The sequence below is a fragment of the Bactrocera tryoni genome, unplaced genomic scaffold (assembly GCF_016617805.1).
Source record: "Bactrocera tryoni isolate S06 unplaced genomic scaffold, CSIRO_BtryS06_freeze2 scaffold_7, whole genome shotgun sequence".
Classification (NCBI taxonomy): domain Eukaryota; kingdom Metazoa; phylum Arthropoda; class Insecta; order Diptera; family Tephritidae; genus Bactrocera; species Bactrocera tryoni.
Genome location: NW_024396366.1, coordinates 5,685,372 through 5,818,376, shown reverse-complemented (window position 1 = coordinate 5,818,376; position 133,005 = coordinate 5,685,372). Strand labels below are relative to the sequence as shown.

Genomic DNA, 133,005 nt, shown 5'->3' with positions numbered 1-133,005 from the left:
AGCATTTTTCCCATTGCTTTTTATTTACTTCACAGCTTTTCATAATATTTTTTTTCATTGAGTTATAAAATTCATAAGAAATAAAAAATGTTCCCAAAAATAATCAAACTTTAACTGTGAATATCTTTTAAAAGGTTGGGTTTACGAAAAAATCATAAGAGACCATATTTTAGAGCATTCAATTTCCTACAAAACCTAATTAACAAGATATTTTTTCAAGTAGTTGGAAGCGAGATATAAATTTTTCTATCTGATAATAAGAAAAAATAGAAAACCGTTAGGCGGAGAACCTTCCCGTTACAATTAAAAACTCATATTTGGAGAGGCTTTCTTAGAGGTGTCTAGGAACCTATTTTTGCGAGTACCAATTGAATTTTTTGAAATCACCCTAATGTATATACTTGTATATATAAATCGTATGCTAATTTAATTAATATTAATTTAATGTATATTAATTTTAATTTTCTTATGTTTGGATATGGATATCGTTCATTTACATATACAGGTTGAATTATTTTTTGTTCCGTTTTGACGCCTTTTTTTAAAGTTCGCTGACCGTGGTAATAAATATATTTTTTATATTATTACTTGTATAAAGGTATGTATGTATTTGTAACTTTTTATTGGTACGTTGGTATATATTTGGAGAGAGAGAATACGTAAGAGAGCTAAAGGATCAAAATGGTTGGATCGCGATATACATACATATATACTCTATGCTATGTACATACATAAATATCCACAGTTATATTGTTTTGTTTTTTCTTTCTGCCTTTGCTTATATGTTAAAGCGATCCTGCTTGTTGCTTTGTTAGCCCAAGGGGTATCGCTGAAACTTGCAAGTAAGAATACTTGACTTTGAAAATTTGGTTTGGCTTTTTTTTTTGTAGTGCGTTTGGAGACACGAAGTAAGCTTGAAGGCAGGTAGTTTAACAACAGCATTTTTTTTTTCAAAATTTTTTGATACAGTTGACTTATGTATGTACCATATGTATATATGTTTGTTAAGTACAGAATGTAATATTTTTTCGCACAAAGTTTGATGGGCCATGAATTGTTTGTATGTATGTGGGGTAACTTTATTTGAATTAAACGCCTTAGTTTTGTTTTAGTATATAAAATGATTTATTTAATAACACCGGCTGAACAATGTAAGGTTAAACACTCAGTTATATAAAATTAGTTTAACGACCAATTGGTTTAATATTCTTTAGAGCGCACGTCCGTATGGTATGAAGTTTCAAAATCGTGTGTCTGTCTTTTAACCGTCGCTGTCGGCGTTCATTGCTTTCGTTGAGTCAGTTCATTCAGGGTGTATGTTTAGAGTTGCATGCATGCGCAGGTCAGGTCAGGTCAGGGTTGCTATCCCACATATATATATTTTTTTTTTTTTGTTTTGTTATCGGAGGGGGAATCTTCGAATGATACCGTCCTGTTTCAGACGGCATGCACGATTCATCCTACACGCGCATGTGCTGCCATTGTTACCAAGTGCAGAACCTGCTGGGTAGGATGCCTACGTACTAAACCCTAACTCCGTCTCCTCTAGCTATTTATTTTTCCTTGCGCAGCCGCCGCTAGGCATTTCTTCACAAGGATAAGCTTTAGCCGGTTGGTTCTCGGTCTATAAATTTACCAACTCCATGTGAATCACCTGTCTATCGCTCTTTCTTTGCCATTCATTCCGTCTAAGTTCTATTAGGGCTGCCGCGCTCCATTCTCTAACAAAGTTCCACAACTGCCGGGAACGTAGCATGTGTGGTACAATGTTCTCAGGGGTTAGCTTCTCTGACAGTAGTTTCTCTAGTTCCTCTCTTTCATCTTTATAACGGGGGCACAGAAAGAAAATGTGCCACGAGTTCTCATTTCCGTTTCCACAAAAAGAGCACTCAAACCCATCATCTAGTCCATATTTGTGTAAATACTCTCTGAAGCAACCGTGCCCAGTCAGGAACTCCGTCAAATAATAGTCCGTTTCTCCGTGTTGTCTCTCTACCCACATTTGCACGTTTATGATCAGCGTGTGTGTCCATCTACCTTTTGTTGTTTCGTCCCATCGTTTTTGCCACTCATTAAGGCTGGTTTGTCTTTCTTGCTGTTTTTCTTGATTATTTAGTCGTCTGCCCGCGTTTTCCGCTCTGTCATACATTCTTTTTAGCTCCATTGCCATAATATCTGGACCTGAAATAATTCCAACCGCTTCGTGTGACACAGTCCGGGAAGCGCACGCTACCCTGATTGCACTTCACCGAACTACTGCTTTTGCCGCATTCGCGTACGTTTTGTGCAACAATGCTGGTCCCCATATGGGTGCGGCGTACATTAGAACTGATTGGCTAACTTTTGGCAGAAGAGCACGCCTATTCTGACTAGGTCCACCTATGTTGGCCATGATTCTACTCAATGCAGCCGTCACCTTTGCTGCTTTCTCACAGGCTTTCGTGATGTGGGCCCGATAATTTAGCCTCGCGTCAATAATTACACCTAGGTATTTCAGGGACTGTTGCGTAGTCGTCTCTAGTTTTTTCCAATTCGTTATCAGCACCGTTTCGGTTTTTTGGCTTGCTAACTGGAGCTTTGCTTTCGTGAGCCATTCTTTTATTTTAATCGCCGCGTGGTTGCACAGGTACTCTATCTGGCTTATTTCTTTTGCCACTACCGTTACTGCTATATCATCAGCGTACCCGATTATTTGTATTTCTTTGGGCAATGGGAGTCGTAGCACACCGTCATACAAAACATTCCACAGTAGCGGCCCTAGTACAGATCCTTGGGGTACACCGCCTGTTACAACGTAGTTTTCAGGACCTTCTTCTGAGTCATATAGCAGTAATCTATCGGAGAGGTAGCTGGATATGATCCTCAGCAGGTAGAGTGGTGTCTTCTTTTGTTTGAGAGCTTCTAAAATGTGCGGCCAGTAGGTCGAGTTGAAGGCATTTTTTACATCGAACGTCACTACCGCGCAGTATTCTTTGGAGCCATATAACCACCTGGTTCCTTCAATAGCCTTGTTTGCGACCTTCGTTACCTTTTTTATGGCGTCGCTTGTTGACCTGTGTCTTCGAAAACCATATTGGTTTTCGGCTAAGCCCGGCGGCTCTCTTTCTAGATGTTGCTCTAGCCGCACACAGATTATACGCTCCCCTGCTGGTTTATTTGGCTTTTGTATAAGCACTAGCCGCTGTTTTTTCCAGATTTTAGGGAATTCTCCCTCTCGTAAACATCGCGTATAAACTCTCGTGAACGGAGTGGGTTTATATTTAATAGCCAGTTTTAGGGCCTTATTCGGAATGCCATCTAGGCCTGATGCTTTACTAATCCCTCTCGTAAACATCGCGTATAAACTCTCGTGAACGGAGTGGGTTTATATTTAATAGCCAGTTTTAGGGCCTTATTCGGAATGCCATCTAGGCCTGATGCTTTACTAATTGCGAATCTCTCTGCTGCTATTTCCTGGTCAGTGACTAGCGGTGCGTTTTGTAGCTTCAGATTCTTTTATTTGCTGCCTTTGTAGCAATTGCGCCGTAAAAAGAGTTTGGACAACCTCTTCTTCTTCTTCTTAATTGGCGTAGACACCGCTTAAGCGATTATAGCCGAGTTAACAACAGCGCGGCAGTCGTTTCTTCTTTTCGCTACGTGGCGCCAATTGGATATTCCAAGCGTAGCCAGGTCCTCCACTCCGTTGGAAGGACCAAGTGGAGGTCTTCCTCTTCCTCTACTTCCCCCGGCGGGTACTGCGTCGAATACTTTCAGAGCTGGAGTGTTTTCGTCCATCCGGACAACAGGACCTAGCCAGCGTATCCGCTGTCTTTTAATTCGCTGAACTATGTCAATGTCGTCGTATATCTCGTACAGCTCATCGTTCCATCGAATGCGATATTCGCCGTGGCTAACGCGCAAAGGACCATAAATCTTTCGCAGAACTTTTCTCTCGAAAACTCGCAACGTCGACTCATCCGTTGTTGACATCGTAAGACTCTGCACCATACATCAGGACGGGAATTAAGAGTGACTTATAGAGTTTGGTTTTTGTTTGTCGAGAGAGGACTTTGCTTCTCAATTGCCTACTCAGTCCGAAGTAGCACCTGTTGGCAAGAGTTATCCTGCGTTGGGTTTCTAGGCTGACATTGTTGGTGGTGTTTACGCTGGTTCCAAGATAGACGAAATTATCTACGACTTCAAAGTTATGACTGTCAACAGTGACGTGAGTGCCAAGTCGCGAGTGCGACGACTGTTTGTTTGATGACAGAAGATATTTCGTCTTGCCCTCGTTCACTGCCAGACCCATTTTCTGTGCTTTCTTGTCCAGCCTGGAGAAAGCAGAACTAACGGCGCGGGTGTTGAGGTCGATGATATCAATATCATCGGCATACGCCAGCAGCTGTACACTCTTATAGAAGATGGTACCTTCTCTATTTAGTTCTGCAGCTCGAACTATTTTCTCCAGAAGCAGGTTGAAAAAGTCGCACGATAGGGAGGTGCCTTGTCTGAAACCTCGTTTGGTATCGAACGGTCCGGAGAGGTCCTTCCCGATCCTAACGGAGCTTTTGGTGTTACTCAACGTCAGTTTACACAGCCGTATTAGTTTTGCGGGGATACCAAATTCAGACATCGCGGCATAAAGGCAGCTCCTTTTCGTGCTGTCGAAAGCAGCTTTGAAATCGACGAAGAGGTGGTGTGTGTCGATTCTTCTTTCACGGGTCTTTTCCAAGATTTGGCGCATGGTGAATATCTGGTCGGTTGTTGATTTTCCAGGTCTGAAGCCGCACTGATAAGGTCCAATCAGTTTGTTGACGGTGGGCTTTAATCTTTCACACAATACCCTCGATAAAACCTTATATGCAATGTTGAGGAGGCTAATCCCACGGTAGTTGGCGCAGATTGTGGGGTCTCCTTTTTTATGAATTGGGCATGCTTTCGTCCGACCATATGTATTTTACAAAGAAGCTGATGCATGCTCCCTATTAGTTCTTCGCCGCCGTGTTTGAATAGCTCGGCCGGTAGTCCGTCGGCCCCTGCCGCTTTGTTGTTCTTGAGGCGGGCAATTGCTATTCGAACTTCTTCATGGTCGGGCAATGGAACGTCTGCTCCATCGTCATCGATTGGGGAATCGGGTTCGCCTTCTCCTGGCGTTGTGCGTTCACTGCCATTCAGCAGTTATTATCCGAAAATACATCCAGATGATTACGGAGATAGCCTTACTCAATATTGAAATTTGTTCATTGAGTTTGACTGTTTCTTCTTCTTCTTAATTGGCGTAGACACCGCTTACGCGATTATAGCCGAGTTAACAACAGCGCGCCAGTCGTTTCTTCTTTTCGCTGCGTGGCGCCAGTTGGATATTCCAAGCGAAGCCAGGTCCTTCTCCACTTGGTCCTTCCAACGGAGTGGAGGTCTTCCTCTTCCTCTGCTTCCCCCGGCGGGTACTGCGTCGAATACTTTCAGAGCTGGAGTGTTTTTGTCCATCCGGACAACATGACCTAGCCAGCGTAGCCGCTGTCTTTTAATTCGCTGAACCATGTCGATGTCGTCGTATATCTCGTACAGCTCATCGTTCCATCGAATGCGATATTCGCCGTGGCCAATGCGCAAAGGACCATAAATCTTTCGCAGAACTTTTCTCTCGAAAACTCGCAACGTCGACTCATCCGTTGTTGACATCGTCCAAGTTTCTGCACCATACAGCAGGACGGGAATTATGAGTGACTTATAGAGTTTGGTTTTTGTTTGTCGAGAGAGGACTTTGCTTCTCAATTGCCTACTCAGTCCGAAGTAGTACCTGTTGGTAAGAGTTATCCTGCGTTGGATTTCTAGGCTGACATTGTTGGTGGTGTTTACGCTGGTTCCAAGATAGACGAAATTATTTGAAAAGGACTCACTTTTTTCTCCGCCAAGGGTTAATGGGCATTACTTATATGTATGTATGTCTTCGTTATTACTCTGGTTCATTCTTGATTTCTCTTTCTGGTATTTTTCTTATCGATGTTCTCCGTGCTGAGTTATTATCCTCTTCCCACGTTGCTTGCAATACTTGTCTGCTGCTATGTAATCCTACGTAAGTTTTGGGTTTTTATTTTTGTTTTTGTTGTTGTTTGCTTATTTGCTGATTGGACTTTTAACGCGCCCGTATTTGATTTTTAGTTCAAATTCAATTAAAAGCGGATCAACCCTTGATAAGCTGGCGAGACGTCTCATATACGGGCGTAAGAATCGAAAAAAGGGGGACCACCTCGATCTAACCAATCCTTTTTGATCGGTTGGCTGGTAAAAACGATTATGGTGTGTAATGTGGTTGGTTAGAAGTATGTATGAAGTGGTATGGTTGTGTTTGTTGCGTGGGGTTGCGTGGTGTGATGCTGTAAGTTGTTTGATCAATGTTGTGTTGTGTGATGAAGGTTGTGTTTTGTGATGAATGTTGTGTGGTGTGATAAATGTTGTGTTAAGAGGCGAGATGCCATGAAGTCGCATTAACGTAATGTCTAGAATGTATATTTAAATATAGTGAAATATGTGAAAAAGCTTAGTGAAATTGAATTGAATTGAAATATTGAAACAAAATTCTGAATTTTTAATCGGGAATATTTTAAAAAATATAAGTGTAAACAACATTATGTTTGCATATTCCTAATCTGAGGAAGCCCCCCTATCAGCACATACCCCATTTATACCGATATTCGTGTTCTTTACCCGACTGCCAAAGTAATCGGAATCGTGCCTAAAAACCAATAAAATATATTACGATTATGCACGATATACACGCTATACATAGCACCACTTCTTGAAATTCAGTTGGGCACTATTGATGCAAGGAGTGATGGATTTCGAAATATCGATACTTTCAATATTCGAGACAGAACGAGAATTGATAAAATTGAGAAAGACGTTACAGAATTTCATTCGTTACTTGATACTCTCGATTTTCGTACTTAGTCAGAATGTCGAAAAAATAACCCAGGTCGATCTGACACCTTGGTGTTCATGATTCTTTGGTGTCGAACTTTTTTCTTCACTGGCGGATTTCGGCCGCGCTGCAAAGAAATAACCGTGATTGGTCCAACACCGGAATCTAGTCGGTTTTTTGTCGTATAGAACTCCTTTCTGCGTTGGTATTTCAGGCGTGATTCAAAAAAATAATCTTGGTGGTAATAAATGTCATTGGGTTTTTCTGCTATTTTCCCAATGTAAAAAAACACCTATCTTGCTCGTTTTTAATTAGGTCTTGATGTAAAGTCTTGGTTGGTTCATCTTGAATGGAACATTTGGTCCATGTTGTGCCTGATTCGTGATTGGCCTCGTTTGATGGGCGGAGGATTGAGGTGAGAATTGATTGAATAGAATGTGATAATTGCATATGTGTGTGGTGTTGTGGCATGCGCAAGCTCGCCGTGATGACGCTTAGGCTATGGAATGTATTAGCCATTATGGAATTCATAGGTCCCACAGTACACCTGTTTTCCTAAGAGTGAAAGACTTGCTGTACTTTTGAATTTCTATGCAGCTAGCATTTACGAGATATATACAAAAAAACGCGAAATTCTTGGAAAAATCAGGTTTAGAGCCCCGTAACACCTCGCTGGTGTGAGTTACGACTTTGTTGCACTGGGCACTTTTGTAGAGTGAACAATTCTGAGAAATATGCGTCTAAAGTCAAAGCGATGTCATAAAATACCTTTGATCTGTAGGAATTTAAAAATAAAAACTCAAGATTGTAGTGTATTTTCAATGGAAAATTTTTACAGGCCTTGGTCCAGTTCTTAATGTCAATGTTAAGGGCTAAAATTTTTAGGGAATTTTTTTTTAGGGTATTTCCAAGGAAATTTCGTGACGGGACTAAAAAAAATTAATAGTTAAAAACAAAAAACACCCTAATATACATACATATTTACAAATGAACACGAATATTGACGTCCGCTTTGAATATTTGGTGAGGAAATATTTTATTTAATCGTGAAAGCGGACAGTTTGTGACAAGACGTTCCTATTTCGTGTAAGATTTCATCTTCAATATATATTTGATTGAAGTTATTGATACAGAATTAAATTTGGCTTTTTTTATGAGCGATTGGTGAGAGGTAACAAGAGAATGGGAAGACAAGATCTTTTGGACTGCTTATTAAAATCCATTTCAAGAATTTTGGTGTACTGCCAACATGCTTATTTTGAAAAGGCTAAGCAGGAGGAAGTGAAAGTTCGTGCTGAAAAGTTGGACGTTTACTACGCACGATTTGTAGATGCACATGAGGAGCAGTTGGATCAGGACACTATACAAGCCGGTGCATATGACGACATTGCAGCTTTAGTGGAGCTGCGCTATTTTACAGCACAAGCCATGTTGTTTACAAAGATCAAGGAACTAGCACCAGCACCGACTGTACTTGATAAGCAACCCATGTCGGTACAAGTAAATATGCCTGATCAACAACATGATTTAAAAAATACGTGGGGTAACTTTGATGGCATATTAACGATGCGGCCTGGGTTTCGTGATCGGTTTTCTGCTGCTATACATGAAAATAATAATGTTTCACCAGCTTTTAAATTCTCTTACTTACAAAAGTCGCTGGTTGGTAGAGCTGCACAAACTCAAGGTGAATGACAGCTTACCGATGATAATTATATAGAGGCTTGGGATCGACTCAATCAGTTATATGACCGCAAGTATCATTTACGACAGTTTATTCGTTTGCCAATTATAGGAGGGGTACCGCGAGCTCATGAGCTTCAGCGTATGTCCATTTAACATATGAGTGTTGCGACAACTACGAGCACAGGAAATCCCGGTCGATGCTTGCGATATGATTATTGTTCATATGTTGCATGAAAGGCTAGATCCAGATACGAGTAGGCAGTGGGAATTACAACGAGACACAGAGACTCCCACAGCCAAGCAAATGTTAGAATTCTTGGATCTCCAAGCTGCAGCTTGTCCAGGGCAGGCAAAACATAATAGCTTGCTTTTTTCAAAGAGAGAGATTGCAAAACAAGCCCCAACTCTTAAGATTGAAGAACCTCATCGCAGGCGAAAATTAAAGGGAAAATGTGAAGCAACAAGCGCCAAGCGGCATCGTAATTTAGGAGTTGGATATGCCCATCCTGTGCAATCAAAAATTTGCAGAGGACCTGGTTACCACCAATAAAGAAATTAAGAAAGACGACATGCAGATGAGCATGTTAGACAAGCAAGAACAATTATTAAAAAAACGTAAATCACTAAGTGGTATAAAAAAGGATCACAAGGCAACTGAGAATGAAAAAAATTCCAATGTAGACTATTCTAAGACTTTTATTTTCAATTTAGATTCGAAGCCTGCTCTGTTGCTAACTATATCTGTAAGACTGGAAGCAAATGATCAGATTTTCGGACCAGTACGAGCACTACTAGACTGTGGAGCACAACCAAACTTTATAGCCGCTAGTCTCGTTGAAAAGTATCAGTTGCCGTTTTTAATACGCTTCTATTAGCTTCACTTGTATGTATGCATATATGTATGTTTGTTTGTAACTTTTTTCAGTGGTACTGAAACCCAGAATATTTGAGCGACACTGTAGGAAGGCGATGGTTGATTGATTAATATGAGGAATGCACCGCGACCTTTGGTCTATTGTGCCCTCTCCTAACTTACATAGACTCACCTAGCCCCAGCGCATCGATGAAGTTCAATAGACTTCTGGGCGCTAGTGAGGCTATGCGATCCCTATCCGGAAGCATTGATCCGAGGGCCTTAGTCCTGCGTCTACAGACAGCTGTGCAGTCAATCAGCAGGTGCTCCGGGGTTTCAGGCTCCAAGTCGCAGAACCGGCAGTTAATGCAAGAGGATAGGCCCATGTTGTACAGGTGCCTATTCAACTTGCAGTGGCCGGTGTACCATGCGACCAGTAGCCTGAGCTTGTTCCTGGGGAGGTTTATTAAAACCTTGAACCTGCTTAGATTGTATCCTCCCATTAGCACCTTGGCATGTCTCATACCACGCGTTTGCCGCCAATGCTCCTCTCTGCCCACTCCTTCTTCCCTGCGAAGTAGCTCCTTTATGGTATGTGGACCTACCCCAATAAAGGGTTCTGGTCCCACCATCTTGGTGGAGGCTGCGGAGCGGGCTAGCTCATCCGCCAGCTCATTACCGGCAATACCTCTGTGACCAGGAACCCAGATTAGGTGTACCTGGTTACGTTCTGCAAGGCTGTTCAGCCTCTCCCTACACTCCTGCACTAATAGCGATTTGATTTCGTAAGAAGAGATCGCTTTTAGCGCCGCTTGGCTATCGCTGAGAATGGCTATTCTCTCATTGCGATAGTTGCGATGGAGGTTTATTTCTATACACCGACTTATGGCAAAAACTTCTGCCTGGAAAATGCTTGGGAACTCTCCGATGGGTATGGAGAGCTTAGTGTGTGGGCCCGCGATCCCCGCACCGATTCCCTCCGACATTTTCGATCCGTCGGTGTACCACCTTAGCGTACTATTCCTCTGCATCAGTTCGAGGTTGGAATCATTCCACTCGTCTTTGCTGCCGAGGGTGACCTTAAACTTCTTCTTGAAGTTAACTGTTTGGTAGTGCTGTCCCTCGGGAGGAGGGCTGATGGTACATCGCCACTTATCTTTTCCATCCTCTGGGACGAGATTACCCTAAATTTACCCCCCCCCTCTGCCGTTATTTGCAGAATTGTGTGCTTGGCTACCTGACCGATAACCAAATCAAGCGGAGTAAGCTCCGTCAGAACCTCCAGTGCTGCCGTTGGACAGGTGCGCATTGCGCCCGTCATGCAGACACAGGCTAGCCGCTGCAGCATCGATAGCTTGGTCTTAACCGAAGTCTGCGACGCTATTGAGGCCCAGGCCACCGCCCCGTATGTGATTATTGGTCGCACTATCATGGTGTACAACCATCTGAGGATCCTTGGCTTACAGCCTCAGGACTTGCCCGCCAGCAGGTTGCACACCATTAAAGCTTTTGTTGCCTTGACCAGGGTCAGGTTTACATGCTGATTCCACCGCAATGTAGAGTCTAGCATTAACCCTAGGTATTTGACACTTCCGGTCATTCCTATCTCTCTGCCCCCAAGTGTAAGATTCCTGAGACCGGGTAAGGACCTGCGTCTCGTAAACGGGACTACGGTCGTCTTGGAGGGATTTAATGTGGGGGAGGGGGGAGGGGGGAATGTGCTGCCACATTCCTTTTCTCCAGTGCCTTGGCTACACTTTTATGAGACTTGTTGTCAAAGGCACCTTCGATGTCCAAGAACGCGCAACGCATCACCTCTCCATGCTCCAGTGAACTCTCTATTTCAGAGGTTATCTGGTACAGAGCAGTGTTAGTGGATCTACCCGCTCTGTAGGCGTGCTGAGCCGCATGCAGGGGTGCTCTCTTCAGCACTGTCGACCTTATTTCATGGTCCACGATCTTCTCCATGGTTTTTAGTAGGAAAGACGTTAGACTGATTGGCCTGAAGGATTTCGCCAATGAGTAGTCTTTCCTACCCACCTTGGGTATGAAGATTACCTTCGATGTCCTCCATACTTCAGGGATGTACGCCAATGCGAGGCTTTCCCTCAGCAGCCGAATCAGGTGAGGCAGTAAATGCTGCTCCCCCTGTTGTAACAGCGCTGGAAAAATACCATCCACTCCCGGAGACTTGAATCTCTCAAACGAGGCCATTGCCCACCGGATCGAGCCCGCCGTAAAAAGCCGTTTGTGTCTGCGTACTTTTTTCCGGAGGTCTGATAGTTTCCTGTACCACCAGGGACTGTTTCGCCTGTCTGTGGTCACTTGTAGGGGGCAGCTGCCATGATAAGCGTTAATGACAGACTCGTTTAGCTTAGATAGGCTAATCTCCAAGCCTGGGCCTGACACGCTGCTATCGGTCTGCTCCCCCCTGCCCAATTCCTCACCTAGTATAACCCTGAAGGCATCCCAGTTCGCCTTCCGAGGGTTGCGTCTGGGGGAGTTTCCTGACCTCTGCCTTTAGCGTGAACCTTAAAATCCTGTGGTCTGATATGGAGGGCTCCGTAGAGACTCTCCATTGCGAGACCAATCCATTTGCAGGCTCATTGCTCAAGGTGAGGTCCAGTACCTCCCTCCTGTTAATAGTTACGAAAGTGGGTTCACACCCAACGTTTTCAATCGCCAAATTACTGCCTACAACATATTCTAATAGGGACTCACCTCTCGCGTTGCAGTCGGTGCTGCATTCTGTGTGGTGAGCGTTCGCATCGCAGCCGATGATGAGGGGGAGCTTGTGCCGTTTGCAGTGCTTTACCAGCCTTTTCACCGCCTCCGGGGGTGCCGTTGCTGTCTCTCCCGGAAAGTATGCTGAGGCCAGTACGAAGTCTTTGCCCTCATTATCCCTGGCCTGTACCGCCACCAAGTCCTGTGTCAGAAACTCTGAAATGCAAAAGAAATCAATATTGCTTCTGACAACTATACACGTCCTAGGCCTCTTGCTAGAGAGGTCCCAGATTACCTTATTTGCCAGTTTCTCCGCAGTGAACCTGCTTGTAATGACAGCTGAGGCTGCCGCCGCATGATGCAGGTTCACTTGGGCAATTTCCATGACGTCGGCCATCATAGAATGGGCTCGAGGAGAGAGAGGTCCTCTACCCCGCCGACAACCGCACTGCTGTCCATTGGGCCTCCTAGTCCGTCTAGGAGCTCCTGCGTTGAGGGTAGCTCCGTGTTCCGGCCATCTGCAGGGACGTCAGTGGTCGTTGCTGGCCCTACCTGTCCGGACTTGCTCCCGCAGGTCTGCTCCGACAACTCGTCCACCTCCATTTTTGTTTCCTCCGGGGTGGACTCCGGCACTGCCTGGTTGTCGACGCCCTTGTCCTGTAGAGTTTTAGCTTCCTTGCTCGCAGTGTCAGCAGACTTGTAGGGCCGCATGACGACCGTGCTATATCTGTAGAACAGGCGGAAGCTCGCGGCCCGGACATACTTATATGACTCATCGTTGATGTAAAGGTGTAACCTCCATCCCTCAATGTCACCTAGCTTCTCCTTTTTGCTGCCTGCAACACACCAGGACGAGATACTGAGTCCCCGGTTCTGGTTCCTCACCAGGTTCAGGGCGTGCTCGTATGTCCTGTCCCCGCTTTGAGGGAGGAACATCGTCATGCTGTGCATGATTGGCACATCTTCCACCCTCTTCACGCAGAGGACAGGGCCCGTCCAGCCTCCCAGCTTTGGAGCGTGTTCCCTCAGCCAGTCGGCGGACGACTCGTCCAGGCAGTCTACCTGCATCATACCTCCCCTGAAGTCGATGCCCAGGAAGGACGCCGTGTAGTCCTCTCATTCGGACGCCTCGTCTATCAGGATGTCCTGGAGCACGGTGAGCTCATCCGGTTTCAGCGACTCCGCCGGGTATTTGACAGGCAGGACAGCCATGCGGACGTTTCTGACAGCATACGCATATCCGCGCCGCCCTTCCTCCACCCGGTGAGGAGCCGGTCTATATGGTTGGCCCCGGCTGCCTTTGTATCCGTGCCTCGCACCCTTTTGGATAGGGGGCTCCTGCGACGTGATTTGGCCGCTCTTCCTTTTTCCGGCTTGGGCGTACGTGCCCGCGGGCAGTACCCTGCTGTCGCCCCGCCTTACGTTCCGAGCTGGGCTGACCTGGCCACGGTTGCTGATACCGCTGCCTTGCGCGCTAACTGGCACGTTGCTGTTGTTACCCATTGCCGGAGACGCGTCCTTAGTTTCTGCTGCAGCGGCACCAGGCGTTGCCGCCAGGTGCGCTCCGCTGCAAGAGGGCACGTCGTCATCATCCTTCCTGGCGTGCTCCTCAAACAGCGAACGCTCCTCTGGCGTAAGAGCGTCGAGGAAGCTAAACTTTCGCCTAGCCCCTCGACCCCCCTTACCTTCCACTGCCTCGATCTCCTTCTTATTTTCCGCTATCGTTGTCCTATGTCGTTGCCCTTGTCCGTCATCAAGTCCTTTGTTTATGTTTGTTTTGTTGTTGTTGCTATTCATCCTGTTCTTTCGACCCTTGGCTCAAACAGGGTGAGCTATCGGGTCTATGTTCTTTATGGGGAACTGGAAGGTCCGCCACGCCAGAGCCCCTTGACGCGGTAAGGCCACCGTTACTTCCCAATTCGTCCCGGTGTTGGGAAGGCTCCGTTAGAATACAGCCACATTAACCTCCTGGCTGCAAAGTTCCAATGGGCACGGGAGTCGCATAACACCCTGGATTAGGAGATGGTAGCTCTTGGTTAGCGCACGCATGCGGCATCCGACATCCCGCGTGGTCCGTGCTTAACAGCACCAACCGCACAGGATTGGAGGCGCCGGTTATGCCTTGCGCCTAAGCCCCTGCACCGCGACAAGGTGCCTACCATTCGCAGAAGAAGGCGAGAGTAAGTTTAAGCAGCTCACCAAAGAGATGGGCTTAAAAGTATGCAACATCTATATAAAACTAGTTTTGGTGACATTTGAATAGCATATGTATATACTGATATATATGTATGTCCTTAAAGAAAGTATATTTTGTATAGGTATATGTATATATAACCGCGCAACAGAAGAAATAATATCAAATAATGCAAAACATGTGACTTTTAGGTAATAAAAAATTAGTATTTATAATAGAATTTTTGTAGTAAAAAAATTCAGATACTAGTTTTCAAAACGCCTCCGAAAAGCAACTGCAATGGAAAACTCCTTATTTTTAAACTTTGGCTGTCACGTCGATATGAGCTTTTCAAAAATTGTTACCGAATCTAATGGCGGAGAATACGATTTAAGTTATATGCGTTTATATTTCATAATATTGGTAAATCTCATAAAAGAAAATAAGAATTCGTAAAAATTTAAAATGCACAAAGAAATATTCTACCTACCTAATATTTGAACCCCTCTACTTGAAAAAATGGAAAATGAGACAATCCACCTATCTAATTTACCTATTTTCCGGGTCGACCACTTGAATTATAAGTGTTAGTCAAGAACAATAGAAATGGATTAAGCAAAGTTTGTACCGTTACTTTTTTGGTTCCCGCGGAAAATAAGAATTCGTAAAAATTTAAAATACAGAGAGAAATATTCTACCTAACTAATATCTGAACTGATTTTAACAAATTTGGGTTCACTGCCCGCTTTACTTACCGCTTTATGTGCGCTTTATGTGTTCGAAATAAAAAAAAACCTTTCGTTGTGCGCCACTTGCTGGTATATTTAATTTCACAATAAGAGTAAACCACTCGATTAGGGGGGGTTTCCTTTTTTTGTTTACAATATAACTTCAACTTTTTATAATGTTACATGAAATGTACTTAGTATGTGAATACGCTTATATAATGTTGAATTAAATTCACTTAGGATGCGAATACTAAATTGTTGCGTAGCGGTGGCGGACAAGCGACGTAGAGACCAAGACGATCGAATCGAAACTGATTTGTGTGAAAGCGGACCCTTTTTCCATGGAGTGATGTGGTGTGTGTTTTAGTGTGTGGATCCTGCGCTCGCGCGTGTGGGTGGTGTTGATGTGAAGTGTGGTGATGTCGAGGTGAGTGTGAGTGTTAATGATGGGTGCAGGTGTGGTGTGGGGCAGGCGACTAAGGCTCATTTAGCCAAAACTAAAAAATTAAAAACAAATATAGGTAAGAAAACTAAATCACACGCTTTTAAAGCATATCAAACTAAAAAGTGAAAAATAATTCCTTGTATAAACTAACAATAATAATGAAGGAAAATTTCCTGCATTATTGTGAGTGATAATTCGGGTGGTGGAGCACGGTGCTCGCTCGTTCCGTAGATGTGGTTGGCCATGGGGAAACGATCGGCGCAAATGATTCCACAAAATTTTAAATAAAAAACTGCCAGTCTTAGGTTGCGGAATTGTTGAAATAAATGGTCTTCCAAAGACCTTACTGGCGTCGGTGGTAACGGACGAAGTTGTATTTGGGCACTCACGGAGATTTCTGTTTCTCCACCCTGGTTGTCCCGAAACATTAGTTCGCACACTCGGCTGTCTCCACGTGCTTGCGTACGCAGTCGCAATCGTGCAATCGTGGAGGCGAGGATAACAGTGGGTGGACTGACTGGATGATCATGGCCCGCACTGTTATGAACCTCGTTGCGGTTCGAACGCTTATTAACGCGGTTGGTGATAGCGCAAGTCTTTGTTGCAAAGGTAGAGTTGTGTGCCTGTCCTTAATGATACGGCGTGCATCGGCTTGACGATGAGCGCCTCGTCCACGCCTTCACTTCGGATGGGGTGGCCGGCGGAGCGAATGGCGTTCCGCTCGGTCCGGACAATGTCGCTGAGACGAATCGAGTCTCAGTCGATCGTTGCCATGTCACCAATCCGAAAGGAAGTTACCAGCACGCCGAAGTCGGCTCGATCTTGGGCGTGTGGTATGCGGGAGAGGCATCGTTGGTCAGAGCTTTGCGAATGCTGGGCTGTTGACGTCGGTTGACATGGTTGATAGGGCTCCGAATCCGTCGTGCCAATTGTCAATGAATTTTCCTCCATTTCCTCCATCGTCGTCTTGTTCTTCGGCATCTGAACTGATGCCATGAAGCATCGTGTGGTGTGGGTTGCCACAACGTTTTCAGCGTATTACGCTGTGGCATTCATTCTTTGAATGGCTCGACGCGAGGCAGTTGCTGCAATAGCGGTGGATCAATGTGGTCCTCAGCCTTACTTCTGGGGACATCTGCCGGAACTTTGGATACCAGCGAAGTAGATGGCTGTCTACGCATAAGGGGCAGTTGATTGTCGTCATTTTCAATAATTTCCTAAACGAAAAGGAAGATTATTAACGTGTGAATTTATAATATGAAATTAACATTGATTGGGTACAATGACAATCTTTCTGATAGGCCGACAAATTAAGCCACGTTGAGTTTGGATGTCCACCACCCGAACTCGTTGATCCAACCCTGGATATACTTTGTTGATGCTGCCTACTCTCCATTCATTTGGAGGTAGATTTTCATCACGAACTACCACCAGGTCGTCGACTTGGACGTTCTGTTGGGAATGTTTCCATTTCTTTCGTTTCTGCAGTTCCTTTAAGTATTTGGTCTTCCATCTCTGACAAAGGTGCTGACTTAAAGACTTTAATTTTTTCCATTGGTTTACTAATGATAACGGTCTGTCGGTTATTTCTGGTTCTGCCAATGCATTTCTATTCCGCTGATTGCTATTGTGTTGTTGCTGATGATGATGTTTTCGTTGTTGTTGTTGTTTAGGTATAAAATTAGTAATTTTTACACTACAAAAATGATTTTGTGTTCGTTGTTGAGTTATTGTTGAATTTATTTTTGTTTCTTCGGAGGGAACGGAACCTGTTAAAACCCAACCGAACACAATACGTTGTGCTACGAGGGATCCGAACATTTTCGATTTTACCCCATTTACAATGATTTTCGGGTAAAGATCCGCTCCAATCAACAAGTCAACCTTTTGACTCGTATAGAAATTATTATCCGCTAAGGGGATATTGGATAATCCTTTTATAATTGAAGAGTTAATTGATCTGGATAGAAGCAGTCCAGTCAATTTTGGTGGTACGAACTCTTCCGCTTCTACTCTTAAACTTTTGTTACGGGGCGAGCCAATTGTAATCGAGCATACCAATTGAACTCGTCCTGATATGGTATTATTCAGTCCTGAAACTCGCGCGCTGACCTTTTTGCTTGCCAGATGTAAGCGTTTTTGCAGACTATTGCTTATGAAGGTGGCTTCAGATCCCGAATCAATCAGGGCTCTGACAGTAAAGGTGCTCTCGTTGTGACATATTGTCACCATGGCTGTACCTAAGAGCATACTTCGACTGGTAGGCATTTTTAATAGAGGCCACATGAGATTTAGTAGAAATCTCAGTAGTGTTTGTGCTGTCAGATATCTGAGCTATATCCTCACTCTGATCCCGGTGAATCATAGGGTGATGTCTCTGTTTACATTTATTACAATTAAACATACTTCTGCAATTTTTGACTTCATGTGAGTCCGATAAACAATTTAAGCAGACGTGGAGTTTTCTGACAGCATTCAATCGTGCATTAGGCTGCATCTCAATGAATCTTTGACAAGTTTTCAAAATGTGCGATTGAGATGAGCACAGTTTACATTTAATATTGTTTGTTTTGGCGTGAAGGGAATTGATGGGTTTGGATCCAATCCTTGACTGCAAGTTTGGAATCCGATCTTCACCATCAGCCGACTTAATCTTGGGTTGAGTACCCAAATCGACTTTGAGGTTTGATACTCTCTCAAGCGTTTTAACCCGTTTGGTTAAAAACTTGTCTAACTCAACCCATTTTGGGATCTCTGAATCCGAATCCAGAGATTGTTCCCAAAGCGACAGTGTATAGTCCGGTAGTCGGATAGGACACAAATATGTAAATATGGCATCCCAGCTATCTATATTGATCCCATGTATTTGTAAAGCTGAAATGCAGCTATTAATCTCCCGCTGTAAATTTCTGAGTTCGGTCTCAGATTCTGTTGAAATGTGCGGGAGCTTGAATAATAAATTTAATTGTGTGTTGACAAGCACTCGCTTGTTTTCATACCTACACAACAAATTATTCCAAGCCAATGCGAATCCGTCATGCGTCAGTGGCGCTTTCGAAACAATAGCTTTTGCTTCACCTCGCGTTTTCTGATTCAGATGGAATAACTTTTCGACTGGAGATAGCCTTGGGTTATTCCCATAAATGGCGGCAAATAAATCCCTAAATGAGGGCCATTGTAAAACATCGCCATGAAATATTTCTGTATCACATGGCGGTAAACTGATGGATTACCTCACGGGTTCTACCGTTTGTTGTAACCGTTCAGGTTGAATTACTGTAGAATTCGAAGTAGGGTTTTGGTTGAAAGCCGTGAGGTTGTGCATGTGTTCGCCCATCAAGGCCGCGCAACATACATTAGCGTGGTAACAGCTTGGATATTTAAGCTTAATGTCGTCAATTGAGCTTGTGTCGGAAGGATCCACTTTTGGCAAACACAACTTGTATTCTGACTTTACCTCTGCCCACAGAGATTTCAGTTCAGCTTGCTGAACTTCAAGAGAGTAGGCACTTTGGTTATTTGCTGTTGGAGTAAAAGACTTCTCAAACTCCAGTAGAGCGTCTGCAGCTGTGATAAATGTCTGATGGCTTCCATTGCGTTCGAAAATTGAAACGGAACTGCAAAAATGTTGCACAAAATCGGATCTAAAACTTGAAATTAAAATTTAAAAAATATTTGCAAATATGTTGCGAAAGTTCAAAAGTTATAGAACCAATCACGGACAAACTAGAAATTAGTAGTGCGTTGTTTCTTAATGAAGCGTGAATTTTCGAAGGCACAAAAAAAATTAAGAAATTTAGTAAACTATTTTCGCAAAGTATTTTTTCGAATTTAATTAGAATGTGCTTGCTGGGTAATCGGCCCAATGCACTTGTACTTGCACTTGTAAATTTAGTGAAGTATTTCCTCAAAGTATTTTTCCAAAATTTAATTTGAATGTGCTTGCTGGGTAATCGGCCCAATGCACTTGCACGCCTAGTCTTCGAATATGTACACAAACAAAATTGCTTTGTGCTTAATTACTTTATTTAAATGCAAATACAAATACAAATAAAATTCACAAGCACTTATTTGATTTATATCCACTAATCACTTTCACTTTGTTCACGGGGTTATTTTAATACTACACTATTTGTTTGTTGCTGTCCTTCTGGGATGGCTGCTGCGCTGCTTTGTCTTTGCTGCTCTGCCTTTGCAGTTTGCCTGTGCTGCTTTGCCGGTGCTGCTCTCCCTTTGTTGCTTAGCCTTAGCTGCTCTGCCTTTGCAGTTTTGCCTGTGCTGCTTTGCCTTTGCTGCTCTCCCTTTGTTGCTTTGCCTGTGCGTCTTTGCCTTTGCTGCTTGGCTTTCTTGCCGTCGCTCACTTCACTTGCTCCAATTTTTGATGTCGCTCACTTCACTTGTTTTAATTTTTGTATTTTGTTTTTTTTTTTTTGCACTGGCGAAACTGCAGCTGCGTTATTGCTGCTTGCCTTTATTGCTATTCGAACAATATTTGGAAAGGCAGAGTTGAGCGACTAGACTCAAATTAACCACAAGAAAACACAGAAAAAACCGAGAGAGATTGTTGACGCTCCAGACGAGGTTTGTGCGTCCAAGAAATTTATAATTTTTTTCGAATAACAGTGTGTGTGGTTTTTGTTTTTTTTTTCAAAGTGAAATATTCAGTGCATTTACCAGGTGTATTTATTGTTGTACTTAAAAGAAGTACAATACTACCTGCAGTCTTGTGCGTTGATTTTGTGGGTAGAGTGCAAAAAATAAGTTTTGGTCTCCACTTCACACAGCACAATGGGTTTTGTACATAAATGATGCACAAATTAACCAATCTATTACCTCATAGCTTGCAGAGCACAAATCCAAAATATGTTTGGCTGTAACTTGGGTGTTGCTAAATTGGAGGGTCGCAAAAGGAGAGAGCGCGCGCAACTTTTTTAGTTAGTGTTTAGTTGCGCGCTAATTAAAACTTCGAAAAGGAAGAAACGAAAAGATTATTCTGCCGATACAGACGTGGCAAAAGATATTGGGCGGGGCGGCGTTAACAGTGAGAAAAGCGTGGGGTGCTTTGAGACATATTTTTCATATATCGAGCATTCCACGCTATTTTCACAGTTATGCAGGCATTTTTTCTTCATTATTATTGTTAGTTTATACAAAGAATTATGTTTCACTTTTTAGTTTGATTTGCTTTAAAAGCGTGTGTTTTAGTTTTTTTAAACTATATTTATTACAACATAATGCAAGATGGTAGATATAGAAGGGAAATATTTTGGAGTGAGTCGACGTACAGTACTGAAGATAAGACGGCGGTTTCAATCAAATGGGTACATTGAGGAAGAATTTTGGGTTCTACCAAAAGAAAACAATTGGCAACCAATGCTACCTGAATGAACGTTGAAACCAACATCAGTAAAATCAACCATACCACTTGCTGATCTACAATGTTGGGAGCCAGGTATTGTTCAGGGGGTACTCAATGTAAAAATTTTTGCAAAGATTTTGATAACGGCGCATTCACATGATTGTGAAGTAGCTGTTTATCTTGAGACTCATTTAGGTATGGTAGTTTGTGGAGCCCGTGAGATACAAGGCAGTATCGAAACAGGGAATTCGATGTCTTACTTTTATTGCACAAACGTTGAAGAATTGGGTGAGTTAGTCAGGCGATTCTGGCAACTTGATACAGTCGTTTCGTGTTTTTAAAAGAATGAAGATGAAGAAAAAGTGAAAAGATATTTGTCGATACATATTCAAGAGATGCGAACGGTAGATTTGTTGTTTCAATTCCATTAAGGGAAAATATTGGTGATATTGGAACTTCAAGAGAAATAGCATTGCGGCGATTTATGTTGTTGGAGAAAAAATTAAGTAGAGATCCCAAACTAAAGAAACAATGTACAGACTTTATGAGGGAATATGAGACGTCAGGACATATGGAAACGGTATCGAGGGCTGCAAAAGCTGGAGAACTGGTGTATCACATACCACCACATCGTTATGTCACAAAGAAATAGGCCCCCTTATAGGGGGGTGTACTTAATTGAGTACAGCGGCGTATTACAGCTGAAAATTTTCAAAACATTGTTTTTCGACACATAATGTTTTTAGACATTTTTTGCATTGCCACCGAACTCTAGCGTGACACATAACACACCGTAATGGTTTTTCAATTTTTGTGGGTAGTGTCCTTTACTATCTTGGGGCAAACCTGGGACCAATGAAGCGGAAGGCCGAGTCTTATGTTGTGTTTTTTGGCGTAAGTAGTACCTCGCAATAGAACGTCGAAACAGGAGCTGATCCATGCTATCACTGTGACTCATTACATGCAAACGCCAATCATTTGCAATTGTCATATCTAGCATACATATGTACTTATATGTGAATAAAACCCACCACCACTTTTTCCCATGAATTGCAATCCTATAAAGAGAAATTGATTGATCCAATTCATCCATCCCACCCATGTGCTTGTTATAAGTTTGCAATGCCTTTGGTATGTTTACATCTGTTTTATCACGTTGCAGAGACGACCATCGCTTGACAACTCCCAAAGGTTCAATAGGGTCATAATTTGTCACCTTAGTGCAAACACTATTATCCTTCCATCTCACTAATAGAATTTCGTTTTGCTTATCAAACCTGAAATCATACGAGGCACGGTCTTCTTTCTTCATCTCTTTAGTACTTCTCATGGGACATTTCTTTGTTCTATTTTCTCTTATCGTTCCAGTTGCACGATATCCTTCTTTTTTTAGGTCTACCAAGAGATTATAATTAGTAAAAAACTTATAAAAAAAAAAAACCTGGTGCCTTGGTGGATCAGTCTGCAACCTTTGAAGTAACGTTTTATCAACTCTTGATCCTAAGGGTTCAGTAGAAGCTTCAACGACTTTTCCATAATAAAATTCAAAAACATAGCAGTATCCTGTGGAACTTGCAGCTACCCAATTTTTATAACCAAAACGCACTGTTTTTCCACGGATAAACTGTTTAGCAGAATGATGACCAAAATACTTCACCATGGGCTCATCTATTGAAATATGGTCGTACACTACACCTCACTGTAGAAATTTGCTCATAAGAATATTAGCTAATGGACGAACTTTAAACATTTTATCCCTCAATGATCTAGCTTCGTTGTTATTCACAAAATGAATGCTTCTTCTTTTAATGTCTCGAAATCTTTGCCTTAGCACACACTTCGATATTTTTTCAAGACCTACGTCCTCATCATAAGACCAATACAAATCTTCTCTTGGTAGTTTATGATATCCTGATAGTATCAATATGCCCATAAACTTTTTCAAAAAGACAGAATCTAATTGAAATGTGTCTGTTATTTTGATTAGCGTATAATATTGTACGTATTATTTACGATCAAGTTTATGACGTCTTCATCAAATATTTTCTCAAATATTACAACTGGTGTGAGATTTTCAAACACCTTTTTTACCTCTTCTTGTCTTTCGGTGACATAACTAGAAGAATATATTTGTGAACACTGACGCCATATTGGTTGATCTGGCAGCTGACGACGACTTCTCCTTGCCTTTTCGGTTAACGGCTCATCATTGCTGCTGTCATTGTCACTGCTATCCCTAGGAATGTCTTGTGGTAAAGAGGCTGTGACCATATTCTCATCGACACCTTCTTCTTCATCCCTCACCACGCTAGGTTCTGGTGGTATGATCGCGAAGTCGAAATCACCATCATTGTCCCTGTCTTCTAAAACGGCGTTAACGGCTTCTGCTAAGCCGTTATAGTAGTTAGAAAAGTTAAAACGTTTTGAATTCATTGTCACGAAACCCTAAAAAAAAGTGAAAATCTTATATGGATTCTGCCGCTGTACCTAACCAGGTACAATAAAGTTTAAACTACGATTATTTGTAATTATGAGCTGTAATATTTTTATTCATTATTTATATTACAAGTATAGGTACAAACAACAAAATAACATAAATAAATTAACAATTATACATGTAGATCAACAAAAAAATAATTAAATTGTTTTCTTACCTTTATAAGCGTTCAGACTGATAAAATATAACCCACTTTGTGACAGATATTGTGGATATTCTCACCTAAATTCCTAATGTTTTAGCGCACCATGTATGTCGTATTAAAATAAATGGAAGCAAACAACAATAGTTTTAAAAGTTTTGCTGTACCTGATTAGGTACAGAGGCGCCAAATGGGTTAAAAAACTGTTCCGGCAAGTACGAGTAGTCCAAAGTCAATGGGATCTTATTTTTTGGAGAAAGAATACTGATGAACCGATAAGAGAATATTGGTTAAAGGTCGTAACATATGGTATGACATCATCTGCATTTAATGCTGTTTGAGGAGTGATGCAGTATGCAAGGGATGCAGAAAAAGAATTCACAGATGAGTCTAAAGTAATTGAAAATTATTTATATATGGATGATTGTGTCACTGGAACTAGGAATGAAAGTGACGCGATGCAATTGACAAAAGAAATTGATCATATTCTAAAAGGTGGCGGTTTCGAAATGAAAACGTAGAAGACGAACTCGAAAAAACTTATAGAGGAAATAAACTTAGAAGAAGAAGAAGGATCATTCATGTTTTGCATCAGTGTTGGGGTTAAAATGGAAGCTCAAACAAGATCAATTAACCTTCGCAGACTCTTGAGATAGAAACTGTCATCGCTAAAAGAAATATATTAGCTTGTGTTGCTCAACTGTATGATCAAATGTTTTCATTTATCCAGTAACTATCTTAGGCAAAATTATTATACAAGACTTATGGCACATCGGATCGGATTGGGACGAACCTGTACCTGAAGAGATAGCGATAAGGTCTAAAAACTATTGGTAAGACGTTGTTATTCTTGAAAATTTTGTTCTTGACAGATCCATCTGTCATACAAATATAGATGGAAGGATTGAAATACACGGGTTTTCTGATGCATCAACGACGGCTTATGGTGCTGTGATCTATATTCGAAAAGTACTAGAAGATGGACAGGTAAAAGTTACATTACTTTAATCAAAAACACGTGTTGCACCAATGAAGATAATTACGGTGCCCCGTCTTGAATTAGCTGCGGCAGAGTTATTATCTCGTTTACCTTTTTATGGAATAAGAGTAATGGAATATACAGAAGTTGACTACACATTGTGGACAGATTCACAAGTGGTATTTTATTGGATAAAAAAGATACCACGCAACCTCAAGACGTTTATGGCAAATCGCGTATCATCAATACAGACGAATACCGATGTGAAGAAATGGCGATAGATATTGTGGTTAAATTCATTTCGAATGTTAAAGTCCGTTTAGCACTTAGACAATCTAAGAGAAAATAAATGTTACAGTTAGTACCCGATAACAAACACAAGTCACAAGAGATGAAATTTCTCTTGAAACAAGAACAAGAAAAATATTACAACAAAGAGATAACGAATTTGAAAGCGGGTATAAGGATTCCAGAAAAAAGTAAGATTGAATTGTTGAAACCTGTGGTGATGGACATACTCCTCAGAGTGCATGGCCGATTGAAAATTTTAAATTTAGATGAAAACATGCGACACCCAGTGATAGTTCCAGATGGACCCAGATTATCGTGGTTAATAATGGATCATGCGCATAACGGAACGAAACACGGTGGCATTCTAATCATGATGCAATTTATTCGTCAGTTTTACTGGATTTCGCGCCTTCGTAGTTCACTAAGGAAATAACTGCACAGATGTGTTATTTTTGTGCGACACAATCACCACACAAAGGTCCAAATGATGGCAGATCTACCCCCCCATCGATTCAGAGCAGGTAAGCATTTTCTACACACAAGAGTAGATTATGCTGGACCGATAAAGATCAAAATGATTGACAGGGATAGGAATTCATCTAAACGTGGTAACATACTTAACAACAATAGCTGTCATTGCTTGTTATGACCGTTTTATAGCTCGTCGTGGTTGCTGTGAAAGAATATACAGTAATAATGCTACAGCGTTTGAGCAGTATGGTACAAAAAGGGGGTATTTCAGCATTTAAGTGGGAAAGATACAGAATGGCTGTTCATGACTCCTGCAGCTCCCCACCAGGGAAGAATTTACGAGGCAGCAATAAAGTCGATAAAATTTCATCTAGTTCGTGCCATTGGTCTGCGAGTACTATTCTTGAACAACTATCAACCTTACTTACCCAAATCGTTCTTAACATCCGCTGAATGACGATCCATCTGACTTTGAAGTTTTTCTAGTTCTTCCATTTCTGTTCGTAATTCAAGAGAATTCATCAGCTAAAGGCATTAAACAGTGGAAAGAGCGATAGACTATTATCAAGGCGTTTTGGGTCAGACGGCAAAGTGAGTATTTGGCAACACTGCAGGAACGCAAGAAGTGCTAAGAGAATCAGAGCGAGTGCCATTGGGCCAATTAGTACTGATTTAATGTGAGAATTTGCCACCAGCTTAATGAGCAATAAGCCGTATAATAGAACTTCGTCCCAGCAGTAATAATTTGGTGCGTTCCGTGACAATTCGAACGTCAACGAATATTTTACACAGGCCAGTACAAAAGATATGTACTCTACCTTTAGACATAGAAGATAAATAAAGATAGTTATAATTTTTGAAAAACTTAAGGTTTTTCGGTGGGACTGTTACGAATTTGCTGAATTGATGTAATATGCCATTATCGTAATGACAATGTCCGACGTATGGGCATTAATAATGTATAACATAAATTTTAGTATTCATCTGAGATTGAACGAATAATAGTCGTTGGGTTGTTCTCCTATTTTCCTAACGTATAAAAACACCTATCTTGTTCTTCTTTAATTGGGTTTCGATGTACAGTCTTGATTGGTTCATCTTGGAAGGAACAATAATAGCGAGAATCTGCACTACGATACAGTCTCAAGTCTCTAAATTTGAAATTTTATGTTAGAGACAATTTTTAGACTTGAATGAAAATAAATATGTCGATAACAAATATTAAATTTTCTATAACATAGTCAAAAAACAAAATTATCAATAAAAATAAAAATATGTGTCGACTTTGTTTCATAATATTTACGAAATTTATGTAAAATTAATTTATTTTTAACCTTTTCGTGTTTGAGTTGCTTACAAAATATAAAAAAACGACAATCGATTAATATCTATGTATTCAAAATGGCAGACAAGTTTGATTTTGTGACCTGCTAACTACCAGGTCTCGAATTTGAGGTAATATTTTGAGACTAATGCTAGAGACTCTTTAGTGAATAGTAACTAATCACAAATAGACACTATAGACAGTTACAGAATTCCGCTATAAGTATGCTTCTTATCGAGATATTCTAATTTAAAATCGAAACTTTCAAATGTTACGGGCAAATAAATGTAATCCAAAGTTTTAAGGGAAAGTAATAAGATGGAGAATGGAGTCATGTGTAGAAGTTCACGCAAGTGAGGAAAGTTCTCTGATCGCCATTCACTTGGGAATGGCCAGAAACGATTCTTTTACACATGGCTCAAGCAGCTCACTACTTCCGGTCTTTGACCAAGTATCCTCTGGGTAGCCTAAGAACATCCGTTCGAAGGCGAGCTAAAGTGAGAAGGCGAAACATTCCCTACAAGGGTTGTGCGCTGGGCTTGGGACCCGCCACGTAAAAAACAATACCAATGAAAAAGTCTAAACAGCCTCGGATGAGAGACCCCCCTTTTGATGACGACCATGGCAAACGAAATAAGGGCTACGATATCAGGGCATGCACCTGGAATGTCCGGACCCTTAATTGGGAAGGTGCCGCTGCCAGCTGGTTGATGTCCTCACGAACATAAAGGCTGACATCACCGGCGTCCTAGAAATGCGATGGACAGGACAAGGACAGAGACGAGTAGGTCCTTGTGACATTTACTACAGTGGCCATATAAAGGAGCGCAAGTTTGGTGTTGGATTCGTGGTGGGAGAGAGACTCCGTCGCCGAGTACTATCATTCACTCCGGTGAATGAACGTCTAGCCACAATCCGCATCAAAGCGAGGTTCTTCAACATATCGCTGATTTGCGCCTACGCCCCGACGGAAGAGAAGGACGATGTGACCAAAGATGCCTTCTATGAGCGCTTGGAGCGCGCTTATGAGAGCTGCCCCCGCCACGATGTCAAAATCGTGCTTGGCGACTTTAACGCCAGGGTGGGCAAAGAAGGTATATTTGGCACTACGGTCGGTAAATTCAGCCTACACGACGAAACATCCCCAAATGGGTTGAGGCTGATTGACTTCGCCGGGGCCCGAAATATGGTTATCTGTAGTACTAGATTCCAGCATAAGAAGATTCATCAAGCTACCTGGCTGTCTCCGGATCGAAAAACTACCAACCAGATCGATCATGTTGTGATAGATGGAAGACACGTCTCCAGTGTTTTAGATGTGCGTGCGCTCCGAGGTCCTAACATCGACTCTTGTTGCAGCTAAGATTCGCACTCGCCTCTGTGCAGCAAACAACGCACGCCAACAAACACAAGGAAGGTTCGACGTCGAAAAGCTGAAATCACAACAGACAGCCGAACGATTTTCTACTCGGCTTGCACTCCTGCTCTCTGAGAGCACTAGTCAACAACTCGGTATAAGGGAGCTGTGGGACGGCATTTCAAATTCCTTACGTACAGCTGCAACCGAAACCATTGGTTTTCGGAAAGAGCAAAAGAACAGCTGGTACGACGAAGAGTGCCGTGTCGCAGCGGAGAGAAAACAGGCTGCCTACCTCGCCACGTTACGATCGACCACTACACGTGCGGGATGGGATAGATACCGAGAGTTGAAGAGGGAAGCGAGACGCATTTGCAGACAGAAGAAGAAAGAGGCCGAAATGCGTGAGTACGAAGAGCTTGATAAGCTGGCCGACAGGGGTAATGCTCGAAAATTCTACGAAAAAATGCGGCGGCTTACAGAAGGTTTCAAGACCGGAGCATACTCTTGTAGAACCCCCAAAAGTGATCTAGTCACTGATGCCCAGAGCATAGTTAAATTATTGAGGGAACACTTCTCCAGCCTGCTGAATGGCAGTGAACGCACAACACCAGGAGAAGGAGAACCCGATTTCATAATCGATGACGATGGAGCAGACGTTCCATTACCCGACCATGAAGAAGTTCGAATAGCAATTGCCCGCCTCAAGAACAACAAAGCGGCAGGGGCCGACGGACTACCGGCCGAGCTATTCAAACACGGCGGCGAAGAACTAATAGGGAGCATGCATCAGCTTCTTTGTAAAATATGGTCGGACGAGAGCATGCCCAACGATTGGAATTTAAGTGTGCTATGCCCAATCCATAAAAAAGGAGACCCCACAATCTGCGCCAACTACCGTGGGATTAGTCTCCTCAACATCGCATATAAGGTTCTATCGAGCGTATTGTGTGAAAGATTAAAGCCCACCGTCAACAAACTGATTGGACCTTATCAGTGCGGCTTCAGACCTGGAAAATCAACAACCGACCAGATATTCACCATGCGCCAAATCTTGGAAAAGACCCGTGAAAGGAGAATCGACACACACCACCTCTTCGTCGATTTCAAAGCTGCTTTCGACAAGCACGAAAAGGAGCTGCCTTTATGCCGCGATGTCTGAATTTGGTATCCCCGCAAAACTAATACGGCTGTGTAAACTGACGTTGAACAACACCAAAAGCTCCGTCAGGATCGGGAAGGACCTCTCCGAGCCGTTCGATACCAAACGAGGTTTCAGACAAGGCGACTCCTATCGTGTGACTTCTTCAACCTGCTCCTGGAGAAAATAGTTCGAGCTGCAGAACTTAGTAGAGAAGGTACCATCTTCTATAAGAGTGTACAGCTGTTGGCGTATGACGACGATATTGATATCATCGGCCTCAACCCCCGCGCCGTTAGTTCTGCTTTCTCTAGGCTGGACAGGGAAGCACAGAAAATGGGTCTGGTAGTGAACGAGGGCAAAACGAAATATCTCCTGTCATCAAACAAACAGTCGTCGCACTCGCGACTTGGCTCTCACGTCACTGTTGACAGTCATAACTTTGAAGTTGTAGATAATTTCGTCTATTTAGGAACCAGCATTAACACCACTAATAATGTCAGCCTGGAAATCCAACGCAGGATTGCTCTTACCAACAGGTGCTACTTCGGACTGAGTAGGCAATTGAAAAGTAAAGTCCTCTCTCGACGCACAAAAGCTAAACTCTATAAGTCGCTCATAATTCCCGTCCTGCTATATGGTGCAGAGGCTTGGGCGATGACAGCAACCGATGAGTCGACGTTACGAGTTTTCGAGAGAAAAATTCTGCGAAAGATTTATGGTCCTTTGCGCATTGGCCACGGCGAATATCGCATCCGATGGAACGATGAGCTGTACGAGATATATGACGACATTGACATAGTTCAGCGAATTAAAAGACAGCGGCTACGCTGGCTAGGTCATGTTGTCCGGATGGATGAAAACACTCCAGCTCTGAAAGTATTCGACGCAGTACGCGCCGGGGGAAGCAGAGGAAGAGGAAGACCTCCACTCCGTTGGAAGGACCAAGTGGAGAAGGACCTGGCTTCGCTTGGAATATCCAATTGGCGCCACGCAGCGAAAAGAAGAAACGACTGGCGCGCTGTTGTTAACTCGGCTATAATCGCGTAAGCGGTGTCTACGCCAATTAAGAAGAAGAAGAATAATAAATGATTAATTTTTCTTTTAAGTGTTTCTGATTTTTGTCATTTATCGTTCAGACTCGAATATCGAGAGCATCGATAATTCGAAAACGATCAGTACATGAATCAATAAAATGCAAGACGGAGGTAACGAATTGCACAAAAACATAAAAACATTTCCTGCTGTTCACCAAAGAAATGAAAGAGAAAAACTATCGTATTTTTGGCTTATCGAAATATTAATTTGTTAAAAGAGAAATGGCGATACACAATTTTTCAAGAAGCAGTATTAATAACGAAGCAGGGAAATACGCAAAAGTTTGGTTAACTATTTCTTATTTGATAAATATTGCAAATATGAATAATTCTTTTAAATATAGCTCTATATTGAAATCAAGGCAAATTGTTTTTAACTAAAACTTCTTTTTTGCAGATTAACAAGCCGAGAAAGAATGATTGAAGTAAGTTTACAAAAACGACTGGACATTAACATGATATCTGTTTAAGGTTATTTTTTGTTTACAACAGTTACCCGATGGTTGTGTGATAAAGGTTTTGAGGAGCTAATCCAATCGCATTTAATTAACTTTGAAGAATAAGACACCGCTGGGTCAGTGTTTAACACCATACAAACGGGCGATATCGATATATGACCGGAATTGTACAAGCATGTCGTACGCGTGAGGATGAATTTGAGGTAAGGTATTGAAAATGAAAAAATATTGCAGAGAAAAAAATAAAAAATATTCTAATTTGCAGAAAATTAAAATTCATCTTGAAGATGCGCTACAAATAAAAGATGTTTTCTTTTTAACGGCGGCTTTATTTTGGCTGAGATGGCAAAGGATCGCGATGGTTTTTAGATGTGTGTAGGAAACACGAAAATTAAAAAAAGTATAACCGAAACCTTCTAGGAGCTCACAACTTCTCTATCGGTACACAACCATTTTAACATTGAATTCTAAAATTAACCCACTTTTTATGTTTTGACAAGCAAAGGTTGTCATCATTAGTTAAATATCTGAAATATTTGATATTTGCTGTTGCTCTCAGTAGATTTAGATGCTAACGATACTAATCATGCACACTGGCGTTTTCTTTAGATATTTATTTAGCAAATAAATAATATTGCAATGCCTTTCTCGATAAATCGTTTACCTTGAAACTCTCTCTAGAGCACGATCACTGGATTGATAAATAAAATACCCAAGTTAATGGCTATATCCTTATCTTTATTTCGTAATGGAACAACTTCAAGCGTATTACTTGTTATTCGAGTTTACGACTTCTTGATTCCTTTTTGTTCAAGTATTCGTGTTCACCACAGTATTTTGCTTTCCTCCATAATTTGTTGTTTCGATTTGTCTCGTTTACTACCAATCCCATATAATGCTCAAAATCTATGAGTTAAAGCCTTATGCAGGATGCTAGCCAAATGGTAAAACATTTTCGTGTGTTGAAAAAATGTCATTGGTGTAAACAAATTTTACATTTTGCTGAGCTAAATGCAAAATAATATTGTAACAGTTAAAGCTCAAAACATACGTGATTACGTCCTTTGAATGTTTGCCTTGTTGTTTAAGTTATTAAATACATTCGTAAAATAATTGATATGGGAAGCAAGTAATTTGCATGCTAATAACAATACTAATGAAACTGATAAACAGCATTAATTTGAAGACAATTAATTGACAATTTTAAACAACGAGCCTAAAGTAGTAGCCTAGCTACTACGACACTATTGCGTTCGGTATACATTTTTACATATATAATTACCCTGCCAGCCAAACGTGGTGAAAAAACTAGTGAATCACTAGCTTTTCACACCTTTACAACTGGTGAACACGCAAAAGGTGCTGTTTAGATTCTAACCACTTTTGTCCTTACACGTACGTATACGTGGGATCATACATCTCTGTTGCGCTCATTCAGTAGTGCAATAAAAATAATTATAGCTGCGCTGATTTAATAACCCTAATCGACAGCTGATTCACGGGTGTATTTTCTGATTCGTGATTTAAAATATTTTTACCATTTTAAGCAAACGTTTTTAATTAACATCCTTTTATTTCCTCTTGATTAATATACAATTTCTAATGAATTAATACTAATTATAATAGTAACAATAATTATTATTAATAAATCTATAGTTTTACCTGTATATTTAATATAAAATATTATTAATATCTGAAAATCAAGATTAATTAAATAAAGCTGATAATAATATCTAAAAGAAAGAATTAATATTATCGGAAAGAGAGATTCACTTCGTAAAAATAATAATATTTTCTGAAAGAGAAGATTAATTACTGTATCAAAATATGTCATCCTAGTCCTTTAACGATTATTATCTAAAAAACAAGGAGAGATCAATATAAATTCATTAACGTATAACAAGTAGGTTAATAGATATACACAGATTTTGGTTGGTTGTATTTAATATGAAAATAAAACAAACATTTGTTTTCATATAATATATTTCACTGCACAGGCAGACTAAAAACATGAAGCAAACACTTATTGTCTAATAATATCATATCGGGTGATTTTTTAAGAGCTTGATAACTTTTTTTAAAAAAAAAACGCATAAAATTTGCAAAATCTCATCGGTTCTTTATTTGAAACGTTAGATTGGTTCATGACATTTACTTTTTGAAGATAATTTCATTTAAATGTTGACCGCGGCTGCGTCTTCAGGTGGTCCATTCGGAAAGTCAATTTTGGGCAACTTTTTCGAGCATTTCGGCCGGAATAGCCCGAATTTCTTCGGAAATGTTGTCTTCCAAAGCTGGAATAGTTGCTGGCTTATTTCTGTAGACTTTAGACTTGACGTAGCCCCACAAAAAATAGTCTAAAGGCGTTAAATCGCATGATCTTGGTGGCCAACTTACGGGTCCATTTCTTGAGATGAATTGTTCTCCGAAGTTTTCCCTCAAAATGGCCATAGAATCGCGAGCTGTGTGGCATGTAGCGCCATCTTGTTGAAACCACATGTCAACCAAGTTCAGTTCTTCCATTTTTGGCAACAAAAAGTTTGTTAGCATCGAACGATAGCGATCGCCATTCACCGTAACGTTGCGTCCAACAACATCTTTGAAAAAATACGGTCCAATGATTCCACCAGCGTACAAACCACACCAAACAGTGCATTTTTCGGGATGCATGGGCAGTTCTTGAACGGCTTCTGGTTGCTCTTCACCCCAAATGCGGCAATTTTGCTTATTTACGTAGCCATTCAACCAGAAATGAGCCTCATCGCTGAACAAAATTTGTCGATAAAAAAGCGGATTTTCTGCCAACTTTTCTAGGGCCCATTCACTGAAAATTCGACGTTGTGGCAGATCGTTCGGCTTCAGTTCTTGCACGAGCTGTATTTTATACGGTTTTACACCAAGATCTTTGCGTAAAATCTTCCATGTGGTCGAATAACACAAACCCAATTGCTGCGAACGGCGACGAATCGACATTTCACGGTCTTCAGCCACACTCTCAGAAACAGACGCAATATTCTCTTCTGTACGCACTGTACGCATTCGTGTGGTTGGTTTAATGTCCAATAAAGTAAACTGAGTGCGAAACTTGGTCACAATCGCATTAATTGTTTGCTCACTTGGTCGATTATGTAGACCATAAATCGGACGTAAAGCGCGAAACACATTTCGAACCGAACACTGATTTTGGTAATAAAATTCAATGATTTGCAAGCGTTGCTCGTTAGTAAGTCTATTCATGATGAAATGTCAAAGCATACTGAGCATCTTTCTCTTTGACACCATGTCTGAAATCCCACGTGATCTGTCAAATACTAATGCATGAAAATCCTAACCTCAAAAAAATCACCCGATACAAGAGTATGCTCCGGTCTTGAAACTTTCTGTAAGCCGCCGCATTTTTTCGTCGAATTTTCGAGCATTACCCCTGTCGGCCAGCTTATCATACTCTTCATACTCACGCATTTCGGCCTCTTTCTTTTTCTGTCTGCAGATGCGTCTCGCTTCCCTCTTCAATTCTCGGTACCTATCCCATCCCGCACGTATTGTGGTCGATCGTAACGTTGCGAGGTAGGCAGCCTGTTTTCTCTCCGCTGCGGTGCGGCACTCCTCGTCGTACCAGTTGTTCTTTTGCACTTTCCGAAAACCAAGGGTTTCGGATGCAGCTGTACGTAAGGAGTTTGAAATGCCGTCCCACAGTTCCCTTATACCGAGTTGTTGATGAGTGCTCTCAGAGAGCAGGAGTGCAAGCCGAGTAAAAAATCGTTCGGCAGTCTGTTGTGATTGCAGCTTTTCGACGTCGAACCTTCCTTGTGTTTGTTGGCGTGCGTTTTTTGCTGCACAGAGGCGGGTGCGAATCTTGGCTGCAACAAGATAGTGGTCCGAGTCGATGTTAGGGCCTCGGAGCGTACGCACGTCTAGAACACTGGAGACGTGTCTTCCGTCTATCACAACATGATCGATCTGGTTGGTGGCTTTTCGATCCGGAGACAGCCATGTAGCTTGATGTATCTTCTTGTGCTGGAATCTAGTACTACAGATAACCATATTTCGGGCCACGGCGAAGTCAATCAGTCTCAACCCATTTGGGGATGTTTCATCGTGGAGGCTGAATTTACCGACCGTAGTGCCAAAGATACCTTCTTTGCCCACCCTGGCGTTAAAGTCGCCAAGCACGATTTTGACGTCTTGGCAGGGGCAGCCCTCATAAGCGCGCTCCAAGCGCTCATAGAAGGCATCTTTGGTCATATCGTCCTTCTCTTCCGTCGGAGCGTAGGCGCAAATCAGCGATATGTTGAAGAACCTCGCTTTGATGCGGATTGTGGCTAGACGTTCATTCACCGGAGTGAATGACAGTCTTCGGCGACGGAGACTCTATCCCACCACGAATCCAACACCAAACTTGCGCTCCTTTATATGGCCACTGTAGTAAATGCCACAAGGACCTACTAGTTTCAGTCCTTGTCCCGTCCATCGCATTTCTTGGACGGCGGTGATATCAGGCTTTATTTTCACGAGAACATCAACCAGCTGGGCAGCGGCACCTTCCCAATTTAGGGACCGGACGTTCCAGGTGCATGCTTTAATTGCTTTCAATATATGACATACTAATTTGTATTCCATATATTGTATAACATAAGCCAGGGATGGGCACATTTTTAGGCCGCGAAGTTAACAAAGTGCTAACGAGGGCTAGATGATGTCAGTTTCAGGGAAGGGCATAAAAAGTTGCGAAAAGCTCGCAGAATGGTTGCGGCAATACTGACATTGTACACAAATTAAAGAGCGTAAGTTTACTTCATATCGGAATTGTACAGTTGTGTGAACAAAAAGAGATAAACATAATTTGCAGGTTTTAGAGTTTCGCATTAATATTTGTTTTTATTTACCTTTGCATGGTGGGAAATACTTATCACTGGTACGAAAAAATTATATGAGTTATACTTTTATCTAAAAACAAATTTATTTAATAAGAAAACAGCACATTTTAAAACTTCATAACACCTTATGGCTGTTCTTATTTTGTTCACACCACTGTACATGTGATAGAACAGTTAATGGTGGTGATGCCAGTTGTAAAAATTCATTTTAGCTACAATTGGGATAACTTTTCTCAAGTTGTGGGCTTTTATACGTACATATGGTAGGCAGTTTTATATATGCGCATACATAAAAAAGAAAAGATACTTGTGACCATAATATACACATAATATACATATATTATGTTTAAACATATTGCAGTTCCATTCAATGAAAATGCTCATATAAATATACATATTATTTGTAATATTTTCAGTTTGGTTGTTTTACCAAAATATTCAAAAAATGTAGGTTTTTTTCTATAATAGTTTTGTTAAATTTTAAAGATCTAAGTTGCGTCTGGAAATGTATTAAAATAATAATACGCTCTATAGAAAGGGAACATATATTTTCAAAATAAATAAGAAATCATTAAGTAAAAATATATTTGCGCGGTTTGGCATTATTAATTGAGAGTGACACAAACAGAATACAAACGGTAATGGCAAAAACAGCGAATTCCGCTTCTCCCTTCGCTAGGAGCGGCAAGCGTTTTTTTCTCGTTTTCATTCGATAAATGTTGCCATTACTCAATACGCATATGTAGTTTTGTATACATCTAACTTTTCAATTATAATTTTTCAAAATATAAAATATCAAAACTGAAATCAAACTATTAAAAATAGTTAATATATTTATAAATAATAGCATTCGACTCTGATTTTGGGTTAGTTTAAGAAAATTTCGAACATATTGAAGATATTTTTTATAATTACTACAGTATATCGAGATTGACAACCCTGCGTTGTGAGAGAGCAATCTGCTGACTAGTTTCTATGGTAAGCGGGCGGTATTGTTGGTTGTTGGTTAATCATTTGCATTGCGCTCTCATAAGATTCATTTGGGCACACATATGTGTTTGAAGAAATAGTGGTTCATAAACTGAAGTTATTATTGAAATTACTTTTTATAAGGAAGTTTTACAATAATGCGCGTAGCTACAGCAAATGAGATTAAACCAAACATAGAACTTATTATTTCAAATAAACTAAATTAAATGCTGTTATAAATACGTATTAAAAAAATGATTACTAAAATAAAATATTTATTATACTTTTTGTTATTTGTCTTACATTTTATAAATTTATATTAGTTACAAAGAAACTTAAAATTGTTAGGCAATTTTACAGTTATCCACAGTGTTACCCTCAGTGCAACTTCCCATATATGCGCGCGCTCTCATTTGTTAAGATGGTGTGGTAAAATACGTTGCTCTCATTCGTAAATATAAAGTGGTAGATACCTTGCTCTCACTTCCCTCTTCATGTTGGCCCGCGATGATCTCCTCATCTAGCCCTCAAAATTTGCATTTTTGTCCGAACAGGCAAGATGCCATTGAGGGCTAATATGCCCACCCCTGCCATAAACAATATGCAGTCTCCACAGGCAATATGTACAGCAATACAGTTAGTACACAATACATTTTCACCCGTCGAGATGCCCCGCAAGTGTACAAATATATGTTTTTGTGTATACTATTAGAATTGTTATAGATAGAATTACATACCTAGATAAAGGGATCCCCAACTCTCCTGTCACTGGAAATGTGAGAACCGCTCAACTACCAAACTTTGGCAGTTGACTGGATTGGGTAGGATTTGACGCTTTGCAATTGGAATGACTGGAATATTATATAATATATCAAAAATATAGGTAAACGGAGGAATTTGTTGCCGCCGTTCAAGAATCGCTAATAATTTAAAACAATGAAAATCAAAGAAAATGCGAAATTTAGATATATTTCATGATACGTTTTGCATAGTAGAATTATATTTCAATTACAAATGATTAAAAACATTTATTAATTGAGAACGAACTGGCTTAATTAACCTTATTAAGTATTGAAAGATCAAAAGTTAGTTGTTTTAATATACCATAAAATCATAAAAAAGAATTTAAGTAGTTTCGCCATATATTAGAAGTCCAATATATAATAATTTGCAATAGCAATAAATGTTGGGTGTTTTAATTTAAATGCCCTAAAATTCTTATTTTGTTCGATCTGGCCATAATGGAAAATGTTATAAAAAACGCTTATTTTGAGGCGCTCTCACACTGGAATAAGTTGGGCATCCCATTATCCCGATTACATATTTTTACCAATACTTAAACTAATAGATATTACTTATGGGGCGATGCACTGACCAGAGATGACCATCTCCTCCCTCATTGGAAGTAAGAATGAAATATCATCTTAGTATTATTTTCATGGGAAAATTATTAAAAACATGTATTGATTAAGATCTAAAAAGCTTAAAACCTTTTATTGGGTATTGAAAGGTCAAACGTCAGTTGTTTTAACATACTATAAAAAGATTTAAATAGTTTCTCTATGTATGTATATAATAGATAACCTCTACGTAGTAATTTTTATTTGTACTAAATTGGGTGTTTTAATTTAAATGCCTAAAAGTTTTTATTTCCAATCTGGCCTTAATGGAAAAAGTTATAAAAAACGCTAATTTTGAAGCGCTCTCACATTGGAATAAGTTGGACATGCCTTTATTCTTGGCACTGACCAAATGTCGCTCCTTGACACCAACACACATGTTTATTCTTGAACAACCGCCTTAAAGACGTTGTGTTCTCAATCAAACACCCCAACCATATTTACATATGTACATACATAGTATATTCAACTGAAGACTGATGACCTACCAATTACACCGAAAATCAAAACAAATAAATTTTAAACAAGGCTATTTTTTATTTATTATACTTTTGATATACATACATATGTATGTCTGTATGATATGACTATGGGCAAAGTAATAATGAAATTAAAAAATTTTACTATTAATACTAAGAATGAAACTCCGCGGAGTTCTATAGAACACGGCCATGTCACAATATTAGTTTACCTAAGATGGGGTGTTTTTCATTCAATTTCTTGGCACGTGTCTTTGCCATATGAGACATAACTAAGTAAGTTCCTGGCAGAATCAAGAACAGCAAATATATCTTCATAAATGCAGGCATATCAAAATAGATATTCAATTTATTAGGCAATTCCAGGGACAACTTTTTTGTTTCTTCAAAATAGGGTAGATTACGGAGAATTATTATACCTTCGCATAATATTCCCATAGGGTACAGTGGTATCCATACAGTATATCGCAGCCATGTAAGAAGAAAAATTTCGCATTTAAAAATTTGTGTTAAGTAGTACGGATATCTGAAAAACAGAATAAATTAAAATTAGCACTTTCATCTAAATATCGGGTGATTTTTTAAGAGCTTGATAACTTTTTTTAAAAAAAAAATGCATAAAATTTGCAAAATCTCATCGGTTCTTTATTTGAAACGTTAGATTGGTTCATGACATTTACTTTTTGAAGATAATTTCATTTAAATGTTGACCGCGGCTGCGTCTTAGGTGGTCCATTCGAAAGTCAATTTTTGGGCAACTTTTTCGAGCATTTCGGCCGGAATAGCCCGAATTTCTTCGGAAATGTTGTCTTCCAAAGCTGGAATAGTTGCTGGCTTATTTCTGTAGACTTTAGACTTGACGTAGCCCCACAAAAAATAGTCTAAAGGCGTTAAATCGCATGATCTTGGTGGCCAACTTACGGGTCTATTTCTTGAGATGAATTGTTCTCCGAAGTTTTCCCTCAAAATGGCCATAGAATCGCGAGCTGTGTGGCATGTAGCGCCATCTTGTTGAAACCACATGTCAACCAAGTTCAGTTCTTCCATTTTTGGCAACAAAAAGTTTGTTAGCATCGAACGATAGCGATCGCCATTCACCGTAACGTTGCGTCCAACAGCATCTTTGAAAAATACGGTCCAATGATTCCACCAGCGTACAAACCACACCAAACAGTGCATTTTTCGGGATGCATGGGCAGTTGGCCACCAAGATCATGCGATTTAACGCCTTTAGACTATTTTTGTGGGGCTACGTCAAGTCTAAAGTCTACAGAAATAAGCCAGCAACTATTCCAGCTTTGGAAGACAACATTTCCGAAGAAATTCGGGCTATTCCGGCCGAAATGCTCGAAAAAGTTGCCCAAAATTGGACTTTCCGAATGGACCACCAAGACGCAGCCGCGGTCAACATTTAAATGAAATTATCTTCAAAAAGTAAATGTCATGAACCAATCTAACGTTTCAAATAAAGAACCGATGAGATTTTGCAACTTTTATGCGTTTTTTTTTAAAAAAAAGTTATCAAGCTCTTAAAAAATCACCCGATACAACTTATAGTATAACGTGATGAACACATAGAGTGCGACACGACATGACTGCACGACAGTGAATTGCAAATGGTGTCGTGAAGCCTGCTACATGAACATTTGTAAGACGGCAGCGACATATCAAACACAAAACAACACAACTGTCCATTTTGTACATATATAATTTCGTTGTAATACCTTTCACTTCAATAAAATTTTAATATTTTGTTCAAAGTGAAATTTTTATGCAAAAAATAAGTAAATGGGTACATTTATTTGTTTTAAATTATCAACTATTATTACAAATGTAGTCGATTCCTATAACACGATTAGTTCGTACCAAAGAAAGCAACTCTGAATAAGTTATCCTTTCTGTACATTGACAGCACGACAGTGAACTGTAAACGGCGTTGTCAATCCTGCTACATGAACATTTGTACGAAGGCAGCGACATAACAAGTGCCGGCATATACACAAAATAACTAGCTGTCTGTTTTGTATGTACACAATTTCGATGTTGCCGTACTAATACCATTCTTCTTCTTAATTGGATACCATTCACTTCAATGAAATTTTAATATTTTGTTCAAAGTGTAATTTTTATGCAAAAAATAAGTAAATAGGAAAATTTATTTGTTTTAAATTATCAATTGTTATTACAAATGATATAACAGAGCTATTTTATGCTTCTCTTTGTAAAATAGCGTCAGGTTTTTTAGAGCCCTAAATAATTTTACGTTTTACATATTAGTGTCATCACTACTCCTCTCTACTGCCGTCAGCGAAATCAGAAATATTTTTAATTTAGCGAGAGCGACAACATAGAGGCTGCTATTGTGTAGTCGTACAGCTGTCTAATAGTGCCCATACACGAGCACACAAGTGCGTTCGATCGGTATGAATTCGTTTGCCCATACACGACACACAAATCCATTTTGCGTTCGTTCTTCACAGAGTTAACATATGCGACAGGCAAGCGGGACATTTCTTGGAATTTATTTCTAATGTAGCATTTTTATCTATTTCATTGTATTTCGTTAATAAGTTATTCCAACTTTTATTTTTCTTACACTAAATATGTATATGTATGAGCTTTTAGGCAAAAAGCGAAAACTTAGAAGCGTGATTTCTCGGTTTTTAATTTTTACGATTATTCTTAATTGACGGGCAGGATAGGAAAAAAACTAAAAGTCGTATGGAATTAGGGCAGAGTTTATTATCATTGACATAAAATTTTCTTATATTTAAACTAAAAAAAATATTAAGAAAAGTCAAGTTTTAACATATTTTTAAACAGCATAAAGTAAAATTCTTTTGATCAGAAGCCACTATTTATTCAATTTTTAATAAAATTTTAAATTTTACACATTTTTTTTTTTCGTATCCAAAAAATTTGTGAAAGATGTTCAAATATATAACTATAAAGCCTAGAAATTTCGCTTTAATCAATTATTTCTTTCCCTCCCAAAAAAAATCCTCAAAAAAATCGATTTTTTGAAGCCTCGAAAGCAGGCTCTCCCCTTAACACTTGCCATTGTCCGCGATCTTCACTGTTCGGCGACACGAGAGAAATGAGATTTTGTGCGCCGACAACGCCATACACGATAAACATGTTCGCGCACCGATCGTAAAAAATCAAACATTTTCGCGAACATGGATCGGTACGCGAACAAGCCCATACACGATAAACCGCAAGCGCACACATACCGATCGAACGCACTTGTGTGCTCGTGTATGGGCGCTTTAAACAACTGAGTCCACGAGATCGTATGTATTTTAATATTTGACAGATGCGATGACTAATGTTGTTGCAGTGGCAGAATTCTGACTAATTAACACTCCTTTGCGGGATAAAAATCCGGGTCCGTTCCGTTTACCTAGACCCGACTGTCGTGGGAACGGTGCGATAACCAATACATCTATTGTATATATTCGATTTTTCATAAAGATTTTCGTTCTTTCGTTTATATCGTCCTTCTTTAAAGGGCAATTAAATCTTAAAATTTTATAGCGTTGCAGAGTGGAGGTGGAGAAAACTGTCTCAAACCTCAAAACAGACGGGCAAGTATTTGAAACATCGCTTAAAATTCAGGGTATTCATTGTATTTCGTGAAGAATGCCCTAGAAAATAAAAATAATGTCCAAGCTCGCGGTCGACTAAAAAAAGACATCAATAACAGCAGACGACTGTATCGTCGTTTCGTTCAAACGACAGTCCTGTCTAAGTAAGCGGAACGAACCCAGTTTTGTTCCGACGGGTAAGTTGCATTCGCGATATACGCAAAAAACCGTTAAACACGTTGGCGGCAACATAATGGTCTGGTGCTGCTTTTCATGGTATGGTGTAAACATGAATAAATTCCATTCCAATACGGAAAATTCACCAGTACCAATATGAGTTCTCTTAAGTGACCAAGTCAGACTTGAATCCAATTGAAAACCTCCGGTCTGGATTGGGAAGCAATCATTTAAAAATAAAGTACAGTTATATAATTCATTTGGTCTGAGGCTTCAATCTTCACGTGCCGCAAACATGTCTCAAGCGTGCAAAAACGAATATCGAAAGTAATGGAAAATAATGGCGAATATATTATATGAAAGTACATATGTATATGAAAGAAGTAAGCTAAAATCAAAAAGGGCACAGAAAGTTGAAACTAATACATAGATACCTGATGTACTATTACCTCCTAGAACTTCAAGCTCCTATTTCAATTTATATCATCATGGTTATTTCTTTTATTTAAATGATAAAGGAAATGATATGTAACATTTATTCCCTCTAAATATAATTAAAAGTGAATTTTGTAGTCATTTAAAACCATACTGGTTTATGCAGTTATCATTTTCACCATGTGTGTATGTGTTCTACAACGTAATTCATACTTACCGAATTATTTCGATACAGGACCATATCGTAAATAGATAAAAAATTACTGGCTTCGTTTGCATACGCTCCTCTAGTTCTATCATCGCAAAGAGTATAAAATTTCGTCCCATAACTTGAAAAAATGGCATCAAAACACCACCTTTTGTGTATCCAAAAATGGGATGAAGCACCTCAAGATATTGCAACAGTTGACAAAATTTCATTGCATTTCCTACAGACTCATATATTTTAGGCATCGGCATTATACCATCACGGTAATATAAAACGCCCATCACGATTAAAATGTAAAGATATCCGATAAATTGCGACAAATTATAAAATATCAAATACACTTTTTTGGCGCTTTCTGAAATTGAATAAAAATTTTAAACGTAGACTTCTATCGTAAATAAATAAAAGCAAAAATATAATTTTTAAACACGAAGACAAAAAATTTGTGCGTGCCTTAATGGAGGACATTTCTCAAAGCGGTACTTATCTATACTTAGCAAAAATGTAATGGTTATCGGCAGCTCGCAGTTTTTGGCATTTTACTCAGCCGTCGGGTAACACATCGCTTGGGATTCTCTACCGAAGGGTGCAGTGTAAATTGGCAGCTACATTTGCTAGCGCACTTCTTCGGGTTCGAAGAGGCAAGACCATTGAATTGAACTTCAACTCGATCATCATGTCTCTTTGGGTTAGACAAAGCGTTGAAGGTGTTCGCTGTAAATTCTATGAATCAGACCCATTGAGGTTTGTTAAAGTTGACGAAGGTACGGTTGTCCACAGAAACAAAATCGGGAGGTTTCTGCATCGAGGTAATTATTGGCAGATGGTCTGATGCGAGAGTTAGTATAGGTCGCCAGATTATGCTATTTATTAGACCATCACTAGCAATAGTAATATTCAATTCCGGTGCGTAGAAGCGGTTGTTGTGGAAATTTTGTCTATCATCTCTATTGCTTATTTATTTTGACTTATTTGCTATTACGCATCACCTTATAAGGGAAACTTTAGTATACCATCCCACGATTTCAGGGTTGAAAGTGGTATGGTTGGATAGAGAGAATGGTCCAGATTAAGAATATACTTACACTTATAGTTTTCGAGATATTTGCATTAGCAGTTGAATATTAATACTATTTGAAGTACCTATTTTTGCAAATTAAATTTTACTTTACTCTTATATTTGCACTTTTATACCCACTAACACTTCACTAATTCGTTTGTACACATTTATTTTATTGTACATATATAGTGCAAGAATAATTTTAATTCAAGAATTAACTTATTGTTCAATTCTATTTATTTAGAAACAACTAGAGGGTTGCAGTCTGTCAAATAATCAGTGTTACTATTGTCAACATATTATGTAAGTGAACTAAAAGAAATAAAGAAAATGAATTATACCAAAAAAAAGGATTTTTGCAGTTGTCTATCTTAAAAAATTTCTTTATTACCCGCCATTGGGCTGTGTCAAGTTTAAAGTGTAAAACTCTTTTTTGCATTGGGGGCCTGATAGTGTGATCAGCGGAAAACGCTACTCCCTTCCTCAGTTGCCTTCCTTAGGTTCGCGATTACATGAGGCAACTTTAGTTGCTAATTCTCGGGCGATTCTCTTTTGCTGTCGCCCATTACCTTCACACGAGCAACTTGTGTTGCGCAACTCTGCTCGAGTTTTTTTCTCATTTTCTTTCACTTTACTTTAACCCATTGTCGCTTCTTTTTCCTTATAGGTATTTGGGCCATTCTATCAGCTCTGTCAATTAAGAAATACATTTTATTTATTAAAACAAAGATATATCACCCTTTTTACTATCGTCTAAATCAATTTGTATGGCTTCCTCCATACATTTCACAATATCTTTAATTAATTCGATTTTTTCGTCATACTCCATTTTCTAAAATATTTATATTATATTATGTATATTTGTATACATATTTGCAAATTACTTACCAAAAGATGAAATTAAATTTTTAAATATATTCAAAATATTAATTTCAAAAAAATATACGCAAATGCAACTATGTACTACGATAGAAAGAACACGAATGCCGAAAAACGTCGCAGCGAACTGTTACGAATAAGAACACAAAGCGAGTTGCTGAACACTGGAAACTCGGCGCGATTCTCCTCTCCTCGTCGCCCCCTCGCCTATAAACTAAGAGTTGCCGCAACAAAAGTTGCCGTGTGTAATAAGGCTCTAGCGAGCAAACTGTGTCAAAAGTTGAGCCCGTGGTAAAAACGCAGAAATCCGTCATCTTTTTTGTTTTCATTTGAACAATGTTGCCATTGCTCAATACGCATATATAGTTTTGTGCACATCTAAGTTTTCAATTACAATTTTTCATAACATAAAATATCAAAATTGAAAACAACTATTAAAAATTGTTTATATATTTATAAATAATAGCATTCGACTTTAATTTTGAGTTAGTATAAAAAAATTTCAAACACATTAAAAACAACTTTTATAATTACTGCAGTATATCGAGACTGGCAACCATGCGTTGTGAGAGAGCAATCAGCTGACACGTTTCTACGGCAAAAATTCAAATGCCGTGGAAATCTACGGCATCCTACGGCAAAGCGGAAGGGAGTAGCATTTTTCGTTGATCACTTACATTGCGCTCCCATAAGAGAGGTCGTATCAGCTGACACGGGCCACGGGTTTACGTTTTTCGCTGTTCCTGCTATGAGCGTTCAAAAATCATGATTTGTCAAGAAAAGGGAAATGGTTTATGCATTTGGGGTGGCTAAATGAGCCTCTGACCTCCCTCACATTATAACACTGCCACATTAAACACAACATAAACCACATCTACATACACACCACTTCTTACCTTCCACATCACGCGCACACCAATACTAAAACAACACACCTCAAGCCACCATACCAAATTAACTTGGTTTTTGGTGACAAAAAATTTGGCAAACAGAAAAAAAATATAATAATAATGGTGGTGACAAAATTTGAGAAAAAAAAAAATAAAAATAAAATTGCATGTAAAATTGCAAACAGAAAAAAAAAAGAATAATAATAATAACAGTGGTGATAAAATTAAAAAAAATAAATAAAAAAATTGCATGTATGTACATATGTATGTATATACATCATATGAAAAAGTGGACAAAAGTGCAGTTACAAAACAGGAAAAAGTGTGGTGACAGAAAGTGCAGTGCGAAAAGTAATATACACATACAATATACATACATATGTGTATTTAATAGTGATAGTGGAGTGACCGAAACCAAAACAAAAAAAAGGTTTTATACTTGTAAAAGTGAGGTGACAAAATCGTGGTACGCAAATTGAAGCACATAACATACATATGCGATATAGGCATAGTCAGTGAAGTGCTGTGACAAACAACCCAAAAACAAAAAAACAAAATTCATACCAAAAACAACCAGAAAATAACAACAACAGCAAAGGGCTGGAGAAAGAAGCAGAAGCACAGGCACACACAGATTCAGATACGTACACACCACATACAAAGTGAGTTGTATCGTTTCCTTTCAATATTTATATATTATATACATATATACATATATGGTTTAAAATAAAAAAAATTAAATTTGCGGTTCTGACCAAAATTCCGGTAGAAAAAAAGTGAAAACCGTTAACAAACTGTTTCGGTATTCGGTTTAATAACTTCACTTCAAATCGATGAAATGTCATGAAATTCTCACTGGACAATCGATGAAGATAGCAGATTCTAACGCACCAGTTGACATATATGTAGATTCGCTAGATGCAAAAAGTCCTGTTTATTTTGGAACGCACCTTGTATACATACACATACATACTTATATCTACAAATAAAAGATCTGCCAATTTTCTTTTCTCGGTTTCTTCGCACTGCGAACATACGTATATACACATGAATATGTGGGCGCATTTATACAAATTATATATGAATAATGTATATTAGAGTGATTCAAAAAAAAAAATTTTTTTTTTCGTTTCGTACGCAGAAAAATAGGTTCCTAGACACCTCTGAGAAAGCCTCTCAAAACATGAGTTTTTAATTGTAACGGGAAGGTCCTACATACAGTTTTCTATTTTTTCTTATTATCAGATAGAAAAATTTATATCTCGCTTCCAACTACTTGAAAAAATATCTTGTTACACATACATATGTATATACAACATCTGCTGAAAAATATACCCCATCGACATCGGGTACAAATTAAATAAAAAATAAATATAACATAAAAAGTTTCATTAAAATATGATTAAATATTTGCACACGAGTGTATTGTCTCATACTTGTATGTAGTTACGCACATTACTTCAAAGTCCACATTGGCATATATCCCGCAATATCCCTTGGGTTTTGGCAAACAAAAACAAACAGGATTGCGTATAAAATATATTCGGTGATTTCTAAAACGAACTCTCATTAGCACATAATAAACAAAAGATCCACTTATAGGTATACTCTATAGGACATAAAAATTCGTTCAAAACACTTATTTACATAAAAGAGTTCTCGTCTAAACACATATGTACATATGTATGTATATATACTAAAATATTTTTGAAACTAGCTTTTTATCCGCGTCTTCGCCCGCAGTGAAGCCATTAAATAAGTATGAGAGATAAAGGGTAAGGGTATAATAATAGAAATGAGTCAATATGATAACTAAATTTTATTGGTTGGCTGAGATCAACAATTTTTAAAAATTACTACAGACAATGAATTTTCAACACCTTAAAATATGCGTATTGAAATGCAACAAATGTTAAAATATATTTCACCGTAAAATAAATTATTCTGAATTCTAACAATTTAAAAAATAAAATACAAAGTATTAATCTAGGATATTTTTGTAGACAATGTTATAAGTTTTCCCGCCGGGTGCAACTATGTGTAAATTTCGGGCATGATACACGTGAACAGGCTACATAAGGTTGACAATGAGAGAAGCATGGGTTTTCTAAATGCAATCCTGCTACCTGTAATGTTTGTCCTTGTTCCTTGTTTATAGTAACAGCAAAGCTAAGCTTGGCGGGAAACTGAACCCTTTTAAATTGGAATGGAAGGTCAATGCAAATAATTGGTATCCTATGTATTATAACACTATTTCCCTTACCGACACCTGTTAAAATAGTAGCACCAAGTATGTTCTGTCCCAATTTTGTTATCCGAAGCTTTGTTCCATTACATAGCCGAGGAGCATCTATATTTCGCATAAGCATTACTGGTACATTTAGTTTCAATTGAAGTTTATGTGACGGTACACCCGATAGTTCAAGTGAATTTAAAAACTCCAAAGGATATGAAGTACTTAGTTCCATATCTATAATTGTATCCATTGACAAATATTCCTTCATTTCTCCTTGAACCTCGTTTAAAATGTCAGTGTTGATCCTATTAACAATTTCATTTCTTGGTGCTAATATTGCTCTTGCACACAACCACTGATCACACACCACAAATTTTGTGGCAATTCCGGAAAAACATTAGCAATGAGATCCACATCACTTTCTAGTAAATTACAAAATTCTCTTGACAGTAATATGTAGCCTTCAGCGTCAACATCTAAACAACCATCACCAATTTTCAACAACATTTCTGCGTAAAGTCCTGAATCCACGTCATTATGAAGATGTACTCTCATACTCGTTTTCAGGCGTAGTTTTTCAACTGTCGACCATAAGTTTGATGATTTAATGCAGGCTTGAATTTCATCTGCTGGTGTCCCCCTCTGAATCACTGAGAGGGTTTGACGGAAATCACCAGACAATAAAAATACCATGCCTCCCATTATCTCGCAAGTCCTGGAGCGTCCGGTTTAAAGCTTCTATAACCTTCTTGTGAGACATTGTACTTTCATCCCACACTAAAAGCTTGCATTCTCGCAGCATCCTACCTCGTGAACTATTTTTACTAAAATTGCAGATGGGCAAATCTTCCTGTGCCAAATTCAATGGTAATTTTAAAACGGAATGTGCCATACGACCGTCGTTTAATAGCGTCGCGGCAATACCTGACGAAGCTACAGCAACTGCTATTTTTTGGTCTTTTCTGACGGACATTAATAATAAGTTAAGCAAAAACGTTTTTCCAGTTCCTCCTGGTGCGTCGAGAAAGAAGAGTCCACCACTGCCGGAGTCCATTTTACGTAAAACTTGATGGAAAACATGATTTTTCTCTGGAAGTAATTGAGGGACTAATTCTGTCACTTGATGTTGCAGTGCTATGAAATCATAATCTAGCTCTCGTGCAATTTCATTATCAAAATCATCCATATTGTCTCGTCGAGGGCTCGACATTCCAAAATCTTCTAATTTTTTTCCAACCATCGTAAAAACCTTGTTTTCGATTATAATTAGCGTTTTATTGTAGACATTTTCATTGAAAGTAATATCTGTGTGTACTTGCTGCAGTTGATGTAAAATATCTTCAGCCATGTATTCAAAATTCGTAACATGTACGGTATAGACACGACCAAGAGCATACGATGCTTTAACCCCAGATTGGTTTTGAACAGGTGTACCATGAATACGACGACGCAATTCTTTTTTTGAACTGTTCCATGTATGATAACGGGGAACTTCAGAGTACAATAATGTCTTTGCAAAAGTGAACTGTGAACTGTTTCTTTAATCATTTCTCGAGGATACTTTTTTGTACACTTGCCATTTTGCATGCAAGGTGATGCTGGATTGCGAGCTCCACAGGGACCGTGTATCATATTTTTAATAACTGTGTTATCTTCTTTTTGAAGATTGTCTGCGGTAATCGCATAGGCGTAGACACCGCTTACGCGATTTTAGCCGAGTTAACAACAGCGCGCCAATCGTTTCTTCTTTTCGCTACGTGGCGCCAATTGGATATTCCAAGCGAGGCCAGGTCCTTCTCCACTTGGTCCTTCCAACGGAGTGGAGGTCTTCCTCTTCCTCTGCTTCCCCCACCGGGTACGGCGTCGAATACTTTCAGAACTGGAGTGTTTTCATCCATCCGGACAACATGACCTAGCCAGCGTAGCCGCTGTCTTTTAATTCGCTGAACTATGTCAATGTCGTCGTGTATCTCGTACAGCTTATCGTTCCATCGAATGCGATATTCGCCGTGGCCAATGCGCAAAGGACCGTAAATCTCTCGCAGAATTTTTCTCTCGAAAACTCGAAACGTCGACTCATCGGTTGTTGTCATCGCCCAAGCCTCTGCAACATATAGCAGGACGGGAATTATGAGCGACTTATAGTTTGGCTTTTGTTCGTCGAGAGAGGACTTTACTACTCAGTCCGAAGTAGCACCTGTTGCCAAGAGCAATCCTGCGTTGGATTTCCAAGCTGACAGTGTTGGTGGTGTTAATGCTGGTTCTTAAATAGACGAAATTATCTACAACTTCAAAGTTATGACTGTCAAAAGTGACGTGAGAGCCAAGTCGCGAGTGCGACGACTGTTTGTTTGATGACAGGAGATATTTCGTTTTGCCCTCGTTCACTGCCAGACGCATTTGGAGAAAAGCAGAACTAACGGCGCGGGTGTTGAGTCCGATGATATCAATATCATCGGCATACGCCAGCAGCTGTACACTCTTATAGAAGATGGTGCCTTCTCTATTTAGTTCTGCAGGTCGAACTATTTTCTCCAGAAGCAGGTTGAAGAAGTCGCACGATAGGGAGTCGCCTTGTCTGAAACCTCGTTTGGTATCGAACGGCTCGGAGAGGTCCTTCCCGATCCTGACGGAGCTTTTGGTGTTACTCAACGTCAGTTTACACAGCCGTATTAGTTTTGCTGGGATACCAAATTCAGACATCGCGGCATAAAGGCAGCTCCTTTTCGTACTGTCGAAAGCAGCTTTGAAATCGACGAAGAGGTGGTGTGTGTCGATTCTCCTTTCACGGGTCTTTTCCAAGATTTGGCGCATGGTGAATATTTGATACACACTGATAAGGTCCAATCAGTTTTTTGACGGTGGGCTTTAATCTTTCACACAATACGCTCGATAGAACCTTATATGCGATGCTGAGGAAGCTAATCCCACGGTAGTTGGCGCAGATTGTGGGGTCTCCTTTTTTATGGATTGGGCATAGCACACTTAAATTCCAATCGTTGGGCATGCTTTCGTCCGACCATATTTTTCAAAAAAGCTGATGCATGCTCCTTATCAGTTTTTCGCCGCCGTGTTTGAATAGCTCGGCCGGCAATCCATCGGCCCCCGCCGCTTTGTTGTTCTTGAGGCGGGTAAGTGCTATTCGAACTTCTTCATGGTCGGGCAATGGGACGTCTTCTCCATCGTCATCGATTGGGGAATCGGGTTCGCCTTCTCCTGGCGTTGTGCGTTCACTGCCATTCAGCAGGCTGGAGAAGTGTTCCCTCCATAATTTAAGTATGCTCTGGGCATCGGTGACTAGATCACCTTTGGGGGTTCTACAAGAGTATGCTCCGGTCATGAAACCTTCTGTAAGCCGCCACATTTTTTCGTAGAATTTTCGAGCATTACCCCTGTCGGCCAGCTTATCAAGCTCTTCATACTCACGCATTTCGGCCTCTTTCTTTTTCTGTCTGCAGATGCGTCTCGCTTCCCTCTTCAATTCTCGGTACCTATCCCATCCCGCACGTGTTGTGGTCGATCGTAACGTTGCGAGGTAGGCAGCCTGTTTTCTCTCCGCTGCGACACGGCACTCTTCGTCGTACCAGCTGTTCTTTTGCTCTTTCCGAAAACCAATGGTTTCGGTTGCAGCTGTACGTAAGGAATTTGAAATGCCGTCCCACAGTTCCCTTATACCGAGTTGTTGACTAGTGCTCTCAGAGAGCAGGAGTGCAAGCCGAGTAGAAAATCGTTCGGCTGTCTGTTGTGATTGCAGCTTCTCGACGTCGAACCTTCCTTGTGTTTGTTGGCGTGCGTTTTTTGCTGCACAGAGGCGGGTGCGAATCTTGGCTGCAACAAGATAGTGGTCCGAGTCGATGTTAGGACCTCGGAGCGTACGAACGTCTAAAACACTGGAGACGTGTCTTCCGTCTATCACAACATGATCGATCTGGTTGGTGGCTTTTCGATCCGGAGACAGCCATGTAGCTTGATGTATCTTCTTGTGCTGGAATCTAGTACTACAGATAACCATATTTCGGGCCACGGCGAAGTCAATCAGTCTCAACCCATTTGGGGATGTTTCGTCGTGGAGGCTGAATTTACCGACCGTAGTGCCAAAGATACCTTCTTTGCCCACCCTGACGTTAAAGTCGCCAAGCACGATTTTGACATCGTGGCGGGGGCAGCTCTCATAAGCGCGTTCCAAGCGCTCATAGAAGGCATCTTTGGTCACATCGTCCTTCTCTTCCGTCGAGGCGTGGGCGCAAATCAGCGATATGTTGAAGAACCTCGCTTTGATGCGGATTGTGGCTAGACGTTCATTCACCGGAGTGAATGATAGTACTCGGCGACGGAGTCTCTCTCCCACCACGAATCCAACACCAAACTTGCGCTCCTTTATATGGCCACTGTAGTAAATGTCAGAAGGACCTATTCGTCTCTGTCCTTGTCCCGTCCATCGCATTTTTTGGACGGCGGTGATGTCAGCCTTTATTTTCGCGAGGACATCAACCAGCTGGGCAGCGGCACCTTCCCAATTAAGGGTCCGGACATTTCAGGTGCATGCCCTCAAATCGTAGTCCTTATTTCGTTTCCCATGGTCGTCATCAAAAGGGGGGTGTCTCATCCGAGGCTGTCGTTTAGATTTCATTGGTGGGCTTTTTACGTGGCGGGTCCCAAACCCAGCGCACAACCCTATGTAGGGGATGTTTCGCCTTCTCACATTAGCTCGCCTTCAAACGGATGTTCTTGGGCTACCCAGAGGATTGGCCAAAGACCGGAAGTAGTGAGCAGCTTGAGCCATGTGTAAAAGAATCGTTTCTGGCCACTCCCAAGTGAACTTTTCTCACTTGCGTGAACTTCTACACATAACTCCATCCTATGTAATTTCAGCTAGTAATTTTTTCTGGTTTAGAGAAATGTAACGAAGACGTTCGCTCTCTACTTTAATATACATATCTACCAAGAATTGATGAAAAAGTTGACTTGTACGCAGAAGGTTGAAGCATCATGTAATACACATAAAAGTCCATGCAGGAAACTATTTCATTTGGAATTTGTTGTCCGGTTGTTGGATTAATGACTGAAATATTAAAATGATATCCAAAATCTCCTTTACTGAAAATTAATGGGTACTGCAAAGCATCATAGAATCTATGAGTATCGGCTACACGCTTTAGCGTAATGTCATGTGCCCGTAGTACTATGTCTCGTGGAGAGCTCGGGTCACCAGTAACCAAAACAGCAACTTCATTGACCATCTTCGCTTATAACGCCTTTCATGTTCGCCACGTGGAGTGCGATCAGCATGAATGATAACTTTGTAGTTGTCTGAAGGTCAGTTGTCTGTTGTAATGTTCGTTGAATTTTCAATACCGTTTCTCTTTCTACTCCTTCAATATATTGGCAACGACGATTTACTTCCTTTTGTTCATCACCTATAAAGTATATCTGCAGAAATTTATGTTGATCATCATCTTCTGGAAATAGTGATTCAAATTGATGATATATCTGTCCTTTTTCAGTAAAAGTTGGTGAAAACCCGGGCATTCTTATCACTTTATCAACTCCAAAGTATGTCATTTGAAAGCAAGAGTTATACCTTCTTATTTTGCTTAGAAATTGCTTTGACTCATCTGTAACATTTAATAATAAAGTTTTCAAAGGCTCTTTTGGTTCACCAAGTAATGGAAGTGAAACTTTACCACCGGAACAGCACATTCTAGCAGTTTCATCTTTCCATTTAAAAGCATCGCAGTACTGACATTTTTGATTCATTGAGCCAATAACAATCAATGGATGATTATGATATTCAATTGAAGGATCATATTGAAACACAGTACCATTAAATACAGCTCAATCATTACGCATGAAATTTCGGCGGCGCGTGGTCTGCATGTCTGCATTATGAATTCTTCTCGCCTGCGATTGTTCTGTTGTTTCTATCGCTCTTCTAGTTGTCTGCAGTGCAGCTTGTCTTTCTAAACGAACTCGTGCCTGAAGAGGCTGCTCTCAAAACTCTTTGTCGCTCAGCTTTTGTTCAGCTGTTGTCTTCTCAGCTCTGCATGAGCCGAAGTTTCTTGATTTCATGGAACTTTTGCGGCACGGGCCCGCGATGAATTTTTGGATAGACAAGATTTCCGCTTCCGAGGCATTTTCAAAGAAAAGCAGAGTAAAAATTAACATCAGCGAGTAAGATCTAAAATAATAAAGTGACAGCTAACCACAAAAATTACGGATTACCTAAAAAAGTTGAATAGTTTTACACTGCATGTAACGACAGAAGAAAATAACAATAAATATAGAAAAATTAGAAACAGTTGAAACTACATTCAATTGAATTAGATATTGTCGTCAGCGCCAAAAATACAGTGGGACGGTATTACAGTATTCAGGGTTGAAACTTCATTACCGTAATGCTAAATAGATATCGTTGAAGCAGCTAAATTTGACGATTCTTTGACAAACAATTTTTTTATCTTTAGTAAAAAAATTTTTTAGTATAAAGTACCCTATGTTACTTCTAATACCTTCAAGAGTATATGTACAAAGCTTCATGATGATCGGTTAGGTAGTTTTTGTGTGAAAGCGTAACAAACAAACTTACATTCGCATTTATAATATTAGTAGGTATAGGGATAGGGATTTCGGTTTATCAAAAAGCCATTGGTTTTATTGATTTTTTTTTTTAATTTCTTACATATAAAAGAGTCTTCTATTCAACATATTTATATACGAAACTTTTTCTGAACATCTACCAGTCTAGTTTTCACTGAGACATTTTTGATTTATTCCATACATCTTTTCAATCAGCTCAGACTCAAAGGAATTTAAAACAACTCATTTGCTAAAAGTTCCAAAGATGATTTCTGACGAAAAACGTCCATGTACACAAGCAGAAGCTACACGCTCAAAACAAGATGCTACAAAACAAAACAGGGTGAAAGATATTTCATACACCAAATTTATTTTTGAGAGTGACAGTCTGATGCGTTAATGCACTCGATTTTCATCGTCAGCGATTCAGGAATCTTGACAATTTCTGGACGTCTCCAATGACGCAATCGTAGAATCTGACGACACAGATCTACCAGAAAATTTTAAATATTCGGCTTTCGCAATTTGCTTAGACCAATATGAAGAGACAAAAGCCATGACCTCTGATCAATTAAAACTAATAAAATCAATTTCACCTACTCCGCAAACGAGAATACAGCTGGCACAAAAACAAGCCCAAGAGGCAAGTTCAGGCATTCACCTTAAAGTGCCAGCATGCGACACAGATATATTTCATGGGGGATAGGAACAGTGGCCATCTTTCCGGGACATATTTACAGCCGTGTACATAAACCATCCTAAATTATAGAAGATACAAAACAAAAGGTCAAGCAGGCGTAATAGTCAAACAGTTCGCTCTTAATGACGAGACCCCAAACTAGTAGCAACAATAATTTAAATAGAAGCTTGTTTAAAAATCAATCGTTCGTTTCCGAAGAATATAAAGAAACGTCATGCGAACAGTGTAGAGGGCACAAGCTCAAATTTTGCAAGAAATTCAAAATGAATATCAGCGATCGAAAAAATTTCGTAAGAACGGAAAGACTTTGTACCAACTGTTTGTCACATGCGCATACGCTTCCAGATTGCGAAAACAAATTTAATTGCGTATACTGTCATAAAAGACATCATTCAATGTTACACATAACAAATGATATCTGCTTACCCCCAAACAGCGCAAATATCAAAAGAGCCTAAACCCGTGGCAAGAACGAATCTCGAAGTGCCAAATCAACAAAATTGCCAAGAAGCACCAAGCTGCTCAAAGGCATTAAAAACTCAAACTCTACGCGAGAATCAAAAGTAGGGTACTACTACCCACAGCAGACGTCTCCATCGAACATCGAGGAGAACTGTTTAAACTCAGATCCTTAATAGACCAAGGATTTATAGAGCCTAGGGAACAAAACGGACTACAGTTGCCAACAAAACTAGCAAATTTTGAAATCACGGGAATGGGCGGAAGAGTAGTTCAACACTCAAATAAAATATGTCGCATTACCCTTATTTCCCTCAAAAGCGTTGGCAAAAGCGCAGATCTATTTGCAGCTTGGGTCTGTTGGCCTAAAGCTAGTAGACCCAAACTGCAACACCCCCGCTAAAATAGATCTTCTATTAGACAGCGATCTCATACCAGGGATAATACTCGAAGTTTTTGAGAAAATATCAAACACACTTCTGGCACAAAAGACTATTTTCGGTTGGATCTTAAGTAGACTAGTTACGGAATTTGTCGCAACAATGAGAACTCAAGTTGAAGAAATCTCAAACGAGTACATAAATACACAATTAAAAAAATTTTGGGAATTAGAAGAACTACCCTCCATATCAGTCACAACCACTGAAGATCAGTATTGTGAGGACTTTTACAAATCCACTCTCGCACCTTTGCAATACAGCAGTTTCTATGTATGGAAAGAAACTTACTTAAAAAAGGTGAACTCAAATCAGAATATGATGATGTGTTAGAAAAATACCTCCATTTAGATCATATTGAGGAAGTAAACCCAGGGGAAAAAATCGCCAACGGCAAATACTACTCCTTTTACCTGCCACATCATGCAGTAGTAAATCCAAGCAAAAAAAAAAAACAATAAAAGAGTTGTTTTCAATGCCTCAAAAACCACTAGCTCGGGGGGTTCCCTAAATGATATCCTATTTATGGGACCCACACTCCAACCAGATTTAATGCTCCTGATATTAAAAATAGGCGTATATTTAAATACGTATTCATTGGGGACGTTGAAAAAATGTACTGGCAAATAGTCGTTCATAAAGACGACCAATATTTTCAACGTATTATGTTCCGAAGATCCCCCAACATCATCATGCATCATATCTACCCATTCGAAATTTCTACGAATTGTCAGAAAACACAAGGTCAGAATTTCCTCTGGCAACGGAAGTGTTAAAAAAGCGTCCGCATTAACCGCCACAACAAAAAGACAAATTTTATCCTCGGTGGCAAAACTTTTCGACCCCGCAGGAAGCGAATATCTTAAAACACGAATTATGGCTAGATGGAACCGACTGGGAAGAACAAGTGAAACCTCTTCGCTTAGAAAAATGGTCCCAGTTCGTTAACGATCTGAATGCCATTTGTCAGATACAAGTTCCACGATGGGTAAATTATTCCCCTGAACACAAAGTCGAATTACATGGCTTCTGTGACGCCTCTGAGAAGGCATACTGCGCTACTATCTATGTGCGCACGCAAAGTGACACCACGACCACAAGCCACTTATTAGCACACAAAAGTGGCTCCTTTAAAAACGCAAATGCATTTAAACATGACAAAATGCAAACTATGTATGTGGTCCGATTCCGAAAGTGTACTAGCATGGTTAGAAAAACCACCACATGCATGGAAGACGTACATTTCTAATCGAACTTTTCAACTACTTGACGTAGTGGGATCAGCCCCTTTGGCGACACGTAGCCAGTGCTGTTAATCCTGCCGATCTAGGTACAAGAGGGTGCAAGCCACTGCACCTTGCCACCACCACTCACTGGTGGAATGGCCCCCGATGGGTAATAGAATCTCTCGATTCGTGGCCACAATCACCCATGCGCAACATAATCGCTCCAGAAGATCGTAAATGATACTGGATAATGCCTACATCCTTGAACGATTTTCATCGTTTACCCGAGCTCTCAAAGTAATTGCTTACATGTTCAAATTTATAGAGCAACTCAAAACAAAGTCAAGGGATCATCTAATTTCCCATGCAATACAGTGACGCACCTAGAGTTACAAAAGGCAAAGGTCGCACTAATCGCATATACTCAAGCGCGCTACTTCAGCCACGATATACCACTACTAAGAGAATCGAAGCCGATTGATAAAAAGAGCTCACTCATAGTTCTAAACCCATTTCTAGACACGAAAGGTCTGCTTCGTGCCAATGGTCGGCTTGCTACTTCAAGCCTAACATAATATGAACGCCTCCCCATAATAATTCCAGAGGTCTCCATTTGCCACATTATTCCTCAATTACATCCACATCTTAATGCTACACGCCGAACATCGCCTCATGCAACATATGGTGAGCCAAGAGTATTATATTCCCCGCCTTAAGTCCCAAATCATGAAGTACATCTTTAAGCGCAAGATGCACCTGAACGCAACAATTTTGCTCTCCCTTTCACCACAACAGGTGTCTATTTTGCTGGGTCATTTCAGGTAAAGGCGTCCATGTTAAAGTATGTATGTATTGTATGTTTCACGACAAAGGCAGTACACCTCGAGCTATGTAGTAATCTGATGACGGAAGCTTTTTTCGCGGCATTCGCTCTCTTCGTCCCTCGATGTGGCTTCCCATCAAAGTTCACGACGTTATTAAATCGAATTGAAGCCGTTCTCAATTTGCGGCCACTCACAGTACTCTCGCAAGACCCCTCAGATCTCACCGCCTTAACTCCAATGCACCCATTCTGGCCATTCCTGAGCCAGGCGTGGAGTCGCTATCCCTATTAAATCGATGGGAAATAATTAAAATTCTTCATCATAATTTCAGCCGTCGATGAAAAGAATACATCAAGAATCTCCATGTCGAATTATCTGACAGAAATCTATAATCAACAATCTTCTCTATAGCAGCAACGACAACCGCGCGAGTGGCTACCAATGTGCCACGCACCGGGCCTACACCAACGCTCCGAACTACAGTTGCAACAGCACCGGCAACAACGCCGACAACTGTACATGCACCCGCTCCTCGTGGTGGCACCCAACCACCACCGACGCTATCATCAGGGTTTTCAGAGACCCATCGCATAAGATAACTCATCTGTCGACACCCACATCGTTTACACCATTGTGGCATATTTAGGAGTATGCGACCCTTGGAACGGCAGCAAGTTGCCGAGGTACACGGGAAAAACTGCCTTTCGCACACTCATACGACTCCAGATGAGCAGCTGCAGGGAATCCTAGACAAAACATTCGCCTAGTGTGGCCGGGATGGCTAAATGAGCCTCCGACCACCCTCACGGTTTAACACTGCCACACCACCTCTTGGCACGATTCCGATTTCTTTGGCGGTCGGGTAAAACACAGGAATTTCGGTATAAATGGGGTATGAACGGTATTCTCCAGAGGAGGAATGTGGTAATATTGCTAACACTTATATTTTTAAAATATTCCCGATTAAAAATTCAAAAATTTATATTAATAAATTATTTATATTTAGTATACACAAATAAGTGTATGATAACATTATCAGGGTGACTGAAGTACTTTTGCGTAGTACTCCTTTCTGTGTTGGCGGACTTCGGCTTTACAAAAATAACCCTGGTCGAGCTAATATTCAGTAAGTATTTTATTACGTAATATTATTATTTAATATAACCTAGTTGTTTATTAAATTTTAATAAGAAAATATCCATACGCATGGAAATATTGCTTATACTAATTTTAATATGAAATATAATTTACAGAAGCTTGTGTCTATTAGAACTAAGATTGCTTTATAAAGAAAGAGGAATTATAGCGAAAAAGAGAAAATTCAGCGAATTGCTCATATTTACTTATCATATGGCAGCGCTCCATTTCCTCATAATGGTAAGCACATAAACGATGATGTAAAAAGTAATTTTTAAAATATAAAATTCTTACTTATAAAACCTGCAAAAAGTGTAATTTGTGAATTTATCTAAATGTTTACAGTTAAATTAAATGACTTCGAAGAGAAAAATGTGCATAAAGTGTGTTTAATGTAGTGAAACGGCTTCCTAAAATCGGCACGATTCCGATTACTTTGGCGGAGGGGGAGCTTCTCCAGAGAAAAAAGATCCAAAAATAATATAAAAATAACTTTTATTTTTTAAAATATTCATTATTAAAAGTTCAAAAATTTGCACTAATAACACATGGTATTTCTCTATGTTTCACTAAATGGGTTCACGTTTTTCACTCTGTATATTTAAATATACACTCTAAACATTAAAATAAGTTCACATTTCACTTTTATTTTGCTATATTTTACCTATATTTATAAATTTAAAAATCACTTAGCACACTCATCGTTGAAAAGGTTAGATTGTTTACAATTATGAGCCTGGTCACATATTAAACAGCAAATATGTAGGATTTTTAATGATTTTTTTTTCTTTGTTTGTTTTTTCGCGTGATTCTTTTTTCTATATTAACTATAAAAAAAAATACTTTCTACATATGTACATATATGTGTAATATGTGATTTATGTGACTGAAGTACTTTCGCGTAGTACTCCTTTCTGCGTTGGTTTTATTTAAAAAATAATCGCTTTAAAAAAATAACCCTGTTCGAGCGAATACCCGGGGTGACTGAAGTACTTTCGCATAGTACTCCTTTCTGCGTTAAAATAAAAAAAATATCTTGTGTTTCGTTATAAAGTGGTTATCCTGCACTGATATTGAAACAAAATTGTAGTTTTCGTTATAAAATGGTTAAATTTTGGTTATTATAAACACAATATAAATAATATTATAATATAATATGGCACAATTCCGATTTCTTTGGCGCCGCGATTTGAATGTACCGTTGGAAAGAGGAAGTCCTCCTGATTAAAAAATAGGTACCGCAAACGCTTAGTTTACGAGATATTCGACCTTAAAGTTCAAAAATTCCCAAAATTCGAACATTTCAACAAGCTATTTTACCACATTAAACACACTTTACTCACTTTTTTCACTTCAAATTAATTAAGTTAAACCATAAACTTTTAAATAAATTCACATTTTACACTCGTAGTGAACATCATGAGTGTGCTAAAAATGACGACGAAATGATAATGTGATAATAAGGAAATTCGCTGAAATTCCTTTTTTCCCAAAAATTCCTCTATCCATTCATATGGATATGTTCTTTAATTAATTTAATAAATAAGTAAATAATATTATAATGTATAATATTATATATATTGTCACCTAATATACAAAACAAAGTATTATCAAAAATAAATGGAAAGCGCTGACAAATGTAATAACCAAAATTTAACCATTTTATAACGGAAACTCAAATTTTGATTCAATATCAGTGCAAGATAACCAAAAAATATAATCACTTTATTACGAAACTCAATATATATTTTTTTATTTTAACGCAGAAAGGAGTACGACGCGAAAGTACTTCAGTCACCCCGGGTATTCGCTCGACCAGGGTTATTTTTTTAAAGCGCGGCCGAAGGCCGCCAATGCTGAAAGGAGTACTACGCGAAAGTACTTCAGTCACATAAATCTCATATTACACATATACGAGGGCTGTCTGATAAATAACCGACCTAACCATGATGCACGCGACTTTTTCAAATTTTTTTTTTTTTTTTTTCCACATAGTCTTCTTGTAACTCCACACACTTCTCCCAGCGATGCTCCCATCTCTGCAACCCTTCCAAACATAGCGCTGGAAATGTTCATGCGCACGTTTGTGGTCTAGCGTAAGCAAACGCGGCACCCAACGCGCGGACAGCTTTCTCATGCCCAAATCTTGGTTTAATATGCGACAAACACGTTCTTTTGACATCTTCATTATCTCAGCTATTTCCCTAACTTTAATCCGGCGGTCGTCTAGTATCAATTGATGAACTTTAGCGATGTTATCGTTGGTGGTTACAGTTTTTGGACGCCCAGGACGTTCATCATCTTCCAAGCTCCTGCGACCACGTTTAAATTCAGCTGCCCATAATTTTACGGTGGTAAACGATGGTGCAGAGTCACCATACACAGAGTCCAACTCATCTTTGATTTGTGAAGGCGTATTGCCTTTCAAAAATAAAAATTTAATTACAGCTCGGTATTCAATTTTTTCCATTTTGCGGAAATCATCGAAATAGACTCACAAAAACGACTGTCAACAGATAATTACGCAAGATAAATTTCTGAAATTTTGGCGAGTAGCTATTATAATATGCACAATTTGAAGCAGAAACTTTTTTTTCAGATGTGCCGCTAGCTTCACGTTGAGGTCGGTTATTTATCAGACAGCCCTCGTGCATATGTAGAAAGTATTTTTTTATAGTTAATATAGAAAAAAGAATCACGCGAAAAAACAAACAAAGAAAAATTGTTAAAAATCCTACATATTTGCTGTTTAAGATGTGGCAAGGCTCGTTTTCCTCATAATTGTAAACAATCTAACCTTTTCAACGATGAGTGTGCTAAGTGATTTTTAAATTAATAAATTTAGGTAAAATATACCAAAATAAAAGTGAAATGTGAACTTATTTCAATGTTTAGAGTGTATATTTAAATATACAAAGTGAAAAACGTGAAAAAATTTAGTGAAACATAGAGAAATACCATGTGTTTTTAGAGCAAATTTTTGAACTTTTAATCGTGAATATTTAAAAAAATAAAAGTTATTTTTATATTATTCGGTTTTTTTTAACCCCGCCGCCAAAGTAATCGGAATCGTGCCTATAATATTACAATATAATATTACTTATTTGTTTATTAAAATAAATAAAGAACATATCCATATGAATGAATAGAGGAATTTTTGGGAAAAAAGGAATTTCAGCGAATTTCCTTATTCATCACATGGCAGCGCTCCATTTCGTCGTAATTTTTAGCACAGACATGATGTTCACTACGAGTGTCAAATGTAATTTTTAAAATAAAGATTTCTTCGGTAAAAAAACTTTTAAAAATATAAAATGTGGATTTATTTAAAAGTTTATGGTTTAATTTAATTAATTTGAAGTGAAAAATGTGAGTAAAGTGTGTTTAATGTGGTAAAATAGCTTGTTGAAATGTTCGAATTTTGGGAATTTTTGAACTTTAAGGTCGAATCTCTCGTAAACTAAGCGTTTGCGGTACCTATAACCATAAATATTTTTTAATCAGAAGGACTTCCTCTTTCCAATGGCACTTTCAAATCGCGGCGCCAAAGAAATTGGCACCTTCCACACCACACCTTCATACACAGCACTTCTAACCTTCCACATCACGCGCACATCAATACTAATACAACACACATGAGGGCACCATACAAAATTAACAAAAGGGACCGACGGACGGAGCACAGTCCTCTTTTATTCTAGATACGTGCGAATACATTTGGAGCATCTGCTCTATCCAACCATGGTATACAAAAGCCGGCAACGGCGTTTGTTTTGGGGAAACTTTAGTATACCATTCCACGATTTCAGGGTTAAAGGTGGTATGGTTGGATAGGGCTGATGCTCCAGATTAAGAAATATATAATAGCCGCCGCAAACTTATAGTTTTCGAGATATTTGCATTTAAAGTTGAAAATTTCGCTAATTTAATTTTGCAATTTCTCGAATTATGGTTAGTTAGTATGGCTATAATTTCATATTTTCTTAATCTGGAGCATCAGCCCTATCCAACCATACCACTTTTAACCCTGAAATCGTGGGATGGTATACTAAAGCCGACCCTTTGTTTTTCCCGCTTTTTCAAAACAATAATAAAGGAAAATATAACAACCTTTTAAGTACCCTAATTCTTCTTTTTGTACTTTGCCAAGCTCTTTAGAATAGTCCTCCATAATATTGCGGGGCTTTTCATCCTCAATCATTTCGTCTTCTGTTCGCCAACGATCAAAATCAATTCTCAACCAATGGGGTTTTTGAGGAGCAGGAACTAATCGAGGCCACCATTTATAATAATTTTTTTTAATGACGAATTCCACTTTGGTGTCTGTAATACGATAGCTATATTGCTATATAAAAAAAAATAATGAATGCACGATTGTGTTACCACATATTTAACATACCTCTTTATAAATTGAATCGTAAAAATGTAATTCGAATTTGTACTCATTGAATCCGCATGCTCCATATCCTTTAGAAGAAAATTCGAAACACTTTTCCGTGGCGTTTACCAATGGTGTCTGAAGTATATAATATTGATTTTTTGATTTTTCCCGCAATATTACGATTCCTTTTGATTCACGATTTGATGGTACGGTTGGATAGAGGAACAACTCACGATTAAAAAAAATATACCCATCTTAGACTTATAGTTTTCGAGATATTTGTATTTAAAGTTCAAAATTTTCTGAATGTACTACACTCTTTTTCAGTATTTTTCAAAAACTAGAAGTTTGAGGTATATGTGTAAAAATTTTTTTATCCTGAGGACCTCGTCTATCCGCTCATAACTTCAGATCGCGGCGCCTAGAGAATGGTAATCGTGCCCTTTTTCATATACATAATTTTTAACTTACTTTTGAATCTTTTAAATCTATTCTTAATGTAATATGTTCGGGGAATGTTTAGTTTAGTATCTCATTTTGAAGAGGTTTTGCGCAAAGGGGGAGGGGGCTGGGGACTTGCTACCCCCCTCATTTGAAAGGTAATGAATGGAGCTTTTGAATAATAGCACCCTTCCCCCCCTAGGACCACGGGGGGCTCTAGGGCAGCCTCCTGAAAATGGTGTAAAATCGCAGTTTTTCCATACAATTTTCACTAATTATTATAAAATGTATGTATTTTTACGCATAGAGTGACTCTATTTTTATTATTTTTATTATTTCAATGAATTAAAGTGGAAATCCACTTTATTTAAATAATAAAAACACTGAAAATTAAAAATTGTATATGTATCGGTAATACCAAGATAACCCAACCAACCATTTATACAAGACCCTGAAAAGTGGGCAATATATTTCGTCCATATAACGAAAATTTTGAATAAAAAATCGCGCGATTTTCAATATAATATATTACATTGAAACAAGCGCCGCAGGCGAAAATTTGGAATAAAAATCGCGCGATTTTTTATTCCAAATTTTCGTTATATGGACGTATTTTGTTGATACTTTCAACCCTCGATCCGAAACGAGTCCTATTTAAAGTAACCCAAATGTATATAAGACCTACCATTTTGATTCGTTGGGTTATTACTGTCTTCATTTTGTGCTTATTTTCCTCGTCGTTTGACAGTTCAAATTCAGTAATTTTGCTTACATTTAAAGGAACAGTATAACACGTAATTTAAAGCTGTTTTATTTATTAAATTGTACATAAAATTGCAACTTAAAATTCATAATTTATCTTTAATTCAATTAAATATATTTCAAAGAATGTATGTGTGTTAAATTGGTTAAATTTTTTGCAAGCAGTGCAACAAAAACTTCAAAAGAAGAGAGCCATTGTTTGAGCAAATGTGAAAATGTGCGTTTTTTGCTTACTTATATCTAAAAAACCAATTAACATTTAACAATAAATTTACATTTAAACCAAAGTTTAATTCATTGGCTATCCGTGCTATATAAATTTAAAAAAATCCGTGCACGCATTTAAGAGGAATAAGCAATGAAAATGAGATACTAAAGTAAACCCAACCCATATGTTCTCTTGTCTGTGCCCAAAACACTAATGGCTGGAGAGTATTTGTACTAAAATTGTGTTTTATATTTTTACAATATTACAACTATATTACACAAAGTAGCAATCCTTACTTCTTAATCATTGTTAACAATTCAGTGGTTTCCGTTATGTATTTACCGGCAACGTTGAAATAATCACATCCATGTACGTAGGAATATATATGTATGTAGAGATAGACGAATGATAAAACCACTTAATAATTAATAGTCGTGATTTTTCGACACTTCAGGAAGGAATCAATGAATCGATGTTGAATCTACATTGTAGATTTAACGGGGTATCTCGACAGGCAAAAATTTATTGTATACTAACTGTATTGCTGTACGTATCATAGATAAATTGATCACAATCTCTTTTCTTGCTCTCTCGCTTGTCAGCTAGCAGCGAACCCTGATCTGTTTTCAGAACTGGTAACAAAAGACAATCAGGGTCCCGTCACCCAGCAGTTAGTGAAAAAGGCGGGATGCCAGAAGAGCAGCGCTAAAACGAACTGCTAAAATTAGTGCGTTGTTAAAATTTTGTAAAATTAGATGTCAGTGGTGTGTAAAATTACTTATATATATGAGTGATATAGGCCTCCTGGGGAACCGAGCACCCAAAAAAATATCGGTATTGTGCTATTTGCATACCTGAGTGGTAATGTGGAAACTGCAAAATGCCTAAAAGTTGTTTATAAAATGCCCAATCTAATATTTTTCAGCAGTTGCATCATTGTCAAATGTTATAAAAAATGCGAGTTTTGACAGCTCTCTCTAGAACCAAAGAGTCTCGTATCAAGTTATCTACGGTACGTATTGCTTGCGGAGGCACCATATTGCTTTAGGAATACAATAATTATCCCTACAAGACGTAGGTAACAGATTGCGCAAGCACATTGAAACATTTTCAGCTGTTCACTAAAAGTGCCCATACACGAGCACACAAGTGCGTTCGATCGGTATGAATTCGTTTGCCCATACACGACACACAATTCCATTTTGCGTTCGTTCTTTACAGAGTTAACATGTGCGACAGGGAAGCGGAACATTTCTTCGAATTTATTTCTAATGTAGTACTTTTATCTATTTCTTTGCATTTCGTTAATAAGTTATTCCAACTTTCATTTTTCTCAATTTTATTTTTATATTTGTCACTTTTCATTTGCCAAATTGCCAACTCATTTTTTATAAGATCAATATATTCTGATACGAAATCTTTATTAAGGGGGAGCCTGCTTTAGAAGCTTCAAACAATCCATTTTTTTTATACTCTCGCAACAAAGTTGCTAAGGAGAGTATTATAGTTTTGTTCACATAACGGTTGTTTGTAAGTCCTAAAACTAAAAGAGTCAGATATAGGGTTATATATACCAAAGTGATCAGGGTGACGAGTAGAGTTGAAATCCGGATGTCTATCCGTCCGTCCGTCCGTCTGTCCGTTCGTCCGTGCAAGCTGTAACTTGAGTAAAAATTGAGATATCATGATGAAACTTGGCACACGTATTTCTTGGCTCCATAAGAAGGTTAAGTTCGACGATGGGCAAAATCGGCCCACTGCGACGCCCACCAAATGGCGAAAACCGAAAACCTATAAAGTGTCATAACTAAGCCATAAATAAAGATATTAAAGTGAAATTTGACACAAAGGATCGCATTAGGGAGAGGCATATTTGGACGTAATTGGAAAAGTGGGCGTGGCCCCGCCCCCTACTAAGTTTTTTGTACATATCTCGGAAACTACTATAGCTATGTCAACCAAACTCTATAGAGTCGCATTTACATATACAGTTCAAAAATGGAAGAAGTCGCATAATAACCACGCCCACCTCCCATACAAAGGTTAGGTTGAAAATCACTAAAAGTGCGTTAACCGACTAACAAAAAACGCCAGAAAAACTAAATTTCACGAAAGAAATGGCACAAGGAAGCTGCACCCAGGCTCTTTTTAAAAATTGAAAATGGGAGTGGCGTCGCTCACTTATGGACTAAAAACCATATCTCAGGAACTACTAGACCGATTTCAATGAAATTCAGTACATAATATTTTCTTAACACCCTGATGACATGTACGAAATATGGGTGAAATCGGTTCACAACCACGCCTTCTTCCAATATAACGCTATTTTGAATTCCATCTGATGCCTTCTCTGTATAATACGAGTATATACATTAGGGACCAATGATGATAGCGGAATAAAACTTTACACAAATACGGTATTTGAAAAATATGTCAATGACGGATAAGGAAATCTCGATTATCACTTTATCATGCGAGAGTATAAAATGTTCGGTGACACCCGAACTTAGCCCTTCCTCACTTGTTTTTGCTTAAATTTCCTTAAAAATTATTTAAGAATACGTCCCAAAGTTATAGATGGGAATTCGAAATATTATCGAAGCTAGAAGGGAAGTGACCGAGCGTCTGGCAGATATATGTATGAGCGCTTGGCAAAAAGCGAAAACTTTGAAGCGTGATTTCTCGGTTTCTCATTTTTACGATTATTCTTAATTGGCGGGAAGGAATCGTATGGAATTAGGGCAAAGTTTATTATCATTGGCATAAAATTAACTTCTTTTTAAACTAAAAAAACTTTTAAGAAAAGTCTAGTTTTAACATAATTTTAAACAGCGTAAAGTAAAAATTTTTGGTCAAAAGACACTATTTATTCAATTTTTAACAAAAATTTAAAATTTTACACTTTTTTTGGAATTTTCTTAGTTTAACTAGAAGATAAATTCATAAAAAATATGCATCTCTTTGAATTTTTTGTTTCCAATAGAAATTGCGACCTGCATCCTGCCAGCCGTCCGAAAAATGCACATGCGAGATGCATCGGGCAATTGCTACACAAAGGCAGAATATCAAAGATTTCGTATCCAAAAAATTTGTGAAAGATGTTCAAATATATGACTATAAAACCTAGAAATTTGGCTTGAATAAATTATTTCTTTCCCTCCCAAAAAAATCCTCAAAAAAATAGATTTTTTGAAGCCTCGAAAGCAGGCTCTCCCCTTAACACTTGCCATTGTCCGCGATCTTCACTGTTCGGCGACACGAGAGAAATGACATTTTGTGCGCAGAGAACGCCATACACGATACACATGTTCGCGCACCGATCGTAAAAAATCAAACATTTTCGCGAACATGGATCGGTACGCGAACAAGCCCATACACGATAAACCGTAAGCGCACACATACCGATCGAACGCACTTGTGTGCTCGTGTATGGGCACCTTAACACTGTTACATTTTCTGGAAATTTCAATTGAATGGTAGAATACGTAAGTAAGATAGAGAAAAACTATCGACATTCTAAGCATATTGTAATATTAACTTGCTAGAATAGGAGAAACATATGCCCAATTTTTCAAGAAGAAGAAACCGAAAAGCGCAGTTTATTTTGGATTTTAAAAAGGTAAATTCGTTTTTTTCATAATTTAATATTTTATAATTAATTTCATATATATGTATATATATATATATGTTACTAAGTTCTTTTATATACAGAAAACGAAAAAGCTTAACAAGGAGAAAAAGGTAAGCACTGTGAATTGAATGTCGTGTGTGTAATTAAAATTTTTAATATTACAGAAATCATTTGGAGCATTTGGATGCGTATAACAAACAAATAAGAGAGTAAGTTTTAAATTATTAAAGTTAAATAGTGCATATTTAATTCAAATAGATGTTATAATTTGTGCATTTTTGTAAAATATGTAATTTGTGCGTTATATCTACATAAGTATATATATACATACATACATGTGTAAATGTTAAAAATTTAAAATCTAAATTTAAACGAATTGTGCGGCTACAATTATAATTATGTCGACTTTAGAATACCGTCCCAGGATTTCGGAATAAAATGGGTATGGTCGGAGAGAGGAGGTTCTTCAGGTCAATATTGCAATCCTTTAGTTGATGTTGAATCTTCCCTGCAAGTCGGGTAGCTGTTAGCAAACGTGTAAGCGACTTGTTATTGTTCACTTTTGCATTCGTTAAAATATTTGTTACTTTTGTTCAGAGAGTGGGAAAAAAGTAACACATAGCTATTTAATGTTCAATGGTTATCTCGCTCTGAACAATGGCAAATATCGCATGCTGCCTTGTTCTAACAGAATACGTACATATGTTAGCAAATCTCTTCACAGTATGTTACGGGTAACAAAATCTTTTGTTAGCGCATAGCTTACCTATGTGTTATGGATAACAAAAAGTATTTGTTACCCGAATATCTGTTAGTGTTATTATTTTCGTTATCAGTTTGTTACCTATAACATATATGCATGTAAGCAAGAACAAGCAGTAACAAGATTATCTGTTACCCATTTGTTACTTCTAGCAAATTCAATCTTTTAAATAAAATTCAGTTTTTTATTATTATTTCGCTTTATTTAATAATAAAATCAAAATAATCAAATACTTACTTAAACTAATAATTTGCCTATTATTATTACATTCGGCAGAAAGATATTTATTTCAGTATAAAAATTATAATTCTAAAAATGCATATTTGTAACAGTAAAATTAGAAACTTCAACTTACAAATTAGAACTAATATGAGCAACTTGAAACTAATATTTACAACTTAAAACTAATATATGTAAGTAATAATAAGAAAACTTATATTAATTTTGCCTTAAGCTTATGCTTTTTTTGCTTAAAACGATTGTGGCTTAAGGCCACAGATTTCCGGTGATCCCCACAGATAGTGCTTTTATCCTTGTCAGGAAATATATCTAAAATGAAACGTTAAAAGTTAAGGCATTCAAATATATATCAGTAAAAAAAACCTACCAAAAACTAACCCTACGCACTTTAGCTTTAGTAGGGATTCCTTCTCCTTGCGCCCCTCTAAATTGTAGTCGTACATTACATCGTCAGAAAACATACCACGCAGTACGTCGTCCACACTGCCTTTTGCGCCCTTTGACTTCAATATTAGCCGCATCTGTAAAAAAAAAAAATACAGTAAATTATATTACAATCGCATAACATTTAAAAACGAAGTATTTACCATAGCATCCTCGCTTTCCTTTTGTGAAAGTTTGTCTTCCACGAAGCTCATGTGCTCTTTCGATGACATGCGCAGTTTCGAAGCGAGCTCCACGTAATGCTCGTCCTCCAAGTCACCGGCGATGCGGCTAATTGAATGGTGCGCCTTTGCCGCTATGACGCGGCATTCGCGCAATATTTTACTTTGTGCCTGCACCTCGGCCTTTTCTGGCATCTAGAAAATTAAAATATAAAAACCAGCTTCTGTTTTAATTTGGTAATGAAATACTGCGTTACTTACTTTGTCTGTTAGGGACTTTTCAATGGCAGTGAGACGGGTCTCAATGGCATCCAGCTTCTGGATTATATCTGAAAAACATAAATGTATTTTTATTAAGCAAATACTTACTAGGGAGGATTTAGTCATGTGTGGAAGTTCACGCAAGTGAGGAAAGCTCTCTGATCGCCATTCACTTGGGAGTGGCCAGAAACGATTCTTTTACACATGGCTCAAGCAGCTCACTACTCCCGGTCCTTGACCAAGTATCCTCTGAGTAGCCTAAGAACATCCGTTTGAAGGTGAGCTTAAGTGAGAAGGCGAAACATCCCCTGCATAGGGTTGTGCGCTGGGTTTGGGACCCGCCACGTAAAAAAAACACCCCCAGTGAATAGGTATAACCAGCCTCGGATGAGAGTAACTCTTGCCAATAGGTGTTACTTCGGACTGAGTAGGCAATTGAGAAGCAAAGTCCTCTCTCGACAAACAAAAACCAAACTCTATAAGTCACTCATAATTCCCGTCCTGCTATATGGTGCAGAGTCTTGGACGATGTCAACAACGGATGAGTCGACCTTGCGAGTTTTCGAGAGAAAAGTTCTGCGAAAGATTTATGGTCCTTTGCGCGTCAGCCATGGCGAATACCGCATTCGATGGAACGATGAGCTGTACGAGATATACGACGACATCGACATAGTTCAGCGAATTAAAAGACAGCGGCTACGCTGGCTAGGTCATGTTGTCCGGATGGGCGAAAACACTCCAGCTCTGAAAGTATTCGACGCAGTACCCGCCCGGGGAAGCAGAGGAAGAGGAAGACCTCCACTCCGTTGTAAGGACCAAGTGCAGAAGGACCTAGCTTCGCTTGGAATATCTAATTGGCGCCACGTAGCGAAAAGAAGAAACGACTGGCGCGCTGTTGTTAACTCGGCTATAATCGCGTAAACGCGTTAATACATTTTACCTGCATGGCCGCCAGACGATGGTGACGGTACTACAATTTGTGACGGTTCTGCTGGAGGAGCGCAAACGAGATTTGAGATATTTTTTTGAACACTTTATCTGTAAAAAAATATTATTAAAAAACGAAAAATATTTATGTTCAATACCATTTCTATGGGGCTCAACGTTTGTTAGCATTCCACTTCGGAATCCATTTCTTCCACGAGGTCATCGAAATTCATTCTATGAAAAATCATAAAAAAGGTGATGGAACTAAAAGAATTTTATCATCTATAGGTATGGCAAAATACTTATATTTAATATCTAGCCTACTAAAAACTACCTCATTTTCTGAAACTTTACCTACAAGTATGCCTCAATCTGCAGAAGCAACTGGCTTTTGTAAATAATCGTAAGTCTCAGAAAAAAGAAGGCCTATAAAAACATTGCCCTCTACTTTATTTTAATTTTAATTTAATTTTTAAAATCATGATTCGGAGCAGAAGTGCGTATATGTATATTCGAACTATGTTCACTTTTATTCATTATGAAACACTAAGGTTGTTTTTATTTCAAACAATTTTAGATATTCTGCGTACGAACAGATATCTTGGACAAACAAGTGAACATTTTTAGTTATAGAGGAGGTTCTCCATTTCAATAATATATATAGTTATACTCGCGGGAATATTCGAGATGTTTGCGTTTAAAGCTTAAATTACCACTATTTGAAGAACGTATTTTTTCGATTTAAAATTAATTTTAGACTTATATTTCGCATTTTTATGTCCGCTAGCACTTCACTAATTTGTGTGACTTCTTTTTAATATTAAACTTATTGTTCAATTATATTTACTTAACATAAACTAAAGGATTGCAATATTGATCTGAAGAACCTCCTCTATCCGACCATATCCATTTTATTCCCGAAATCTTGGGACGGTATTTTAAAGTCGATATTAAATCTTTTACATTTACACATGGATGTATGTATATATATATGTGGGCACACTAACAAGATGCATCACATCTGACAGCACTGTTTGTCAGTTATTCTATTATTTTTCTATTACTTCATTCTCTTTATATTCTTGGAAATTTACAGTTTCCAACTAAATTCCTATTCTTAGCTTACAGTTTTAAGAAGCGTAAAATGGTTGGCATTGTTACCACCATCAACTAGCCGGTGTCTCAAACTACTCAGAGATGCCCCTCCAGATGAGCTTGCTGAAGTTGCAGACGAGCTAATGGAAAACCAGGCTGGCCATTCCTTTATGGCTACACATCACCAGCCTGCCCAGGCAGCACACAGGGGCGACAAATTCGAAAATACTCTGCTCACCAGCATGGCAAAGGACTTGTCAGGCCTTAAACTTGCCATAGCCGACCTGGTGACCTCTATCAAGGACCAGGGAATTACTCCAGACCGACCCAAACCTGCATCTGGCCGTTTCCAGCAGTCATCATCGAAGGAAGAGCCAGCCTCAGACAAGAAGAAGTTCTGCTACTATCACCGTCTCTATGGGTCCAGAGCCAAAATGTGCGAGCATCCTTGCACCTTCGACTCATCGGCGGAAACTAACTTCGCTGTCGACCATTCAGGCAGCCGGCGACAGCATAGAGGCTAACACACCACCAACCAGAGAGCATCGCCTTCACATTCATGATCGCACAACAAACATGAGATTTCTTGTCGATTCTGGATCAGTGATCTCTCTCATGCCCAAGTCCGCCATCAATCACACGCTCACAGAAGATGATCTGACTCTCGTCGCAGCCAACGGGACCGTTATCCGAACCTACGGTCGAAAAGTCATCACCCTTGATTTCAGTTTTCGCCGTACATTTAATTGGTCTTTTATAATCGCAGATGTCAAGTCAGCCATTCTCGGTGCAGACTTCCTGGTCCACTTTGCATTGCTTCTAGATCTCAAAGGACGATGTCTCATCGATACAACCTCGTCATGCACAACTCAGGGCACACTATCTCAGGCCACGGTACACAGCATTTCAACAATCGATCGCTCAATCTGTCCTGGTGCGCATGACGCCAAATACCTGCAATTACTCAACCAATTCATCGACATAACTCATCCCAGCACCAATCCTGTCACAGCCACTGACAATCAAGTCGCTCATCACATTGAGACAACTGGGCCACCAGTATTTGAGAGCCCGGCGAGAAACTACAAATAGCTAAAGATGACTTTGACCTCCTGCTACATCATGGCGTGATCCGTCCATCGAGCAGCTCATGGGCAAGCCTTATCCATATGGTGCCAAAGAAAAGAGGTGGATGGCGCACCACAGGTGACTATCGTAAACTCAACGCAAATACAGTTCCAGATCGATATCCAGTCCCTCATGGGGATGACATTCTCTAGCGTCTCCACGGATCCACCGTTTTCTCCACCATCGACTTAGTCAGGGCTTACCATCAGATACCCATGGCCAAGTCAGACATTGCCAAAACAGCTGTAACCACCCCTTTTGGACTTTTCGAATTTCTGGGTATGCAATGCCACGCAGACTTTTCAAAGACATATGGACAACATCCTCAGAGTTTTAACCTCGTTGGCTGCTTCATAGACGATCTGATTGTCCAATCTCAGTCCCACGAATAACACCTACGACATCTCACCACCATCTTTGAAGTCCTGCGGGCACATCATCGCACCATCAATCCAAAGAAGTGCCAGTTTGGCAAGTCTGAAGTCATCTACCTGGGGTACACTATCAACAAAGACGGCTACACTCCTCCCGCCGAACGCACGCAGCAATCGCCGATTACACAAAGCCAGAAACCGTCAGCGATCTACGTCGTTTCCTGGGAATCGTCAACTACTACCGGCGAGCGATTCCTCAAGCGGCCCAGATACAATCACCACTGACGGACTTTCTCAAGCATGCCAAGAAGAAGGACAACACTAAAATACAGTGGACACCTTCTGCAGATCAAGCCTGGCAAGACTGCAAGAAAAGTGTCATCCAAGCCACGCGCCTGGCTTCCCTCGCACCAAACGCCATCCTCTCATTGAGATCTGACGCCTCGGATACAGCCATTGGGGGCGTTCTTGAACAGCGACACAAAGACTCATGGCAACCACTGGCCTTTTTCTCCCGAAAGCTCAGTCCAGCAGACGTACGATCGTGAACTTCTAGCCATCTTTGCCGCCATCAAGTTTTTCAAGCACATTCTCGAGGGAAGAAACTTCAGCATCTTCACCGACCACAAGCCAATCATCTACGCATTTTCTCAACGTGCTGACAAGGCATCACCTCGCCAACTACGTCAATTGGACTACATCTCAAAGTTCTCAACTCAGATTTTCCATACGAAGGGCACAGAAAACGTCGTAGCTGATGCGCTTTCGAGAATTAATGCCATAACCATGCCAACCAAACTTGATGCTGAGACCATTGCGCTGGCACAACTCCAAGATGATCAGCTTAATGATCTCCAATCCAGTACATCTCTCAAGCTGAACCTGCTGAACATTGAAGGTCATGATATGCTATGTGAAGTGACCAATAATATTGTGCGCCCTTATCTTCCACAGCCACTCAGACGCCAGGCCTTTGACATCAGGGCCACAGTCAAGGAACTCACCGGAAGATTCGTCTGGCCAGGTATTAGAAAAGACGCACTCCTCTGCTCCAGACACTGCATACCATGTCAACGTTCCAAGGTCCATCGTCACAATCGCACCACACCAAACCACATTGACGTACCAGATAATCGCTTCGAGCACGTCCACCTGGATCTCATAGAGCTGCCCAGAGTCAAGGACCTTCGCTACTGTCTGACGATCATTGACCGCTTCAGCAGACGGCCACACGCCATACCACTCAACAACATGACAGCTGAGACAGTTGCACACGCCTTTTACACTCAGTGGATTTGTCAATTCGGTACACCATTGACAATCACCACTGATCAAGGTCTGCAGTTCGAATCAACACTGTTCACCTCACTCTCACGAATGCTAGGCATTCATCGTATCAGAACGACGCCGTATCATCCTCAATCGAATAGTCTGGTGGAACGGTGGCACCGCACACTCAAGGCGGCTCTCATGTGCAATAATGAGACACCTTGGCCGGACATGCTACCGTCAGTTCTACTACGACTCCGAACCGTATACAAACCAGATCTGAAAGCATCTCCTGCTGAAATTTTTTTCGGGACTACACTGCGTATACCCGGTGATTTCTTTGATACTGCAAGCACACCAGCTGATCCACAAACATTCGTGAGGAAATACAGACAAATCATCCAAGCAATCAGGCCAACACCAACAGCTCATCACACCAAACACAAGCTGTTCCTACTCAAAAACCTTGACACGTGCACCCACGTCTTCAAGAGAGTAGACTCCATCAAGAAGCCTCTGCAACAACCATACACTATCCTCCATGAAGTCATCCAGTGTGTAGATGACAAAACCTACATCATCAGGATCAATGGGGCAGACAAAACAGTCTCAATCGACATGCTAAAGCCAACATACATTGTGTTAACAGACAACTCACAACCAACACCTTAAAAAGTCTAGCAGGACTTTATTTGAGGGGGAGTACTGTGGGCACACTAACAAGATGCATCCCATCTGGCAGCACTGTTTGTCAGTTATTCTATTATTTTTCTATTACTTCAGTCTCTGTATATTCTTGGAAATTTACAGTTTCCAACTAAATTCCTATTCTTAGTTTACAGTTTTAAGAAGCGTCACTTTTTGTACAGACGCCATCAGAAATATAAGTGTTTTTAAGATCTCTTCAATCAATAAATGTTTTTATATTAAATGTGTGTGTTAATATTTATAATTTATTTAAATTATAAATATTATAATTTACATATTAAATTATAATATTTATAATTTAATATGTAAATATAACGCACAAATTACATATTTCACAAAAATGCAGAAATTATAACCTCTATTTGAATTAAATATGCACTATTTAATAATTTAAAACTTACTCTGTTATTTGTTTGTTATACGCATCCAAATGCTCCAAATGATTTCTGTAATATTAAAAATTTTAATTACACACACGACATTCAATTCACAATGCTTACCTTTTTCTCCTTGTTAAGCTTTTTCGTTTACTCTATATAAAAGAAATTAGTAACATATATATGTATATATACATATATAAGAAATTAATTATAAAATATCAAATTATGAAATAACGAACTTACCTCTTTAAAATCCAAAATAAACTGCGCTTTTCGTTTTCTTCTTGTTGAAAAATTGGGCATTCGTCTCTCCTATTCTAGCAGGTTAATATTACAATAGGGGTATTCGCTTGCTCTTGCATATATTTCCTCTTGGTGCACCGGCACAACAACAAACACACGCAGAACATTATTTGCAATGGCTGTAAAATATGTCAGACCAAAACCCATGTATATTTGCGTGCAATGTTACTCAAAAATATAATTGCAACCCTGTTTTAGCTGTCATTTTACATAAAGACATATTACGTCGTTAAATTGTTGAAGAAGGTAAGTTTTAAATAGATTTTATAATTTCTATTTAAATTATAAAGATTTGTTACAGTTTTTTTTGCTAAAAATTTATGCAGAAGGTGCGCCAATTCACAATAGCCATGTATAATAGTCATTCAAAATAAATTGACCGAAACAGCCGTTCATATATCACTATATTCTGCAATGGGTGCTCTCGTGCTCTTGTATGTTTCGGTATAGTATTTTTGCAATCTGCAATCTTGCAAGAGCAAGCGAATACCCCTAATATGTTTAGATTTTGCTTATGCTGATAGAAGGCCAATACACGTAATTGACCAAGAAATGAGCATACTCAGACAAGGATCACAGTCCTTAATAGACTATTACAATGATGTAAATAAAAAATTGACATTGGTAATAAATAAACAATAATGACGCACGGAACAAATTCCGAAATAACCAAGGAATTAAATATTAAAACTCGGGAAACCGTACTTAGAACCTTCATAACTGGCTTAAACTATTCTTTAAAGCAAATACTTTTTACTTTAACGCCTGCTAGTTTGCCGAATGCCCTTGATAAAGCGCAAGAACTTCAGTCAAACCAAATGAGGTCACAACTCCCGTTACATTTCTCCAAAAAGAATCAAGAAATTGGTTCTCTAAAATAACAGTTTAATAAAAGCTTTCAAAATAATTTGAGGTATCCGCAAAGGATAACTAATACGAACCAAAATATCCCAATCGTCCAGAACCAATGTACGTGGACCAATCAAATCAGTTAAACCAATAACCCTAGGCCTATACAAACAAACCAAGTACAGGCTAGGAGTAACAGATATAATTGGGAAAAGAATTATCAACAAAGAAATATACCAAAGAGGCAAAATGAAAGTGCACAAGTAAACACACAGAATCAACCTAAATTTCAAAAAATTAATAACACTGGGGAAACCCTTTTTTAGGGCAAACTTTGATTTGCCCTATATTATAAAAACAGATATGAAAACCGCGCAAATCGTTCGAATTTTAATAGATACAGGGCAACCAGTTCATATATACGAAAAAGATAATAGAGAAAATACATTTCACAATGATTTAATTTTATTAAGCAACTTGTGACAAGAAAGTCCTACAACGCCTGCCGGAGAAAGTACTGGCAATATTAAATATAAAAAAATATTAAAATTGTGGAACAAACAAGTTTTACAACGGACAAAATGAGCCTAAAATGCTAGCCGAAGTTCTTACCGACAAAATAAAACAAAAAAAAAAGAATGGTGAAAAACCAAAAAATACAAAATTTAAACTACTTGTGACAAGAAAATCCTAAGACGCCAGTCGAAGATAATACCGACCATAAAATAAAAAATATACTCAAAAAACGGAGGTACTAATCTTTTAAAAATAAATAATTTCAATATTACCGATGAATATAATTTCGAAGAATTTGCAGAAAAATATAAAAACAAAGGTAATGAAGTTAAAAATATTAACATTTATTGGAAAAAAGAATTATAAGGCATAAAAAAGCCCATATAATTCTCCTGTTTGGTTTGTTCCGAAAAAAAGTATATATGAGAAACTAAGAATGGTCATCGATTTAAAAAAATTGAACGAAAAAACAATAACGAATAGATATCCAATGCCTAATCTTGAGGTTGAGGGAGGATGGAGTCATGTGTAGAAGTTCACGCAAGTGAGGAAAGTTCTCTGGTCGCTATTCACTTGGGAGTGGTCAGAAACGATTCTTTTACACATGGCTCAAGCAGCTCACTACTTCCGGTCTTTGACCAAGTATCCTCTGGGTAGCCTAAGAACATCCGTTCGAAGGCGAGCTAAAGTGAGAAGGCGAAACATTCCCTACAAGGGTTGTGCGCTGGGCTTGGGACCCGCCACGTGAAGAAACAATACCAATGAAAACGTTAAAACAGCCTCGGATGAGAGACCCCCCTTTTGATGACGACCATGGCAAACGGAATAAGGACTACGATTTAAGGGCATGCACCTGGAATGTCCGGACCCTTAATTGGGAAGGTGCCGCTGCCCAGCTGGTTGATGTCCTCGCAATAATAAAGGCTGACATCACCGCCGTCCAAGAAATGCGATGGACGGGACAAGGACAGAGACGAGTAGGTCCTTGTGACATTTACTACAGTGGCCATATAAAGGAGCGCAAGTTCGGTGTTGGATTCGTGGTGGGAGAGAGACTCCGTCGCCGAGTACTATCATTCACTCCGGTGAATGAACGTCTAACCACAATCCGCATCAAAGCGAGGTTCTTCAACATATCGCTGATTTGCGCCCACGCTCCGACGGAAGAGAAGGACGATGTGACCAAAGATGCCTTCTATGAGCGCTTGGAGCGCGCTTATGAGAGCTGCCCCCGCCACGATGTCAAAATCGTGCTTGGCGACTTTAACGCCAGGGTGGGCAAAGAAGGTATATTTGGCAATACGGTCGGTAAATTCAGCCTCCACGACGAAACATCCCCAAATGGGTTGAGGCTGATTGACTTCGCCGGGGCCCGAAATATGGTTATCTGTAGTACTAGATTCCAGCACAAGAAGATTCATCACGCTACCTGGCTGTCTCCGGGTCGAAAAACTACCAACCAGATCGATCATGTTGTGATAGATGGAAGACACGTCTCCAGTGTTTTTGATGTGCGTGCGCTCCGAGGTCCAAACATCGACTCGGACCACTATCTTGTTGCAGCTAAAATTCACACTCGCCTCTGTGCAGCAAAAAACGCACGCCAACAAACACAAGGAAGGTTCGACGTCGAGAAACTGCAATCACTACAGACAGCCGAACGATTTTCTACTCGGCTTGCACTCCTGCTCTCTGAGAGCACTAGTCAACAACTCGGTATAAGGGAACTGTGGGACGGCATTTCAAACTCCTTACATACAGCTGCAACCGAAACCATTGGTTTTCGGAAAGTGCAAAAGAACAGCTGGTACGACGAAGAGTGCCGTGTCGCAGCGGAGAGAAAACAGGCTGCCTACCTCGCAACGTTACGATCGACCACAACACGTGCGGGATGGGATAGATGCCGAGAGTTGAAGAGGGGAGCGAGACGCATTTGCAGACAGAAGAAGAAAGAGGCCGAAATGAGTGAGTACGAAGAGCTTGATAAGCTGGCCGACAGGGGTAATGCTCGAAAATTCTACGAAAAAATGCGGCGGCTTACAGAAGGTTTCAAGACCGGAGCATACTCTTGTAGAACCCCCAAAGGTGATCTAGTCACTGATGCCCAGAGCATAGTTAAATTATGGAGGGAACACTTCTCCAGCCTGCTGAATGGCAGTGAACGCACAACACCAGGAGAAGGAGAACCCGATTCCCCAATCGATGACGATGGAGCAGACGTTCCATTACCCGACCATGAAGAAGTTCGAATAGCAATTGCCCGCCTCAAGAACAACAAAGCGGCAGGGGCCGACGGACTACCGGCCGAGCTATTCAAACACGGCGGCGAAGAACTAATGGGGTAATGGGGTAATATGGTCGGACGAGAGCATGCCCAACCATTGGAATTTAAGTGTGCTATGCCCAATCCATAAAAAAGGAGACCCCACAATCTGCGCCAACTACCGTGGGATTAGCCTCCTCAACATCGCATATAAGGTTCTATCGAGCGTATTGTGTGAAAGATTAAAGCCCACCGTCAACAAACTGATTGGACCTTATCAGTGCGGCTTCAGACCTGGAAAATCAACAACCGACCAGATATTCACCATGCGCCAAATCTTGGAAAAAACCCGTGAAAGGAGAATCGACACACACCACCTCTTCGTCGATTTCAAAGCTGCTTTCGACAGCACGAAAAGGAGCTGCCTTTATGCCGCGTTGTCTGAATTTGGTATCCCCGCAAAACTAATACGGCTGTGTAAACTGACGTTGAACAACACCAAAAGCTCCGTCAGGATCGGGAAGGACCTCTCCGAGCCGTTCGATACCAAACGAGGTTTCAGACAAGGCGACTCCCTATCGTGTGACTTCTTCAACCTGCTCCTGGAGAAAATAGTTCGAGCTGCAGAACTTAGTAGAGAAGGTACCATCTTCTATAAGAGTGTACAGCTGTTGGCGTATGACGACGATATTGATATCATCGGCCTCAACACCCGCGCCGTTAGTTCTGCTTTCTCTAGGCTGGACAAGGAAGCACAGAAAATGGGTCTGGTAGTGAACGAGGGCAAAACGAAATATCTCCTGTCATCAAACAAACAGTCGTCGCACTCGCGACTTGGCTCTCACGTCACTGTTGACAGTCATAACTTTGAAGTTGTAGATAATTTCGTCTATTTAGGAACCAGCATTAACACCACTAATAATGTCAGCCTGGAAATCCAACGCAGGATTGCTCTTGCCAACAGGTGCTACTTCGGACTGAGTAGGCAATTGAAAAATAAAGTCCTCTCTCGACGAACAAAAGCTAAACTCTATAAGTCGCTCATAATTCCCGTCCTGCTATATGGTGCAGAGGCTTGGGCGATGACAGCAACCGATGAGTCGACGTTACGAGTTTTCGAGAGAAAAATTCTGCGAAAGATTTATGGTCCTTTGCGCATTGGCCACGGCGAATATCGCATCCGATGGAACGATGAGCTGTACGAGATGTATGACGACATTGACATAGTTCAGCGAATTAAAAGACAGCGGCTACGCTGGCTAGGTCATGTTGTCCGGATGGATGAAAACACTCCAGCTCTGAAAGTATTCGACGCAGTACCCGCCGGGGGAAGCAGAGGAAGGACCTGGCTTCGCTTGGAATATCCAATTGGCGCCACGCAGCGAAAAGAAGAAACGACTGGCGCGCTGTTGTTAACTCGGCTATAATCGCGTAAGCGTTGTCTACGCCAATTAAGAAGAAGAAGAATCTTGAGGTTATACTCGTTAATTTGGGTGAATCTAAATATTTCTCCATAATAGACCTTAAGTCTGGATTTCATCAAATAAAATGACATTGAAAAGACTGCATTTTGCGTGAATAATGGAAAATATGAATGTTTAAGAATTTTAAAATTTGGGCTAAAAAATGCTCCAAGTATATTTCAAATAGCAATGAATGTATAAGAAAATTTTGTCATGTCTATACGTCTCTACGATATTAAAGTATAGTCAAAAACATTAAAAGAACATATATTTCATTTAAATTATATAGTACAAACAGTTGAAAAAGCTCATATGAAAATTTCCTTCGAAAAGTCAACGTTTATAGCAGCCGAGGTTAAATTTTTAGGATACGGCGTATCCCACAAAATAATAAAAACAAATTCCAAAAAGATATAAACATTAAAAAATTGTCCAAATCCCAACAAGCTACGGAACTTTGAAGATTTTTTGGAATAACGGGATATTACAGGAAATTTATTGAAAACTACGCAACAATTGCTAAACCATTAACTAAATGCATCACCATTAACTTGATCAGGAAAGAATAACTGCTGCGAAACTTTAATGAAAGCATTACAAGAACAAATTGAACTTGGTCAACCAGATTTTGAAAAAAAATTAGTTCTAACAACAGAGGCGCCAAATGTAGCTGCAGGTGCAGTCTTATCCCAAGCTGGAAGACCAATTACATTCATTTCAAAAACCTTAAATTCTACTGAGCAAAATTATGCAACTAACGAAAAGGAATTATTTGCGATAGTATGGGCATTGAAAGCATTACGACATTATCTTTATGCAGTAAAGGATTTGGCATTCGCAATGTCTGAAAAAAGTCCAAACGTAAAAATGAAAAGATGGAGAACTTCCATCGAAGAATTTTCACCAAAAATAATTTATAAACCGGGAGCAACGAATGTGGTTGCTGACGCATTGTCAAGGCAATTTTTAAAGAATTTAACAGTACATAATCTCTCAACATCATCAAGTAGTCAACATGATCTGGTTTGACAGTATACATAAAATATTTGGTATTTCCAGATGTTTTCAAGGCAATGATGTTTGAAATTACGCCTGCAACTCTTTTTTAAATATTAGAAATAATGAACATTGATTTATGATTTAAAATTATTGATATGACATTTCCAGGGTGATAATACTTCTATTTAATTACTTTCTAATGATTATTCATCTGAACTTCATATTGTGAATAAATTTCAACCCACCGGTAAGCTTGATTAATCTGATAAATGGGTCCTATTCCAGTCTTTAAATTCTTTTGTTTGTTTTTATATAAATTTATTTATTGTAACTATGGATAATAGAGTGTGGTAATTATTTTGAGTTGATGACTTCGTACAATGAATTTGAAATTAAAAATTATCAGACTCCATTTCCTTTAACTCTTTCTCATTTATCTTCAAATCTAATTGAAAAAATTCATAAGTAGTAAATATGTTGGGAGACATTCTATATATAATAGTATATATGCTGTTCTATAAATATGAAGTTTAATCTTATAAATTTAATTTGATTTAACTTTAGTAATTAGTATGAAATCAATGGCAAATAAACTCATATTCATTATGGTATATTAACTCTAAAAATATATACTTTTGGCCTTCCAAATCTCTTTCACATTTTTTTGCTTTCCTAACTTTATTCTTTTAAAATCATAGGTCTGACGTGTTTTTGAATGATTCACAAAAATACGCCTATGAAATTCATTGAAATTAATAGAAAGAAAAAAAAAAACAAGGTAACAAGGCTCCAACTTTTGAAAATTTTTTATTTTCTTAGCGAAAAATTAAAAAGCAATCAAATTGTAAAATGTATTAATTTTTCACCTGTATCACTTCTTCAAATGCTTCTAATTTACTCTTGGAACATTTAATAGCCGTGCAAATAGACTCTCTATTTATTTTATTGTGAATACAAAATTTTATATATGTTGTGTATGATATTGGGATGCTATGTTCGGTTTAATCAACGTAATCTTTTAAATTAATTTTAATTAATAATTTTAACGTGGTTACACAAATATGGATATAAAATATGGAGTAAGATAAGGCACCAATAATTATTTATATTTCATTACTCACAAATTACTTGATTAATAATGTTTTAGGACCAACTATTGTCTCCAAGTATTTTATCCGCAAAACTGTGTAATTTTTCCAAATTTAATCGAGATGACATTATTATTGTCTTTTTATTTTTACTTAAAATGTAAATATTTATAAATAATTTAAAAGATAAAATTGAACTTGAATAGAAAATTTAGAGATTTCTCCCAAAATAAATTTAAAAAAAATAAAACTCAAATTGTATTTTTTTTTGAAAGAATTAAAATAGTAATATAATTATAATAGTGATAAATATTAACGATATAAATAAGACAAGGTACTTTGATAGTTATTTAAAACTAGTTAAAATGTCTTTTGTTTCAATATATGAATAAAAAAAGCAAATATAAATTAAATTAATAGAACAAAAAGCTAGTAATTATAAATATATACAATATGAGCGATGTCCATTTCACACAGCATACTCATCACATCTTAATTGTTATTGCAAAAGAAAGACGTAAAGGAAATTGTTCATAGCAAATAAAAACTGTATTTGACAGTTAAAAAAAAAGTGCTCCGATCGTCACCAAACTTTACAGGATTACTCGTCAGGTCAATCTAAATATTTCCTGAAAGTTTCATTGGAATTCGTTTAGCCGTTTCGGAGCCTACCCGGAACATACAGACACACTTTAATTTTTTTATACATATGTATATATCGGGTGATTTTTTAAGAGCTTGATAACTTTTTTTTTAAAAAAAACGCATAAAATTTGCAAAATCTCATCGGTTCTTTATTTGAAACGTTAGATTGGTTCATGACATTTACTTTTTGAAGATAATTTCATTTAAATGTTGACCGCGGCTGCGTCTTGGTGGTCCATTCGGAAAGTCCAATTTTGGGCAACTTTTTTCGAGCATTTCGGCCGGAATAGCCCGAATTTCTTCGAAAATGTTGTCTTCCAAAAACTGGAATAGTTGCTGGCTTATTTCTGTAGACTTTAGACTTGACGTAGCCCCACAAAAAATAGTCTAAAGGCGTTAAATCGCATGATCTTGGTGGCCAACTTACGGGTCCATTTCTTGAGATGAATTGTTCTCCGAAGTTTTCCCTCAAAATGGCCATAGAATCGCGAGCTGTGTGGCATGTAGCGCCATCTTGTTGAAACCACATGTCAACCAAGATGCTAACAAACTTTTTGTTGCCAAAAATGGAAGAACTGAAGGATTCCATCTGAATTTCTATTGCATATCTCACAAATTGACCAATGTTTGAGAACAAAAGTCAATTATAGGTACTGGGGTACACATATTCGACACATAGGGTCTTGAACAGTTTTGGTTGGATTTGAACAATTTTTTCTTAAAGTGTAAAATCAAGAGGAATTTAAAATTGTTCTATATGGAAAGTAGGCGCGGTTATTGGCCAATTTCGCTCATTTTCACAGAATGCCACTTTCCAAATTTTTTCGAAATTGATTATTTGGATCCCGATATGGGATTTCACCAAAAAGTGGGCGATGCCACGCCCATCGTCCAATTTTTACCACGTTCCTTATAAAGCCTTGTCATACCATCCCGGCAGCAAATTTTTACGTTTCTGGTGCATTTCAGTAGTTTTGAACAGTACCGTTTTATGGGGAGTGAGCTAGGGTTTCATCCGATTTCATCTATTTTCTCACTATCGGTTGGAGTTCTTGTAATATTCGCGCTGGACGAATTTGGTTATTATAGCTTTAGTAGTTTATGAGAAATATACATTAACGCCCACTTTTTCAAAAATTTTTATCCACAGGTTCCACATTTATATCTTCATTTACAGCTTAGTTATGGCGTTTTATAGGTTTTCGGTTAATGACGGAGAGAAAACATACTGCCTACCTCGCAACATTACAATCGACCACAATAGATACCAAGAGTTGAAGAGGGAAGCGAGACGCATTTGCAGACAGAAAAGAGAGGCAGAAATGCGTGAGCATGAAGAGCTTGACAAGCTAGACGACAGGGGAACTAACAGAAGGTTTGAAGATCGGATCATACTCTTGTAGAACCTCCAGAGGTGATGTAGTGCCTGACGCTCAGAGTGTACTAAATGCCTTCTTAGGCATAGAACGCACTTTCAATAACATCAAGCTAGGGGCCATACTAGACGTGCTAAAAGAGCTTCAATGATGTGCAGAATTTCTACCCCTCTGTAGGCAGATTTGGATTGCAGGCTCTATGGACCTAGACGAACCTTCCCTACCTTCGATACAAAAGGTTTTGTATAATACGGGGATGAGGATACCACTAATGATAACGCGGTCCGGGCCACGTCAGAAAACGGTTTTGCAGGATGTTTAATTTGTATGATCAAATATTGAACTCAAAAAAGAATCCTTAAGTTCTTACCGCTGGTGGAGGAAAATTAAAGACCTTTCTTGAGTGAAAACTTATTCATTCCGATTTTTATTTGGTATTTTCATTGCTTATACACTTTTTTAGGAAACTATCTTAAATAACTAAATATATATGTATGTGTATATGTTTGTATGTATTGCAGCATATTCCTGCCAGCCAAAAGTGGTGAAAAAACTAGTGAAACAGTAGGTTTTGAAACCCTCAAAAGTAGTGGTGAGCTCGCCATAGGCCATGAAGATTCTAACCACTTTTCCTCTCACACCTTCGTACACATATGATCATACATCTCTGTTGCGCTAGTTAATTTTTACCATAATGTAAAAAATGTGTACTCTTTATTTATACTCTTAAGACTAACTTATTACATCGTTCTTACTTCCATTTATACTAACTAGTATCTTTACTTATTACTAATTGATAGTTTGTTTAGATACAGATTATATTATTTGTTTAGGTTTGTTTACATACATATGTACATATATTGTTTGCTTAGATACATTTGCTTTGCCCCACCAAAAATAGTTCAGCGGTGTTAAATTGTATGTTCTTAATTTTTTATTTTATATTTATTGTTTTTTGGGCTTTATGGTGTTGATGGAACCAATACATCAATATCGGATTGGGTTGTTGGATTTTATTAGTCTGCAAACCACGGATCTTGGACTTAGCTCAAATTGTCGTCTTCTTCAATACTCTGCGCCACACCTGCATAGTGTCTTCGGTGGCACTGTGCAGTGTCTCTGAGGATGCGCCTTATCCATTATAGTAAGCCTGGTGAAAAACCAATCCATGGTTTCTCGAAGTACCGATTCTTCAGGAGGATTATATCGACCGAATATTGGACGTAGCAAAATGCAAAAGAGGTCATTATTTTGATAACAAATATGAATGATTTGCTATCGTTGTTCCGAAATAACTGCGTTCATTATGAAATGGCAGACGAAACTGAGTATACCTGTAAGCCAAATACCAGAACAGCTGTCAAAAATACTAACTCTGGAAAAAGTATTTCCTCATTGAAAACAATACATCTAAATAAAACCCCGTTTTTATTTTGTGTGATCATATGAAGTATGAATGCTAACAACGTCCACGCCTACGACAATCGGTTCTATGATATTGAACTTAACACATACTAGTATTTATATGGTATCAATGGACACTTTTCCCACAGTGTCCATACCTACAAAGGTTATAGTTGATCAATGTCGCCAGGGAACTCAATTTTTTGAAACATCTCTTGTGGACAACATTTTTTAACTAGAAAAGCGTGTTGAAATTGAATTATATGCGCTAAACGGGCTTTTTTTAGCTAAAATTCATTGGCGAGAGTAAAATATTTTAAGAATTTAACCACTCCAAAAGTAACCGATGAGTGAAAGTTCACAAGAGTTTCACCTCAAATAGAATGTGAGAAACAAGTCAACACTGGGAAGCAATATCGCCTGATATCTCTCCTTTTTCCAATTTGACGTTTGATGACTATTTACTCTCGACCTTCCTTCGCCACCTGAGAATAGCTAGCCATTAGCTCTTGGAAAGTAGGCAGAGAAATGCTGTTGGTAATCGCCGGTAATTGCTTGAATTATGCAGGTTCAATTTACGTACTACGACAAATAAAAGAAGACATTAGAAATAAAAAATCCCAAGCTTTCAAAACCCCGCTTCCGAGCAAAAATGGTGAATTCTGCGAGTTATCTATTTTCGCAGAAGCCGAAAGCTATCATTAAGGAAACTGCTTTGCGGAAAAATAAGGTGGTAATTCTTGCCATACGCCAACGACGTAAAACATTTTAACCAACTTCGGACGCAACAAGCACCTCCCTTATATACCTAGCTTATTTCTTACATCAAAAGAAACTCCGCATGAGGCTTTGGTAATTACTTCACTTCCCAATTTCCTGGCTCCAAGGAAGCAACTCGCTTCCTAGACCTATCGTTAGATTACTACGTTGGCAATAAGCCTTCTCTTCATTTAAACAGAGTTTAGGGTGAGGGATTTACTCAAAATTACTTACCATATAGTAAACAAAACGAAAACGTAAGCTTTGTTGCATTGCCTTGGGCAATAATTTATACCAAATTTTGTGGAGATATCCCGTCAAATATTAAAGTTTCCCATACCAGAGCTTGATTTAGTTATGGCGTTTTATAGGTTTTCGGTTAATGACGGAGAGAAAACATACTGCCTACCTCGCAACATTACAATCGACCACAATAGATACCAAGAGTTGAAGAGCTTGACAAGCTAGACGACAGGGGAACTAACAGAAGGTTTGAAGATCGGATCATACTCTTGTAGAACCTCCAGAGGTGATGTAGTGCCTGACGCTCAGAGTGTACTAAATGCCTTCTTAGGCATAGAACGCACTTTCAATAACATCAAGCTAGGGGCCATACTAGACGTGCTAAAAGAGCTTCAATGATGTGCAGAATTTCTACCCCTCTGTAGGCAGATTTGGATTGCAGGCTCTATGGACCTAGACGAACCTTCCCTACCTTGGATACAAAAGGTTTTGTATAATACGGGGATGAGGATCCCACTAATGATAACGCGGTCCGGGCCACGTCAGAAAACGGTTTTGCAGGATGTTTAATTTGTATGATCAAATATTGAACTCAAAAAAGAATCCTTAAGTTCTTACCGCTGGTGGAGGAAAATTAAAGACCTTTCTTGAGTGAAAACTTATTCATTCCGATTTTTATTTGGTATTTTCATTGCTTATACACTTTTTTAGGAAACTATCTTAAATAACTAAATATATATGTATGTGTATATGTTTGTATGTATTGCAGCATATTCCTGCCAGCCAAAAGTGGTGAAAAAACTAGTGAAACAGTAGGTTTTGAAACCCTCAAAAGTAGTGGTGAGCTCGCCATAGGCCGCGTGAAGATTCTAACCACTTTTCCTCTCACACCTTCGTACACATATGATCATACATCTCTGTTGCGCTAGTTAATTTTTACCATAATGTAAAAAATGTGTACTCTTTATTTATACTCTTAAGACTAACTTATTACATCGTTCTTACTTCCATTTATACTAACTAGTATCTTTACTTATTACTAATTGATAGTTTGTTTAGATACAGATTATATTATTTGTTTAGGTTTGTTTACATACATATGTACTTATATTGTTTGCTTAGATACATTTGCTTTGTTTTAAGATAAGGTTGTTGTTGTTTTCAAACTCAATGTTGTTTTGATGCATTCTGTTTACTGAAACAAAAGGTTGTTTTAATGTTTGTTACTATTATAAGGAATACGTTCCTTCACTCGCTTATTCAGCAGTGTCATATAAATTATTTATGTAAGAATATAGCTGAAGTGCTCTACTTACCCTAATCGTCAGCTGATGCAGGGTTTCTTTTTTGGATTCCTAATTTTAAATTTTTTGTGGAATTCTAAACAAATATTTAAAATTTAATTTTTTATACCCTGAACAGGGTATATTAAGTTTGTCACGAAGTTTGTAACACCCAGAAGGAATCGTCGGAGACCCTATAAAGTATATATATAAATGATCAGTATGTTGAGCTGAGTCGATTTAGCCATGTCCGTCTGCCCGTCTGTCTGTCTGTATATATACGAACTAGTCCTTCAGTTTTTAAGATATCGCTTCGAAATTTTGCAAACGTCATTTTCTCTTCAAGAAGCTGCTCATTTGTCGGAACGGCCGATATCGGATCACTATAACATATAGCTGCCATACAAACTGAACGATCGGAATCAAATGCTTGTATGGAAAACTTTCACATTTGACAAGATGTATTCACGAAATTTGGAATATATTTCTAAGGCAGCAATGTAATCTCCGAAGAAATTGTTCAGATCGGTTAACTATAGCATATAGCTGCCATACAAACTGAACAATCGGAATCAAGTTCTTGTATGGACAACTTTCACATTTGACAAGATATATTAACGAAATTTAGTATATATTATTTTCTAAAGCAACAATGTACTCTCCAAAGAAATTGATCAGATCGGTTAACTATAGCATATAGCTTCCATACAAACTGAACACATAGTTACTAACAGAAATGCACCTGTGAAGGGTATTTAGCTTCGGTGCAACCGAAGTTAACGTTTTTTCTTTTTTTTATTATATTTTTTATTATTTTGTATTTTTAGTTGCTGTGGGCGTGCCAATGTCCTTGCCGTGGGATCAGAAAACTTTCATTGCTGATCATCCCTTCGTATTCATCATTCATGACCCTCATGCCATCTACTTTACTGGCCACATTGCTAGATTTTAGTTATGGAAGTTTAAGAAGCAGTTTTTACTGTCGCTTATATCTATTTAGTTTTTAAGAAACATTCATGAATTTGCACTTAAATATTTAATAAATCATAAGCTTACATATTGAAGCTTTTGTTGCTTTATTTTTCGATGGAGTTAGTATTTGCAATTAAAATAGAGCTGGTTGTTTTACATATAATGGATAATATTTATATAAGTACATACATTGTGACAAAACTCAGTACTCGGAAATTGTGATTAAATTCTCCGGGTAAGGGATATTTAAAAAAAAAAAAGTATATTGATAAGTTGGTCCTTAATTACTATGTCAAATATGAGCGGGATCTGTACACCAGTTTGTTTACAGCAGCTGCTTAAGTAGGTACACTTCAGTAGTGAGTTACGATTTTTCGTATCGATCGAAGAAAGAATTTCTCTCAATGTTAACATTTCTAACCAAAGTTTGTGTGCGCAATGCGAATGTTGGAAAAAGCTGACGGTGATTCAGTTTTATCAAAAACATAAGCCTACGAGTGGTACAAAGCCTTCAAAGACGCTTGAGAGATCGTTGAAGACATGCTTCTTTCGGGACGATCTTCAACCTTTTAAATTGATGAAAATATTAAAAAAGTGAAGGATATGGTTTTTGAAAATCGTCAGGCAAGTGTTAGAGACATAGCGAGACATCTCTCGCAAGTCTGTTATAATAAGTTTGGTGGATATTTTGGTTATGAAATTTAAAATTTGTTCCGGAGGGAGATACAGTCAATAACGAGTTCTTTTTAGTCGTATTTAGGTGTTTGCTTGAGATTATTCGTCGAAAACGGCCGGAATTGTGGAAGAAAAATTCATGATAATGCACCATCGCATCGAGTCACGATTGTGACGGAATTTAAAGCTGAAAACGCAATAAATACCATTGCTCAACTACCGCATTCACCAGATTCGGCTCCGTGGGATTTTTTCTTGTTCCCCAAACTGAAATAACATCTGTCATGAATTCAAAAGACAACGTAGGCTTTGCTTGTAGGTAACCACTTGCGGTAGTGATATAGCCTTTAAATGCCTAAAACTAATATCGAGTCGCTTTTGCAACTTTTTTTAAGACTTGTAGTTTCAAGGAAAACCAAGCACATAATTTAATGCTTTGAAAAAGAATTTAGCTTTGTTATTAAGATAAGGTTCACCTTTATATTGGAGAATTCGAATAAATTACAGCCGAGAAGCCAAATGCTCGACCACTTTTTTGTTGGAATTGGGGCATATCTCAGCGTTCAAAGCGGATATTCTCTCCCAAGAACAAATGACATAACCCCACCAAAAATAGTTCAGCGGTGTTAAATTGTATGTTCTTAATTTTTTATTTTATATTTATTGTTTTTTGGGCTTTATGGTGTTGATGGAACCAATACATCAATATCGGATTGGGTTGTTGGATTTTATTAGTCTGCAAACCACGGATCTTGGACTTAGCTCAAATTGTCGTCTTCTTCAATACTCTGCGCCACACCTGCAAGTGTCTTCGGTGGCACTGTGCAGTGTCTCTGAGGATGCGCCTTATCCATTATAGTAAGCCTGGTGAAAAACCAATCCATGGTTTCTCGAAGTACCGATTCTTCAGGAGGATTATATCGACCGAATATTGGACGTAGCAAAATGCAAAAGAGGTCATTATTTTGATAACAAATATGAATGATTTGCTATCGTTGTTCCGAAATAACTGCGTTCATTATGAAATGGCAGACGAAACTGAGTATACTTGTAAGCCAAATACCAGAACAGCTGTCAAAAATACTAACTCTGGAAAAAGTATTTCCTCATTGAAAACAATACATCTAAATAAAACCCCGTTTTTATTTTGTGTGATCATATGAAGTATGAATGCTAACAACGTCCACGCCTACGACAATCGGTTCTATGATATTGAACTTAACACATACTAGTATTTATATGGTATCAATGGACACTTTTCCCACAGTGTCCATACCTACAAAGGTTATAGTTGATCAATGTCGCCAGGGAACTCAATTTTTTGAAACATCTCTTGTGGACAACATATTTTAACTAGAAAAGCGTGTTGAAATTGAATTATATGCGCTAAACGGGCTTTTTTTAGCTAAAATTCATTGGCGAGAGTAAAATATTTTAAGAAGTTAACCACTCCAAAAGTAACCGATGAGTGAAAGTTCACAAGAGTTTCACCTCAAATAGAATGTGAGAAACAAGTCAACACTGGGAAGCAATATCGCCTGATATCTCTCCTTTTTCCAATTTGACGTTTGATGACTTTTTACTCTCGACCTTCCCTCGCCACCTGAGAATAGCTAGCCATTAGCTCTTGGAAAGTAGGCAGAGAAATGCTGTTGGTAATCGCCGGTAATTGCTTGAATTATGCAGGTTCAATTTACGTACTACGACAAATAAAAGAAGACATTAGAAATAAAAAATCCCAAGCTTTCAAAACCCCGCTTCCGAGCTAAAATGGTGAATTCTGCGAGTTATCTATTTTCGCAGAAGCCGAAAGCTATCATTAAGGGAACTGCTTTGCGGAAAAATAAGGTGGTAATTCTTGCCATACGCCAACGACGTAAAACATTTTAACCAACTTCGGACGCAACAAGCACCTCCCTTATATACCTAGCTTATTTCTTACATCAAAAGAAACTCCGCATGAGGCTTTGGTAATTACTTCACTTCCCAATTTCCTGGCTCCAAGGAAGCAACTCGCTTCCTAGACCTATCGTTAGATTACTACGTTGACAATAAGCCTTCTCTTCATTTAAACAGAGTTTAGGGTGAGGGATTTACTCAAAATTACTTACCATATAGTAAACAAAACGAAAACGTAAGCTTTGTTGCATTGCCTTGGGCAATAATTTATACCAAATTTTGTGGAGATATCCCGTCAAATATTAAAGTTTCCCATACCAGAGCTTGATTTCGTTCATTCAGTTTGTGTTGTGAATATATGCCATTGTGGCCCGATATTGGGGTTTCAGGCAAATGAACAGCTTCTTGGAGAAAAAAGGATTGTATGAAATTTCAGATTGAGATCTCGAAAATTTTGAGGGTAGTTCGGGCATATACAGACAGACAGAGGGGCAAAAAACGGCTTAACTGATTTAGCAGTGATGACTTATATAAATTTTATAGGGGCTCCGACATTCTCTTCTGGGTGTTACAAACTTGGTTGCAAACTTGATATGTTACAAAAATCAACGAAATAGTCCTGATCCCTTACTTATTTGACCTATTGTATGAATTTAAATTTATTGCTGCCAAAATACTTATTTGACCTATTGTATGAATTTAAATTTATTGCTGCCAAAATATTATATATGAATAATAATATAGAAAAGAAAGGCTTTGTTACTCTTGTAGTGATTTGTTTTCATTTTGATTGTGTTGCGTCTTGTTTCTTTATTTTTATTTTGTAACACTTCACTAAGCCCAAATTATTTTAAGAGTTGGTAAATAACTGATGCGGCTGGAATTTAAATTAAATAAAATTGAGTACGAGCGTGAGTATGTTTACTTTATGTCTGAATATACTAAAATAAAATTAATAAGCGTTTTCTTTGTCGCCTGAAACCAAAAATAGAAAACACCAAAAAAGTAGATCTCTTATAAAAAATAAAGCACAACAACAAATTACAACAAAATTTTTACTTTATTACTTGACCCACAAATTATGCCATTTTGGCTTTGATACTCCATCCAGTACGAATTTAATTCAAACGATTGCTTGTTGTTGTTTCATATGTATTGAACAGAGCAAATAAAAATCGATAAAATATTTTATACGAATCGAACGACCTAAGAACTTTTTACTGCAGTCGTGCGCGTACATCTGTACCCACTATCTGAGAATTGCTGATGTTCTTGTTACGTAAAGGTCGAGTAAGAAAAACCAGTATTTTTTGGAGAACTTCTTTGTGGTTCAATAGCACTGCTTTCAATGGCTTCTGTAAGAGCACTTCATTGAAAAGGGTTGCCAACTGTTTCAAATTAAATTTGCTGGGTATCACGACTACCCAAGCCGCAAATGAATGGTTTACAAAATGTAATGGGTTATCCAAGTAGAGGCTTTTTTCAATAGTCTTTTCTTGATAGATCACGCGTGACTCGTGACAAGCTGTCATGTTATTTTTGTTCCGTATTGTTTGGCAAAATTAACGCCGAAACAACGTTTACAAATCGTTTAACTTACGAAAATTCACGATCTAAAATGAATGTGCTTCGCTCAACTTATGATCCACATAATCGACCTACTGAGAGTACTATTCGCAACACCATCACCCAGTTTTAGATCCAGTATTCATTATTGGATAATATTCGGCCGAAGAGACCACGGAGCAGCCAGTGAAGAAAATATAGCAGCCGTAGCTGAGAGTGTACATGAAGACCGAAAAGAGTCGATTCGGTGCCGTTCGCAGCAACTCGGACTGACGTATGGAAGGACTTGGCGAATTTGAAGTCCAGATCTTAAATTGTAAGCATACAAAGCAAGGTTGAGCAAGAACTAAAGCCTCAATGCAACAATCAAAATTACCACATTTGGGACGAAGAGCAACATAAAGCGATTCAAGAGCTGCCATTTCATTTAGAAAAAACAGCGGTTAGGTGTGGTTTGTGGGCCGGTGGAATCATCTTCAAAAATGATGCCAATGAGAACGTAACCGTCAAAAGCCATGGTAACCGACTATTTGATGCTTGAATTGAAGCTCGTGATCTCGGCAATATTTAGTTTCAACAAGAGGACACCACTTCCCACACATCGTATCAATCAATGGATTTATTAAGGGCAGATAATTTTACGTTATAGGCAGGCCACCAAGATCGTGAGATTTCATCGAAAATTGAGTTCAAAGGATGGACGATCTGAGACGGAGCCGCGACCAACATTTGAAAGAGATAATCTTCAAAAATTAAATGCCAAGAATGTTCTTTCGAATGATAATAAACATACCCAAATAAGTTTGCTGAGCATCAATTGGTGCGACTGATTGCCGCATTAATAGGGTCCGAACGATAAAGGTGGTTAAACTAATTATACCCTAACAGGGTATATTAAGTTTGTCAAGAAGTTTATAACACCCAGAAGGAGGCGTCGGAGACACTATAAAGTATATATATAAATGATCAGTACGTTGAGCTGAGTCGATTTAGCCATTTCTAGTGCTAGTATTAAAAACTTTTGCATTTGACAAGATATATTCACGAAATTTGGTACAGATTACTTTCTAAGGCAACAATGTAATCTCCGAAGAAGTTGTTCAGATCGGCTTACTATAGCATATAGCTGCCATACAAACCGAACGATCGGAATCAAGGACTTGTATGGAAAACAATGCACCTGTGAAGGGTATATTAGCTTCGGTGCAGCCGAAGTTAACGCTATTTCTTGTTTTAGTTTTCTTTATTAATAAACAATTTTTACAGAATAACAACTATATTCAATAAAAAAATTATTAACATCTGAAAATAAAGATTAATTAAATACAATTATATAAAACGATAATACGTCTGAAAGAAAGATTAATTATATAAAAATCATAATAATATCTGAAAGAAAAGATTAATATTATCTGGAAAAATACAAAATATATTAAATACAAATAATAATAATATCTGAAAGAAATATTAATATTATATGATAATTTAAAAAATAAAACAAACAGTTTTTTAAATATTGTATTGGATTGTACAGGCCGCCTTAAACGCATAAAATACATATATATGTATGTATGTATTTATTTTTGCGTATTATATTGGACTGCGCAGTCCAATTTCAAACAACACACACTTATTTTCACATATGTACTTAATTATAATTTATATTTGCTGCTTAAATTAAAAAAATCACATAAAATCCATTCACTTACCTTCTTGTTGTACGAGCACGAATGACATGCATCTTTCAATCGTTTTTTATTACCCTTTTTTTGGGATTTTCTTTTGGCTCTATTGACAATTATGTTTTCTCATTCGTACTCATTCAAATAAATCAAGAAATGAAAAAAACTTTTTTTCATCGCATCTAGGTAAACAAAAAAATAACCCGAACATGTGCGTTGGTGTTAGTGCATAGAGAAAAAATGTTTAGTTGTATTGAAATATTTGAGGAAAGTGGTTAACCGTGGTTGGCAGGGTTATTTATGCTGCTTTGATATGTGGTTGTTTTCAAGTATACCAGTGTTTCCCAAAGTGGGCGATAACGCCCCCTTGTGGGCGCTACAGGTATCAAGGGGGGCGGTAAGAGACCCAGAAAGAAAATGGGGGCGTTGTGTTGAGGCCTGGGGGGTTATTTGTAATTTTATTTAGCTAGGAGGCCTCTTAGACAACGACTACATGAGCTCTCGACTCTCAACAACAACTTGTGAACATCAAGCAAGATGACGACGGACTTCGAGCTTCGTACAATATCTCTTTGTTAATTGCTCAAAAAGGCAAACCACATAACATCGGAGAAAAGTTAATATTGCCAGCAATAAATGAAGTATTAACTACCGTGGTTCATAAACCGGCCGCAGATATTATCCGAAAAATTCCTTTGAGTAATAATTCTGTGCAAAGACGAATTACCAACTAATGAAGCATTGTTGTTGTCTTACGTGAGCTTTATTGAAGATGAGAAAATATGTGAAGAACTATTATTTGATAGAAATTTAGAGACAAAAGGCGAAACCATATTCAATATATTGACAAAGTTTTGCGATGAGAAATAAATTCCTTTGAAAAATATTATTTTAGTTGCTACGGATGGTGCTCCGGCTATGACAGGGTGCCATAAAGGCTTCATAGCGTACTCAAAAAATAAAATTCCAGATGTCCTTGGTGTACAATGCGTTATTCATAGACAACATTAAGTTGCTAGAAACTTAAGTGAAAAACTATTTCAATCACTGCGATATGTCATCAAAGCAGTCAATAAAATCCGCAACAGCTCTTTGAATGATAGATTATTTCATCAGCTTTGTATTACTAATGACGAGGATTTCAATCGTTTGTTGTTTCATACTGAAGTTCGTTGGCTATCAAGAGGCAATTGTCTGACTCGATTTTACAATCTGTTTGACTCTGTTATAGAGTTCTTGGAAGCTAAAGATACAGAATTTCAAGACAAGCTCATAACATCAAAGAATGATATAGTTTACATGACAGACCTGTATAAATTGTTCAACGACATGAATCTCCAACTGCAAGGCAATAAACTAAATTTAATTAAAACAAAAAACGTTTTTGCTGCTTTCGCAGCCAAACTGCTTCTACACAAAAAGAATCTGGGTAGACGTGAGTTTCACAATTTTCCAAATTTATCAGTATCATGCAGTAACGACGAATTGTTTGCCTACTGCCTACATTTGGAAAACCTCCACATTGACTTACCCGAACGATACCAGGACATTTTGAACTTGGAAATACCAGACTGGGTGTTGGATCCATTTTCAAATGTCAACACAGCAATGTCACCTCAGCTGGAAGAAGAACTTATAGAATTGACAACAAACAAGGAAATAAAAATCAAGTTCAAAAAGGTTACCAAAAATTTTTGGCTACAAAAACCGATCTCGCAATTGTACCCTGGATTGTGGTCAATCGTTCAACGATTCTTGATAGCATTCCCATCGTCAGATTTGTGTGAACGTGGATTTAGTGCCGTGACAACACTGCTTACTAAAAAGAGAAATCGTTTGCTTGTTCCCGAACGTGGCGACTTGCGACTGTTCTTGAGTAAGTTGGAACCTGATATTAACAAACTTATTAAACAGCATCAGATTCATCCTTCACATTAGTTTTTATATATGGATCGATTATTTTAGTTTTATTTTTAATAAAATATTCTTTGTGTTAATACTATAAAGTTGTGTTTCAATAATCATTCTTATTGGCAGGTGGAGCCCGTAAGTGTTAATCTAGACCTAAGCGCCGTTGTATGTTACCTACTGCGCTTAGGTTTCAAGTTGCTGGTTATAGTAAAAGTTTCGTTTAGAATTCTCCGTTAATATACATATATAGGTCACTATAATTAATTTGAAGTTATAGTGGTTTTTAAATAGGTGAAAAAATGGGGGCGCTAAAAAAATATTTATTCTCAAAGTGGGCGGTAGACAAAATAAGTTTGAGAACCACTGAAGTATACGATTCGATACATATGTTTGTGTGTGTGTTTAATGTTATCTCATCTGTAAATGTATGACTTGTGTCCCCATGCATTTTTATTATTATTGGATGCGTATTGCATGTAAATACTTGTGGCTGTTTATGTACATATGAGTGTATGTATGTTTCAAAATATATATTTATTTTTAATAATACTAAACAAGTAAGCATGTTCAATGATATTTGAACGCAAGATTACTCCTTTCTTCTTGGGTCTCTTGGCTGACGCGTTAGCCTCTTCAGCTGACCTCTGTCGCTCGGGTGCCACTGCCGGCTGTTCCAGCTTAAAATTATTAGAATTACTATCGCGTAATCAACGGTTTCTCGGAGCTCGATTGTATGCTCCTCGTTAGTTGACGGGTGCAGCTGTACTCTTCAACAGCACGTCGCTTCGCCGCACACCTTGCTTTCTTCGGGCCATCCACCTTAAAAATAGCGACACCTTTTCCATCTTCATCTCCTCTATGCATAGCAGCCATACTTTGTCTACCGTATTTGGTTCCGGCTGGTGGTGTTGTTGCCTTCCAAGACAGAGCTTTGCAAATGCTCTTTTAGGAAATACTTCCCTCTGGCTTTTTTTTGGTAGATTCGGTCTACTTCAATTCTTTTTTGTTTTTGCTAATTTAGTTCGAGTATAGGGGAATGTATGTCCTCTTGCTCATAGCACCCGCAACTGAAGTAAGGCCACCTTATTACGAAGGGCGGCACGGTATGCATGACACCTTACTGCAGCCATTTTTCGTACCGCCAACCATGATAAGACTCCCCATCTGAATACAGTGATAATGGGAAGCAGCGAACAACCAGTAAAGAAGTCAGTCTTTAGTTAAATTTCTCCCAACTGCAACAGAGGGGAACTGTTACCAGCCCGCCCTGACTTAGTCGGCACCCTTGTGGAGGGTTCATCGAGGAATTTTCGCCAACATTTTCTCCAATAAGCTGCTCATTCGTCAGAATCGCTGATATCGGACCACCAAAGCATATAGCTGCCATACAAAGATCAAAATCGGGAATTTTATACCCTGAGCAAGGTATATTAAGTTTGCCATGATGTTTGTCAGAGACCCTATAAAGCTGAACAAAAGACAAGCTTAATCAAATATTCCTTACCACTGGTGGGGGAAAATAAATGATAGTCAAGTCTTGTTCTGTAAGAACTATTTCATTCTACGAGAACTATTTTAGTCTGATTTTATTTAGAGTTTTCACGTATTTATATACAATTTTAAGAACTATCTTAACTATCTTAATATATGTGTATGTGTGCATGTTCATATGTATTGACGCATATTGTTTATTGCTGCTTGACGTGGGGTTGTCTTTAAGTGTACAATTTAATACATGTGTATGTGTGTTTGTTTAATGTTATCTCTTCTGTAAATTTATGACTTGTGTCCCATGCATTTTTATTATTATTAGATGTACATTGCATTTAAATCAGTGAAGCGCTTTACCTAGCCCGCGGGCGGCCGACTTTATAGCTCTCTCACAGATTCGCTCACACGTATTAGTCAAGCGCTCTCTATACAAAAAATGGAAAATTAATGTGCATTTGAAAATCACTTGATCAACGACTGTTGACTGCTACGCATGTAATTTGTATGTGCGCGCTGATTAACAATTTTACTGTGTTTAATATTGAGTGGGAAAACAAGTTTTTGTTTTCCGAAAACTTTTTCGGTAATGCTGAGTGTTTAGTTTGTAAACACATATCTAAACGAAATAGGGAGTAGTATATTAAAAGGCATTATAGCGGAAACCATTCTATTTATGAATCGGTAACGGGCAGTTCTAGAGAATTATTTATATGCCAACTAAAAAAACCGTTTTATGAGCAATTCAGGGAATTGCGAGAACGGAGTTTTTTTTAAAGATATGTGTCAAAAGGTTTTTCAATGTTTCAGTACTATAGGTCAGGAAGTTTTCGCTGCTATCAGTTCAATACCTTTATCACGGACAACTAAAACTCGACGCACTGAAGTAATAGGCTGACATATTTATAATATGACTATGCGAAGGGTGTAAGAAAGCAAGTATTTTTCCATATGTATTAACGAGAGTACAGATATATCCGATGTGAACCGATTAATTATTTATGTAAAAACGGCAGATGAAAACTTCGATATAAAAGTGGACTTGCTTTCGGTTGTATCTATGCATGGCCATGTGACTGGTAATATTCTGTATAATGCTATATATTCAAATGTCCTTGCAGTCTTTGATATAACTAAATTAAGTAGCATATGTACTGATGGTGCTCAAGTCATGGTAGGTAGAAATGAAGGACTTTCTGGAACTCTAAGCAAGAACGGATACAATTTCCCTTTTTTTCACTGCATTATACATTAACAAGCCCTATTTGCAAAGTGTTTGAATACGACCAATGCAATGCAAGTTTCTGTAAAAATTATAAATAGGATTAGGGGAGGCCGAAATTCTTTACGGCATAGAAAATTCAAGAAGTTTTTAAAAGAAATCGATGCAGATTATGGTGACCTCTTACTGTTTACAGAGGTTCGTTGGTTAAGTCGCGGAAAAAGTTTAAAGCGAGTTTTTGATTTGCGCGGAAATTGTCTTATTTTTAGAAAACGATTCGTCAGCAGAGTCCCAAGAACTTCTTATATCTTTTAGAGATAAATATTTTATATTAGATCTAGCTTTTCTTGTGGACATAAGTGAACAAATTAATCAGTTGAATTTGACCTTACAAGGTCGCGATAAACAAATATTCGATTTAGTCTTAGCAATTGAAAAATTTCACCATAAATTAAGCTTGCTTATTAATAATTTTAAAGAAAACGACCTCACTGTTCTAAGAAGAACACGCTTTATTGTAGAAAAATATTCTAACCATGCAAGGCTGCAAGAATATCAACCAATCCTTCATATATTGCAGAGTATTGCATGTGGTTGTTTATGTACGTACATATGTACATATGTACGTTTGAAAATAGATATTTATTTTTAATTGTATTTCGGCTTTGCTGATAAGTGAGCATTTTCAATGATATTTGAACATATTGCCGAGGGAAAGAAATTAGTATTTAAAAAATTAGTTGACTGTATAACTTATTACAATAGCTAGAATATTTCTTACCTTATTTGTAAAGAATATATAAATGTCTAAATATAAGTACTATGTTAATATATTCCGCCTTTTTGAATCAATGAACCTGTTCAATTTTGAACAAAGCATATACGTATATACAAATGAACGTCATGACGATCTGAATCGATTTAACCATGCCCGTCAGTCCGTCTGTCCGTCTATATTTATTCGAAATCCCTCTGTTTTTGAGATATTGATTTGAAATTTTGCACCTTTCCCTTTTCAAAAAGCTGCTCATTTGTCGAAACGGCTAATATCGGACCACTATACTGAACGATCGAAATAAGGTAATGGAAAGTTTTTTTCATTTGACGAAATATTAGAATTATTGAATAAGACAATGGTGAAATACTCGAAGATATTGTTTATCTGAATCAAGTTCTATTTGAAAACTACTTCATTTGAATAGATATCTTTTGAAACTATTATCCAGATCAATTTTTAATTAAAAATACTATAATAAAAACGTAAAAACGAAACATCATTAGATCTATTTACTATAGTGCTTACTTAGATTATGTGGTAAAAATTATAATGCAAAACACACATCAGAGAATTACTCTCAATTCACTTAAAATGAGATCGGTTTAACCGTTCGTATGAATATTAACTCGATTAGTATTAATAAGTAGACGACTTTCGACTATCCGGATACAGTAAATCGAATGTTATTATTCGAATAGTACCATATCCGGCTAACCGGATTGGTCGAATACCAAAAGCTCTAGTTCGTACATATCTATGTTTATACAACTATATATTGATAAATACACACATGTATGAAGGCATATAAGTTTCGTGCGCTTTCCACAAAACGATTGGTCATTATAGCTGAAAGCTTAGTACATCTTGAGAGAAAAAGTGGTAAACCTTTTTGAAGTTAAAACTACATAAACTACATGAAATACATAATTATATCAATTTATCAACAGTCACAAAAATCAAATTGGGCAAAATCTGTGCATAAAAAAGGCTTGTCTCACCATTTTTAAGTTGGGATAAATTATAACAAATTAGCAATTAAATCTTTTTAATTTGCTCTCATTTAAGTTTCGTACCTTATTTGAAACTTCTTCATATTGTTATATTTTGATTGTGCTGGTTGGTCAAGCGATGTGAAGGAAAATGTAATAAAAACTGAAATATTAAAAAAGAAATATCCTCCAGAATTCTTCTAGTTGACCACCGCGCTAACTTTGCTTGTTGTCTAGTCAGAGGAATTCAGCTTATGCCATGGGTCAAGATGTAAGGGCAAAACTAAGAAAGAAAGCACCGACCGAACGCTTACAAAACAAAAAAAGAAATATGTGCACACTAGCGGACCAAAAAAAAATTACAACTAAATAAAAATTTCATAGACTTTTGTAAAAATGAGGGCAGTCGGAGTACTGCCACTCCTACCCCTCGTAGATGTAAAATATTAAAAATTGTGTAATATGTAAACGTTTCAATTGTTTATAAAAATGAATTTATTTTATGCAAAAATGGAGAGTATAAAGTAAAAAAGTTGATGTTTTTAAATGTTTACGTTTATTAGTGAGTGCATTTCGGGCAAACACAACCGGATTTCCCGACAGCTACAAATTTGTCTAAGGAAGAACATTAATAACAGGCATGTGAGATAATTTTTTAAATGCATTACAATATAACCATACATCATTCCAAATCCTGTTCAATATCAACTTCTAACTCAAAAGAATATTCAGAGAGCATCGCTATATCGTCGTCCGAACTACAATTTTCATCATCATCTTCATGACGGGACGTAGAAGCCACGTCTAAATTGTCTGGAACAGCAGGCAACTCTAAAAGTTCAGTAACTTTATGTGGGATTCTTCGGATTAATTTATTTTTAGTACGATTATTTAAGCAGATACTTGATAACAAAGGGTCAGAAGAATCCATAGCTCTATTAAACACATCGACAATATTGTTACTTCGTGAATTTTTCCTCGCATGAGCAATACGATCTTTTTTGAAAAACTTATTCTTGCTTCTGATGCATTTTCGCCTAGGCAGCCAACTGGTACTAAAGACGCCTCCATTATTTGTGCCGAATGAACTAAAATCTTGTGGACTGTTGCCGACATTGGGTACCAATCGTACTTATTGAAATATAAATCGGCAGTATCTATACAGAAATCATTGAACTTTTTAAAATTAATGCGAAATTCGCACGAAATCGACACCAGTATTATATGAAAATGTCTCAATAGATCAATGTCAATATTAGTAATTGATGCAAATAGTTCTAAGTTAGCGATATTCTCGTCGTTTGTTGAGCCACATCCATTTGACTTAGGTTTGTTAATATGCAATCCCATTTTCTCCCAAAAATTTTTCTGAATTTCCTGTTTTCTTTGCTTAATGGTATTTTTTTCTTCCGGACTCCTTACTTCCAGAAATCGTATCCAAACATGTAATGGACTGACGCCGTACTTTAAAGTGCTTGGTTTTGGTTCAAAAACAGGAGATTTTAGATCTCTTATAGACATAAATTGTTTCGGACTTGCACCACAAATAGGACAAGATTGAGTAGAATTTGCTCCGGTTAATATGTTTAAAACCTTGCCATCTATCAATGTCATATTTAAATCATACCTAATGATAATTTCCGTACCATCCTCCAAGTCCCATTTTAACGGCGCTAAACTAGATATTTGCAGATCTAATTAGTTTTTTTCAGCTAAAATATGTTCTTTAGTTTCTTTAACGTACTCAACTTTAATTGGTCTGCAAAACCGTATGGATTGAGGGGTGCGGTTAAGCCAAATGATCCGATTCGAAAATGATATTAATTTAAGAGGTATAATTGAGGTTACAAAGAGGGACTGATCAAAGGACTCAGGCGTGTTTTCGTTAAACATCTGTTTGAACATACTCTGTCCTGTTGAACCATCGAAACCGTAGCTAAATATCAATGTAGCTTCATTTATATCTGAGAGTTGTTCAATAACTTCTTTTTGTAGCAATAAAATTCTTTTGGCAGTGTGGTCTACCAGTTTTTGTAAAGGAACTTCTACGTAAGTTTCACAATTCGTTATCTCCTCTGGCCGGCAGTGAAGCTTGCATTCAATTAACTTATGGTACGCAGGGTATATGTCACAATTACGAGCTTTGTTCAGTAATCGCATGTTTACATACTGTTGCTTGCTCAAATTATTCTCTAATAAAAACACTAAAGCTTCTTCTGCAGATAACGCAATTAGACTTTTCGTTGTAGAAACAATAATTTTCTTAATTTTCGATGGCCTTGTCGGAGATTTAAGCGACTGTTTCAACACAAATCTTAAATCAGGTTCATTTGCAGATCGTGCTGCATTAGGGTCATTTTGTTGCTCCGAAGACATATCTGAGGCAAGTTTTCTCTTCAAACGATCACTCGCCTCTCTATAAATAAGTTGTGTTCTTCCTCTTTTACATTTGCGACCAATTATGAAATTTGTCTCACCCTCTAGCCATTCATTATTATATTGCTTAAAACGAGTTAATGACCTTTGGTATTTGATCCGATTTCGATTTGTGAATGAACAAAGATTCTCAATTTTCTTTTTAAACGCTTCCAATTCTTCTTCATTTATATTTTCATTTATTTCATGGATAATCCAATTCTCAACTACATCTTTATTTTTCTTATTTTGTAGCCATACATTAAAAATATCTTTATTTTTGAGGTTAATCGATTTTGAAAATATACATTATTTCCATCATTCGCAAAAATTCGCAAAAATTTTAATAACCACATGAAAGTACACATTATCACCTTTAACCTGATATATTGTTTATACAAAAGGGACCAAAATGAAGTAACGCTCACATCCACAGAACACAAACACGATTGATAAATTTACACAACAAAACCACATATTTACACGTAATTAAAACTCGCTCACAACAATGATTAAAAAAATGCTAGCTATTCCATTTTATATAAAATACCTTGATAACTATTTTCCATTTTTAGAAAGAAAAAAAATGTTCACCCTTCAATATTAGAAACACTTGCGTTTTGAGTTATTATTTTTCATACGAATCACGAAAAACCATATGATTGAAATGTCATCTTTGAACGTACGGTAAATGAATAGGCTTGCCATATGTCCATATAATTTTTTTTTTTTTAAGATAAGAATAGTGGTATTAATTATATGTATTAATTTCCTTTTTTGAACGTTGCAAAAAAAAAAATGGTTTTTTTCCAAAAAAAAGCGGTCCGCTGGCCCATAGTGCAATGGTTTCTATAGTAATAATTAGATAATTAAAACCCCCATTATACTTTTTGGTTTCGACCATATTCAGGAAAAAAAATATTTAGATTTGAATTTTAATCGAACAATTTATTGGAAAGAAATTTTATAATTAAATTTTAATTCGCAATGTAGATTATTATATCTATCGAAAAAAGATAATAGTGATGTGTTATAACAGGTGGCGCAAAAATTACCTTCCATTCCCCATCACTTTGGCCAGAACTTCCGGCGATAAAATCAAATCAGGCGATCTTGCTGACCAGTGCAAATCGCCAAAACGGGAGATTAGATTATCCAAAGAAAATTACAAAATTACGCTTTACAAATCTTTCAAACTATGTAAATACATATACTCGTAAATATGAATTAACACGAATTATTTATTAAACGGCTTGCGAAAAATCAATATGTTGCAAGATATCTTCATACATTTTGTAATGACTGTGAATAAGTTTGTACTCAGTATATTGGAAAGCACTGTGTTAATTAAAACAAAAATATCGGTTTTATGCTGAAAACAATTGGTTTTTTTTTTTAATAAAATTTATTTGAATAAACAATTTTATATTTCATAAATTTATTTAATATGAATATCGACGGGTGAGGCCGCGACACTCAAATTCCGGGGGCGATTTGTCGGTGCTGGCGATCAAGTTGACGTGGAGCGTGGTTGACTTGTATGATTAAGGGAGAGTAGCGTGAGGTGTTATCGCGACGCAGGGTATAAGCGAAAGTAATCATAAACAGCGATGATCCAATCCTTTTGATAGATGACATCTGATGTGGTGAAATCCAATGTGTCCCCAGGTGTGGTGTATTGGTGGTGTGGTGTTGTGTCTAGCTAGGGTGCGCCAGTTTTTCCCGGGTAGAGTGGGTGGAGGCTTAACTCATTTAAACAGACTGTATGCCTGCGCTTAGTTGTACAAAGCTCAACACTTTCAATTTGAAATAACTACGTGTACGTAGGTTGCTATATATATTTCTGGCCTAAATAGGCTTATTTATCAACGAAAATGTTTTTTTTTTTGTCGATTGCTGTGTTGTTTCAGTGTTTCGGGCTCATACGCATAGATCTATGATTCGTCCTGTGACGATCTTATAAACGTCTTTTGAAGCACCGCGATCGTATTTTTTCAGCATTTCTTTACACCAATCCACACGAGCCTTTTTTTGAGCGATTGTCAAATTGTGCGGGATCCAACGAGAACAAACCTTTTTTACGGCCATGTGTTCATGCAATATCGAATGTATGCTGGTGGGAGAAATGCATAGGCATGCCTCTATCTGAAGGTATGTTACATGACGGTCTTGCATTATCAGATCACGTACGGCATCGATGTTTTCTGGCACAACGGCTGCTTTTGGATGACCTTCACGGAATTCGTCTTTGAGCGAGCGTCGGCCACGATTGAATTCGTTGTACCAGTTTTTCACAGTGCTATAGGATGGTGCTTCATAGCCATTCAAAGATTTTAGTTCATCGATGCACTCTTGTCGAGATAATCCACGTCGAAATTTGTGAAAAATGATCGCACGAAAATGTTCGAGTTAATTCCATTTTTGGCCGAGATGAATTTTTTAATTCCCTGTAAATAAAACAATTCACGATTAAATGACAAAACGTTCTGAGTTATGTTATGCTAAAAAATGTCAAACTTTCCAATGGAAATTTCAGATTGCAGATTAACACTTAGTGTTGCCCTAGGTCAGAATATATATAGCAGCCCTCGTACACAAAAAAATGTGTGTGTAAAATATATCAATAAAAACGCACCATTACTTTTATAGATCTTCAGCTATATATCTATAAATTTGAAAAAAAAATAATAATAGTACTAGATCTTCGTATATTGCCTTTTATATTTCGGTATCGAAAATAGCATTTTTGTTTTTCAGAATGTTTTTCATTAAGAGTTTTACATGTGTTTGAACCAATGTTCAATTTTGACACCATTTCCAAAACATGTGTTCTGAACGCATCGACTGCCTCTTCAGGTGTCGAAAAACGTTGACCTATTAGTTTATCGTTTACGTACGGATAAAAAGGAGTCATTTGGTCCAAAGTCTGGAGTATACGGTGGATGACTTATCGAATTGATGTTTTAAGTATTAAAAAATGAAGTTGTTTCAGTTGATGTGTGAGAGTTTGCATTGCAAACGCGTAAATTCCCGATCTATCAGCTCTCACGATTCCTTTTTTCACCAATCGACAAATTGTGTAGCATTCAACGTGAACGTTTGTTTTTACAGTCATGCATGTGGATGGGTTTCCAAATCCCGAAATATAAAAGGCAACCTACGTAGTAGGCACTGAGAATTGAATTATTTTTTATGAAATTGATTTGAACACTGTTTAGTTATAATCGTGTTTTGGTTGTGCAATTTAAAAGTTGTGCAAAATGCTAAATAATCAAAAGAAATTAGTTCGTTACCAAAAAATTCGCATATTGGCTTTAAATGAATAAAATTCATATTCTCGGCAAATAGCAGAGGAAGGGCGGGAGTTGCTTTGCGACCTCTACACTATGTTGATGGAATAATTAATGCATAAAAATATGCAAAAGTGGTTAAACATTTTTTAGTATGCGCAATAGAAGAGCATCTATTTGCGGATAGCCTAATTTTTCAGGATGACTCAGAGCCATGCCAACGTGTAAAATCACTAAGTTTTGATTGGATATGATTCTATTCAGCTCAATTTTTTATTTTTAGTTAGCAACGCTTATGGCACATAATGATTTGTGAAGTTGCCAAAGATAGGCCAACAAATAAGGATTTTAGAACTGGTTTGGAACGGTTCCTTTATAAGGAAATCTTATCGTCAATAATAAGGCCATTATTGAATCTAAAGAGATACGACCCGTTTTTTTTCAATTGTACACTTTTATTATTATTTTTAATTTATTTTCTATCCTAACAAATAACAAATTTACTCTATGAAGACAAAGAAATTAAAATTGTCCTAATATTCTAATTTTGTAAACAAATTGCTCATGTGGTGTTATTTCAATTATATTTGGTGGTTTTTTGATCGTAAGTTTATTGTGGAGACTGTACTCACAGTAACAGAACCGGAGCGAAACGCTTCCTTCGTTAGTGTATCGAAGAGCCTGTAATATATATACAAACTTCTTTATAAATTTAACGGATGAGTTTAACGGACAATTGTGGTATCGACCTGTCTCTTCTTTTATTTTCGTTCCATTTTTTCTGTATACATTTCTTCTTCTTAATTGGCGGAGACACCGCTTACGCGATTATAACCGAGTTAACAACAGCGCGCCAGTCGTTTCTTCTTTTCGCTACGTGGCGCCAATTGGATATTCCAAGCGAAGCCAGGTCCTTCTCCACTTGGTCCTTCCAACGGAGTGGAGGTCTTCCTCTTCCTCTGCTTCCCCCGGCGGGTACTGCGTCGAATAATTTCAGAGCTGGAGTGTGTTCGTCCATCCGGACAACATGACCTAGCCAGCGTAGCCGCTGTCTTTTAATTCGCTGAACTATGTCGATGTCGTCGTATATCTCGTACAGCTCATCGTTCCATCGAATGCGGTATTCGCCGTGGAAAACGCGCAAAGGACCATAAATCTTTCGCAGAACTTTTCTCTCGAAAACTCGCAACGTCGACTCATCCGTTGTTAACATCATCCAAGACTCTGCACCATATAGCAGGACGGGAATTATGAGTGACCTATAGAGTTTGGTTTTTGTTTGTCGAGAGAGGACTTTGCTTCTCAATTGCCTACTCAGTCCGAAGTAACACCTGTTGGCTAGAGTTATCGTGCGTTGGATTTCTTGGCTGATGTTGTTGGTGGTGTTTACGCTGGTTCCAAGATAGACGAAATTATCTACGACTTCAAAGTTATGACTGTCAACAGTGACGTGAGAGCCAAGTTGCGAGTGCGACGACTGTTTGTTTGATGACAGGAGATATTTCGTTTTGCCCTCGTTCACTGCCAGACCCATTTGTTTTGCTTCCTTGTCCAGTCTGGAGAAAGCAGAACTAACGGCGCGGGTGTTGAGGCTGATGATATCAATATCATCGGCATACGCCAGCAGCTGTACACTCTTATAGAAGATGGTACCTTCTCTATTTAGTTCTGCGGCTCGAACTATTTTCTCCAGAAGCAGGTTGAAAAAGTCGCACGATAGGGAATCGCCTTGTCTGAAACCTCGTTTGGTATCGAACGGCTCGGAGAGGTCCTTCCCGATTCTGACGGAGCTTTTGGTGTTGCTCAACGTCAGCTTACACAGCCGTATTAGTTTTGCGGGGATACCAAATTCAGACATCGCGGCATAAAGGCAGATCCTTTTCGTGCTGTCGAAAGCAGCTTTGAAATCGACGAAGAGGTGGTGTGTGTCGATTCTCCTTTCACGGGTCTTTTCCAAGATTTGGCGCTTGGTGAATATCTTGTCGGTTGTTGATTTGCCAGGTCTGAAGCCACACTGATAAGGTCCAATCAGTTTGTTGACGGTGGGCTTTAATCTTTCACACAATACGCTCGATAGAACCTTATATGCGACGTTGAGGAAGCTAATCCCACGGTAGTTGGCGCAGATTGTGGGGTCTCCTTTTTTATGGATTGGGCATAGCACACTTAAATTCCAATCGTTGGGCATGCTTTCGTCCGACCGTATTTTGCAAAGAAGCTGATGCATGCTCCTTATCAGTTCTTCGCCGCCGTGTTTGAACAGCTCGGCCGGTAATCCATCGGCCCCTGCCGCTTTGTTGTTCTTCAGGCGGGCAATTGCTATTCGAACTTCTTCATGGTCGGGTAATGGAACGTCTGGTCCATCGTCATCGATTGGGGAATCGGGTTCTCCTTCTCCTGGTGTTGAGCCTTCACTGCCATTCAGCAGGCTGGAGAAGTGTTCCCTCCATAATTTAACTATGCTCTGGGCAGCAGTGACTAGATCACCTTTGGGGGTCGCATTTTTCGTAGAATTTTCGAGCATTACCCCTGTCGGCCAGCTTATCAAGCTATCGTACTCACGCATTTCGGCCTCTTTCTTTTTCTGTCTGCAAATGCGTCTCGCTTCCCTCTTCAACTCTCGGTATCTATCCCATCCCGCACGTGTTGTGGTCGATCGTAACGTTGCGAGGTAGGCAGCCGGTTTTCTCTCCGCTGCGAAACGGCACTCCTCGTCGTACCAGCTGTTCTTTTGCACTTTCCGAAAACCAATGGTTTCGGTTGCAGCTGTACGTAAGGAGTTCGAAATGCCGTCCCACAGTTCCCTTATGCCGAGTGGTTGACGAGTGCTCTCAGAGAGCTGGAATGCAAGCCGAGTAGAAAATCGTTCGGCTGTCTGTTGCGATTGCAGCTTCTCGACCTCGAACCTTCCTTGTGCTTGTTGACGTGCAGTTTTTGCTGCACAGATGCGGGTGCGGATCTTAGCTGCAACAAGATAGTGGTCCGAGTCGATGTTAGGACCTCGGAGCGCCCCACATCTAAAACACTGGAAACGTGTCTTCCGTCTATCACAACATGATCGATCTGGTTGGCAGTTTTTCGATCCGGAGACAGCCAGGTAGCTTGATGTATCTTCTTATGCTGGAATCTAGTACTACAGATAACCATATTTCGGGCCCCGGCGAAGTCGATCAGCCTCAATCCATTTGGGGATGTTTCCTCGTGGAGGCTGAATTTACCGACCGTAGTGCCAAAGATACCTTCTTTGCCCACCCTGGCGTTAAAGTCGTAAATACGATTTTGACATCGTGGCGGGGGCAGTCCTCATAAGTGCGCTGCAAGCACTCATAAAAGGCATTTTTGGTCACATCGTCCTTCTCTTCCGTCGGGGCGTGGGCGCAAATCAGCGATATGCGATATTTCACCGGAGTGAATGATAGTACTCGGCGCCGGAGTCCCTCTTCCACCACAAATCCAACACCAAACTTGCGCTGCTTTATATGGCCACTGTAGTAAATGTCACAAGGACCTATTCGTCTCTGTCCTTGTTCCGTCCATCGCATTTCTTGGACGGCGGTGATGTCAGCCTTTATTTTCGCGAGGACATCAACCAGCTGGGCAGCGGCACCTTCCCAATTAAGGGACCGGACATTCCGGGTGCATGCCCTCAATTCGTAGTCCTTATTTCGTTTGCCATGGTCGTCATCAAAAGGGGGGTCTCTCATCCGAGGCTGATTGCTAATTTTCATTGGTAGAATTTTTTTACGTGGCGGGTCCCAAATTCAGCGCACAACCCTGCGGAGGGTTTACGCAGGGTTTACCATTGTGTGAATTTTGAGGTATCTCTCTTGGTTCGTAAGAGTAGAGTGAGTTTCCATTTGGAATGCGCACTTAACTATTACTGAAGCCCCTTCTCTACGTCAAAGGGACCAACTTAAAGGAGTTCAAATCCTTAATTCTTTTAAATTTTAAAAACAAAAATAATTAAATCACTACTTCTTGGAGGCCGTTCAATGTCGAAATTTATTTAAATGACTGAATATCTAAACTTTTCTTGCAATAATTTGGTTGCTGCTTGTGCTGTATGGCACATCGCCCTGTCTTGTTGGAACCAAGATCAACTTCTTCCATTTGCGGCCATAAAAAGTTGGTTATCATTGATCTATACCGCTCTCCATTGACAATAACGATGTCACCAGTTTCGAAAGCAGCACGGACCGATGATTCCAGCAGACCATAAGCTACACCAATTTATAAATTTCGGTGGATGTAGTGGTTGTTGGTGAATAACTCTTGGATTTTCTTCACACCAAAGTCGAGAGTTTTGTTTATTTACCGCACCACTCTGATGAAACTGAGCTTCATCAGAGAAGGTAAATTTTAAAATTTATTGAATCGCTACAATTCTTTAAAAACTTTAAAAATAGGCTCTTTCTGCGTTGATGCTGCTCTGGCGGCGCGATTTCCAAGCATTGAAGGCGTCACCGAAGGCATTCTCCGGAATAGCCTTGAGAGCCGAGGTGCTTGTGCTTGGTTCCCCTCTGTCGTCTCAAAACAATCGGAAGAATGCCTCCTTGTCTCGGGATCATACTCAAAGATCCATTACTCATCACCTGTGATCACGTTATTCAAAAATTGGGGGTCACTTTCACACATGTTCAAATTTTCTTGCCACATTTTCACTCAACGCAATTTCTGGTCGTCAGTGAGCACTTTTGGGATCATCTTCGCGACACCTTACACATGTTCAAGTGCTCCGTCATAATGTTATGAACCACAAATATTGATAACTTGAACATCTGGGCAATTAAACGAATACTTATGCTGGTATTGTCACTGGCGAAGCGAATGCATTGGCGAGTCGAATGTTTTAGGCGAAAATTCGCCATGTTCATATTGTGACTGGCCAATGAACACTCGCCAGAGAACGTATAATATAGAGAAGGTTCAACTACGGACAAGCGTGTGAACTGTCAAGAGCTAACAAAATCCTATTAGTGGATTTCACCACTTTTGGCTCGGCAGGAGAAATTTTAACAGAAATGAGTGAACAGAGCTGAGAATTCAATGAAAATTATGCTCAGAAATATACACTGCTTTTACAGACGCATGTTGGCCTCTTGGCTTATATTTTTATACGTTTACATGCAATCATATCTGTTTAAATGAGTTAAGCACCCACCCACTCTACCAGGAAAAAACTGGCGCACCCTAATAAGACAGCTTAGTTCACCACAGCTGAGAACACGACAACACAACTCACCATGCCTATACACCAATAAACTTATCAAAAAGGATGGAAAACGAGAAAGCAGACATTCGCTTACACACTGCGCCGCGTCGACATTTTCTCATATTTTTACTCCTTCCACAAATCCGCCAGATCTCAACACTTTCATTATCTACAATTCGATCGGTACAAGCCGCGAATCAACAATCGCTTTATACTTGCGCTTCTACACTGCGCCGCGGATTTCCCACCATTTGCTTTGGTCATCATTGTTTCGCCTGCGCCGACTTACAGCGATTCAACGCTTTTACCAAAATACATATATTTTCGCAAAACATTATTCGGTAAACAAACGATAATTTTAAATAAATTGTACCTGTCAAATAAATAACTTTTTTTTCATTTTAATCACTCGCGCGAGTGGGTGGTATTGGCCAATAAATTGGGTCGGTAATTAACTATGGTCCTTCGAGCCTTACCGAAAGGCACCTTCGGATTTTTATAAAAAAAAAAAAACAGAAAACACTACATTAAAATACATAAGATTTAATTACATATATTAAAACCAATTGAGTGGACAAAAATAGTGCAGTAAATTAATAAGAAAACAAGAAAAATTGTGCAGTGACACACAAAAAAACCTATAAACATATATTCACGGTGTGTTACAAGAATGGTGGAGTGACAAAAAAAACAAAACTAAATTCGGTAACAAAGTGCAGTGACATAAAGTGCAAAAACGAACAAAAACAAAAAATAAAACTAGAAACCTAAAAAATACAAACATATTTACAAAAAATAAATGGAAGTGCAAGAAAACAAAAACATAAAAACACTGTGCGCGAATTCCTGCTGTAAAACAAATATATTATATATACCAACAAATTAAACGGGCGCGAATTTTAAACAAAATAGAACAAATAATATCAACAAAAAAAAAAAAAATAATAACACAGACAGCCGGGCGCGAAAGCCCAAACTAAAAGCATATAAATACAACAAAGACTATTCGGGCGGGAACAAAACCAAACAAACATAACAGGTCCAACCAACTGAGAGAAGCGGAGGAGCAAAATTGGCGGGAAAAACATACATACATACGTATACCAAAGGCGCACTTTACATATAAAAGGAATACCAAGTGAGCCTATCAAGTATCATATATACACATATGCATATATACAAATACCAAATTTAGATGCCTAGGTACTAGCTTACCTTAGTGTATTCAAATATGTACACATATTAACAAAAAAAATTCAAATACTTCCCATATTTTCCGGCATACCTCTTAAATGTTTAATAAAACAAAAAGCAGGATTCTATAAACTAAATAAGCAAAAGCACACATGTACAATAATCAAAATTGTAACATTTTAAATAAAACAAAAAAAGAAAAATACAAAAGCAAACATATATATATTCAAACATATTTCTCCATACCTCTTTTAATTTTATATATTTGTACATATAAAAATATACATAAGTGCATAATCTATATGGACTTTATACATACATAAGTACAAAACAAATCGCAGTTAAACAAAAATTGTGCACGCACAATATACAATATATTCACATATTCTAAGCCCACATTGGCAATTATCCGTCAATACCTCTTGTTCGTTGACAAACAAAAACAAGCATACAAAAGCGAATTGATCTCTCTAACGAGCTCTCAATTGCTTAAGAACTAAAACAATCCAAACAGAATTACAAAAAACATTACAGCATATTCTTTGTACATATACATTAGCACATACTTATGAACAAAGCACATTGATCTCTTCAACGAGCTCTCAATTGCACAAAAATACATACATACAAGTCCAAGTATTAGGGTGTGCCTAAATACTAACAAAAGGACGGAAAAAGTTTTAATAAATTAAAAGTGCTGATTTGACAAAAATAAATCGTCTAAATAATAAATAAATAAAATCAAAGACATTTTTAAACTTAAAACTAAAATATAAAATATATAAATATATATTATTATTTGCAAATAAATAGAAACGGTAATAATAACACGATATAACATACTCGTTTTTACCAACCTAAGTCAAAATTGAAAACACTATTTACCTAAAAGCGTATTCGGTTTTAAGCAAAAACAAAAAAAAAAAAGAAAAAAAACCAAATTGGCTAATCAGGAATAAACTCAAAATACAACTGTAGGAGCTAAACGCTCAAAACAGGCTTTTAAATTTATTTCAGAAAGTGACAGTTTTACAAGATACTGCACTAGATTTGCCTCCTCGCCGATTCATGAAAACTCTGAATCTTTATTAGAAGTAAAAGGCCAAAATCTTAAAAATTTTTGGACTCGCTTCCAAACGGCTCATGACGCCATTGTAGATTCTGACGATTCAGATCTACCACAAAATTTTAAATTATCAGCTACCACAAATGCCCCACCTCGAGGTGCCCGCATGTGACACGGAAACATTTTATGGAGGTTATGAAGAATGGCCGTCCTTCCGGGACATGTTTACAGCCGTTTACATCAACCATCCACAACTATCAAAAGCACAAAAATTGTATCACCTCCGATACAAGACAAAAGGTCAAGCAGGCGTCATAGTAAAACAGTTCGCTCTTAATGACGATAATTTCAGTTTGGCTTGGGAAGCTCTAAAAGCTAGATATGAAAACGACAGAATACTGGTCGACAAGCAAGTAACGACACTAATGAACTTGCCAAAAATTAAGAAAGAAACAAGTGTAGAATTCATCAAACTAGAATCCACTGTTTCGAATTGTTTGTCGATTTTATCGACACTAAATATTCCCACAGACAGCTGGGACCCAATTCTGGTAAACATTTGCACCGCCGCATTACCAGAAAAGTCGTTACTTCTATGGGAGCAATCGCTCTCATCACGAAAAAAGTGCCCAACTTGGCAACAAATGAAAGATTTTCTCACCACCAAATATGAAATTGCGGAAAGGTTAGAAGAAAAAATAATCAAAACTAAGGTCATTAAACACGACCAAAATAGAAGCTTCAATAGACCCCAAGCTAGAAGCAACAAAAATTTAAACAAAAGCTTTCACAAAACGCACTCGTTCATATCCGAACAGAAAAAACACACGTCATGCGAACTATGCACAAGAGGGCATAAGCTTAAAACTTGCGATAAGTTTAAAAAATTAAATATTAACGAAAGGAACAACTTTGTCAGATCAAAAAAACTCTGTACAAACTGTTTGTCCCATACACACAATCTTAAAAATTGCAAAAGCAAATATAATTGCTTATATTGTCACAAAAGACACAATTCAATGCTTCATTACAGCATATATCAGATCTCACTCCAAAGAAGCGCTTTTACAAAAAGAACCACAGGTTACATTGCAAAAGCAAATCACCAAACCCAAAATTCGAAAAATTGCCAAGAGACACCATGTTGCTCAAAGCCACAAAAAGTTCAAACGCTGCACAGCGAAACACAAAGTGGACTAGTTACAGAACCAGTTACCACCATACCAACTCAAGTTGAGAACAAAGACCTTAATTCACAATTAAGTAAATCGCAAAAGTTAAAGAAACTTCCATTAACAAACAAAACTTTAAAGGATCAGTATTGTGAGCACTTCTCTAAAGCCACAGCTACTCGGTCAAATAATGGCCGGTACGTCGTACGACTACCACTAGAGCCACAATTTTCCAACACTCCACAAATTGGTATAAAAAACAAAGTTAGAATTACCTCTGACAGTCCCCATATTAAAAGGACATACTACTTTTCGGCCCCGCAGGATGGCTTTCGCCAATAATGGAAAAAAAAAACAATTCCGAACAGATCCTAGAGCGGTGGCGGGCTACTAAATGCCAAATTAGCGCATACATAAAAACATAAAATGCTGCATCAAAAGTCGAAAAATCGACATTTTTTCGTAAATTTTCAATTTTCAGAATAAATAAAATCTTAAACAAAATTAAGGTTCAACGAGCACCATATACCCAATGCGATGGTGTGACGCACCTAGACTTACAAAAAGCAAAGGCCGTTCTTATCATTCTTACGTTAGCGCTTCTCATAAGGGTAGTCGGTGGGAATCGGCTGAATAACTTGAACATCCCACCTAAAAAAATTATAATTCTAAATGAAGCCGTTCGCATTTACCGGCCACTCTCTCGCAAGACCCTTCTAATTCCACAGCTCAAACCTCAAAGCTAAGGAGCACGCCCTCTGGCCATATCTGAGTCAGACGTGGCGTCGCTATATTTCACAATAATAAAGAAATGCAAGCTATTGGCGATAAACCGTTGTAAGGAAAATTCATATAAAGATTTTAAATAAAACCACAAATAATAAATCGATCAAGGAAACAACCGCAAATATAATAACTAGTAGTTAAAAACGCATAAATACTCAAAAATATATTTTCTTATTGTATGCATATAAAAACTAATATGGTACATACCATACCAAATACTATGTTTAAAAGCAACATATATAGCATGTGTTCTGCGCACTCGGCTACTCTAAAAGCAGTACGCCGGAATACATGCAACAGCATAAAAGCGTAATACTAGGCAAAATATTCGCCTAGGGGGCCCAGGATGTTTAAATGAGTTAAGCATCCACCCACTCTACCAGGGAAAAACTGGCGCACCCTAATAAGACAGCTTAGTTCACCACAGCTGAGAACACGACAACACAACTCACCATGCCTATACACCAATAAACTTATCAAAAAGGATGGAAAACGAGAAAGCAGACATTCGCTTACACACTGCGCCGCGTCGACATTTTCTCATATTTTTACTCCTTCTACAAATCCGCCAGATCTCAACACTTTCATTATCTACAATTCGATCGGTACAAGCCGCGAATCAACAATCGCTTTATACTTGCGCTTCTACACTGCGCCGCGGATTTCCCACCATTTGTTTTGGCCATCATTGTTTCGCCTGCGCCGACTTACAGCGATTCAACGCTTTTACCAAAATACATATATTTTCACAAAACATTATTCTGTAAACAAACGATAATTTTAAATAAATTGTACCTGTTAAATAAATAACTTTTTTCTCATTTTAATCACTCGCGCGAGTGGGTGGTATTGGCCAATAAATTGGGTCGGTAATTAACTAATATCAATTGATATGAATATAATTTTGCGAATTTTTGTGAATTCATGCAAAATTGATAACATTATTATAAAATTATGCAATTTCCACAACAATATTTGTAGTTAACGTGCAAACTAAAGCTACCTTTTCAAATATTTCTTATCTTTGATAATATTATATAATTTCGTATGCATGTACTTATATGTATGTATGTATGCATATGCTATTTATACATATATATGAAATATTACCGTAATATCCTAAAATCATAATATATTACAATAATAATATATGTATGTAAATCACACCTCTTATCATTTCAAACTTTCATACGCATCTATCCTGCAGATATGTATGCAAGTACAAATCAATTTCAAATCAAAAAATTATCATTTATCAGAAATATCGGGTGATTTTTTAAGAGCTTGATAACTTTTTTTAAAAAAAAAACGCATAAAATTTGCAAAATCTCATCGGTTCTTTATTTGAAACGTTAGATTGGTTCATGACATTTACTATTTGAAGATAATTTCATTTAAATGTTGACCGCGGCTGCGTCTTAGGTGGTCCATTCGGAAAGTCCAATTTTGGGCACGTCGAATTTTCAGTGAATGGGCCCTAGAAAAGTTGGCAGAAAATCCGCTTTTTATCGACAAATTTTGTTCAGCGATGAGGCTCATATTTCTGGTTGAATGGCTACGTAAATAAGCAAAATTGCCGCATTTGGGGTGAAGAGCAACCAGAAGCCGTTCAAGAACTGCCCATGCATCCCGAAAAATGCACTGTTTGGTGTGGTTTGTACGCTGGTGGAATCATTGGACCGTATTTTTCAAAGATGCTGTTGGACGCAACGTTACGGTGAATGGCGATCGCTATCGTTCGATGCTAACAAACTTTTGTTGCCAAAAATGGAAGAACTGAACTTGGTTGACATGTGGTTTCAACAAGATGGCGCTACATGCCACACAGCTCGCGATTCTATGGCCATTTTGAGGGAAAACTTCGGAGAACAATTATCTCAAGAAATGGACCCGTAAGTTGGCCACCAAGATCATGCGATTTAACGCCTTTAGACTATTTTTTGTGGGGCTACGTCAAGTCTAAAGTCTACAGAAATAAGCCAGCAACTATTCCAGCTTTGGAAGACAACATTTCCGAAGAAATTCGGGCTATTCCGGCCGAAATGCTCGAAAAAGTTGCCCAAAATTGGACTTTCCGAATGGACCACCTAAGACGCAGCCGCCGCGGTCAACATTTAAATGAAATTATCTTCAAAAAGTAAATGTCATGAACCAATCTAACGTTTCAAATAAAGAACCGATGAGATTTTGCAAATTTTATGCGTTTTTTTTTTAAAAAAAGTTATCAAGCTCTTAAAAAATCACCCGATATAAAAAGGTGCGCGCTGCCTATATTTACGTACACACATATGTATGTATGTATGTGCGTATGGCCCGATGAAGGGGGTGTCCCCGATGAAGGGGGTGTCCAAAAAGGGTGCTGGTGTTTGAACCAGTACTGGGGACTGCGTTTTCTTGGGCCGACCAGCGGTCGTAGTATCGAGTTTTTTAAGCCCACGGATCAATTCGGTGCAGGGCCACATCGGTTGACTCAGGACCGTTACGGGGACATCGTTCCGTCCGGCGGCCAATAGAGTAACCTGTTCTAGTCAATTGGCTGGGGGTGTGGGCTGTACCATTGCGATAGCGCTTTAATTGACCGCTTGGGTGGTCGGTGCTACTGATCCGGTCGGCACTGAAGGCGAGTCCTCCGGCGCGTACAAACGGACGCACACAAACTTTGGGCGCTCTAGCTAAGCTCCTGCTACCGGGGGTCGGCAGGTCGCGGATAGCCGAACGGCCTGTAGTAGCAGGTTAGTTGCGAAATAAGTCAAAATGAATAAGCAATCCCCGACGAGGAGCGGCAGGAGTGAAGGATGCGGCACAAAAGCTAGCAGATCCGCTGAAGCTCCTGTGACTGTGGCGAATCGACACCGCCACACAGAAATATGTGTCCCCTCATCATGTTTGGACATGATGACGAAAATCAGACGGACCCATAATGGGCGGCTTCCTGGTCAGCGTCTGTTCACCATGTTAGGTGCGGCTGATATTACAACTTGACCGGTATACAGCGCGGCGCACTGGGAGTCCTTGAGTTATCCTGCCAGCGATGTCTTCCGCTGGTAGGATGGAAAGGTGATGTGAGCCTGCTCTGCCGAGGTGTCAGCTGCGTGGGTGTATCAGTAAACAGCCACTTCGGTCCCTGGTCAGGAGGTGCATTGGGCGCAGGGGTAGTAGCCTGCGTTGCCCCGGGCGAGCGCCGGTCCGTCCGTGTTTTCCGGGACTGGTAAAGCGAAGGACAGGCCTCAGGGAACTGGGGTAGGAGCATGGTTTTCCGAGGGTACACCCGTTCCTGTCTATTTCGGCCCGCCCCCCTACACACGATGCGCTGTAAAAAACAAACGAATGGAGAATTTTTTAAACAAAGAAAACAAAAACAAAAGCAGTGGTGTTCAAGACTGCTTGATGAGCTACGGCACTCAAAGCCCTGTCAGTAACACACCAGAAGCGGAACAATCCAGGAGAACGCCGAGTAGTTTTTGCGTCGGAGCTGATCCCTTTAGACGCGCACCAAGATTGATGCGATCACCGAAACAGGGGCTCACCGTGGAAAGGCCTGAAAGAGCGAGACAGCACGCTTCGAGCGGAACCAACGCAACCAGAAGGTGACATTATGGCTGAATTGGGAGATATGATCAAGAGGCTAACGAAAGCAATGAAACTGCCTCAGCGATCGATCAACAATCAGATCCGGGATCTGCTAACTTCTGTCACAAAGCTCCATGAACGCGCCCAAAGCGAGTATAACAAAATTAAAGCTACCAGGCGAAATGTTCTTTTGAGGCACACAGGAGTGGACTCAACTCCAAAAAGGCCCCGTGAGGACGAGCTGCAGACGCGAAAGACCCCGCCAAAAAAGAAAGCCAGTCAAGAGGAAGTCCAAAAGAGGACCACTGCGTGGAAGAGGAATGAAGGAAACATTCCGAAGGCAGAGGAACAGGGAAATGAATGGACACAGGTGAAACCAAAAAAAAACACAAAACAAGAATAAGAAGACGGTTTCTGCTCCACGTCCGAGGCCCGATGCAATTATCATTGCCCGCAATGGTAACATGTCGTACAGCGATATGCTTAGAGCCGTGAAAAAGGAAGATGCTCTGAAAGAACTTGGAGAAAACGTCTCGAGGATCCGGAAGACGGCAAAAGGCGAAATACTTCTAGAAATGAAGAAGGCCCAGATGAACACAGGAGCATACGAAAAGGAGATATGCAAGGTTTTGGGCGACCAAGCACAAATAAGAGCCCTAACCCACGAAGTATCAGTGGAGATCCGAGACTTGGACGAAATAACCACTAAAGAAGACATAGCGGTGGCAATCCGATCACAAATCAAAGAGCTAAATTCCTTTGACGAAAAAGCGATCAAAACCATGAGACAGGCGTACGCGGGCACGCAAACGGCAGTCATCAGCCTTCCCGCAGCGGACTCAAAACGGCTGCTTGACGCCCATAAGATCAAGATTGGATGGACGGTATGCAGAATTAGGGAAAAGCCGAACCTCAGAAAGTGTTTCAGGTGTCTGGAATATGGCCATCTGGCGAGGGCATGCACGAGCGAGGATGATCGAAGCAAATGCTGTGCTAAGTGTGATGAAAAGGGGCATTTCGCAAAGGAATGTGATAAAAGCCCGTCGTGTGCAGCATGCAAAAGCAGTGGGAAAAAGGAGACAGGTCACCATTAATCTAAATCATTGTGAAGCTGCTCAAGATCTACTGAAGCAAACAATCTTTGAGGAAAAGGTAGAGGTGGCGATAGTGTGTGAGCAGTACAAAAATATAAACGCTGCCACACGGATCTCCGACAAGGAAAACAAAGCTGCCATATGGGCCTGTGGGGGCAACGCCTTCCAAGATAAGCCGCTCGTGGGCAGATCTTACTATACGCGAGCGAAAATAGGTGGCATTTATTTTTACAGCTGCTATATCCCTCCGAGTGTGCTGCTGGGAGATTACGAAAGAATTCTTGACGAACTTGTCCGAGACGTCCTCACTACTACACCAAACGTGATAGCAGGCGATTTTAACGCATGGGCAATTGAATGGGGTAGTAGCTACACAAACAGGCGGGGTAATGCTCTACTCAAAGCGTTTTCTATGTTAGACGCAGTGCTACTCAATGCCGGTGATAGAAATACTTTTGAAAAGAATGGACGCGGATCGGTAATAGATATTACTTTCGCCAGCAGCACGCTAGTACGATCAGCAAATTGGAAAGTGTGCGACTTTTACACACATAGCGATCACCTGGCCATCATGCTGGAAATCCGCAAGCAATCACAAATCCGATCCAGCGTTAAAAAATTGCAGAAAAAAGGGTGGAAGGTTGAAACGCTAGATGAAGAAACTTAGATGATGCGATCAGTGTAGACCGACAGGCTGAAAAACTAGTGAAGCACATAAGTAAAGCCTGTGATGCTGCTATGGGTAGAAAAAAGCACAACATAACCCAAAGGCCCGCATACTGGTGGAACGAGGAAATCAGCACACTAAGAAGCGAGTGCCATAAAGACGCCTATGCCAAAGAAGCCAAAGTACGCCACACCATGCAAGACTGCGAGAAACTTTCAAAAAAAAACGCAAGGAACTCAAGAAAGCCATTAAAAGAAGTAAGTCCTCAAGTTTTAAAGAACTATGTGAAAAGGTGGACGAGAATCCGTGGGGTGACGCGTACAAAATTGTGATTGGGAAAATCAGAGGGGGTAAAAGTCAAGCTCCAACATGTCCGGCAGGCATGGCTAAAATATAAAAAATACGTCAGTAGCCACATTAATATTGAGTACAAAATAAATACAGAAAGTGATATTGACGAAAGTATAAGAGAAGTTAATGATATAATAACCAGCGCAGCTGTCTTAGCAACACCAAACAAAAGATATACTCGTAATCCGCTTGGCTTCAGAAAATCTCTAATAGAGAAATAGAAATGCTTGTAAATGAAAAAGGCGTGCAAGACGTGAATGGCAGATAAATCGCTCCCCCTCCACTCAGCTTCAATTGAAAGCTGCGGTACGTAAATTAAAAAAAGCGCTCAAACGTGAGGAAGAATTGAACACCGAAATGTATATAAAGAAGCTGTGTCCAAATTCAAACAAGCAAAATTCCCTTTGGAAAGCCCAAAAGTCCATGAAGCCACCAACTGACTCCAACATGCCTATACGAGACTTGGGTGGAAATTGGGCTCGAAGTGACGAGGAAAAGGCTAATTGTTTTGCAAATCACCTAGAAAAGGTATTTCAACCCAATTTGCCAAAGAATAACTTTAAGCTGTCAATCTTACCCAACACAGCTAAAGAGTCGATAGAGTCTCTTAAGACCTCACCTTCTGAAATTATTTGTATCATCAAAGAACTTAATTCAAAAAAGGCGCCGGGATATGATAATATTTCCCCAAAAATGCTAATTGAGTTACCAATTATTGCTGTAGAGGTGCTCTCTTTGCTCTTCAATGCAATTCTTAGTTTCGGATACTATCCAATTTCATGGAAAAGTCGCAGATTATCTTGATAGATAAACCTGGGAAAGACTTAACACAGCCGTCTTCATACAGACCAATCAGTCTTCTACCCTGTCTTTCAAAAGTATTTGAAAAAGTATTACTATCAAAGATAACTCCTTTCCTCCATGAAAATAATACAATACCCATGCATCAATTCGGTTTTCGTGCGAAACATGGCACAATAGAGCAAGTAAATAGAATTACTAACGAGATAAGGAAAGCATTTGAGCACAGGGAGTACTGTTCAGCAATATTTTTAGATGTAGCTCAGGCGTTTGATAAGGTGTGGCACGAAGGTCTTTTATACAAGATTAAAAAAATTCTACCTTTAGAACTGTATAAAACATTGGAGTCTTATTTAAAAAATAGACGATTTGTGGTAAAAGTGGGAGATTTCATATCTGATGAACGACAGATAAGGGCTGGTGTACCCCAGGGCAGTGTGTTAGGCCCAACACTATACATCATATATACAGCAGATCTTCCAACAGCTAATAATGTATTAACTTCAACTTTTGCGGATGACACAGCTATAGTGAGCCGTAACAAATGCCACATTTTAGCATCACGAATATTAGCGAAAATTTAAGTTCTGTCGAAGAGTGGCTAGCGAACTGGCGTATAAACGTGAATGAACAGAAGTGTAAGCATATTACATTTTCGCTAAGACCAAAGATGTGCCCGGCAGTAAAATAAACAATATTTTAGTAACCCAAGCGAACGAAGCAACATATCTTGGTATTCACCTAGATAGAAGGCTCACGTGGAGAAAACACATCTCTAGTAAAATAACATGTATGAAGATTAGAGCTGCAAATTTAAATTGGCTTTTTAAATAAAAACTCAAAACTTAGCCTAGACAACAAAGTGCTTTTGTATAATGCGGTCATAAAGCCGATTTGGATGTATGGCATTCAACTGTGGGGTACGACCTGTGCAACCAATATTGATATATTACAAAGGTTTCATTCAAAAATGCTTAGAACAATCACGTGTTCACCATGGTACATGCGTAACGAAAATATCCATAAAGACCTTGGTATCCCTATGGTAAAGAAAGAAGTAGAAGAGAGCACAATTAAATATATATATAAACTCCGAGATCACCCAAACCCTCTGGCTAATGCTTTGGTACATTCCTGCGATCAAACACGACTTAAAAGAAGAGATATGCCAGCGTACTAAGGAGCAACGATCACCAAAACAGCTCAATCACTTGCTTGAGCCTGTCTAGTTTTTAATTAGATTTAAGATTTTATAACTTATTGTTAGGCTTTAAGAAAAAGCAGATTCAATAAATAAAAATAAAATTTTGAAAAAAAAAAACATGTCCGACCCTCCTAGAAAAGGCGGTGAAAACGCTTTTCCCAACGCAAGAACCCCAATCGAGTAGAACAGTACCAACCGTGATTTAATCTCCAATTGTCGACGAGAAGGAGGTAATGGATGTGGCGGAGAGATTTGGCAACTCAAAGGCACCAGGACTTGACGGCATCCCGAACAAGGTACTGAAAATTGCAATCAACCATTGCAAGAGGGCCTTCGCCGAACTCTACTCACGATGCCTAAAAGAAGGAGTTTTCCCAAATATTTGGAAAAAACAGCGGTTGGTTCTTCTTCAGAAGCCAAACAAACCAGCGGGAGAGCCGAGTGCTTATCGCCCACTCTGCATGATCGACACGATGGCCAAAATACTGGAAAGACTGATTTGCACACGTCTAGAACGTCACCTAGAGGAAGAGTCTCCGGGTTTATCTGAAAACCAATTTGGATTCAGAAGACATCGGTCCACTCTGGACGCAGTTGGAAAAGTGACGGCCATTGCCGCCAAGGCCATAGAGGGCACCAGATGGATGCATGGAGATAAAAAATACTGCGCTGTGGTCACGCTTGACGTGAAGAACGCTTTCAACTCTGCATCCTGGCCACATATACTGAGGGCATTAGAGGCAAGAAACACACCGGGGTATCTTCTGAGGACAATTAGCAGCTATCTGTCTGACAGACTACTGCTGTATGATACCGATACAGGTCCAAAAACCTACATGGTGACAGGTGGAGTACCACAAGGCTCCGTACTAGGCCCACTATTATGGAATGTGCTGTATGACGGGGTGTTACGATTACCGCTGCCAAAAGAAGCACAGATAATTGGCTATGCGGACGACATTGCCGTAACGATCGTTGCTAAAGAGCTCTTCCAGATACAAAACATATGCAATGAGACCGTGTCGAAAATCAAAGAATGGCTTACGAGTACTAAGCTTCAGCTGGCAGGAGAAAAAACAGAGGCAGTGCTCATCACGAGCAGGAAAAGGCTAGAAACAGTCACACTGAACATTGATGGATTTAACGTTGTAACGCAAAATTCACTGAGGTACCTTGGCGTTATGATCGATACGAGGCTCAATTTCAAGGCGCATATTGAAAAGGCGTGTGGAAAGGCGGCTAAAGTGACTGCGGTCCTTTCGAGAATTATGGCAAACATTGGTGGCCCAAGTCAAAGGAGGAGAGCTTTGCTGGCTAAAGTTAGCCAATCAATGCTTATGTACGCAGCTCCGATATGGGGGACAGCCCTTCGTCAAAAAACCTGTGTCAATATGGCCAAATCTGTGTCCAGGCTATGCGCCCTTAGAGTTGCCTGTGCGTTTAGAACGGTGTCGCACGAGGCGAGCGCTATCATATCTGGCCTTGAAGACAAGTCTCGAGGAGTGGCAAAAGCAATGGGACGCGGCAGACAAAGGAAGATGGACATACAGGCTTATTAAGAATGTGCCGGCCTGGATTGACAGACAACACGGGGAGACAGATTTCTACTTGAACGCAGTTCTTATCGGGCCATGGCTGTTTCAGGGAATACCTGCACAGATTTGGCCATGATGACGAAACACACTGTTCGTTCTGTGGAAATGCCGCAGAAAACGCAGAGCACATCTTTTTCTTCTGCACGAGGTTTGCAGTGGAGAGAGAGACCATAGAAAGCTTAACAAATGAAAGGATGACGCCCGACAGCATAGTTAGTCACATGCTGCGATCACAACTGGTGTGGGTTAAAATGAAAGAGTGGACTGCAATAGCGCTCCAAGAACTCAGAATAAAAGAAAGGCAGCGCAGAAGCATAAGACCACATGAATAACCCTGGAGGTAGGTATTGAAGAGGCAGTTATCGCCCAGCTTGGTCCTGCGAAGTAGTGCTTAACGGCGGTCCCGCAGGTCCGAATACAAGCTACAGCAGCCGGAGTTAAGGGTTTAGTACGTAGGCATACTGTTTCGCAAGTCCAGCATAGTGTTTTAACACTGTCTGGGCGTGATCCCGAAAGAGGTGTACTCTAGCGAACAATATGAATCGTGCATGCTACCAGTCTCACCTTGGCAGTATCTTTAGAAGATTCCCCCTCCGAAAAAAAAAAAAAAAAAAAAAAAAAAAAAAAAAAAAAAAAAAAAAATGTGCGTATGGCATTCTCACACAAATAATATATGCGTACGCATGTAAATCAAAAAATACAAACATTCGTCTCAAAAATCATCATACATACTTACAATATGAGTACACATGTAAATATGTGCGTATGACATTCCCACACAAACAATGCATACACAACATACATACTCACATGCGTTCACATGTGGATATGTCACCCGCAAAAATTACAAATATTGTTTTACAAAACCAACAATCGTTTGAAAAAGCATCAGAAACCAATATGGCAGCCAAATTGCCGACGTCAATATTTATAGTAAATTACCCAACAACAAAATTTTCATTCATGAACGCAAACGTACTTTCAAAAAGCATATTCGATTCATTCATAAAAGCAGACGCCATTACATCTCCCCGAGCATGCCTTGCCTACAAGCGTCTTTTCGCGACGATTTCAAAAGCTAAAAATCATAAATTGAATATATTTCTGAAATGTATGAGAAGGAAAAAGTGTCAACCCCGCAAATAAATGTTAGTATTAAAAAATATTAAAATAAGATAGACAACTCAGTTTATTTGTCGATTTTCAATTCAAGAAATGTTTCAAAGAAAATATTCAATATTCCTCTGATTCATGTGAACAGTCAATCCCGGCTAAGTAGTACTCCCCTTAAATGAAAATCAAATCCCTCCCTCATCACTCTTAACAGCCTATATTATATCTTGCTGCATCTCACGGTTTGGTTTGTTATGGTTTTAAGTACCACTTGCTTAAGTATCCGCACTCGGTTATGTGCCACATTACATTTTTATTTTTAACAAACCACAAAAATTCGGTATCATTGATTGCGGCACATAACCGGGATTGACTGCATTTGTCAAGGAATGTGAAAAATATTTTGTAATTCTGAAATATTTTTACGCAGCTGCGTCGTTATGTATGCAAGCTCACACAAACATACATATTTACGCTGGTTTGTAGGCGAAGCTGTACAGCGGCAAGGAAAGCGGTGACAATCGTTTGATTTTTTTTGGTACAGCTCGGATTTTCTACCAACAACACATTGACTTTTTGACAAAACGTGAAGTTCGGCCATTGGTTGTCCGTGACAACGGAGTTTTTGTATGAAACAATGGGTGTATATATTTACACATACAGTTGTGTGTAGACAAATTTACAAACATTATGCGAATGATTCTTTCAAATTTGTTTACATGAACACAAAATTACATACGTATGTGAATATGTGAACTTTATGCGTACGGTTTTTAAAATCTGTTTACATATACACATGATTATATGCATATGACTTTTAAGATTTTATCAAAACGGGATTTTATCAAAAAAATATGTTATCATTACGGGTATGGTTTTTAAAAATCTGTTTAGTATGTATGTATGGAAATTACTAAATAATAGTTTTATACAAACTCCAGTGGTACACCAGCCCGATTCGCCAAAAATAGTAAAAACACTTTTAATTGTAGTTTTGGTTAATTATTTTATTTTTCACAACCGCACGCTTTCGTTGTCTTTTAGTAAGTAAAATAGGGCACGCATGTGCATACAAAAAGAAGCAAAAACGTTCTTATGTAGAGAGGGAGAGAACAAAGAGAAGAGAGAGCTTTGCCTCTCCCTGAGATCTTCATTGTTCATCCCCCTTCCACACACACATACAATGTGTATGTGTACAAGTGTGACTTTTGGTATTTTCAACACGCCACCTCAAAAGTTACACTTTTACAAAATTAAGGAAAAACAAAAGATAATTTTAAAACGAGTGTGTGCATATTTAAGTGGTTGTATTATTTTTCTTCTCTGGGGACTCTTTCTTTTTTTGATCCAACATTTGCTGCAAAGAATTGGGGAAACCCAGTAAAACCCAATCAGATCAATAAAAAAAAACATAAATTAACAAGATTCGTTTGTATAAACAGCAATGGTTAGACTAGAAATTATTTTAGTTTGATTATTGTTAAATATATATATATATGCCAAGAGATCCAGTTTGTCTTGGTTATCAAGGTTCAGGCTGAAGGTCCAATTAGTCCCAGTTGGTCTCGCAGTGCAGTGAATCTAGCTGTTGGTAGTGACTTCGTTAAAATATCAGCCAATTGTAAATCTGTGGAAATATACTTGACGCAGATTAGTTTGTTTTCAATTTGTTCCCTGGTAAAATGATATTTAATATCTATATGCTTAGTTCTCTTGTGGCAAGTAGGATTATTTGCTATACTAATACAACCTTGGTTGTCTTCAAAAATATCTATTGGGCCATTTACTCTTAATTTAATTTCATTTATTAATGACTTTAGCCATAATGCTTCTCTAACACCTTCAAATAAGGCCATATATTCGGCTTCGGTAGATGAAGCAGCAACTGATATTTGTTTCATAGTACTCCAGGAAATTGAAAAATTTCCAAACATTTTAAATATATATCCTGTAGTACTTCTCCTATCAGTCTCATTTCCAGCCCAATCAGAATCGACATACCCTATAAGAATATTATCTACTTGAGGATTCCTTTTGAACGATAACTTTAAGTCAACAGTTCCTTTTAGGTATCTTAAAACTCGTTTAAGACATTGCCATAATTCTTTATTATTATTATTAGTATACCGGCTTAAGATACTTATTGATGTACTCAAGTCCGGACGTGTGCACAACACTATATACACTAAACAGCCAATTAAATTCCTACATGGTGCTTCACATGATTCTTCCGCTTGCAAGTCCTCATAATTCAGTTTGTTTGGAAGAGGGGTACTAACTGGATTACAATCCTCCATTTTGAATTTCTTTAAAACATTTTTAATATATGCAGATTGACTGAGACAAATTTGATCATCTTTTCGATCAGTTTTTATTCCAAGGAAATGTCGTATTTCACATAAGTCGGTCATTTGAAACGTACTTGAAAGATAAGTTTTAAATTTAGACATACTTTCGGAATTACTGGTGGCAATTACCACATCGTCAACGTATAATAGTATATATATATTTTTACTTATATCTCCCTTATTTAAAATATATATACATCGGTCTACTTCTATGTTGAAATGCAGTCCTGCATATAACAACGTACATATACATGCAACCCTGATGTACTTAAAATGAATTAGCATTGTAACTGAATTTTATTGTATCTACATATTTTTCTCACTCTTGTTTCAACCATCAAAGAATAAACACGTAATTTTAATAAAAATCTAACAGGTTATGGGCCCAGGTCCAAATTCCTGCGGTTCAAGTGATTAAGTGAATATAAAATATGAATTCGTCTCTATTTAATATCGAAAAATTAGATGAGTCTAATTATGACTCATGGAGCATACAAGTGAAAAGTGTACTTGTGCACCAAGAGTTGTGGGCAGTAACGTCAGGAGAAGCAACGTGTCCAGAAGGAGCTGTGGATGACAAAGCGGTTGTTATCTGGAAGGCCAAGGATGAGAAGGCGACTTTGATGTTGAGCATTGCGTCGACGCAGATAGCTCATGTAAAGAATTGCAAGACGTCAAGTGAGGCATGGAATACTCTACGTGAGATTCATAAGCCAAAGGGACCGGTGCGTAAGGTGACATTGTTTAAGCGTCTTCTTGGTATGCGTATGAGCGACGGCGAATGTGTACAGAAATATGTTTGCGATTTCACGTCAGTTGCTGAAAAGCTTGAAGAGATTGGAGTAAGTTTACAAGATGAGTTCTGTGTAATAATGTTACTCGCCAGCCTGCCAAAATCATTCGAGAATTTGGTTGTGGCATTAGAATCTCGAGATGAGCTACCAAAGCTTAGTGCTGTAAAGATAAAGTTGATCGAAGAGGGTGAACGTCGAAAGTGTACCAGTTCGGAACAGACCGAAGGTAATGTGCAAGCGTTTATGGTGCGCGAAAGTACATGCGTTAAAAAGAATGGCAAAACTGTACACACAAACATGCAAAATACAGCTGGCAGCGGTCAGAAGAGCAAGCGGAAAAATTTCAATTGCTACAGTTGCGGCAAAAAGGGGCATTTCGCTGCTCAGTGCAGAGAAAAAAACAACAAGGGCAACAATCAGAAGAGTGACAACGGCAACAATAACGGATTGTTTGCGGCAGTCGGGTTGAAACAGTTACATGCCGGCGTTTGGTGCGTCGACAGCGGCGCCTCATCACATTTATGCTGCAATCGAAATATGTTTGTCGAGTTCGAAGAATGTGAAGAAGCGATCATACTAGCAGGTGGCAACAAAATTTTAGCTACTGGCAGAGGAGTTGTGCGTTTGAAGTCAAACATGTGTGACGTGACACTTGTTGATGTGTTGTATGTATCAGGGTTGCAGTGCAACTTCGTTTCGGTTGCAAAGGCAGTCAACAATGGATACATTGTAGAATTCAACAAGCAAACGGCAACAATCAAGAATCAGCACGGAGGAATAGTTTTACGTACAAATAAGGTCAGTGATTTGTTTATTTTAGAGCCAAATAAAAAGACATTGTTTTTGCAAGGAAATCAATTGATGATGCTGTGAAGTGGCATTCGCGCTATGGGCATATTAATTTTGCCAGCCTACGATTGTTGAATGAGAAGCAAATGGTTCGCGGAATGAAGGTTAGAGTACCACAAGACATTTGTTGTGCTGTGTGCATGACCAGCAAATGTACGCAGAAACCGTATAGCAGTACAGAAAGGCGGTCAGCGGAAATATTGGGGTAGTTCACAGTGATGTGTGCGGCCCAATGAGAATTCCATCACTTGGTGGCGCAAGATACTTTCTAACGTTTATTGATGACAAAACGAGACACGTTTTTGTTTATTTTTGAAGAGTAAAGATGAAGTCTTCAATAAATTTAAAGAATTTAAGAAGATGGCAGAGTGCCAAAGTGGCAAAAACTCAAAGTACTACGTAGCGATAATGGTACAGAGTTCGTGAATAATGCGTTTGATAATTTTTTAAAAGAAAATGGTATAGTACGACAACTTACTGTACCATACACACCTCAGCAGAACGGCGTTGCGGAAAGGTTCAATCGAACGCTTGTTGAAATGGCGAGGAGTATGTTAGTCAGTTCGGGTGTAAACGAAACCCTTTGGGCAGAGGCTGTTTACACAGCAGCATATCTACGAAACCGTGCGCCAACAAGAGCATTAGACTCGATGACGCCATATGAAGGTTTTAAACCAATGGTAGGACATTTGCGTGTGTTTGATTGTGTGGCAATTGCTTTAGATAAGAGACAAAGCAATAAGTTCAAACCAAAAG

The 133,005-nt window shown here is 38.7% G+C and overlaps 2 protein-coding genes across 8 annotated transcripts; both read right to left on the bottom strand.

The window, feature by feature from the left end:
• Positions 1-32,300: 32,300 nt before the first annotated feature.
• On the bottom strand, positions 32,301-65,909 carry LOC120781420 (very-long-chain (3R)-3-hydroxyacyl-CoA dehydratase 3). 6 transcript variants are annotated; one of them, XM_040113637.1, is made up of 6 exons: positions 65,317-65,659; positions 63,582-63,698; positions 63,293-63,527; positions 42,768-43,113; positions 42,565-42,613; positions 38,791-38,877 (listed from the first exon to the last, which is right to left on the bottom strand). In XM_040113637.1, exons 1-5 carry the CDS (start codon positions 65,341-65,343, stop codon positions 42,589-42,591), a joined length of 750 nt encoding a protein of 249 aa, XP_039969571.1. In that variant the 5' UTR covers positions 65,344-65,659; the 3' UTR covers positions 38,791-38,877; positions 42,565-42,588. The 6 variants fall into 6 exon arrangements, with proteins under 6 accessions (XP_039969574.1, XP_039969573.1, XP_039969568.1 ...); XM_040113638.1 differs by having other exon boundaries at positions 38,792-38,877; positions 42,550-42,613; XM_040113640.1 differs by lacking the exons at positions 38,791-38,877; positions 42,565-42,613; positions 42,768-43,113 and adding exons at positions 32,301-32,483; positions 65,829-65,909 and having other exon boundaries at positions 65,317-65,689.
• A 3,797-nt stretch (positions 65,910-69,706) lies between these two features.
• LOC120781703 lies at positions 69,707-76,416 on the bottom strand. Of its 2 annotated transcripts, XM_040113928.1 has the most exons (7): positions 76,377-76,416; positions 71,560-71,635; positions 71,415-71,465; positions 70,475-70,542; positions 70,196-70,408; positions 69,976-70,129; positions 69,707-69,917 (listed from the first exon to the last, which is right to left on the bottom strand). In XM_040113928.1, exons 2-7 carry the CDS (start codon positions 71,588-71,590, stop codon positions 69,802-69,804), a joined length of 633 nt encoding a protein of 210 aa, XP_039969862.1. In that variant the 5' UTR covers positions 71,591-71,635; positions 76,377-76,416; the 3' UTR covers positions 69,707-69,801. The 2 variants fall into 2 exon arrangements, with proteins under 2 accessions (XP_039969862.1, XP_039969863.1); XM_040113929.1 differs by lacking the exon at positions 71,415-71,465 and having other exon boundaries at positions 69,709-69,917.
• Positions 76,417-133,005: the final 56,589 nt, after the last annotated feature.

Bases quoted from the DNA above. Each gene is read 5' to 3' on its own strand.
- LOC120781703 (XM_040113928.1), bottom strand. From the start codon at position 71,590: ATGCTAACAAACGTTGAGCCCCATAGAAATG. The intron at 71,466-71,559 runs GTATTGAACATA...GCGCTCCTCCAG, and splicing joins CGTTGAGCCCCATAGAAATG to CAGAACCGTCACAAATTGTA. The intron at 70,409-70,474 runs GTAAGTAACGCA...TTAATTTTCTAG, and splicing joins AAAAGTCCCTAACAGACAAA to ATGCCAGAAAAGGCCGAGGT.
- LOC120781420 (XM_040113634.1), bottom strand. From the start codon at position 65,343: ATGGATGTGATTATTTCAACGTTGCCG. The intron at 63,528-63,581 runs GTATGTTAAATA...TTTTTTATATAG, and splicing joins ACGATTCAATTTATAAAGAG to CAATATAGCTATCGTATTAC. The intron at 43,114-63,292 runs GTTGTTATATTT...ATTCAATTTCAG, and splicing joins AGAATTAGGGTACTTAAAAG to AAAGCGCCAAAAAAGTGTAT.